The following is a 144179-nucleotide window of genomic DNA, read 5'->3' on the forward strand; positions in this document are numbered from 1 at the left end:
CTCCTAAAGATGTCAACTGACCATTTCGGTCATGTTGACCTATTTGTAAATCTTACTTTGTTGAACCGTATTGTTGCTTACAGTTTATCTCTATCTATAATAATATCCAAGATAATAACCCAAAACAGCAAAATTTCCTTAAAATTACCAATTCAGGGGCAGCAACCTAACAACGGGTTGTCCAATTCTCCTGAAAATTTCAGGGCAGATATGGCTTGACCTGATAAACAATTTTACCCCATGTCAGATTTGCTCTAAATGCTTTGGTTTCAGAGATAAAAGCCAAAACAACATTTTACCCCTTTGTTCTATTTTTAGTCATGGCGGCCATCTTGGTTGCTTGGCCGGGTCTTGCCACACATGTTTTAAACTAGATACCCCAATGATGACTGTGGCCAAGTTTGGTTAAATTTGGCCAAGTAGTTTCAGAGGAGAAGATTTTTGTAAAAGTTAACAGACGACGATGACGACGACGACGACGACGACGACGACTACGACGACGACGGACGACGGACGCAAAGTAATGAGAAAAGATCACTTGGCCCTTTGGGCCAGGTGAGCTAAAAAAATATTTGAAATGCTCAAGATTCTGTCAAAGCAAACCCTAGATTTATATATATATATCGAATTGTTAAAAGTCTTGAGTGCAGACAAATATATTTAAATAAAAAAAGTCCAATATTGTCGGATAATGCATATTTATGAAGAGGAGCTCATTTGTATACATACAAGTTGCATTTAAGCATGTTTGCATATAATCATGCAATACGATCAGAGGCCTTGGCGGACAAACACATAATGTATTGCCATCTTAGAGAATTTTCTCCTATTTTACAGTTTCCATAGATTTTTTAACACTATAATGTGTATGCATTAGCTTTCAAACTAGTTTCAAACTAGAAAAATCCGGACACTTTGGTACAACATGGCATAAGAATTTGAACACCTCCGTTTTTGAATATTTGAATATTATAATTTGAATCCAGAAAATGTAGAAAATAAATTTCCTCGCACTTGATCAATTCCACTTGTTCCTCTATGCTGAACGTATATATGGTCGCCCTTTGTCATATTAACAACAATGTTCATTACCAGACTTTCAGCCTCTGAAGATCCTGATGAGTACCCATTAACCAGAACATCATTGTTTTTATTCATTTGTAGATGAATGTCGTCTGCGTTGTTAATATTATATGTTACACATGTAAAATGATATAAACCCGGGGATGGTGCAATAAAAACTCCCGTGATAGGATCGTAACATCCACCTTGGTTTGTTTTGACAGAGGCAAACTTTAAGGTTTGGTCATTTCCAATACCCGAAGATCCCGTGACGACCGCAAAAAAGGCTGGTTTTGAATCTGCAAAAGAAGTTTGATAGATATACATATACCTTATGAATTGCATTGTTAAAAACTGTTTCATATCTTTTTCTTTGCTTTCAGAAACAGCATTCATTTTTACTATTTTATGTACATTGTACCTTTTGGTTTTCAGTTATTTAATTGCATTTGGGCAACCCAATATATTTGTGAGATGCTTACTATTCCAAACACATGTCAGAAACGGTTTTCTAGAGAAGAAAATAATATCTAAATCGGTGGAAAATCGTTTATGTATAAAAACAACGTAACGAATAAACATACGAAGAATGGTATGAGTGCGAATGAAACAACTCACCACACAAGTCGCAATTTGCAAAAGTAAATCATTATAGATATTCAACACGGAGCCTTGGCTCACACCGAAAACAGAAATCTATAAAGGGTCCAAAAAATCCTAGTAAAAACAATTTAACCAGGAAAACAATCGGTCTTATCTTAATTATAAATAGTCATTAAAGAACCACACAAACGACAACCACTGAGCATCAGGTTCAAAATTAAGGACAAGTGCAAACACATGCATCAGGTTTAATCTTTTAAAAATGCGCCAACCGTCGTCATACCCTTAAACAATACAAAAAAGAAAGACACCCTATAAGAACATGATTATTAAAAGTATCTGACCTTCAGTAGGAAATGTCTTTATCGTCTTGTTAAATCACTTACTTTCAGCTTGAAGTTGTGTTATTAGTTTCGTCTGCGTTGAGACTTGCTGACTTAAAAGATCCTTGTCAGCTTGTAGCCGTGCAACAGTTATATTCAAGTTGGCAATTGCATTTTCCATGCGTAACATTTGACCTTGCAACACGTCAGGGTCATTTAACAATAGTCGTTTGTCTGCCACACTGAAATAAAAAATGGAATAGAATATTAAAATACTTTTGTTGTGAAACATTTTGCGTGTATGTTCACATACAGTACGACATACAAGGTAAACGATTAGAATACGAACTATCAGTAGATAAGGCAGTCAGTTTGATAAAAACATGGTGTTCCCAAGTATGAAACTAAATTCTAGTTTTCGAACTTTCATCGGAATATAGTTCGTAAGTTGACGAGCTGCACAGACCTAATTACGAACAACAATTTTGTAACTAAAATTAAGGTTTACTCCCTACTTTCATATGATATCTTATTCCTACACAAAACCAGTTGCGACTAAATTAGTCAATTACAATCTAAATATACAATGTATTACCGAACATTCCATATAACACTTCTCTGGATTTGAGATATAAACAAGTGTGAAGCATGTTAAGTATTAAAAGGAAAATATCTTTGAATAAATGCTTAACAACTTATGGGTGTATATTAATTAAACACTGATGACGACATATTTCTAGTCTTACTAGTATTTAGTCATACTAACCGTTTCAGATTTTAAAGGATCATAGGCTGTTTTTGTCTTAAATGAAATTATAATCTCGTTATGTGTGGAATTTTCTTCTTTATGACGTTGTTGACCAATAACGAAGTGTTGGTGTAGTTCCCAACTCATGATTCTAAAATCTTTGTTTTAGCTGTCAGTTCGAACCTCCTTGAAAAACTTTTATGTTATGACAACTAAAATAAACTTCGTTTGGGTAAAACAAAAAATGTCTAATGTCAACTACCTGACGGCATGTTAATATCAGTGGTATTACAATTAACTAATTCACCACTTGGAACTCTTTGTTTAAAAATTTTCTTGTAAGCTGCAACTCTCTATGAATGCAATGATGATAGAAATGCAAAAATCTAGGAGAAGAAAATATTGCATATGCAATCGCTGCTGGAATGTTGCTACATAGAAATAGACAGGTTACAAATTGGAAGCTTAAATGTTCTCTTTTGATATTTTCCTATTAATACTTAACATGCTTCACACTTGTTTATATCACCCTTTGTAGTTATTGCTGAATATCCGACTACAAGAATATTGTTGTTCTTATTCATTTGGATTATAACATCGTCGCCTACTGCTGCATTGTATACTACGCTGGTAAAATGGTAAGTTCCAGGATTTGGTGCAACGAAAATGCCTGTAAATGAATCGTAACCCGCTCCTATATTTGTTTTTACGAGGTCGAATTTTAGGGTTTCATCATGTCCAACATGCAGGTATGCATTCAAAATGGCAAAGAAGAGTTTTGTGCCTGAAATAAATACTTTTTATCTTTTAACAATTTTACTAATAAACAAATATAATAAGTATTATATTACAATGTAATTCATTTGGAGCGAATATAAAGAATATCATTTACAGATCAACTGTTGAATGAATATATACATGTGATTGCATAGATCTTATTCGATTAAGTAAAATATTTGAGAGAGGGGAAAATAAAGGAAACACACGATTTTAAAAGTGAACATGTAGATAAGTCAGTCTAATAACCAATATCACTGGCAATCAGTAATGTATTTGCTGTTTTTCTTAAATGTCAATCTACGAATTAATTTAGGTTGAGGAAATGTCATTTGGTCCAATGACACAGTTATTGTCCTTGATTTTTTGGTTGTGTACGAATATAAAAGTCCCTTGTACGAACAGTGTATAATTTACAATTTTTTCATACACTTTCCCAATTTATTTCTTGATATTTAATGCATGAAACATTAAGTTAGGGGATGAAATTACATGTTAAAAAAATTTTGGGGTGCTGAATCTTTATGTTAAGTAGTGATATGGTCTAGTTAAATAAAGGTAAAAAATTAGTACGTCTGAAACTTTTAAACTGCAATTCAGACCCCTGTAACACAGAATTGTCAATATAAGTTTGAGCTGGTATAAATTTCTATACCTTTGAAATTATTTGTCTCAATAGTAGAACACTACACTGTGAACATTTGTTTGAGATAGAACCGGTTTTTTTTAATTTGAATTTATTGTCAAAAAAAATGCACTACGAAATAACTGTGTTTTCGGAACCTTTTATATTCTTTAAAAGAAGTGGATATTTCCATTCTCCATGATTTGAACAAATCTTATACAGACTAAAAGAACTGATTAGTTCTAGGTTTTTTAAGTTCGTGTAAACAGTGAGCTCGAGGTAAAAACTGTACTAGTAAGTGTCAATTGTTTTTAGGATGATCCAAATATTAAAATATGATACATAGAATGTTTAAGCAATGGATTACTTGATGGCTACGACGTTTATAACATATAATTCTAAAATCAAGGTGTTTCGATATCTACGAAACATTTTCGCTCGGTAATAGGTAATAGCTATTTGTTTCACAATTAGTGCAAATACATGTTGCTTAAACAGAAACAATTACTTTCGTAAAATTCATAAAATAATGCAAATTTAGTTGTCAGAAAAGAAAGGTGAGAGATTTAAAACAGACATTTAAACTCATAAGTCGAAAATAAACTAACAACACCATGCTTGGCTATAAAAGAAAAAGAACGAAAGAATCCAACAGTAAACAAAACACAAATAGAGAAAACTAATGGCTGAGCAACATGAACCCCCATAAATACTCGGGATGATTTCATGTGCTCTTGAAGAGTAAGCACATCCTGATCCAAGTGTGGCAAACGTAGTGTCGTGTTTATGAAACAGATATCCATAAAGATTAACAAACTTTTAATGGCGTCCGTCCGTCCACAAGATACCGCATGTTTTAAGAGGCAACGATTCGTGAAAAATAAATTTCTCTTTTTGAGATAAAATTTTTGTTTAAATTTAGGAAAATATTAAACAAGGAATTACCTTTTTTAACAAGATTCTCATTTGTGCACGTATGTCAGATAATTTACAAAATCAATTTTATGATTTCAAATGAATGATTTTATACAGACATTTATGCTAAGATTTTAATAATAGACAACTGTCTGTCATTCAAACTTTTGAAAAAACAGATTAATAAGCATATACTTCTCCTAATAACAAAATGAAGTAAGATGTAAATTAGACAGTCACTGATCATGTTCTTACATGAGATTGTTATAGATAATGTTGAAGCTTACCATGCGGGATAAGTTCTGCTTTTTTTTTTTTAAAGTTTTGTACATTGGCAAATAGTTATATCCTCTTCGTCGTTCGTTATCTAGGTCATTCTCGATAACTATCATACCAGACAGTCTTATTTCTAAATTCAATTTAATTTTGTCAGCCTACTGCTGAATACAAAAAACACAAACAACTAAAACTTACCATGAGCACAAGTCAGTGGCGTTACCATGTTGTTCAAATTGGTTACAGTTTGATTCAGGAAAGCTATGGTATTTTGCATTTGTACTAGCTGTTCCTGAATCATTGTAGAATCAGTCAGTAAAAGACGACGCTCAAATTCAGCCACACTGCATGTTAACATAAAACCCAAAAATAAGAAACACTTAAAAACTTCGTTCATTTCTAAAATATTGTAATGAACGTTTATGGTATAGATAACTGTATTAAGATAAGAAAACCAGGCGTATATATAGCTTAATAAGTTAGGTCGTTTGTTTTCTCGTTTGAATTATGTAATTGTTATTTCGGGGCATTTTATAGCTGACTATGCGGTATGAGCTTTGCTCATTGTTGAAGGTCGTACGGTGACTTATAGTTGTTAATTTCTGTGTCATTTTGGTCTCTTGTGGAGAGTTGTCTCATTGGCAATTACACTGCATCTTCTTTTTTTATTATAAGAAACCCAAGTTCTATTTTCCTTAATTAATTTAACATTGACCTTAGAAGAATTTGGCTATTCAATTTTATGTTTCTTTTTTTTTATATAGCTGCTGTTTTTTCGTATTTATGCTCTCGTGGCTTAGGTCTTACATGATCTTGCTTTATATTACAGTTATTTTATCTTTATTTTCTATATGTATGTAAAAGATGAGATAAAATCAGCAAAAGTGCAATAAAACTTTGAATAATTTAAAAAAAAAAAAGAAGATAATATCAGCTTTTTCGTTCATATGATTTTAAGTTAAAAGCAAACATATGCACAATAATGTTTAGTTTATACACAGTATGAATTGAGAAGAAAAACCGACATGGTCAAACACAATTTCATTTTAATGGTCTTGTCATGGTTAGAATTAACATAAAATACCACCTTTACAAACTCAATCTCATTTTTTTTATTCTTATGCGTGTCTATGAATAAAACAAATCTATTCTCTATTTAGAAATTTTTCATTGATAATCTAGTTTTTATTTCGTTTGTGTCGTTCATTCATTAGAGATGTTCGTTGTTATTCTGCAGTTTACATGTGTAAAGTTCTATTGTATTATTTGTTTATGCATGTCTCTGTTATGAGGGTTCTTGCGTTCATTTGTATTGTATTTCTGTCAAGTAATTTTGTCATTTTAGCGGTATGCGTATCATTGCCATACAAACGGAAGGTAAGGCTAGCCTTTAAACCAGGTTCAATCCACCGTTTTTCTTAAAATGTACTGTACCAAGTCAGGAATATAACAGTTGTTATTTTTCCTTGTCTCTGTATGTTGCCGTTTGTTTTTGTTGCCAATCAGTGTTTCTGTTGCTCTTGAAGTTCATGTGTTTCCCTCTGTTTTGTTTGTAAACCGGATTTTGTTTTACGCCTATTATATGGAAAAAAAACTATTAAACAGAGGTAAACACATTAAATAACTGTGTATATGAATATCAAATGATTTAGGATTAAGATGAAGAAATAGTCATATTAATTCCAAAAGTCATTTAGACCATAAAAACAATAAAGTATCAGTTGCATAACATAAACAAAATAGTGTATAGAAAACTATTTAATATTTGAGAACTTATTGCGGAAAGATAGTGAGAGCGAACAAAAGGTAGAACAATCAGTACGCATCACTAACTTCTTATCGGTATATATGTTACATACAAATCGGAATTTAGTAGGATCCTGAAACTCCTAATATAAATTGAGATACAATATGATAATGAAATGGTCATTTCTCACTATAGAAGTTTATAATCATCTACCTTTTTTAAACAACTGCGCTTAATTTTTATAGATATAGATGTCCTACAAATACTGTATTTGTTGACAGATCGACGAACAGGTCAATATATAAACTCATCATCGACACCAGGATTAAAATTTTATATTTTCGCCAGACGCACGTTTCGTCTTCAAAAGACTCATCAGCGACGCTCGAGTAAAAAAATGTTAAAAGGCCAAATAAGTACGAAGTTGAACAGAGGAGGGACGACACTTTGCACACGGCACGCAGAAACGGATTATATTATCGATCACCGGAAGTTTACGGTTCATTAACAAAATGGAAGTCGAAGTGGTCACATCAAAAAGCGTCTGTTTAAATTCTTCAAATATATGGCTTTTCTGCATAGAAAAAGATAAATACAGTGTGTCAATGAGAGACTGTCCATCTGTGCAAGTAAATGCACGGGTTGCTCATATCAGTCCAGCAGATAAACCATTGATAAGACGACGAGTGTTGATGGCGGATAGCAGTTGTCTGACGTCGTTGTACAACCAACCCCCACCACAGTTACTGCTCATCACTAACTCATGTGATTTTAAGGTATTATTTTGTTACTATCTATGTTTATTTATAAATCGTTTTGACCCTGATATACAATACGTCTTTCAATGCCTCGACGGCATGAATTAATTTAATGAAAGGACCGAGTTGGGAAGTCAACATTGAACTTAATTTTTATTAAATTATATAGAGCCATCAATTTATTGTACATATCGTTTTTGCAAGTAATATTGTACTCCTATTGATAGAGTTTCAGGGTAATAGCAAGTTTGTTGTTCCTGAGATACCAACCAGTAGTCATTAATTGTTTTAATACATAGACATGACGGACCAAATCATTTTCAAAAGACCACATACATTAGAAAAAAACACACTAATAGTAACAATAAACACGCACATGATGAACTATTTTTGTTTTTGCCCGTGTCATTGTTGTACACAGCCATGTCAAAAACGGGGGGTCCAATTATAAGTCCTCGTTTAAATGCATTGATCATCCAAGAAAAAGGGGGTTAAAACTCCCTCTGGAAGTTGAAGAGCATTGAGGACCAAAAATTCCCAAAAGTTTTGCCAAATACAGCTATGTTAATCTATTCCTGAGGTAGACAAGTCTTAGTATTTCAAAAATTCAAATTTTGTTAACAGTTAATTCATAAATATGAATAAACTACAATTTTACTATATCGAACCCGTAGGTAACTTATAACGAATAATCTCATATCTTCATATCTTTGTTTTCCTTTTTCGTTGTTTTTAAATAAATGTGAACTGATGTTGTGTGCACGTGTGTCTCTGGGAAATAGAAAAATACTGAATTCAAATGTATTTTGAAAAATGAAATGTCCATAAATCGGCAGAAAAAAAACTCTTTAAAGTTAGAACTTTAAAAAAGAATGTTTTTCTTGATTGCTTAACTGATTGTGGAGGAAGCTGGAGTGCCCGGAGAGAACAACCTACCTTTGTAGAAAGTTTTAAACTTACAGGTTGCACTTTGTGAATACAGCTGTTTTTCAAACCACGCCTTTTTTGGGAGATATATAATATTCATAGATAATTAATTATGTTTACGTACTGGTTCACCTCATAGAGACATAACTTGGGAATGTTACCAGTAAATAAAATTGAGAAAGGAAATGGTGAATATGTCAAAGCGACAACCACCCGACCATAGAGCAAACAACAGCCGAAGGCAACCAATGGGTCTTCAATGTAGCGAGAATTCCCGCACCCGTAGGTGTCCTTCAGCTGGCCCCTAAAATATGCATAATAGTACAGTGATAATGGACGTCATACTAAACTCCGAATTATACACAAGAAACTAAAATTTAAAATCATACAAGACTAACAAAGGCCAGAGGCTCCTGACTTGGGACAGGCGCAAAATTGCGGCGGGGTTAAACATGTTTATGAGATCTCAACCCTCCCCCTATACCTCTAGCCAATGTAGAAAAGTAAAAGAATAACAATACGCACATTAAAATTCAGTTCAAGAGAAGTCCGAGTCTGATGTCAAAAGATGTAACAAAATGTATATGTGCATATTGATCATTTTGTAATGTGTAGCTATACTAAATTCAAGGTAGGGTTATTTAAATAATTTAATGTTAGTTTAAACTGTTAGAAGTTCGGGACATATAAACGTTGAAAATATGCCGCACAACCCTATAGTTTGGCCTTTAAAAAAATAGTACCGCATATTAACTTTCCATTCTCGATTATATTTTTTTTAAACTTCATAGAAAAAGTGTTACAGTTCTAGCCGTAATAGGAGTTCCTATTGGAAATTGAATTGTCGATATTTACAGAAATGCAACCTATAACGAAGTATGTCTATTTCTAATGTTTATGTTTTAAAAAATTGAACATCAGTAACAAAAAACAGCAACTTTATTGCGTCATCATTTAATGACAAATTATAAAAACACAAGACTATATGAATTAAAGAACCGGTTATCCATAGTTGTATTTATATATAATCAAGTACATGTGATACTCGATGCAATATTGTTTTATGATAAATGAAATGGCTAAGTCTTCTTCTTGATTAATTTGTTCATATGCAAACAAATGTTATAGAATACAATATACTTACTCGCAAATGTACAATTAATTTGCTATACAAAACTTGTTAAACTATTAAATAAAAGTGAAAAATAAATAAATTTGTTTATATTAAGAGTTCCATATTCTTGATTTTTTTACTTTTTACAAGCCATTATTATATCTATTTCGTTGAACTAGTCATTATTGCACCATACCCTACTTACAATACTTGGCACCACCGTATAACAATGATCTACAATTTTATCGTATAACTTTTTAGGTACACATTTATTTTCAAAATGAAAATGGAGACATTCAAACTTATTAATTATATTTCAAACATGTTTTCAATAATAGTATCAAAAGTAAGTCTTTTTATTTGGAAACGATTGGTTTTATATAAAATTAAAATAAAATGATACAAAAAACAATACGGGATTTGAAGATGATTAAAATCTTGTTATCCATCAATTGTAATCGTTTTGATTCATCCAAAAGAAATTCACTTGCTCATAACCCTTGTATTTAAAACATTCATTCGGCTATTGCATATCTCTAAAAGTATATTTGGAAAATAAGGTCAAATTCATACAAAACAAATATAAAGCAAGGTAACTTCAAAAATTCGAAACATTTTAACCTATAATATTTCCTTAAAGTTATTTTCAATGGAGGTCACTTTGATATGAGGTTGATTACGAAACTTTATAACGTGCATGTTTGATCCTTTCACATTGTATTACTTCAACAAATATTTCGACTAGACAGTTACCTTTTATAACATCATGAATAAAGACGACACAATTTATGTGTGCAGATCATTAAAAAAGAATGTACAAGTTTGTCTGCATATAGTTAAACAATCATAAGAGGAACAGATTCTTCCACATATCTTGTGAAGTACGATATTTCTCCTCTCTCGACATTTTTATTTTAAATTTCTAAATTTCTAGAGTAGAGAAATATCGTTTCATACACTTGATACAGTGGATTTATTTATATACAATTTCCTACAAATAACAGTAAGTTATATATCACAAAGCCAATAACAAAATCACATCTACATCTAGAACTTAAATTGTTCCAAGTGTAAAATGTCTAAATACAATAACAAAACCTAAAATTCGAATAATCAACTAACTATTTATAAATATACTCTTTTAAAGTCTTATAGTCATTTTGTTTGACAAGATGAATGACTGATGTCAATGTAACTTGTAATATTATCATTTGAACTTAACTATAAAATAGTGGTATCGAACGTTTATGAATTTTGCATTATACGAAATTTACTTATCTATATACATATAATTTGCATTTCTACAAAGCATTTGGTGTCAATCGTATAAAATGAATATTGACAACAACTTTGGTCTTCTCAAATAAACAATTTAAGACGTATATCAATTAACGTTGTTTTTTGTCATATCTTCTTCGTCTAACCAATCACTATTTTATATACAATACTCTGGAACATGTCTTTATACTGTTGGTAAATATTAATAGATAATGGTATAACGTACAACCTAACAATATAGTCTTGTATCTTAGACCCACGCCATCAATCTGTTATACACAATAATTGCACATTCAATATTGAACGAATTTAGTGTTTTCGAACGCGTTTTATACTGATACAGATTAATTACAATATGAATAGGAATATGAAAAAAGTAGTACATTGCAAATATATTTTATAACTGTGAAATGACGCACTATTAGATCGAGAAGAGATTGGCGGTTTGGCTGTTATTTTGATAGTTTTAGACGATGGCACAGGTTGTTCTATTACTCTGTATGTTATGTTTTCATCATTTTGAGGTCTTGATAGGGTAGGATTAATTGCTGGCTCACAAACTGTTGCCTTAGACTTTTTATCTAAAATAGAAATATATAAACTATAAAGTACCTTGAAAGTAATATGCGTATATATAAAAAAACAAGAATGTGTCCAAAGTACATGGATGCCCCACTCGCACTATCCTTTTCCATGTTCCTTGGACTGTGAGATTGGTTTATAATCTAATTTGGCATTACAATTAGAAAGATTATACTATAGGCAACATATGTACTAAGTTTCAAGTTGATTGGACTTCAGCTTCATCAAAAACTACCTTGACCAAAAACTTTAACCTGAACGGACGCACGACCGGAGCCACAGACCAGAAAACATAATGCCCCTCTACTATCGTAGTTGGGGCATAAAAATAATGATCTATCACTGACGCTGCCAAACACAATTATGCAGTAGACGTAATTTTGAACCTCTGTTTAATTCTTCGTTGATGACTAAATCCGACCGACTTTTATTTTTTTGCCTTGAGCGTTACTGGTTAAAGTTGATCCGGAAAAGCGCTCGTGGCGCATAAAATAGATAGTGTTATTTTAGTTGTGAGTTATACTTAAAGGACAGTGTTTTCGAGGTTTTAAATCTAAAGTCATATAAATATGAGGAGATAGGATAGTACTGCCATAGAGTCGAATATCTATAGCTAGAAAAAGCATGACAAATGTGAATTAGACCAAAAAAATCAACAGCCTGATTAATGCTATTTTAACAAAGATGACACACAACCTACGAAAATCAGCGAATAACAGACTTTGGCTTTAAAAATTCACGATAAGAATGTGTCTGGGTTAAACAGTAAGCACTCGAATATTGGCGTACATGAGACAGTTTTGACATTGCGATAAGACGTGTCACGGTACTTGTCTATCCCAAATTCATGTATTTGGTTTTGATGTTATATTTGTTATTCTCGTGGGATTTTTTCTAATGCTTGGTCCGTTTCTGTGTGTGTTAGTTACATTGTAGTGTTGTGTCGTTGTTCTCCTCTTATATTTATGCGTTTCCCTCAGTTTTAGTTTGTTACCCCGATTTTGTTTTTTGTCCATGGATTTATGAGTTTGAACAGCGGTATACTACTGTTGCCTTTATTTGCAACAGCAAAACATAAAAGTAAACTGAAAAACTCAGTTTAAAAGGGCTTGACCCAATAGTTCGGCATAAAAACACAAATTCCTCTACTTGACTTTTCGTGAGCGTCATTGAAACTTTATAATTTCCTTTCTGAAACGTCTGTGACGTGTTATTTCCAAACCACAGTATGCTGATGCCTTTGTCACCAAGTGTGAACACAAAACGTTTTGCGAGCACTTAAAACTGATTTCATAAGCAACAAATGAGCATGTTATCAAGTCAAATAACAAGTTATTAAACTTTTTTTTGTCATGACATTGTCAGATTTTTTCTTGTATTGCATAAGAATACCTTTTTGGTATTTTTCGGTTCTCAAAATTTATGAAAATATCCACAGTATCCATCAATTTTTCAAACCGAAATTCAGTGACTATGAATCTGATTGTTCACTTTAAACTAAAGTATACACAGAGTATACACAGAGGGAGAGATAACCTTGAATAAACTATTCCTATCGCGATTACTATTTTTATCCTTTTAAAAAATGTATAACATGTGGTACATACTTGAAGGGTGATTTAACATCCCTTGAATTAATATGGCCTTTATTGCTAACGAGTTTATGTATTTAAAAAATTATCATTAGGTATAATTGTAATGAGTGGTAAACAATTCACATATTTTGTAATACATTAAAAATGTATGATTTTTTGTCGTATAGCTTCCTTACCATATAACAAATGAAAGTAGTTGTTTTTATTCTTGATGAGGTGTTGGTTGACATATTCAAAGGAAGAACATTGTAAATTTGGCATTTTATAAATCCTTGTCTCCGGATATTCGAAATCATCACCAGGAAAAGTTGTTAGCACCTGTAATGATATAGAACACATTGTTTTTAAATTAGATTTTTAAGTTGCGGGTTTCCATGAAATACTGTTGGTTAATTTTCACATTGATCTTAATAATGCTGGAGCTGAAATTACTTATTCTTTTGAACACTTGCATGAGCTCACCTCCGGGTCTTTAGAAGTTCGTTATTTCTTTTATGGAGCCATTGCTATTTTCCCCCTTTTTGCATGTAATAAATATCAATTTACATAAATTTTGGTGATATCAAGGGGAATATATTATTTTTAGAATGGACAAACTGCAGTTGTTATAAATCAAAAATGAGATTTAGAGTCGATTCCGTGAGCATTTATGATGCCTCGTTAAATATCATTAATATCATCAATACAAATATAGCTGAAGCACAGTATACATGGTAAAGTGAGTATAGAATATTTGTTTATTTGTTAAACTGTGACTGTGTATTAAATTTTACTATACAACTTACCCAGCAGATGAACTCATTTGATCCATCCATTGCTTGTGTAAGTATCACTTGAGTAGACATTTTCTCTGACAAATCAAATTCATCATTAAGGAAAGCTAAACATTTATATTCTGAAATAATAATATTAATTACAGATATAATAGTAATAATGTACAAAGGTATTTGTAATACACAACTCAACAATACAATTGAGAATGGAAATAGGGAATGTGTCAACGAGACAACAATCCGACTAAAGAACAGAAAGAAAGAAAACACATTAGAAATAAACCCTATTTCTACTATTTCTTTATATCTTTTGATCATTAAACAGGGATAACTCATTCAATTAAGTTTCAATAAAATACTGACGTAGTAATCTAGAGCACATGAAACTGCCAAGAATCCATACGTGTAATGAAGGCATGTAATAGTTTAAAGGGGTTGAGTATTCAAGTATATTTCAAGCCCTTCGCATAGATATAGAGCATACATAAGTTATAAGTATAAAATACTATAGTTTATTTATTTACCAGTTAGCAATGTTAAGTGATATATGATTGTGTTTTCACAACATAGTGACAGAAATCAGATCAAATGAAGACATACTTTAAATATGATCTTGTGAATATTGCATGTATATGTTAGTCTTGTACTGCATAAGCTAATAGTTCATATATAAATTCCGAGTTAAATTGTGCGTATTCTATATATTAGGATTTTCGTTCAAGAATATACATGATCAGATTTTTATTTGAAGAAAGACAACTCATAACTATTAATTAAATAATATCAAAATTTCCATCTTAGGTATACTGGTTTTTTTAATGTTGATTCTGAGAAATAAGGTGCATTGTGTAATGTGGGTTGTATTGTGTAATATATCCACCTAAAAATGCTTATTTAAATTTACTTTTAATCACACCATCGGGTAGTTATATTATGATTAATAAACTCATCATATATACCAGAATTAAATTTAATAAAACACTCACTACTTTCTGTTTTCACTCCAATGCAGTTGTGTGAGGTTATCTGTACGTGTGTATTATATGTACATGTGATGGCATTCCAATCTGAAACGTTGCCTGTACATTTGTGACCTCCTAGAACAGCTTCAAATGGAATAGTCCCAGAAAGACCACATGGTGACTCCCAAAGCTCTCCCTCTCCTGATAATAAAACAAAAGTGATTATTTCCAATTATTTCCTAATGCAAGAACAACAAAAACAAAAGGAGTAGGTCCAGTAAGACCTCTTTTTGGCCCCAAAATATAACAGTTTTACAAAATTATCAAAATGTAAAACTTTTAGTTATTTATTGGACAGTAGAATGCTTCTGCTACATAAATATGGGCTGTTTTTGACAATACAATGCACATATATCGGGTACTAGCACCATTTAGTCATGCTAAATTACTGAAATCTTCACAATTCCAGCTTTTTAGTTAAATTTTATACGGTTTTCGTGTTAAACGAAAGTGGCCGCGTTCGTGTTCATCCTTAGTATTGAAATGTAAGTTGTATTTTATGATAATACATAACATATATAAAGGTTGAGGATGAACACGGATGCGGCCACTTTTATTTTTGACAAAAACCATCGAAAAAATGACATTTTTCGGCACATTTGGTAGATTATTCATATTTAAGCTTGAATCAGATCGTTTTTAATGACTAAATCAGTTAAAATCTTTCACATAAATTAATTGATTCAAATGAAATAGACACTTAAGTGTTTGAAAAGTGGTCAAAATCTTTCGTCAGATGAACCTGACATTTGAGGCCAAAATCGGTCCTTACCGGACCTACTCCTTTCACAGCTGTGCATAACAACTTTATAAACTTCATTTATTGTATAAATGCCAGATTCTTTATATGACTAAATACTACGGTATTAATCTATTTTATATCACATCCTAACCATTTTTTTTTTAAATTACACTTTCGTATCAGACAATAAAAAAGGTGGGACCTAAGTGAATTTAGAAAAAATTATAACGGAAAATTCTGAATTATGAATACATAAAAGTTGAAAGGCTGATTAAACAAATTGCTGCTGCGTGAACAGAAAAACAAGATCAACATCGCCTTTATGTAACCTTATTCTCGGTTTCTTAGGCATACAGATATGTGTTTTCTTTATATTAATAGGACATTTTAGATATTACAAGTAGATCTTTAATTTTCAATCTACTCATTGATAACAATAGTTTTAACGTTTAGTCAATGATGACGGCTATACAATCAAACAAAGGAAGCGCATAGATTAATATTGAACGTCAATAGAGTAGATTTTAAGGTAAAATTAAAAAAACAGATAATATTGAGCGTCTATTTACAAAATTAGCACTATTTGTTGTTGCATTATGACTTTCAAATCTTTGACATGGATATTTTTAATCCAATAAGTCTACAAAATGATGATAGTGTGATATCTGAAACATAACAAGGTATGCATTCGTACCACCAGTTGATCTAGTACAACAACAAAATCTTCATGAAACATTCAAACAACATTTGTACATGCTGAGTAACAATCACTTTATTATATAGTCACCATTTGAATATCTGTTTAGCTTAACATTTTAACAGATAGTAACATAGAGAGAATCATACCTTATGTCTAGTTTCAAGGTTTAATCCATCATTTTATACACCAGAAAATGTCTGTACAAAGTCATGAATATGACAGTTGTCACCCATTTGTTTGATGTGATTAAGTTTTCGGTTTTGCCATTTAATTACTGATATTCCGTTTTGAATTTTCCTTGGAGTTTTTTTTGTTTTTTTAGAAATGTTAAAACGATTAACATATACAAACTCTTAAAACAATCCGTACTGGTGATGCTTGATATATGCTATTTGAAGATAAGCATGTCTTTTTAAATGATCAAACAATTCGTAGTAAAATTCGTAAATGTTTTTTACTGATGACTTCTCTCATCCTCGTTTAAAAAGGAAAATAAGAATCTTGAAACACTTTGTTTTCCACCACTGAACTTACGTCCTTATTCAATTCTTAACCATTATAAAATGTATACAAACCCCACTGAAGCATTATATCAAGAGTGGATTTACACATTACACATGCAAAATTTGCTCAGGTGATTTTCAGGTGAATTTCACGTGAGTTTCACGTATAAGTGTTGAGGTAAAATTCAAGTGAAATTGATGTAAATGAAATTTGCATACCTAGTAAATTATAGAAGATAGTATGAAAACATGACCAATATCAGACTAGAACCTATTACCAACATGAGGATTTAATTTTTTTTTCAATTGGTCAATGTTTAATTTTCAAATAGACAAATACCATCTATTCTATTGCATGGCGTGTACATATCTGTTTAAAAGTTACGCTCTTGCATGCTTATACCATATGTAATTCATTGAAAGGGTTATGATTCTCCTTACACAAAAAAATGTTCCAACAAGTCAGGAAAAATTACAACTAAAATCGACACTGCATCAGTGTTATTGTCACCATCCCGAACCAATAGACCGGTACGATTTTTCGATGATAAATATTAATTTCGATGCAGGCAAATTAAAACATACAACAAAACTATATCTCAAGACACAAAACAGAATATGTACATATTTAAAGGAGTGTACAAGCTTTTCGTTATCTCATGTCTTGATATCCAAATTAATAGCGGGTCTTTTATTGTTTATGTGCGTACTATGTTTTTATAGATAGATATAATGTAAAGAAGGAATCAGTTTCTATTTTTTTAGTACCTCTCGGAGCGTTTTGTGTAGGTTCATATATTAAACTTACGTAACAGATTTCTCCTTTGTGGACTTCTATATCTGCTTTCGATTCTATCTGAATATGTGTCCTTTTTGAAATTGCACATCTCAATATGATTTTTATCCTCTCGAAAACTACGACCTTTATAAAAACATGTATGGAAATGGTCATTAGTGTGAAAATAAATGTTCATTTTTCATATGTTTGTTATGGTGCAGACATAGGAGTATACAGGCTTGCTGTTCATTGTGACGATATATATAGGAAGATGTGGTATGAGTGCCAATGAGACACCTCACAATCCAAATAACAATTTATAAAAGTAAACCATTATAGATTTTATTGAAGACCTTATTTCAACTTATAATGGTTTACTTTTTAGACATTGTTACTCAGGTGGAGAGTTGTCTCATTGGCACTCATACTACATCTTCTTATTTCTATCAACCGTTATCTGCATGGTTGGTTATATGTTCACTAGATAATTTTTGCAAAAATGTAAAATGATATGAATGGTTCATATAATATTCAATATTTCAATTTACATCTGGAATATTTAACCCATGACAGATAGATAGTGATAATACAAACAGACTTCCAAAACATAACTACGAATAGATGTAGATGAAAGACAATTTAGTTGTATCAAATCATATGCCTAGTATATATGTAATTATATTTTTCATTAGGCATTGTTTAAAGAATAACAAACTATAACATGATGACAAATATTCATAGATTTTAGTGATGAACTATACCAACCTAATCGGAACTGGAGAATGTTGTTATGAGGACGTTTCAATTCAATGCAAGTGTATCTCGTTGAGCTGAAATAAAAATATCTTTGAAATCACTTTGCTCTTTTCCGTGAAAAAATAAATATAAGGATTCTAATTTGTCTGATAATGTCTAATAATCAAATGAGCCTTTTAGTTGCATGTATTTAAGATACAAAAACATGCATTTATCGAGTTAAATGAATTCGGAACGCAGGGCAACATTTTGTTTGAAACTTGTGTTATTGTCTTGTCCTTTTCAAACTAAACTTAAGTAAAGTTATATATAAAACAGCAATAAACGCACCATGTAATAACTCTAACGAGATATACAAGAAGAGATATTCAGTGATTTAACGAAGGCTATTCCATCCCCCTTCTTGTCCAAAACCAAAGTATTTTCTTAAATTATCATTCAATTAATAGTTGTAAATGCCAAAATATTATAGATATTTTTATTCATCACGAGAATAGTGCAACGCAATTAGATATTTTTATATTTTTATATCAATTTGATGCAAAAGTTACAGAAATTAAAATCAATAATCTCATTTGTTTTCTTCAAGAATAGCAAAAATACATACACGCATATAATTTCTGAATTTTTAGTTATCTATTTTGAGATCACATAAGCTACATAAAAAACTTACCAGCCATTATTAAAGTTGGAAACTAGTTTATATAGGTACTGTGCAGGAAGAGATACTCGTTCTAAACATACAAAATGGCCAAGGTTTGAGAAATAAATATGAGTCCGATTTATCACCACTTTTTCTTCCTTATTCTTTTCAAACAACAACCACTTTCCTCGAACGAGCTCACTGAATGAGACCTTTGTCCAGAAATGTTCTTTGTTATCTGCAAAAAGATAAAATAACGATGATAATACTTAAAAAAATGTTTGCTATTATACGAAAAACCTTCTAACATATCAATGCTCATAGAAAACAAGTATATATTTTTTTAGCAGAAAGGGAGATGTGGTATTATTGCCTATGTGATTAAGATCCACCAGAGACCACAGACGGCATTCAACAATGTCTTAAGTAAGTATTTTAAAATATCGTGTGCTATATGAACGTATATAAAAAGAGAATATTACGTAAATTTAGCAGCTGCGTGCTCAATCATATAGCATATATAACTGTTATAAAATAAAAGTACCATCAAGGTTATTTGGTATAAACTGCAACCCTGACATGTCTTTTTTTTTTTTTTTAAATTTCACTTGTTATAATCTCTTTTTCTCTTGTTTTCAATAGTGATGTAATATTTAACGTTATTTTAATATATTTCAGTACAAAAACATAATGACATTTAAGTGCGATCGTATTAACCCTAGTAATTTAACCCACTACAGCAACTTAAACTTAACAAACGAGATATTTCCAGACAAACTACACAAATTTAACTACAACTTATAAATATCAATCTACAATCAAACGTTACTCGTACATTTTTGTAGATCTTTTTAGACGTTACGTACGTCTGGCGTACAAAACTATAGGATAAAGCGTGGGGTCTTTGTTGCGATTTTGATAAAAGCAATGCTTGTATGACACAGTTTCCTGTGTATCACGAGCCCTGTAGTCAGCATTTCTGTGTTGACATGAATTATCATTGATAAGGTTCAGATAAATCAACTGCTTTCAAGACTTCAAATTATAAGTATGTTATGGATGTTGTACCCCAGTAGGAGTATACTATATCCATTTTATGCCAATCTGTTATGAATTTCTAAATCGTGTTCTTCTTTGTAAATTTTTTCGAATAAAGCGTCACTGATGAGTCTATAAGAAAACTAAACGCACATATGGCGTTAAAAATATAAGCCTGGTAACTGATGACTATGTTTGCTTCATTACATCTGTAAAAGTTATACTAATTAAAGAAGAGGGACGAAAGATACCAGAGGGACAGTCAAACTAATTAAAGTTACTTACTACAGAGACCACATGTTTTTCTGCAGTGCGGAAGGTATCGGTTATTTGATTTTTCACACATTCCTTTCTGGGCATGGTTTTGGCAAAACTTTTCATTCTCGTCCTCACACTCGTCTCGATCTACATATAGAATAAATAGAATATTTCTATGATGTGAACTTTTATTCTTTTATCCAACTGGAATGGCTTTTTTTTTTTAAATATTAGTGAAGCGAAATTGACATCTTGAAGGTGTCATACATACAGATATTGGAAGGTTGAACTGCTGCAATATGTGGTTATCCGGCATTGATTTTTACATATATCTATATGGGTCAATAATTTTTCCCAAAGTAAGTTAAGAGGGGGGTGAAGGGGGGGGGGGGAAGGGTCAGTGAAAAAACTATGTGAATTAAGTTTTTTATCCTTCATTGAACTTTTGATGTCATCCCTTTAAAACAAATCGTTATTTTTTTTTTACAGTTTTCAGTTGACCGAAGCGCAAATTTTGACGTTTATGTGACTTGCATGGCATTTTGGCCTTGGGTTCTATAATCTAATATCATTTGCTACTTTCAAGTATCGGTAAACTACTAATGTCTTTTGTTCGGTCTATTTTCTTCTCTATTGTAGTTCAAGTTATTTCTTCAGGTTTGTTTTTCTTTTATAGATATGTCTTTTACATTGATTTATGATATTTTAACAGAGATAAAGTACAGTGGACTATATTTACTTCACATTGCCTCTTCCATATATATTTGATGAATATCAAATGTCTTGATATGTAAGTATATTGTTAATGACTTCTCAGAAAATAAGAATTCCACTTAATATACATTTTTGGTGTATCCAAAATTGTCGTGCTACTTGCATTACGCTGTTAATTTATTCATAATAAGTTATTTGCAAAGATCTTTACCCGTTCTGTTTAAATGTAGCTCATAATAATCTATTCCTGTTGAGGGCTGACCATCTTCATGTATTGGGCATATTGGACTAAAGTATAGCAATGCAACAAATTCTTTATATGGTTTTGCAGGAAACCTCTGAAAAAACACATTATGTAGAGATACTGATATTAAGGATATTTATACTATACAAGTCGAAATGAATTTTACGCATTACAAAAAAGAGTCAAAATCAAAGTCTAATTTTAGTTGTTTACATCTTATTTCAACTTAATTATAAGGTTTATTTATTTGTTCCAAAACAGTTTAACATAAACAGTAAAAACACTAACGTTGGACAATAACTACAAGGTAAAAATGATGCAAAATGGACAGTAGACTATTGAAATAAAAAAAAACGCCACACGCATCAACCCACATTTTAATCTACTGCTAGGCACAAATCGTGCTGAAACTAATTGTGTAATTTGAGTAAACAGAACATGATTTAATACAATACTGCAACTAGAGATGTGTTTATCATGTTAAATCCCACGTATGAAAAAAAGCAGGTATCCCCCTTTGTTAAGACTAAACCTACTTTACTCCTGTTCATGCTATATCATTAGCTTTTGTGTGTTTTACTGTGTGGTTTATATTTCTAATATATTATGAGATTTGAACATTCACGATTTATGGCAGTGCAAAATTAATGAGCTTTATAATTCAATTTTTGCTCAGGCTTATTACGCCTAAATATTCATTCATGACCTCTTTGGTTTCTCATCTATCTTTTTTTCTTTAAATATGCTTTCCTTCCAGTATTTGCATGACTTTCTATGTTTATCTCTGTCTTGGATATCTTTCTATGCATATTTCATGAATATCTGTTATATGATATTAAGATTAAAGGACACTTACTATACAAAAGTGATGATTGTTATCATCTCCAGCTGCTATCATGAAAGAATGATTCCCATAAGTCCATCCTCCTAGACAATATAGACGCTTCCCTATGAATAAAAATAAAATGAATGAAAACAGCTGATTTTATATTCCTTTTGCATGTTTTGTATTTCTTTTAGATTTATGTATCAAAATAAGCACTACTTTTTTTTCGGGGATACCTGTTATTGAGTTCATTCTATTTATAAATATCGTTTTCGTTGCTTGTTTTTTCTCTGGCTTAAAGTTAAACGTAGCATTGTTATTGCGCGTGAAGTAGGTACTACCCTCTTAGTAAATTTTTAATTTTATCATCTATTTTCTATATTTTACCATGTCTTCTAGATATTGCAATGAACCCTTATACTTTTACTTCTGAAACGTCGTGGTTGTTGATTAAATTCGTTATTTAATCTTAATCCTTAACAAATAAGTAAAACTTACATTCTCCCTGGGATAAAAACGGATTGCAGTTACTTCCCTTAGGAGCAAAGAAATCCATGCCATCACCTTTTAGACATTCAATTTCTAATTTTGATCTTCGCCAATCATCTTTACAAACATCCTGTAAACAGAGGCCAATATCAACAAATGTCTTTACATATATCGACCATTTTAATTATTTGCTTATTCATTTTTTGTGCATCTATTGCATGGACAACATGTGTTGAGATTTCATTTTTCATGTGGCAAACAGTTATACGACGCGTTTATTTTTTTGGTACAAAGTAACCTTTATATTGAACTGTAAAAGTGACAACTATTATCATTAAAGGAAAAAAAAAAGAAAATGTAGGAAGGTATTTAGTAAAGGAGGTTTCAACTTGTTTTCTAGCATTATTGCTCAGATGTTTTATAAAATATTTTCAGCCTGCTTTGATAACTAATTTCTCTTTTTTATATATTTTTTACAACCAAACAAATTTAAATTAAAAACAAATGACTACGAGTACCTGATTAGTCAGTCTGCTTTTCGTTCTGAATGTAAAGCCACCAGCTACAGGACAAACGGTTGGTTCTGGATTCCAACTAGCTAAAATAAGTTAACGGTATTAGAAAATAAAGTGTTAAATGAAAATAGATTCTACTGTTAAAAAGTTTATTAAAGATTGAACAGTACTATGTATTTTAGTATAATTTTTTAGGATTTGTTTACATTTTTTGACTGATTGTATAGTGTAACGCACTACTTTTACTATTATTGTGCTTTTTCGTGGAGATTAGTGTTTGATGGTCGAGGAAGTCGAACAGGCTAGATACAACTGTTAACCTTTGATAGGAAAAATAGTAACCCTAGTCAATTAAAATTGGAATCGACTAGTTAGACCATTCGGCCACCGAACCTAGATTTTGAATATAACACCGTAAGCGCCTCAAGAACATATTAAAAACTGATATTGACCTTGCCTTAAATCAATTCATGGTTATCGAATTAGTTACAAAATCAGGCCATCTTCAAAATACATAATTACCACTTGTGGCGTTTACTATGTTCCAGATTGATAGGTACATTTATAAGTAGTTAAATTAAATAAATAATTAAAAGGGTCAATTAAGTACTGCTTAAAGTTTATAGAAGATGCGATTGCTCAATTACAAAATTTGCACCAGGTATAATTTCTTTAAAATAATGCTGCACCTACCAATCCACGGCCAGTCATCAACATACATATTCTCACATAAATCTGGTGCATTGGTGCTTCTCCAAGCTCCTATAAAAATACAGAAAATACAATAAATGTCATATATTAAATGTTTTATTTGTCTTTAGAGTATCATACATCTTTTTGTTTAGAGATAATTGACACGTGTTGAATGGTAACGTCTAAGAAGTAATTCGCATCCATTTATATTTCTTTGAGAATATTTGCTGAAGCAATAATACATCTGCTCCATCAATAAATCTGTATTTGGAGATGATCTCTAGAGAGTTCTGTCGTATACTAGTTGTTGAATGCTAGGTAATCATACATCATACTTTTTTTCACTATCTTCCGGTGATCTTGGCTATCACTCTGGTATCTTTTGTCCCTCTTTTAGCAATTACATTGTGATTTCTTTTGTGTCATTTTATTCTGGTTAAGGACACTAATTAAACTCGTCATTTACATGTTCTTAAAATAACCATTAATTAAAGAGAATGATATACCAATTTTAAAACAAATACTGGTGTATGTTCGTAGTAATTACATTAAACAGTTGGTGTCCGTTTAGAGAGAAAAAAAACATTTTAATTCTTCTCTTAGAATGAAATTCAAAACAATGTGGCTGTGGCCATTGATTTACACATTAAATTCATCCATTGACTGGGACAATTTACGTGAACGTTTGTATGTAACGACCACTGTTCACGACGTACCTACGATAGACATTTAAACTGTGGGGTCACCAAAGGTTTCTTTAAATATAAAATAATTCGAAAAATTAATCAGGAATAACCTTCATGTTTTGATTTATATAATTGATATAAATCAAAACATCGTATTATTTCTGATTAATTTTTCGAATTACTTTATTAAGGTGTTCAGAACCTTTGGTGACCCCATAGTTTAAGTGTCTTTAAAAAGTACAAAGTGAGCAGTGGCCGTTACATACAAACGTTCACCTAAATTGTCCCAGTCAATGGATGAATTTAATGTGTCAATCAATGGCCACAGCCACACTGTTTTGAATTTCATTCTATTATCCTATACCATGATATGTTTTATTGAGCAACCTTGTAAATGTAACTTCCTTTGGGTAATTGACTGCAAGGAAAAATAGTGCTGTGTTTATTACTAGTATTTTTCGTTAATAACATGGGTAATTTTATTTCAAATAGTATTTATGGTGGACATGACTTATAATTGTTCTTTGGCAATTATTGTTGAATTAATTTAATTTGCACAATTTGACTTCATCGAATCACCCAATATGTGAAAATGTTAATTGCTAAAATAATAATTAAACATCAATCGTGCTGATAATACGCAAGTCTTATCGGTGTTTAGAGGATCAGTTTGTTTTTGAAACATTTGTTTTCAAATGGCGTATGTGATTTTAATCATTTAATATTGAATAGAAAGAAATATTAAAATTGTCACAAACAAGATTTATATTGTTTACGGTATTTAAGCATGTACCTATAAAATACTAGGTTCTGGTTTAGTACTAAAGATGGAATCATAACCATGTAAATTGTCTATTTATGAGACATAATAGCTATAAAATTACTCGAATTACATTTCATAAACAATAACCGATATGAAATTGAACAAAATAATAAGTTACAGTTATTTTAAAATGGTGACGATGAAATTAACAGATGACAATGTTTGCAAACAACAATTATAACATAGTTATTTTCTTTTATTTTCGAATAATCAACTATTTCTGTACATGACGTTAATTATAAAAATATTGATAAAGATTTTTTGTCAAATTATATCGCCATTGTTTATTCATTGATGAGATATTTGCATCCGGGTCCATTAAAGAAATAGGTTATTCGGAACATTTCAAAGGTTAATTTATAATCTTCCGAAGATCTAAAAGCAAAATAAATTGTATAATAGTGAATGATTCCAAACACCATAACTTTGATAAAGAGCATGGGTGATATTGTTTTTAAGAGTTATAGAAACATTTTTAATACCGTTCTGAAACACGAATGTTTTATTTTGATTGTCTTATGGATGAGAGGAAATGGGAAATACACATGAAAAGAAAGAAACAACGCATAACAAAAAACAATCAACAGATAAAAATACAGTCCGCAATATTAGACAACAGTCTATATATTTTAAGAATATCAAAATCGTTTAAAGCCTTGAAAATCAACTCTATATTGACCTCTCGTAACTTTTGATAACTTTGTTTTTTAATTCTGTATTACTGGATAGGTCTGTCATTGTCGCATACCCCATGCCTATGTATATTTCTTTACTTTTAATAACTGATTCTGTTTTGCTATATTTTGTTTCAAAAAAATGGTATTGATTGATCTTTCATATATTGATTAAACCGTATGTAAGGTTTTAAATCAAATAATCATACTTCATTTTATTGTATACAAAAGAGTACAGAACCGATTTAATTACACAAAAGAAAATACTATCAAAGATCAATCCGATTATACAAATATCAAACGGATAATTTATACATATACAAAAGATTGAAAATAAAGAAAACAGTCTCTGACGGTTTTCTGCTTTAACAAAAATAAGGTTATATTCTGGTTCTCGTTGTGGTCCATTTCTATACAAAGGTTTTGTTTGAGAGTAGTAATGAAGATTTTTGAGACGATAAGTAGACTTTTTCACATGGTGTGGTCATTTCAGGTCAATGCGCAAATCATTTGAATGAACGTAAGGTAGTTGACCTTGGTTGAGGGACACACATTTTTCAAAACCATTTCAATTGTTTTTCTTCGCAAGAATGCTGAAAAGGCATCGATGAAATTGACAATTACACACAGAGAACTGATTCAATTAGTTATCTCCCTTTATAAACATCTCCTCTAACATGCTATGTATCTATATGCAAAAAGGGGGAAAAGTATTTAGATATCTGCAGAAATAAAGAGTAAATATTTATAGTCTTAAAATACTTATATTAAACACGGGTTCTTTTAAAGTTATTAGTTTATGATTAAAAGAAATAATCACTTATACAAGTCAGAGGTTTCGCGGTCTGTATGATGTATGATCATTATGGGGTTTTCAACAGGTAATCAAAAAACCAGTTTATAATCACTTACTTTCTTTTGGGTATTAAATTGCAGTTAGCACCACCTTTAAAACGACATAACTTTCATGTCTCTTTTTTATATGCGTTTGAAGATTATGATTGCAAGCAATCATTTCTCTTTAAATATAATACCACGTAATGTACCACATAAAAAGTCTTTACAAACAAATTTGACTTGCTCATTTAGGAGTTCATCGCACTAAGATATGATACTAAACATTTAGAGATATGCTATGAATGCCAATGAGGCAACTATCCACCATGATATGTTTTTTTTTATTGTGTGGAAAATCCACATGGTATCAAAAAATGCCAATGAGGCAACTATCCACCACCACGTAGATGTGAGCAACTGTTGAAGACTGTACTCCCTTAAACATGTTGGATGTTGAAAATTTTGAAATAGTTTTGCACAGTATGCATTGTGTTTCGATAAAACTTTAAATTGTTATTTCGTTAGATAAGTTGATAAGTCATTATGTATCTTAAATACAGCAAAATAAACAGTAAAATGATTAACATGTTAAAGTGAAATAAATATACGTCAATCTATTTAAGAAACATCAATAATGAGTTATACTGCAAATCCTATTAAATATATCAGATGCCAAAATAAATAAAATGAGTTCATATTTGAAACTTATCCAGAGTAACCCTGTTCAGTAATACAGTATTGACACTGTATGTTTATGTTTATTTGGCTTGAAAATTAGACATGCCCTTTTGTTGTAGCTGAATTCAATACACGATGAAAGTCTACTTTAAGGTCAACAATGCTACTAAAGATGTTTTAATATCTCTGTTGAACATTATTAGTCCATGTAACTATCCTACTACATTCTATATTGCTACTCATACGTTTTAATTCGATTCTCAAGAGAGTATCTAATGTTTTCACATCAATAATAAGTCAACAAGTGGGAACAATAATACAGAAATCTTTATTGATGCTTAAAACATAGACTTATCTGTCTGTAACTTTCGTTGAAAGTCAGATGCTAAAAGAGTAATCATATTGGATTATTTTTTAATTGAAAAAAGATTTAACTATTTACATTTTATAACGATATCAAAATGAAACTATCATTCGTACGCATAAATGTTTTTTTTTTTTATTTATTAACTAAACACACTAAGAAAATTGTTATGATATTTACCGTTTCATTAAATAAAACCTAATTACAACGTTTACACCTCACTGGGAGCCCTATAAGAGCCAATAGCATCTAATTGGATTGTAGCATGATCCACATTTACTTAATGAAATGTATGATATCACTTGTAATCAACTTAAACATTGACAACACTCATAATTATTGCTAAAAGACAATTATTGAATTTTATTGTTTTTGAAGAAGAATATAACGCAACTACAGAGTCGTGGTTGGTGTTATTGAATTGGATTGAAAATTAAAAATGGAAAAATACAGAAATGAATAAAACTGTTAAAAACTTCGAATACGTTAGTATATTTTACTTTCCTCAGAAATGCGTGTTTAGAAATGGTACCCATACATTAAGAAGGGGAAAAAATCCGACTTTGACATAGGTAAAAGTGTAATTAGCATCTAAGGCAACTTCTAGTTTTGATGTTTTTGATTTTAGATTTGGAATATTTCATAATAATTTGAAGACTTGATGAAGACACTGCAAAGAATACCCTGCCAATACATATCATCTATATCAACTGCCATCAGGCACGGAAATGGTTCCAGAATTTGCAAGCAAAATAGAGATTCACTTTTTAAGCGTGATGTCAGAATGAAACTTACTATGTTATTACCTCAATTTATTGTATTGACCGCTCCTTAATAATATTTAAAACATTTGAACAAATGAATGAATGAAATGATTTCCAATGAAATGATACAGAAAAGTACACTAAGCGTGATCAGGCATTCTTTACTTCCTGAACACTAATTATAGCATGCAAATGAAAATATAACCTTGTTTCTAGGGTTTAAAGAGAAAAATTTATAAGCATTACACTCTTGTACGAATGCCTTCAATTGGTTTTAACAATTCAATTAACCTACTTAACAACTTTACCACTACTTAATGTATATTTAAATACTTTGTCAGATAATTAGGTCCAAATCACGACTTGCAGCAAAGAAATCTTTATTTCTGATATAAATTAGTAATAAGTTTCGTGTACAAGGATTCATAATTGAGATTAACTTGCGATGTATGAGCCTTTTTCTCAGCGTAGATAGACGATATATTTGGTATCAAGAACGTATGCTATTTCTCTGAATAATCTCTTCAGTTTTTTAAACTTCCTATTGTGGTTGATCCACATTTTCGACTATAAATTGTCTTTGGGTTCCTACATTTTGTCTCATTATAAATAGATTTCTTTTTTAGTTAAAGCATATAATTATATACATATAAATGAATATTTTGGATTTCAACAAAAGTTTTAAAGATCCCTTTGTTAAAATTTATAAATATTTTAGGAACGATTTTTAGTGTGCTCTCGTGTTATTGAGTTCTTTTGATTTAGTTTCTTTTCTCATTTGTCATTAATGCAGTCTGTTTTAAAAAAAAAAAATCTATTTTAAAAATTAATGACTAGATAAATTAGTCTCCAGCAGTGGAGACGAAATCTAATTCCCTTCTTTTTGCCTAGATAATTAATTCAATATACGTTCATATATCGCTTTTCATTTTAACAACTATAAAATTTAAGACTACAAATTTTACTTAAAAGTTATAAAATGATGACGGTCATTTTGATTAGTTTATATATGTTATTCTACTTGCATAAGTATTCATATAGGTAATGTTTAAGCTATCATAAACATATGGTAAACCTTCAAATGTGTCAGGTATCAAACAGAGCTTTTAATAGCGATGACAAGAAAATGTTTCATTTTAATATACTTACTAGATCTCATATGGATAATATTTAGTTAATTATGCCAGTTTCAAATCGAACGTACAATGGAATCGAAGTCAAAACCAAATAGATTATACCTACAACTTCCTTCAATCCATCTCCTTTGTCATTACAAGTGGTATGGAGAATCCAATTCTAATTGATATAAATTAATCACTATATCACACTTCTAAGAATAGTTTCTACCGATATACAAATACTTGAGAAAAATAAGGCAGCAGGTTATTAGATCAAATATTGGTTGACATTATAAGGAGAAAAGAGAAATAGACCAAGAATAGATGACACCGTCCAAAAATAATAAAACAGATAATATTTTCTTCTATATATAAAACTTAAGAGGAAACTGTCAATAATGTGTAAGCTGTATCTTCCTGCCAATTAATAATGGAAGACGTTTTCTTAACACTAGGAACTCCGAGATTTTAATGTTTTTATGGTATAGTTTTATCCCATTTTATGAAAACCTTCCAACTTTCATTAAACAACCTACTAAACACCGCTTTCATATTATTGTCACGATATCTGTTCAATCCTTTGTAACACTTCATTATCCCTATCAAACTCGGCTTTCTAATTTCCCCACCGTCCTTCATCGACACAAGGTGCAAAATCTACTTATGATTATATATGATTTTCGTTTTTTTCCCCTGGTCCTGATATGCATAAAATATTTGCCCCAGAGTGTTAATCATGAATCAATTACTAAATGATACACTTTTGAAATTGATGCTTGCATAAAGGCTTCTTATTTTATCATTTGTTTAAGGATGTACTTAGGTGAGGTTTTGAAATTTGTGTCAAATGTTCGGACTCCTTGGTGTTTTTCCATGCAATACAATGTAAAATATTTTGCCCCATAACACCCATTTATTTTTTCATATAAGACTTAATAGCTCATGAAAGGTCATTTACCAAAATTTAAGAAGATTCTTAATTTTCTTTCTTTTGTTTTGAGACCTAATTATACCAATGCAAATATAAGGTAAAAGTCCGAGTCAGCCTTTTCCCGCCATATTTTAAATCTCAAATATCTCAAAAAAGAGGTCCATGACCTATCAATATTTTAGCTTATTTTTATCCTCAATTGATGCTCTATGAGCTTATATAATCAATTTTAATTCTTAATTTATTAATTTTCACCTAACCTCACCTACGTACATCCTTAAATTATTTCAAACAATTTTATGTCATTATTTACAAAATATCATTTGCACAAATTAATCGAAATATATGCTAGAACTTAACATTTTCGTGGAAAATGAGCAGTTTTTCCTATTAAAAAGAAATTCACCCTTCTGACGCTCCAAGTACAACTATTAAAATTGAGAATGGAAATGGGGAATGTGTCAAAGAGACAACAACCCGACCAAATAAAAAACAACAGCAGAAGGTCGCCAACAGGTCTTCAATGAAGCGAGAAATTCCCTCACCCGGAGGCGTCCTTCAGCTGGCCCCTAAACAAATATATACTAGTCCAGTGATAATGAACGCCATACTAATTTCCAAATTGTACACAAGAAACTAAAATTAAAATAATACAAGACTAACAAAGGCCAGAGGCCAAATTGCACCTTTTAGAGTTCATGCGATTCCCTCAGTTTTTTTGTTTCCTTGATTCATATCTTCTTAAATGACGAGATGAAAAAAGACATTGCTAATGTACTGTTGTCTTAATTTGGAGTTATAACGATAACTTTTCTTATTAAAATGCTCAAGGAGGCTAAGTTTCGCTTCAAATAGAAGGTGTAAAAACAACAGCAAAGAAACACTGAGTCATGTAAAAACTCAGCATAAGATACATGTACCAGGCGTTAAGCTGTGAACGCCAGTCGATCGTTTCGTCTACGAACGATTCATCAATGACTCTCTTGAATCAAAAAAATTTAAAAGGTCAAATAAAGTACGAAGTCGAAGTGTAATGAGGACGCAAATTTCGAAACATAAAAGAAGGCTAAATGGGACTAATACGTTGAGTGAAAACGATTTATACTTTGAAAAGAAACAAATTCACAGAAAAAAAGATACATCAATAAATAACTTTCGATTTGTAATTTAAGCGAATCGTAAATATACATTTAGGAAGCAAGTGGCGGAAATATTGCAAAACACAATATAAACCAACCAGTACTTACATAACATGACTAAAGACACATGGTAATATTGGACTTGAGCTGGTGATAATATGAAGATTGAGCCAAAGACAAATAAAATATAACACAAGCATAAATAGAGAGCAGAGATTTGAAATTTTAAGTATTTAGAAGCTGACACCTTGATAAAAATAGTATGACTGTTTTGAGAAATTATGAACGCCAACTCGCTTGTATTTAGCTGAGGCACTTCATGAAATTGTGTCTGTCTGTATGTTTTGCTTGTAAAATTTTTGCCTGCTTAATGTATAATGACTACAAAACATACATGCTCATAAAATGTATAGCATGAGAACAGGTTAACCAATTATGTATTAGGTAGATTCTACAAAATTCTATATTCTTGATTGCTGTTTCCTCCGGTCGTAACGAACCTTTCAATGAGTTCTCAGTAAATTACTTCGATAATAAATGTTGAATAGGGTAATACTAAACCATGTAGTAGCTAATTTCAAATGTCATCATATGAAGAAAAAAAATATATATTATAACATGCAAATTTTTTTAAACAGTATTTTTTTTTTATTTTGGATATCATTTCAATCGGATATAATATGCTATTTCAAAAATAAATTTAACAGTTTTATGAATAACGATGTTAAAATACACGTTCTCCTACTCAAATGCCTGCTTAGTTTATACTACGATGCTCTTTGTATGATCTTATATCATCGTTGTAATATAAAATGCCAAGCATAAACATAGATTGAATTACGTTTGAAAGGTTTTATTCAGATAATTCTTTAAAATAGGATTTGAAATTCATTTAAAATTCGCATTACAGTATTGTCATGCATGTTTTGTTTTTTGTTTGTTTGAGATTTTATTTTGCTTTAAAGAGATTCAATCAAATTCGAAGATTTGAAAAAAAAGCCATGAACATGCATTATAAACAGATGGAAAATAAACTTGCAACTAGTTCTTCGTTGGCTTTAAATGTTTAAGTCCATCCTAAGGAAAGCATTGTAATAGTAAAAATCTATCTCTCTGGTCTTTTACTGATTTAGCAAATATATTATTGTTTTATTTAGATTACCTTGTGTCACTTGTATAACGTTGTTACTCCGTAAAGTGAAACTCATGCAGACGTAGACAATTCTGTAAAATAGTTAAATTGAATATTTATAATAAATGGCAACTTCAATAATTTGAATACATTTGTGTGTGGCATTACTTGAAACTTTATATGTCGTTTTATTACAAAAGTTCTTAATTATTTCTAATCAGCACCATGTTAGGTCTCTAAATGTATTGTACTTTTCCATCATTGAAGGCAAAAGTGATACAAGAGTACGGAGAAGCTCGTGTATAGAAATTACAATTACTATACTAAACTTTAATTGTATAATCATGAACAATTGTCACAGTTGTAGTGATGCATTTTGCAGATTTTCTCTAAGCTGATGAAATGATGAAACTGACATCCAATCTTTGTAAGGCTCGTATAAATATGGCGTACTAAATTATAATCCTGGTACCTTTGATAATTATGTACACCACTGGGTCGATGCCACTGCTCGTGGACGTTTCGTCCCCGAGGGTATCACCAGCCCAGTAGTCAGCACTTCGGTGTTGACATGAATATCAATTATGTGGTCATTTTGTATAATTTTCCAGTTTATAAAACTTTGAATTTATCAAAAAACTAAGGACTTTCTTATACCAGAAATAATTTACCTTATCCGTATTTAGCACAACTGTTTGGAATTTTGGATCCTCAATACTCTTCAACTTCGCTTGATAAATATTTTGATATGAGCGTCACTGTTGAATCTTATGTAGACGAAACGCGCGTCTGGCGTACTAAATTATAATCCTTGTACCTTTGATAACTTTTAAGTATTGTTTCAAGATAATTGGATGGAATACATACTATATTTTAATACATTAATCAAGATTTTAGATCTTTATTTAGCTTCGCTATGAAATGTATCGTTCACATGATAATAAATGACTTATCACGTGCATAATATATTGCCACATGTGGAGCAGGATCTGCTTACCCTTCCGGAGCACCTGAGATCACCCCTAGTTTTTGGTGGGGTTCGTGTTGATTATTCTTTAGTTTTCTTTGTTGTGTCATGTGTACTATTGTTTTTCTGTTTGTCTTTTTTCATTTTTAGCCATGGCGTTGTCAGTTTGTTTTAGATTTATGAGTTTGGCTGTCCCTTTGGTATCTTTCGTCCCTCTTTTATTGCAGATAGCAGAAACCAAAGTTACAGTCTTTCAAGTAATTGCAAGTGTGCTTTTCTCTAGCCTAGTTATATTACGATAGCACGGTTAGTTTTCAAAGTTAAAGTTTATTTATTCAGGAAGCCCTTGAAAATCGACATGTCATAAAGTTATCCTTTATGTGTGTGTTAAACTCTTGAATTCTTTATGATTTTTAAACATCATTGTTCTAAAACTTTATGTTGAAATGTACTTTAGAAACAGTTTTGGTGATTGATCAGTATACTGCAGAGTATTTTTTTGTGGAAATAGTGATTTCCCAAAAGATTCAGTTGAAGAAAATTTTTCAGTTAATTGGAATTCAAAATCTGTTTGGAAAAGTGTCATTAGATAGTTAGTTAGGTCTTAAAAAATATTCGCTTCATTTAGAGAGCATTTAGCTTATGTGAGCAGGTACTCGATATCTTACCAAAGTTAATTTAACAATGTAGGCTTATTTCATTTCCTGAAATGGTTAAGAAAACTCTTGATCCATCATTGTCATTCCTATATAATTAAATATACTGTTACAGGAATAATTAAGAGTATGTGATGGATGAATGGGTGATCCCGGTTCAATTAGTTCGTGCTAAATTACATCAATAAAATTAATTTCCTGGGGTATTCATTTCAGAATTATTCTTTAATATGTTGTCCAAGTATCTTGAAATTATGATTCGCTTTTATCCACAGGATATCACAAATATTACCAGTACAAATCACAAAAATGCATTTACATGAGTAGTAAAATGTTGCCGTGAAAAACTGATTGAGTTCGGAATGTGTCAAGAGATTTGTTCTCTTATTCCCATGAAAGGCTGGTGCGTTCAGAAAGAATTTCTATTACGACGTACACAAAAGAAGAAAATTCAACTTTAGAATGCCTTGAATCTAAATGGTATTAAAGTAATAGGTATTTCAGTAATATAAAGTAAAGTTGATAAATGGATCACTGACACATAATAGTATTATATTTACTTTTCTGAAAAGAAGATTGATTTTAAAGTAAAATCAGTTTTATATCAAATTCAATTGTAATTTACTTATTATAATTAAATAAAAAATACCATATCTATCAGTATTACAACCTCAATAACATGATTAAAAGTTTTCATGATGTTTATAACAGAATTACAATTATACGTAACGTTAAGGTTTTGAAAGGATAATAACTGGATATAATATTGAATACAATTCTCAGTTGATATAAATTTCCTTAGCTTGTCTTCTCTATATCCGAGTTTCATTTATGAGGAGATGCAAAAAAACTGTTACGTCAAGGATTTGTGGAAGAATTATTTCCGAGTTTATTACCAGAGATTAGAGATTAGATTTTAGTGGGATTTGTGTTGCTCAGTCTCAATCTAGTTGTGTAGTGTCAGTGTACTGTTGTTTGTCTGTTTGTCTTTTTCGTCTTTTTTAGCCATGGCGTTGTCGTTATAGATTGTCTGTGTCCCATATTAACACAGACATACTGCATTTAATATGTTCTTTGATAAAACCTGACTGAAACCTTATTTTCCTCTCCTTTAAGTGTCCCCCCTATTTTCTAATTAATTTTGTCATTTTATATAGTCGCACAGACCACCAACATCCTTGTAAACATGTTAGTTTGCTTAGTTTCTTCGTTTAACCGGGGTCTTGATGCTCAATTCGCCGTTTCAGAATCTAATGCATTCTGGGTAATATTTTCAAAACCGTACACCAAAGCATCGTGATTGGTTAAACACGTCCTAAACAATGGAAATTCAACCAATGACGTGACGTTTTTTTTTTTATTTTGGGGTACAAACAATTGAATTACCCACAGTCCTTTAGTTTCTGAAACGGCCAATTGGTCACAAAAGACAATTATAGTGATCTAGTAATCAGCCCTATCTTTTCTGATGTTGTGAGTTTGAAATATGCTCGAAGCGTATTTTTTATTATTCAGAGTTGGAAAATATTTAAGAATTAACAGTCTTTTTTTTTATATATGGGAAAAACTTGTTGTCAATCAGTTGATTACAAAATTTCTTTGATGAGTTTATTGAACGTGAATTTTTTGTTTTTAATAGATTGAATGTTTACAAGTTATATAGTTGTTTGTAAAGTTAAAACTGTTTTTGTATTGTGTTTTGTTTTGCCTTTTTTGTTTTTTATGGGTTTGTTTAGCTGTCGATTTTTGTTGAAATTCTACTGAAGACACACTTAGTTCCATTTCAGTAATTATCTACATTCATAATTATAAATGTGAACTTAAACTAAATACTATAATTGCATATAAAAAAGTTGTAAAGAATAGAAAACATTACCCTCCGTCGTCAAACTGTGCTATTCTGAATTTATTATTTTCTGGCGATATACACTTCCTTTCATGGTGTTTTTTAGTCATGGAACACTCTTCTTTTTGTTCTGATTTAGAGAATGGTGTGAATCTTCGACTTTTACGTACACAATTAATTTCGTCTTTTTTATAAACAACTCGCATATCAGATCCATTGACATATATCTCATGTTGTTCCTTCATCCTAGGATTATCTCTTATGTTAATCCACCAGGATCTAGTTATCCACGGTCGTAGCTCACCTTCGGTTCTTTCACTTTGTAAAAACTTGGGAAAATGGCAAACGTCCAATTTGACACATCCTGAAAATGTATATATAAACATATATCATGAATGACAAAATATAGTGCAAACTCATTCTAAATTAATGTTTTGAAATAGTGCAAATTCCATATATTTAAAAATTTGAATTCAAGTTATTTCAAAGGGGAAGCTTAACAAGAACGGACTTGGTGTCATCGTTCTAGTTAGAACCAAATGAAACGTATAATGTGCAACAAAACTTAGAAGTAATATTTAACTTAGATGTGTACAATACTCTTTTTAAAGAATCTGTTAAATCCGTCGATAAATATTTATTTTTCGAAAACAGATTCATGATTAAGCAGAATCATATACGGAAATTTTAGAATTTGATACCTTTTAGAAACTATTCTATAGGTAAAGGTATATCTTAATAATTTACCCTAGATTTTGATGGTCGGTTTCAATTTGTCACAAAAGACATATAACTAATGTTAAAAATCTAGCCTGCATGTTGACAATACTTTATATTAAAATTGACTATCATGGAACAAATTTCTTTTTTCTTTCAGATCAACTTGTATGACTATGATTGAGTTTGGAGATCCTATTGGAATTGATGTTCAATTTTCTTGTTATGTTCTGTTAGGTCAGTTTAAACATATTTGATTGTTCAAGACCTGTACAAACGGATGAGACACACATTTAACGGCTTATAATTCTCCAGCTAACATCAACATGACCTTGTAATAGTCTTTCTTACAGCTTGCTATAATGTTTACGTTATGTACATCGTACAATGCTTACTATTTTTCAATATTTGTATTTGTTTTAACATTGACGCTTCGGAACTCCTGTTACATTATTTAGTGCTCAGTCGTATGGACGGCTTAAAAAAGTAATTACCAAATACGATTTTTCTTTTCCAGACATAATAAGAGAAAGACAAAATTGATTTTGAAACCCGATTCATGTTCACCTATTGAAAACTGTGAGTTTTGAGAATAGAGAACCGTAGAATAACATCAACTTTGATAAATGTCCTGCGTGATTATATTTCTATTTTCCTAACTGTGAATCTGCACTAAAAATACCAATATAAAACTCCTTCGGTGGTTTCTACAAAATTTGGTTACAACAAGTCTAATAAGTTAGAAGGAGTTTTCATCTAACTATTGCGTGACTAATTCTGATTATCTATCGAACAGTATGCGTGTAGAGTTATAATCGTAAGATTTTTGTTAGACTAAAAGATATTGAAATATAAATATTTCTCTTCTTTTTGGTTTAACTTATGTTTTTCTTATATAATCGTTCTCTAAAGGCTACAAAGCTAGACAAAAAGACGTCCAGAACAATTTGTATTTTAACATATTCTATAATTTGTAAAGTATCGTAGATGAAATGAGTTGGTTTAGTCTTATTTGATTAGTTCTAATATGATCAGGCTAATTTAATTGTGCTCCACCGTCGTTGACGTTTCTAATACAATTTGTAGACAGTTTCTGTCTTAGAACGAGCAATTGGACTGAAACGCGCTTAATGGGCGAGCAGCATTGTTTATAATTGATGTTGACGCTTATACAAAGTGAATTAGACCAAATGTGATTTATTGCTAACTTATGGTATCTTTTTCGTAGAAGATATAACACTATCAATATAATTTATAGGCTCAAAGAATGAAGTTTTATTCTAAAGGCTTTGTAAACAAAATATGACATTAAATTTCAGTCAATCAAAGTAAAGGGAACTAATTAGATTTTCTTCATGTTAAGCATTGCGGTAAATCTTATCTTGTATAACATTTCCTTGATTTTGAAGACAGTCTATAGGAATAAAGATCTGGATGTAGTTGGTTACCCTAGAGCAAATGAAGTGAAAGTGCCCTCTTGACAATCGTAAAAGTATTTTGTCTATATGTTTTTGGATTATGATAGTCTTTATATGTTGTTTGATGTTTCTGTAAAGTAATGGTTATTTCTTTAAAAAGAGGTTTGTTATGGCATTGTCAGTTCGTTTTCAATCTATGAGTTTGGTTATTACTTGGGTGTCTTTCGCCACTCTTTTTCTATCAATATATAAGTCGATAAAAATCACAATTGCCCTATATATGGACAAGTATGGAAAGTTACAGAACTGGTCAGAAGTACATAACGTCTAGATTTTCCGTCGAGGAGGGCATTATAGTGTTTTGAATGCTATAAGCTATTCCGTGGCAATACTACGAATATAAAATAAGGCGTGGGTTGAGTTGATTTCCAATCAGACAACTATCCAACAGAGACCAAATGTGCAGATGTCAGCAACTACAGAATACCGTTTAGTCTTACCCCACCCCACTTACCAAGCGATGTAATGACCCGACGTAGAAAGGTGAAAGAATTCAGATGAAAAAATTAACACCGTTTTATTTATGACAACAATATATAAAAATCAAATATGACAAATACTAACCAACAACAACCACTGTACTACAGGCTTCATACATGCTTTCCAATACAAAATATATATAAATGATAAAAAGAAGGCAATAACAAACAATAAAAAGACAAACAAAAAAAGACTACTTCCATTTATGGATGTTTCAAAGAATAATATACCATATTATTTAGGTATTTTTACGTGTTTCGTTTTTGTTGTTTGTTAATTTCAAGTTCATAAGTTATGCTTTCTAACTGTTTTGGACCTAATAGGTTGACAACACAAACATCATTGGTTAACGAAACGTTTAATCTCAAACTTACTTGACTAAGTTTATCCAAAAACAATTAACGTTCACATACAGATTATTTCCATATGATTCGTTTTGCCTTATTTAGAAGTTTGTTCACTTTATTTTGCCATTTAATGTGTTGTTGCGAGTAGATAGATTCTAGTGAGATTTGATGGCACCAATTTGCCAACGTTCTTGATAAGAATTACTTTGAAATATTTAACTAAGGTTAGCTGGTTAAAAGTGTACAAATATTACAAGATGATAAATGGTCCAAGATGGCAAAAGAATATTTTTCTTTATAAAGCAGAAATCATAGTTCATATCTGATTTCTCTCTAGGGATAGGAAGTCTGGTCTAAAATGAAATTGCATCGGATAATAACAAAACGAATTATTGTTTAAATACAAATTAACCATGAATCGCGTGTCAATAGATAAATGCAATTGACTTCAATTTGCCGCCCAATAATACAAATAAAAATCAGTTTAAATAAATTCCGCTGAGGTTAAAAATAGCACATTTTCTGCTTAATTTGTAAATAGTTTTATACATCCGAGCACTATCCGTCTAATTATGTTACTTTAACATCTTAATATTTCGTAGCAGAAGCCATTAGGGGTTAAAGGTTAGCACAATTTAAATTGTCTTCTGGGAACTGTTAGAAACAGCTTAGAGCAATAAAGATTGTAATTATATTATCTAAAATGTAATCATGGTAATTGTTTTATGATTAATGGAAGATGTTCATGAACACGTGGAGTTTATATGACTTGTTTATCAGTATAAAATACCAAGGGATAACACTCAAACAATTTTACTTGTAGAGAATTGAAGAGTTTCAACTTAACGATAATAAGTACAACTTTAGAAATAAAAAAAAATCCAAAACATAATATATACTTGATTGTCTTTTTGTTAGTTTCGTTAAGTCGGATGGGAAATGTTTCACTAAACAATGAAATTTGGGGACAAAATGTTAATATATTTTATGAAACCGATTTCAAAGTGATCTAAGAAACAAAAAGATATTACAAAAGAGATAGGCGAAAGATAAAAAAGAGGGTCAAGACTTTTAAGTCGAAGAGAGCCCTACGATATCATTGCAAAAAAAAAAAACAACGAAAAAAGACATAAAAAAACCAACAGTTTACAAATCAGAATTAAGAAACTGAATGGGTCTATCAATGCCCATGCTACGTCAATATTTCAAGACCCAAATGTTGCAAAACACTTATCCTACCTCCATAACAAATATGTTGTTGTCCCCGCAGATAAAGCCCCAAACAACATCGTTTTTGTGTGTAAAACGCAATACATTAACTGCTTGATAAACGAATTAGGTATTGACAATTCACTTGGAAACTCTACATATACCCTCACGACACTTACCAAAGAGGAAATCCTGGATAATCATAGGTCTGTTCTATGTTCCTTTGGAATTTCAACCAAAGATGAAGAACTGGATCTTCCATCACTGTATTGGATACCTAAACTACATAAGTGTCCTTACAAAGAACGGTATATTGCTGGGTCTTCCAAGTGCTCCACGAAACCTCTTTCTAAATTATTAACATCTATTTTATCAGCAATCAAAGACGGGCTTCAAAGTTATTGTGAAACGGCCTATTCTACAGGTGGCGTGAATCAGATGTGGATACTTAAAAATTCCAAAGATCTTTTAGAGTACATACAATCTCAGTCTCTTTCATCTTGTAACAGTCTTAAAACATTTGACTTTTCTACTCTTTACACAAGTATTCAATATTCCAAACTAAAAGACAATTTGAAAGAGTTGGTATTGCTTTGCTTCATATAAAACGTAGATACAAGTATCTTGTCTTAGGGAGGGATAAATCCTACTTTGTAAAGGATCACTCTGATTCAAACAAAAAAATCTCTGAAACTGATATTATCAAGATGCTTGATTTCTTGATTGACAACATATTTGTTACGTTCGGGGGACGTGTTTTTCAACAGACTGTCGGCATTCCAATGGGAACAAATTGTGCCCCTCTACTTGCAAACTTGTTTCTTTATTATTATGAGGCTGACTTCATGCAGGAACTTCTAGGAAGAAAGATACTTTCCGCTATATAGACGATGTTCTTTCACTAAATAATTCAAAATTTGGTGACTAGGTTGAACGCATCTATACCATCGAACTAGAGATAAAGGATACTACAGATACAGTTAAGTCGGCCTCATATCTTGACCTACATCTAGAAATTGACAATGAGGGCTGGTTGAAAACATAACTTTACGACAAAAGAGGTGATTTCAGCTTTCCAATTGTGAACTTTCCATTTCTAAGTAGCAACATTCCAGCAGCTCCTGCATACGGGGTATATATCTTCCAATTGATACGATATTCCCGTGCTTGCATTTCCTATCATGATTTTCTTGATAGAGGTTTGCTGCTCACAAGGAAGCTATTAAACCAAGAGTTCCAAATGGTGAAGTTGAAATCATCCTTTCGTAAATTTTACGGACACCATCACGAGTTGGTTGACCGTTATGGAATAACCGTTTCACAAATGATATCGGATATGTTCCTTACTACAATCCCCTTCCCTTTCATGAATGTGACCTACCGAATTAGATTATTTACCGGTTTTGTTATCACATAAGCAACACGACGGGTGCAACATGTGAAGCAGGATCTGCTTACCTTTCCGGAGCACCAGAGATCACCCCTAGTTTTTGGTTGGGTTCGTGTTGTTTATTCTTTAGTTTTCTATGTTGTGTCATGTGTACTATTGTTTTTTTGTCTTTTTCATTTTTAGCCAATGCGTTGTCAGTTTATTTTCGATTTATGAGTTTGACTGTCCTTTTGGTATCTTTCGTTCCTCTTTTACAAAACACTACATTTAAACTAAACATGGAGCAACATATATCCATCAAAAGCCGTTGTGGATATTATGTGCTCATGCAATCAAATGATATGGTCATCACCAATGTAAATATATAATAGAAATGTTAAAGTTGGCATAATCCTTTAAATCAGCGTTTTCAAAAATTAAACTCAAATAGATTTGATAACTTAAAATCTAACTACTGTAAATAAACTCATCATAGATACCTGGATTAAATTTTGTATTTACCTCAGACGCGCGTTTTGTCAGCAAAGGACTTACCAGTGACACTCGTAAAAAAACCCAAAAAAGTTAAATAGGCTAAGTAAAATACGAGGTTGAAGAGCATTGAGGAGCAAAATTCCTAAAAGTTTTGCCAAATACAGCTAAGGCAATCTATCCTTGAAGTTGGAAAGCCTTAGTATTTCAAAAATTCAAAAGTTTTGTAAACAGTTAATTTATAAACATGACTACATCAATGATAATTCATGTAAGCACAGAAATATAGAAGTGCTGACTACTTGGCTGGTGATACCCTCGGGGAATTAAAACTCCACCAGCAGTGGCATCGACCAAGTGGTTGTAAATAAACTCATCATAGATTCCATCATTTGAATTTAATCCAGATTCGCGTTTTGTCTACAAAAGCCTCATCAGTGATGCTCGAATCTAAACCAACTTAATTTATAGGATACTTCAAGTTGCATTTACTCAATTTTAAATGACATATGTATCGCAGCGATTTATTTGTGAGTGTTCTTGTTATTTTTGACTTAATCATACAATAGAAGATCCAATTTTTGCAACTTCACGTTATTTTTTACTTGCAAAATGGAATCGCACGCGAAAATAAGTGTGTTAACAGTATTTGTATACACGATATTGTTGATGGGGAAGGGGAAAGTGGAGAATGCTGCTATATTCTATTCAACCTGAATGTGAAGACAATATATCAAATTATCGTATATGGAAAATAAGTAAGTGTTAAAAGGAGCACAGTCGGTTCACATGCAAATTTCAATTATCTTAAATCGACGTAACTTAATATGCATATATGGTTTTAAAACAGATGAGTCTTCTCAATTGTTAAGGTACTAAAAATTAATTACAATATATGGCCACCTTGAACAATAAGTAACTGCATTTTGTTGATTTCATTTATTAATGTAATATTCAAATAGAGAGCAGATGAACTTAAACGTTAAAGTCTTTTGGTGTATTTCCTTTAGATGCAGAACAAAAGTATAAAAACTTTCATAGAAAATATCGTAAAAAAAACAGTATTAATTCTACTTTTGTAACCTAGATCCTGATATATAGTTGGCTGAATGAAAATGAGTGCAAATGCCAAGTACTATCTTTATGACAGAAACTTGATGCAGTTGTCTAATATGGTTAACCAGCAGTATAGAATAGCTAAACAATTTGTTTAATTTATGTGCAAAAAAAGGAGTCATTTTTGTAAGTTCCTGTAATATTAATGCGATTACCAATTTGTCGTGTGAATCGAAGGTAAGGAGATGAGACACTGAGACTATATAGTTTGGCATATGTAAACTTCTTTATCCCTAAATTAAAAAAAACATAAATGACGACTTAAACAACAAGGCCATTAGTTTTCTCCTTTGAATTGTTTAAAATTTGTGATTTAGGGGCCTTATAAAACTGACTATGTGGTATGAGCTTTCCTCACTGTTGAAGACCTTACGGTAACCTAATTGTGTTTGATGTGTTTTCCACGGGTGTTGTTGTAACCTGGATTTGTTTTCTTGCAATAGATTTGCAAGAATTAGACTTTTGAACACCGGTATACTACTGTTGCCTTTATCTTATGTTGTAAATTTCTGTGAAATTCGGTTTCTTGTGGAGAGTTGTCTCATTGGAAATCATACCACATCTTATTTAATAAGTAACGTATGAGGTCTCCCTTAGAACCCTCTCAGTCTTTGTCCGTAAACAGAATACGATTTTAGCAATACAAAACATTTTGATTTCATTTGTTACAAAGTAACCTAACATCTAGAAAACGAGTTAGCAGTTCCAAGTTAATCCCGACACAAAATTTTCACGTGAAAAATGAATTAAACATAGTATTCCTAGTTCCATTGTCAATAAAATGGAATTTTATGCGACTGTCATACAAGTGAGAGGTTTAGCTAGATATAAAACCATGTTTAATCTACCATTTTCTACATGAGAAAATGCCTGTATCAAGTCAGAAATATGACAGTTGTTATTCAATCGTTTGATGTGTTTTTTAGCTTTTGATTTTGATTTTGATAAGCGTCTTTACTTTTTGCATTTTCCTTAGGGCTCAGTATTTTTGTGATTTTACTTCCAACGCAAACGTTAACGTATCTCTTGACAATTTCTAATGTATTGATAGTTGCGAGCAAGTTTGGAGTACCTGTGAGCTGTTTGATTACTGTTTTATATAAATTATATAAATATCACTATATGTGTGTGTGGGTTTTTTTCACACTTGAAAAACGACAACTTATCTATAATCACCACTGTTGGTTTTAGCTATTCCTTCTTTTAATGCCTATTATGAAACTAAGGTAGTTGAGGTAAAGTGTTTTTAAAATGACGCCAGTTCCTTGTCAAAATGTCATCGTCCGAATCTTGAGTCTTGTAACATTTACAATTGTTAAATTTAACGAAATGTTTCCTAGAAATTCCAGAAGATGCCTGGTGTTTTATTATAAGACAACATATTCAGAAACATCTAAACAAAATCATAAATCAAGTGAATTCTCTTGTTAGAGATTATTGTAAATTTATGTGTATTTTTTTAAATGATTGTCAGGGCATTTAGGGATAGCGCGTATTTAAATTATTGAACAATGATTTCCAGTACAAACGTACTAAATTTTAATAATTAACGATAGTCCTCTGTTTTATCTGTAATTCTTGTATGAAAATTGAATGAATAATGAAGTCATAAATAAAACAGGTGAAGTGAAAAAATGCTCAATACCATATTTGATTATAAACAAAACGGATGCTTACTGAATTAAATAATTTCTACAATAAAACAAAAATATTCCAAGGGAAACAAAAATATGAACAACCATCAAATCAAATATATAATAAACGAAAGAGAACATTCTAAAAAACAAATCAACACAAAACGGAAAATCGATAAGAAAAGATTTTTTTGGACAAAATTCAACTTTAAAGGAAACAGTCGTCGAAGCTGAAAATCAAAACTGAAATATGTTTCATGTCAAGAGTACTTGTTCAAAGCTTGCTGATTTCTTTGGATGAAGCTTACAATGTTTGAATTTTCGTTGGTGAAAGTCACAAAAAAAAATAATTTCAAATTACTGTTCAATCCATGTAGCCTTACAAAGATATTTTGGAACAATTTTTTCTAAATTTATCAATATTTTATTAACAAGGTTGTTTATTAAACTGCTATGATACATCTCTGTTGATGAACGAGATGTAGGGTATGTAAAACACTCCTTTACTGTCATTTAGGCTGGCATTGTACATGCATTTTCCCCCCTGTTTTATTTGCAATTTTCCTGCTGGTTTTGATCTCATATTTTAGTCATCCAATCATTTTATAAATTTCTGAAAGTGACAAACCAAAACAATACATCTAAAACGAACACATTTATTGAGTAAAAGTTAATGAGTGGCTTCTTTCGTTTTAATTTTTTCTTTTCGATAGATTAAAAAACATAAAATGAATGAAACTCCGAATAAATCAGGGTAACGTGGCGCTCAACTCTTCACTGTATTCACTTTAAGTACTTAAGTGCCAATCTGCCTAAGAATCAGGCAGTGGTGAAAACATGACCAAAAAACCCACCCAATTTGACATTGATTTCAGTTCATAAATGTAGTTATGCACAATAATAACATTCATTTCCATTTTCTGTTCTGGTAATAGAAGATACAATTTGGTTGAAATGCACTAGAAATTAACAAATAAGGGGAGATAACTCTGTAATTTGCTATCATTCTAACCGATTTTTTAACAAAGTTATTTGATGTTACCAGACACACACAAACGAAAGACTAATACTTTTTAACTCAGGATGATGGTTAGTATTAAATAGCATGATTAGCTCGGTTGGTTTTTTCTAATCATGTTTTAATTTTTACCTAAATTGCCTGATTCTTACAAAGACTGGCACTTAAATATTGAAAAGATGCAATTGGAAGCTATGTTAAAAAGGGGCAAAATATACCAGAGAGACAGTCAAACTCATAGATCGAAAATAAACTGACGCCCTGTCCAAAAATAATAAGACAAACAGACAAATAATAGTGCACAAGACACACCATAGAAAACTAAAGACTAAGCAACACGAACCCCAACAAAAACTTGGGGTGTTCTCAGGTTCTTAGTGAGGGTACTGGTAAGCAGATCCTGCTCCACGTGTGGCACCCGTCATTTTGCTTATGTTATTACAAACCCAATAAATAGTCTAATTCGGTAAGTCACATAAAAGACATTCAAATCATAGGCTTTAGAACTTTTAAATTATATTAACACCCATGATATTTTACATAGTAATAGGAGAGGCAGACAAATATAACAAACACATTTGAACAATATTGAACAAGATAGAAAGGGAAAATATTACCCAATCAGTGAATTTGTTATGTAAAAGTACATTTGACCTATCGGCAAAAAATATAGACATTTCAAGTTTTTTAAGTGAAAATTTCCAAATTATTCAAGACTTTTACATTACATAAAGACAGCTGACCTTTCATCTTACATCTCTAGGGTTTACACTATTGTAATTCGGTATAAACTTGTGTCGTAATCTTGTTACTTCGTCATTATGACACATAAATAAATAATGAATTTGATTACCATTGCAATTATCAATACGTAAAGTACAAAATATTTTTTCTTTTGGAATTTATATCATAGATAAAAGAAAGGTTAATAAAAAAAAATGCATGCATAATTGTTAAAAAGACTCGATTTTAAATCTAGAAATCTGATTCAAAGAGCTTACTTTTAAATACGTATGGAATTTCAAAATATAAAATATACACGCACACGTTAACATCAGCCTTCTCATTCTCCTAACTGGACATGCAGATGTCTCGAAACAATGCCAGTAATGTAAACATATTTCATCTACAAAATAGTAAGATAAATGTAAAAAGAAGAAAAACATAAAATAACTCACCTATGATGCCACAGAAAACCAGAACTTTCCACAATGTAACAGTTGTCATCTTCTTAATGTTGTAGTTTTCACAAGGCTGTTCACAATATACAAAGTCCACATTTCTAAATTTTTACTATTGCATTCTGACTACTGTTAAAAGATCTTCATCGAATAAGACAAAATGTTACCGAAAAGGATTCCTTCAGAGATTTATTAATACTATGTTCATTGCGCAGATAATCAACATAGTGAACGGACTACTCATGTAAAAAAATCCGAGTTATTACAACGTCATAACGCACCTGACGTCCCCATTGATGCCTGGGTTAAATAGTCTAATTAGAGCATCGTGTGGTGATTTAGTAAATCTCTGCTCTTAAGTATCGATTGGTTTCTAAGAACCTTCTGTTCAAATATACCTGTAACAAAAAGACAATGATTATTATTTTTGATGATATTTCCAGTCATTCTCCTATACTCTATTTCATAGATGATAATGTTTGAGTCTCTTTAGCAAACATACTTTTGTCTAAAAGTAAACATATTGAACGTTAAGAACCAACGCATGACGGCCTCAATTACGGAATGTGTATTGGTAAATTCTGCCTTAATAGATAAACACAATAGCAGTTGGAATTAAAAACACAATCCATTTTAAAAGTTTAATGTAAAAGTTTTTAATTCATCTGAAAAATACTTGAAAAGTCATCGACATTGATTTAATCTGTTTAATATAGAAAATGATTTGTAAAATGATGTTCTTATCGAGGCATATAAATGTTATTGATGCAGGCTTGAAATAGAATGATGGTGCAAAAATCATTGTAAGCCTACTTAACTATTGAATATAGATACATTAAGTATTTAACTAGATAATAGCATGACAAACTCATAAGACGGCCCATGCCGAGATTTTAGTCAGTTATGATTTGGTTGAAAGTTTTAATATTTACTATAATATTTTTTTTAAAGTGACAATTAGTAGATTTTCATTCCCGGGATATTTATAACTTTTATCGCATCTTTACAAAAATATTTATTTTGTTTTCAGCCATAAAGAAATTAACAAAGCAGTTTGGTAATTTGTCTGCACTATGATAGTATGGTTATAAAACGCTGGGTGTAAACTATCACTTTAGATCATACATCCTACAACTCAAAAAATCAATTTTAAAAGTCAAATCAGGGTAGCGTGTTGTCCTCTAAATTGAAAAGCTGAGGGGTCAATCCACATTTTTACCATTTAAATACAGTTAATCTGCTAATTAGAGTAACATGAAGCATTTAGAAGAAGTTTAAAAATTGATTGACTTGTACATACAATAATTGTCTTAGTAATAACTTTAACGAGATACGCATGTCAACAATACAAGCATATCTCTTCAGTATTGTTCGAGGTCAAAATATTTAAAAAACCAAACTAAACGTTGAAATAGGAAAAAAAGACATAAGGTATAGAAAGTCGATTTGTCTTGCAGCAGATTGTAGACTGTACAATTTATCATTGCGAGGTAAAAACTCAAAACTCAAAATACGTATCAGTTCAGTGAAAAGCATAGTTTGCTTGAAACTATCAATAAAGACAACAGTAGTATACCACTGTTCGAAAGTCATAAATAGATTGAGAGAAATAACAATTTATCGGTGCAATTCAAAAAGTGGTGCACTCTAAAAATGCATTTCTCGTCATTAAGTACTTGACAACTTATATTGGAAAACCAAAAAAAAAAAAAGAAATGTAAAATCCGAACGATATATATGTAAAATCTTAAATGATGGCGCAATTTATATTAAAACAAACTAGCAAAACCAGAATAGGCAGACGTAAGAATTGTCAACAGATTTTGCGTCAGTTTTGTTTTTCAAATAAAAAAAGTGTCAAAGATAAAGCCGAATCATGTCTTAGTATATAAACACTTGATACTTCGCTGAAACATCGTCGTTCTATTATGAATCAATAAGGTGATGTATTCTTTTTCAAAATGGAAGAAAACATGTTTCTCTTAAAAATCATTACTCCAACGAAATTTGAAAACAAGAACAACTAACCGTAATTCGCCACAATCGTACTAACATATTAATGTATTCAAACGGAATAAATATTGAATATACTTACAATCTTACTATTCGAAACCTTGCTTCAGTTCACATCAGTTCACATCAACTGCTTTTAACATTGTAGCTATTACAATCATTAGCAATTACAAGTTTACATGACAATAACTATAACGTGAGGACGTTTTTTTCTCTCGTCCTACATCTTATAAATTACGTAACACTTAAGAATCTTTAATACTTGCTTGTTGATTTTTTTAAATAGTTATACCACGATATAATGTTTTTTTTCTTCAATTCCAATAATTGCGTCAGTAATGTACTTATATCGAAAAAGTTCATTAAAATCTGACATTTTAAGTATAAAACAAAATGTGTACCGAACACCACGGTATTCCTTCAGTGCACTTCTAAAGTCCGAATGTATGCCGTAGAACCTTTTATCTGATGTTTTGTTTCACTAAATGCATTTTTCTTATTAGCTTTGACATTTATAATTAAATAGACAAAAGATGTGATTTTGTTCAATTAAGAATCAATGCATATAATATCTAACGCAGAGTAAAATCCGATGAATTCCGATAAGACTTGCTTTTCAATTTCATGTCCAATTAATGAATTCTAATGATTTCTGATCATTTCTATTAAGTTTCACCCGAGATGAGTTCAACAGTTGTTTTATTTCGAAAATAAAATATATTTATTTCCCAATAAACGAAATAAATATTTATCTGTTTTTTCAATCCGCAATATAGTACGCCTGTTTAATATATAACAGTTTCCTGTAGCTGAAAATTAAGACTGCATAAAATAAATGGCGCCTTGTCTGTTTTCAGATTGAAAAGAAGTAAAAATAGTGTTAAATATGGTCAATCTAAACGGGTTGTTGTATGCGTTAGTGATTTAATGTAATGAATCTGAACAGCAGGTATTAAAATTGGAAAATTTGTAATTCTTGCAGTGTTTTTACACTTAATTGTGAATCTTAGTTTTAATTGATTGATAGTTCCTGATTGAACAAATTAAAAGGATAGTAAAATGTATCTATTTATTTGCGTCACAGAATGATTTTTATGCTTCGAAACATTATCCCAGTGTGAAAATCGGTTATGAATGAATATTTACATCTGTAAGAAGAGAAAACACAAAATACGACGATTATATTAATAAAAATGGGTGGCTGATGGTGGTCATATTTATTGGACGATAATCCCAAAAAATCGCAAAACGCTTCAAACGCTTAACAAAAATGCCAATATTGAGACTCAGGTATAATAAAGGAAATATACACTCAAAGAACATTTAGCAGCTGCGGCACATACCTTTATTCTATAGCCATATCGTCACATCTTTGTTTCTTAGGACTTTTTTTTAAGTAGTATTGAAGTATTTTATGCATCTACACACTCCATAATTCCGAAAACAATGATCCTATCATAATTTAAAAGGAATTTGGATAGAAGTAAACTTGTTACGATTTCCATCCTATCTGTTGATACAATTGTGATGTAAACTGTGCAATGTGAAGTGCACGACCTTAAAAATACCACACAATACCAGTCGAGAGAAATTTAAATTTCATGAGCTTCGGGGAGAAGGAACTTCCTTCAGAAGCTATTTTTCGCTTTCTAACCTAGCATGCTATATCTGTATAGGATATCAATAATAATGGTTCAATATTAAAACTATTAGATTCGGACCAAAAACCAGTGTTCTTTGGTTACCAATACGTTAGAAAACAGTCGCATTTAATTAAATGCACCAAAGATAAAAAAAAAAAAAAAAAAAGAAGAGGGACGAAAAATACCAGAGAGACAGTCAAACTTATAAATCGAAAATAAACTGATAATGGCATGGCTAAAAAGAAAAAAGACAAAAAATAGAACACAAGACACAACATAGAAAAATAAAGACTAAGCAACACGATATTAGGTGCTCCGGAAGGGTAAGCAGATCCTGCTCCACGTGTGGCAACCGTAGTGTTGTTCCGTGACGAATAAATATGGATTGAACAGGCATATGCATGTATCCGTATGCATATATGCATCGGCAGAGGAGAAATAGGTATGATGATCATTAAATAAAAGCTATAAGTAAACTTGAAAAATACACTGCTTATCAACAAATCAAATCCAGTTTACTCACTACGGTATACGCAGTATACAATGCACTGCATAAACTCATGTACACCAGTGCACCCATGCTATTTATTTTCATATTACTACAACTGCATTGTTGAAGCGAACCAAAGAATATAAGGGAATTATTTGTTCAAATAAAGGCAACAGTAGTATACCGCTGTTCAAAACTCATAAATCCATAGACAAAAATCAAAATCGGGTTAACAAACTAAAACCGATGGAAACGCATTAAATATAAAAGGAGAACAACGACACAACACTAAAATGTAACACACACAGAAACGGACCAAGCATCAGACAAAATCCCACGAGAATAACAAATATAACATCAAAACCAAATGCATAAATTTGGGATAGACAAGTACCGTGACACGTCTTATCGCAATGTGAATTTACACTCAAAAACAAGAGAAAACAAACGACGCAACGTTAAAATGTAACACACAGAGAAACGAACAATAATATAACAATGGCCATATTCCTGACTTGGTACAGGACATTTTTAAAAGGAAAAAAATGGTGGGTTGAACCTGGTTTTATGGCATGCCAAACCTCGCACTTTAATGACAATATTTATGTTAAATACAACATTGAAATGACAGCATAATATTACAGGACTACAATACAAATAAATAGGAGAACGTATTAGACATAAAACACATGATTAATAGATAACAAAAAGTATCAGGTTTAAAATTTAATACGCCAAAAACGCGCCTCGTCCGAACAAGACTCACCAGTGACGCCCAGATATAAAAGATCGAAAGTAAAAAAAAGTACAAAGTTGTACAGCACTGAAGATCAAAAGTTGAAAAAGGTTGTGTCAAATACGGCTATGTGTTTTTATGCTTGGGATAAGAACATCCTTATTATTTAGAACAATTAATGCTATTGCAAACAGTAAATTTTATCAAATGAATATAAAAGATATATAGCAACTCCATTTAAAAGGTTTCTGAAGTTACGTTCAAGATCAACGATTACTAGAATGGTATAGTTAAACCCATCTTGTATTTCAATAGCATATATACACCTGGAAAAAAGTATTGCAACACCAAATTGAAATTGAATTAAAAAAAACACTCATTATTTTTTTGTGATATAATTTGGTAAAATAGAACTAGTTAAACATTATAAGTATCACCTGAGTTTAATCAATAAATATCGACTCGATAAGTTTTTATCTGCAAATGCAGCTACTGTACCCGTCAACAGCAAAAAAGATGTTTTGATCCTCATTGTTTTCAGCACTTTAAATAACCAAGTTTTTAAAATTATGTGATTGACACCTTATAATGGGTCCTTGACAACTCTTAACTGCAGCAAGATGGCAGATTATTAGCATAAGAGAAGCAGGGCTGTCGCTGTAACAACTGCACGCATTGTTGGTCATCACCATGCCACTGAAGTCGTTTTGAGAATAAAAATCAGGCAATAAACGCTGTAAAAGACCTTCTGAGATAATGAAGACCCCCTATTCCATTTGCTAGAGAAAATCAAGCATAATGAAGGTTGGTCAGAAGGAAACCCATTGCATACAAGACAATCCTAAAATGAGAGTGGTGGCCATACAAGAGCCTTTTAACAAGAACTGTTCGAGATCAACTCATCGCTACTGGTTACAGTGCGATAGTACCATTTCGGAGACCTTTGCTAACGAGCAGACTTACAGTTTTCCGTATCCAATGTAGTGCAGAGCTCGCCAAAGTTGGAAATTAGCATCGTGGAGGAAGATCCAATGTTCAAATGGAATTTGGTTCATCTTCCTTGGCCCCATCGTAGCCCGGCTTTGAACCATATTGAGCTTATATGGGACACTATTGGGCGGAAAGTGAGCGAAAGGACACCCCAGTTCAAACACAACATGAAATAAACAATTCCCTTCATCAGAAATGGTTGCTGCTACCTTAGCAACAAATTAGTCGATTTATGGCAGGAATCAGAAGACGTTAAGATACGGTTATCCGTTTGAATGGAGGCTGCGCACAAAGTACTAATTCTTTGGCGTAAAACGATCAACCATGATGTGAACAGTCATCTGAAGATTAATTTTGAAATGTCTGACATTGTAAAGTTCGACTACAGTGAAACTTGTCAAATGCGTTTTTTTGTACAAAAAACACTTCATTTTGTTATTGAAATTGTGGTTATATAAATCATTTTTTTTTTAAACATTTTTTGTTCGTTTCAATGCCAATGTTATCGTGAACTATGTTTCAATAATATTATACACATATTTTATTATATTCATAAAATTTGAAAATTTTTTCAAATTTTAAAAAATCAAGGTGTTGCAATACTTTTTTCCATGTGTATACATTGAAAATTTAGATTGCAGATTTAACTACTTAGGAAAACGCGGCTTAATCCAGACTGTGTAGCAAAAGTGATTGGAAAAATATCATTTTTTTCCTCGCAAGCAATATAGTTCAACTAGTATATAACGAGCTTTTGCATAATTTATATATTGCCGTCTAGGCAATTATACTCGGAAACTAAAGGTAATCCAGTCAAAATGGTGATAACTTTGACAGTATGTCATGTCAATTACATATAGGACTATAATATAAAATAATACCTGTCATAACAAAATTAAAATAGTTCTTATGCGAATGTATGTCATACAGTTATTGATATCACAATGATAAAATAAATGTTAGTATTGTTATACTAAATTTCACTCTTTATCGTTTTCAAGAAAATACAAGAGATTTCCATTTTTACAAAATTACTGATATTTTTTTTACTATAAAAATACCACGGAACAAAAATATCGTAGTACTGTTCAGCTATCGCCTTACTACACTATTTTTGCCTTTGGTTAAAAATCCTACCATAGTATTATATACACTCCTTATGTCACGAGGTAATGCGTCGTTGGGGAATTTAGGATCTTTTAAACATGTTTATGCCAATACTCAAGTACCTGTTGTTATTTTATTTCATATCTTAACGTTTTGGGTATTTTGTATGCATTTGGTGTGGATGCCAATCCTTTGATAGCTCCAAATAACCTTATCCAAAACAGGGTTGTTGTATGCGTAAGTGGTTTACTGTAATGAATCTAAACAGCAGGTATTAAAATTGGAAAATTTGTAATGCTTGTGATGTTTTTACGCTTAACTGTGAATTTGGTTTTTATTAATTGATTGTTCCGGATTGAACAAATTAACTGGCAGTTAACTGTATCTATTTATTTGCGTCACTGAATGAATTTTGATGCTTTTAAAAATTAACCCTGTGTCAAAATAGGCTTTTTCAGAGCATAATGTTAAAAAATATTATAAATTAAGGAATGTATCTCCCTCATGCAAAGCTCTGATTTCTTTCACGGATTTGGCTATACTTTTTTGGAACTTTTGGATTATAGCTCTACATCTTTTATATAAGCTTTGGATTTTACATATTTTGGCCACGAGCATCACTGAAGAGACATTATTTGTCGAAATGCGCATCTGGTGCAGAAAAATTGGTACCGTTAATGTTATTACTACCACTGGGTCGATGCCTCTGCTGGTGGACTGTTAGTCCCCGAGGGTATCACCATCCCAGTAGCCAGTACTCCGGTACTGGCATGAATATACGGATTTTTTTGTGTTATTAAATTTGCTGTTACAAAATGTTAAAAAATATTATAAATTAAGGAATGTATCTCCCTCATGCAAAGCTCTGATTTCTTTCACGGATTTGGCTATACTTTTTTGGAACTTTTGGATTATAGCTCTACATCTTTTATATAAGCTTTGGATTTTACATATTTTGGCCACGAGCATCACTGAAGAGACATTATTTGTCGAAATGCGCATCTGGTGCAGAAAAATTGGTACCGTTAATGTTATTACTACCACTGGGTCGATGCCTCTGCTGGTGGACTGTTAGTCTCCGAGGGTATCACCATCCCAGTAGCCAGTACTCCGGTACTGGCATGAATATACGGATTTTTTTGTGTTATTAAATTTGCTGTTACAAAATGTTAAAAAATATTATAAATTAAGGAATGTATCTCCCTCATGCAAAGCTCTGATTTCTTTCACGGATTTGGCTATACTTTTTTGGAACTTTTGGATTATAGCTCTACATCTTTTATATAAGCTTTGGATTTTACATATTTTGGCCACGAGCATCACTGAAGAGACATTATTTGTCGAAATGCGCATCTGGTGCAGAAAAATTGGTACCGTTAATGTTATTACTACCACTGGGTCGATGCCTCTGCTGATGGACTGTTAGTCCCCGAGGGTATCACCATCCCAGTAGCCAGTACTCCGGTACTGGCATGAATATACGGATTTTTTTGTGTTATTAAATTTGCTGTTACAAAATGTTAAAAAATATTATAAATTAAGGAATGTATCTCCCTCATGCAAAGCTCTGATTTCTTTCACGGATTTGGCTATACTTTTTTGGAACTTTTGGATTATAGCTCTACATCTTTTATATAAGCTTTGGATTTTACATATTTTGGCCACGAGCATCACTGAAGAGACATTATTTGTCGAAATGCGCATCTGGTGCAGAAAAATTGGTACCGTTAATGTTATTACTACCACTGGGTCGATGCCTCTGCTGGTGGACTGTTAGTCCCCGAGGGTATCACCATCCCAGTAGCCAGTACTCCGGTACTGGCATGAATATACGGATTTTTTTGTGTTATTAAATTTGCTGTTACAAAATGTTAAAAAATATTATAAATTAAGGAATGTATCTCCCTCATGCAAAGCTCTGATTTCTTTCACGGATTTGGCTATACTTTTTTGGAACTTTTGGATTATAGCTCTACATCTTTTATATAAGCTTTGGATTTTACATATTTTGGCCACGAGCATCACTGAAGAGACATTATTTGTCGAAATGCGCATCTGGTGCAGAAAAATTGGTACCGTTAATGTTATTACTACCACTGGGTCGATGCCTCTGCTGGTGGACTGTTAGTCCCCGAGGGTATCACCATCCCAGTAGCCAGTACTCCGGTACTGGCATGAATATACGGATTTTTTTGTGTTATTAAATTTGCTGTTACAAAATGTTAAAAAATATTATAAATTAAGGAATGTATCTCCCTCATGCAAAGCTCTGATTTCTTTCACGGATTTGGCTATACTTTTTTGGAACTTTTGGATTATAGCTCTACATCTTTTATATAAGCTTTGGATTTTACATATTTTGGCCACGAGCATCACTGAAGAGACATTATTTGTCGAAATGCGCATCTGGTGCAGAAAAATTGGTACCGTTAATGTTATTACTTCTGTAGATGAAAACAAACAAGATACGCCGAATTTGTTGATTATAAACAAAGTTAACTAATGGTGGCCATATCGAATATCCAATAGTCCCCAAAATTGCGAAACACTATATCTGCCTAACAAAATATGACCATATTTTTGTAAATTATCAAATAAAGGCAACAGTAGTATACCGCTGTTCAAAACTCGTAAATCTATGGACAAAAAAACAAAATCGGGGTAACAAACCAAAACTGAGGAAAACGCATTAAACATTGAGTCTCAGGTCCAAAAATATAAAATAAACACTCAATGAAGACTTAGCAGCTGTATTTAATAATTATTTAGGAAAAAGCTAGTGCTGCTGCAAATACGTGTTAAAACCTTCTATAAATGACAAAACGTGCTACCTTTATTCTATAGCCATATCGTCAAATCTTTGTTTCCTGGGACATGTTTTAGTAGTAATCAAGTATTATATGCATCTAAACAGTCCATAATTCCAAAAAACAATGATCACATCATTATTTATAAGAAATTTAAGTTAAAAACAACAAGAAGATTTATTTTGCGATTTAGTGCATTAATGTCGATGAAAAATGGCTTTTTCCCCTACCTGTTCTACAGTTGTTATGTAAAATGTGCAATGTGAATTGCACTTCCTTAAAGATACCACACAATACCAGTCGAGAGGAATGTAAATTTTATGAGCTTCGGGGCGAAGGAAATTTCTTCTGAAGCTATTTTTCGCAAATTCCTCACCTTAGCATGCTTTATCTGTATCGAATATCAATAATAAAAGTTAAATTAAACGTTCAATTTAAAACTATTTGATTCGGACCAAAAACCAGTGTACAAGCAGTATACAATGCACTGCATAAACTCGTGCACACTAATGCACCCATGCTAATTGTTTTATATGACTACAGCTGGATTGTTGCAGCGGACCAAAGAATGTATGGGAATTATTTGTTTAAAGCAACTCCATTTAAAAGGTTTCTGAAGCTACTTTCAATATCAACGATTCCTAGAATGGTATATCTAAACCCATCTCGTATTTCAATAGCACGTATATTGAAAATTTAGATTGCAGATTTAACTCCTTACTAGGAAAACGCGGCTTGATCCAGACGGTGTAGGAAAAATGATTGGAAAGATATCATTTTGTTCCTCACAAGCAATAAAGATCAACCAGTGTGTAACGAGTTTTTTGCATAATTTATATATGCCCGTCTAGGAAATTATAGTCGAATGAAGCCTATGATAATTTTTTTCTGTAATCAAATGCACCAGCTTCCATAAAGTAATCCAGTCAAAATGGTGATAATTTTGACAGTATGTCATGTCAATTACATATATGACTATTGGAAATGATGCTTTCATAACAAAATAAAAAAGAGTTCAAATGCGAATTTATGTCATACAGTAACTGTTATTAGCATCACAATGATAAAATAAATGTTAGTATTGTTATAGTAAATTTCACTCTTTATCGTTTCAAGAAATATGATAATGGTTTGAATTTTTGACGACTTTGACTGGCTATACAGCCACCGTACGGTCGGCTGTTATCAAGAAATATCCGCTTAAACAAACTCAATAATTCTTTGCCTTAGGTATCACGAAACAAAAATAGTGAAGAACTGTTTTGCTATCCCCTCACTACGTTACGCCATTTGTGTCTTTCAGTTTAAAATTTTACTCTAATATGATACTCCCTATGTCCCAGGGTAATGCGATTTTGGGGAAATAAAATTGAGAATGGAAATGGGGAATGTGTCAAAGAGACAACAACCCGACCATAGAGCAGACAACAACAGAAGGTCACCAACAGGTCTTCAATGCAGCGAGAAATTCCCGCACCCAGAGGCGTCCTTCAAAGTCGGGATCTAATCAAAGCAGTACGTTAACCACGCTACATACTCAGGTGCCTGTCCAAAGTCAAAAACTTCCCCAAACATTATCTTATTCCATAGCTAAATAACGTTTTGTTTTTTAAGCATTTGGTGTTGATGCCGAATATTTGATAGTTCCCAATAAACTCATCCAAACATTTTTTCAGAAGCATATTACAATGATCATATATTTACTAGAAGGGTTAGTATGTGATGATTCGCCTCCCCCCAAACAATAGCTATTGGGTACATCAAACACAAGCAAATTATTTGAGATATTTGATTAGTAGAAATGTCAATAATTTACATAAAATGTAAATGTATATTTAGTAAATGATCTTCTGATAAAAAAAATTGGAAAAGTTTATTTTTGATCTAGTTATTCATAGTTATTTATACATGTAAATTGTTCAAATTAAAAGCTCTGTATTTTCAATTGAAAATTGCAATACTTTGGACTGAAATGCTATATAAGATTCAACGGAATAATGATTATCCATTAAACAATAAAGTTAAAGTTAAGTATTATGGCATAAAATCAATATGAAAAATTGAATTAATATTTTGTTACATAGTGGACATCATACATTTTTTCAATACTGACCAAATAATGAAGATTCCATTTATATTTGTAACAAAACATTGATATTATAGTCTGTCAGTGACTTACTTTGGCTAGAATGCGGCAGGTTATTCACAGCATTTCCGCACATTACATAATGGCAATTTCACTTAAACAAAACACGTGAGAAGGCCAAACGAAATTTGAAAAAAAGAATGCTATACACATGAAAATAAATAGAAAGTTTTTTTAAGTAGTATTAGAATTAGTTTTTAAACAATTTGCTTAATTTGTATTTAAAAATTGTCACTCTGTGTCGACCATATTGGTTATCCTATCGGGATCAACGTGGTGCTGCTAAATTTGCTGCTATGGAGTTACACATAATCAGTCCGTTCAGAGTTGACTCAACAGAATGACTACGAAAGAATGAAAGGACCAACACAACCAACTAGAGACACCAGGCGTGCCAGTAGATAAAACTAGAAAAGCACATCTTGAATCATTTTGTCAATATTTTTTCTCAACAAATTGTGTCATGTTTATGGGGGAATGTATTAGCTTTGTTTTTAAACGAAGTAATTAGTTTTTACAATTTTCTTTATCATTATTTGAAATTTTTCACTATTTTGTCAACATAATTAAATAACATATGCCATTATATGTGTATCTAGGGATGAAATAATTAAATTTAAGGAATTCAATTTTCTCGAATTTCTCCAATTTGTAAAAATAGAAATTACAACTAATCTTTTAAAATATAACAGGTAGTATTTCTCAATTACATCAATATAGATAAGTTTTTAAGCTGTCGTGTGTACTTTTGTTAACCAAGTAATTCAATAAGGAACGTAATGCGTTAACGAAAGAAAGTTATCATACTAACGTGTCTTCTTTATTGCTTTTTGCGAATGTTTTCAAAGAATACTAAATTAAATTCTTAAAAAGGGTCTGCTTGCTGGAAATATTTGGAAAGGAGCTAAAATTAACAGATATAATTTGGAATTAGTTATCAAAGGTACCAGGATTAACTTGTCAAATTGTGAGGGATTTGCATGAAGAATTTATAATAATCTCAAAATCTAACTCCATAAATAAAATGTCTCACTTTTATTGACTGATATTCTGAATAGCAGAAGCCCAGCGAGTTTCAAATTGGCAAAGTGAAAAGATGCTGTAAATGACCCTTTCATGATAATCACCTTTTAATACTGATATTGGCCCTTGTATTTCATGTTTTAGACTCCTACACACATTTTTAGACAAATGGCTTCTGACGAAGCGTTGTATTCCAAAATGTGAAACAAGGACCTGCAAAACCTGTAGCTAGTCTCATTGTAGATGTTCAATTCACCAGTATTTAGACTCAAAGATATTCACAAGGCGTCATGGCTATTCATATGGCAAAGCAGCTTAATTAGTTTATTGATAAGGTTTCCCCTTTGCAAGTTCCCGAATTCATTTATTATCCGTCTGGTCACCGGTATTATACAACTAACTGTCAAGGATTATGCAGGACAATGATTTCTAACGTTTCTTTTCGAAACACATCTATTTTATGTAGAAAAGGAACGAGTAAAACGTAGACAGAAGATACCAAGGGAACAATCAAAAATCGTAAGTCGAAGAAAATTGACAAAACATGACAGAAATAAATGAAGAATGTGTCCTCGCCCAAGCATTGCATTTTTTTTTTTTTTGTGTTATAAAGGGTAAACAACTAGTCTAAGAATGGTTAATGAAAAACTGCTATACTCTTAACCACTGTCTGCGTATTATATACACCCGGAAAAAAGTATTGCAACATTCCATTGAAAACAATGATGTAAAATGACATGATTGTAGTATGTGTATAATTTGGGTTTTACCAATAACTTTTAATTCTTTTATGGTTTAAAATTGAATTTGTGTTATCAACTTACTTTTCATGCAAAATTAGGACTAGAGAGACGCATCACTAGAGCTGTACTGAAAAAGTTATTTAAACTTTGTCTTGTCTTCTATACCGACATTTTATGATTTTTTGTGAAAAGCGCGAAAAACTATTTCCGCGCAGCTGTTATGTCCTATCAATGTATCAATGTAGCATTAATATTGGATAAAAAGAAAGTCAGTGATAGATCAAAACAGCTTCACGAAAATAGTTTCTCAAAAAATTCAAATGAGGCAAAACAAGATATAAAAGGACATAACTCTAGAATAATATGTCACTAACTGTAAAATGAAACTCTGTCTGTGAGTTTTGGGAAAACTTAAGTAAAATATGGGAAATGAAGATGGGACGGACGGAAAGACAGCATAACAGATGTTAGGTAGGATGACAGAAGGACGGATGGACAAGGGTTACACATAATGTAAGGTTTGTCTATGGCGGGGGCCATACATAAACAAAAGACGAACAACAGTTTAGAAACAGTACGCTGAAAACAAAGGACGAACACCACTTAAAACAGGGGAGCTCTCAGCAGTTTAGGAAGGGTAAACAATCCATTAGGGGTTGTTGTTGTGTTGCTCATGGCATGAACAAAGACGTTGATAAGACTTATTTAGTAATGTTATAATCATAGAAAAGAGGATGGGATTGTATCAGCGATGATTGGAACGTAACCGTTGTCATCTGTAACACAGATATTCCAAAACTCTCAATCAAATTTTGATGGTGTTTGTAAACCATTTGAACAGATTACATCATATAACCCAATATGAATCCTTGGTTTGCTACTAGTACTTTCTGGTTAGAAGCATCCCTACATACCAGAGAAATATGATATGAAGCGCAAGATTTGGCATACTGTAAACATTGGAAAATGGAAAATATATACTTTTATCGCACCGCTGGTAAATTATCACGTTGTGATTGGTTTACCGCCATCACGTGGTGACCCCCTATGAGACCGTAGGGGGGGTATTAAGTTTCATAGGGTGTTCATGACGCGTTAATCCTGACGCCATCTACTAATGTTGCTGTGTTTCATTGTTTATTTTTCAACAAAAAGCAGCAGAAAAAGTCCATCGTGCGATAAATTCGTTATACGGTTAACTACTGATCCCTACGGAGCCATAGAGGGTGAATAAAATCAATAGGGGATTCGGCCTCCAGCATTACCCCCTATGAATGTTACTAACCCTCTATGGATCCGTAGGGGGTCAGTAGCAAACGATATAACTTATAATATTCTGCGCTGGCGGAATTTTGCTACAAAAAATAAGAAGTTTTCAACTGGATAAATGACATCATTGCACCCACCCAAATAGTAAAAATGGAGAATTGCTCTTTCAAATGGAATTGTAGCTGTAAGGTCGTTCATGCAATCAGAATAAAAAGCAACCATAAGTGTTTGTAAACAGACGTGCTGAACATACAATCAAGCCAACATGTTTCTATCTATGACAAACATGTTCATGTGTGTGCAGACAGAATCCATAACAACATAGTTTTCTTTTGTGTGTTATTGTTATTCAGTATTTGAACTGCTTGATAATGGAATAAAATACTAATACAGTAATTCAATAGAAAAATTAAACATATACTTGAATGGCGCGAACTAGAGAGGAACTCTCGCAATACTGGACTGTAGATTCCTATTGAACATGAACAAACTAGGTATTTCCGTTACTCAACAAGATACCAATATTACAGATTGAATCCGGCAAATGCTCAACAAACGCTTTTGAATAACTAACATCTGCTTTATCATCAATCCAGGCTTCTGAATTACGTGGAACAACTGACTCTAGCAGTTTGTTAAAACCAGACTGCTCACTCAAGGGTTGTATCGATCAAATGTGACTATTAAATGTTTCAGATACCTATTTGGTTGCATACAATACCTCAGATCTGTATCTATTCACTGTAATGTTTGCAATTAAACACATCACAGATGGAGATATATATCTGTCATATCAGCTGGAAAATTATGTACAGTAAGGGTTGGTTTAATTTCCATTCTTATGTAGCATTATTTTTGAAGCATCATTGAGTATATACATATATAAATATCTTAACATAAACAATATCTCAGGTCTTTGATTTCTTCTTTGGTAGAAGTTTGATGCTCTAACTTGATAATTCTTAATTTGGCTATCCGTTATCGTTTATTCTTTGATGGTTTAAAACGCTTTTTCGTTTTGTCAAGTCTCAGGCTTTTCTACCTCAGGCATAGATTACCTTAGCTGTATTTGGCAGAACTTTAAGTAATTTTGGTCCTCAATGCTCTTCAACTTTGTACTTTATTTGGCCTTTTTAACTTTTTTGAATTCGAGCGTCACTGATGAGTCTTTTGTAGACGAAACGCGCGTCTGGCGCATATACAAAATTTAGTCCTGGTATCTATGATGAGTTTATTTATAACTATGATCTGTATTCAGATTTTACTGTGATAATTGCCTTCAAATTATTCACCATACTTATAATAGTGAGAAGAAATCTTTTTAAAACGCATAAGAGAACGTTAATGGATAGTAATAGCGTATTTAAATTTGGTCATGAAGCCACTGTATGGAGTATATCTAATACATGCAATAATTAACTAAACAAAGTCGGCGAGAAGATTCCAGTTCATTCAAAAGAATTCCAACGTCTTGCTAAAAACATGTTCGCTGGTTGCTGGCTTATTAATGTAGAGAACACACCTTTAATTCTTATCCAAATGAAAGAATAACCGAACATATTTGTTGTCTATTATTAACTTAACAAATATAACAAGTGGGGAACGCTAAGCATGGGTGTTTATAAGAAGCAACTGTTTTTCGTTGTTTAAAGGTGATAGTTTCCAACTAGTGGACAGAGCACATTTAAAAGTGATACCGTACTAGTAATCAACCTGCAAAAAGTGGGCGCTGTGAACGAAGGTTTGCGTTATTTTTTTAGGCATTATTTTGATTCCCAGTATACAGTAAATGGTTAACACAAAATATCTATCATTTCATTAATTTGATTTGCATAACATCATTTTGTTTAAAACTTGAAAGGATTTTGTTTCAATTTTTTTTGCAGAGACATATCTAAACTTTAAATAGCTTCATATTTCTCATATCAATCTTAGACCGTAACATTGTAAATTGCTGGTTGGCACTTATTTATCACATTAATTGTCTATTTAATTACAGAGTTCAAAGTTCGGTGATTCTTTAGTAAGATTTATGTCTTGCTTATTGTAAACTTTTGAAATGAACTATGCGATTTTACCTTTTGATGTTGAATAAATTAGAATAAAGCTTACCTTTCAGTCGATTCACGTCGTAATTAAAAACAAAAAATCACAGTGGGTATAATTGCCTTTAAACTTTTCTCATTGATATATGATAATCAATATTGACAGATATGGAAACATTTGAGCAAAGTGAATTACCTTCACAAAACCTGTTCTATTCGTCACAAATATAATATTGGTATCAAATTAGTTTTCCTTTATCAGATGTAGCAAAATTGGCGCGTCTTTCATTGATACCATTGGTTGCAGACGTTTTCATGATTTCCGGCCATTCAGCTCAAATCAAAACCTAGCTTATGTGTATGTAACCAAATTAGATCTTTTCTTTAAGAAACCAAAACTGAATAGATCGATATGAATTAGATATTTTATGTTCTCCCCAGATACCGCAAATTCTCTCTCAGAACCATTCTATAAAGTAAGCAATATTTTTTGGAATGAATGCCACTGACGTGCATTGTTTTCCTCTAAATTAAGCATCAATTATTCAAGTCAATTGTACGGAAAGAAGATGTTTTAGTAATAAATGAGCATAAAATTCAGATATCATCAATTGTTCAAGAAGTAATTAAAGCGGTCGAGATAGATTAAACACGTTTATTCGATATCACTCTCAATTATATGAGTGTTGTAACTCTTGTAGTATTTTAATATGTTTTTTGCAATGAAAAATAAGTTTTCTGAAAAAGAAAAAGCAAAGCTTAATTAAATATGTTCAAACATGGAAGTATTATTTAAATATTACTTACATGTTTCAAGCAACTTCGTTAATGAACCATTTCCTTGGAAATATTGAATGTATTCTGTACTTATAAAAATTCTACAAAATAAAATAATGTCAACATTACTTTTTTCTTTAAATAAACGATTAAAAACTTTGCTAAAACGGTCAATTCAAGGGTCACAATGTCAATTGGGATATTAATTCATTTGTCTACGCTACCGGTCCGACTCCTTTAATAATGTTGACGCTTTTTCATATCTTTATATAACATTTTACCCAAAAATGTTTACCAAAAAAATGTTTAACTAATGCTGGGTTTAGCAGAAATGTACTGAAGTGATCAGAGTTTATTCAACAAATAAATAAATCACCTAAATACAATACATTGATTCAAGGATTAACACACACGTGACCTCTATTCATATCTAAAAAAAAATACTGTTTGCAAAAGTATGAATTATTCAAAATAATAAGGATGTTCTTATATCCCAGGCAGAAACCCCTAGCCATATTAGGCACGGCTATTTGGAACTTTGGTCCTCAATGCTCTTCAACTTTATGCTTTTTTTGGCTTTCGAACTTTTTTCATCAGAGCGTCACTGGTTGGTCTTGTGTGGACGAAACGCGCGTCTGGCGTAATAAATTTTAAACCTGGCACCTTTTGTTAGCTATTATTCGTGTGTTTCTCTGTCCTACATGTTCCCCCATTTATTTGTATTGTAGTCCTATGATGTAATGTTGTAGTTTTATGTTATATTTAACATTGTCATAAAAGCAGGAGGTTTGGCATGCCACAAAACCAGGTTCAACCCACCATTTTTTTTTTATTATTTTTTTTTTTTTTTCATTTATTAAAATGCCCTGTACCAAGTCAGGAAAATGGCCACTGTTATATTATAGTTCTTTTCTGTGTGTGTTACATTTTAATGTTGTGTTTCTGTTGTGTCGTTCTCCTCTTATATTTGATGTGTTTCCGTCAGTTTTAGTTTGTAACCCGGATTTGTTTTAATCTCAATTGATTTATGAATTTTGAACAGCTGTATACTACTGTTTATTTACATCTATGATGCATAGTAATAGTTTTGCTTATATAACAGAGGTATTAACTATTAACTGAGTGGGTTTTATAGAATTTACTCTCTTAAGTTGACAGCACAGTGTTTCTAATTACAATAAGTTCTAGGAATTAGGCCAATCTTCATGTTAAAAGAATGTTAACAATATGACACTTTCGTTTCCTTTATATTTAATACCCCCGACGTTGCTGCTTTCCTCTTTTTATATGTTACATGCGAGAACTTAAACATAATTTGGTTAATTGTTTATTCGTTGTCGCAGGTGGCAGGTGGTATTAGAAATCTTCCGGGATTTCATTTACTCTTTGACATGTTTTTGACTTATTAATTTTACTTGCAGTTTATCCTTGTAATTGTGAGCATTTTCCTGAAATCAAATAATCTGTCGATCATTTCGGAAATAAGTTATAGAAAGGTTTATATACAGATGTTCGGCAACTTCTTTGGGAAATAGTCGCGTTTGTAGCGGTTTGAGTATCGCTACAATTGAGTATATGCGAAAGCGGAAAGGTATTCTTGATATCTAGGTATTTGATAAAATTTGCCAACTGCTTACACGAAGTTGGGCAATTTGCCATGAGCACAAGAAGGAAATGTTTGTATATAAAATAATTGTTTATGTTTTCAACTACCATTAGAAATATACCACTTATTCCGGAAATGCATATATATATATATCAATAATGGTCACAGTGTTTAAATAGACCAATTAAATTTAATAGTGTCAGAAAGCATAATAAGTTTTACTCATAATAGTTTAATAAAAAAAAATGCCTCTAATGTGCTTATTTCAAGGTTGTATACTGTTTTACTAAGTAAAGACCTTTGCATTGTAAGTATTACTTTAAGAAAATTTGAAGATCCTTAGCTAAGCTTGATTCAAAGATTTTACTCTCTTTTTCAAATAATAATGAATATATAACAGTAACGTTATTACATCAGATACTTTTTATTTTTTTTATACTTTAGATTTAATAATGGTATAAGTTTTGTGAATTTATTGTAAAAAGAACGATTTATAGGAGCTCGTAAATTGGTTACATCTAAACGGTAAAAGTAAAACCTGAACAGGGACTATGTTTCTATTTGTCACCACCTACTCAAAGTTGTCGACCGTGATCTACTTTCGTATCACATTTACAACAGCTACTCGAATGAACGCTATAATCAAATTTCACCAGTAAAATAATGGCACGTGTTCTAAATTTCAAAACTCATTTATTTGAGTAAGACGTCTGAAACAACAAATCCTAATAATTTTGTAATATATATACTTTCCACATGAACTGAAACGAACCATTAACATGACTCATCGTAAGTAAAACATTCCCTTAGCAGACGACATCGCTTTTTAGATGCAGATTAAACCAGGGAGTTTACTACCATAGGCTCTTTAGTGATTGCAGAAAACCCCTCAAATGTGATTAAGACGTCATAATGCCCAGATTGATTTCATTGTAGATAAAAATCATAAAATAATAGCCACTATTTGTCTACGTTCAAGATGTACATCTAAAGTAATATGTCCGATTTAATAAGCAAAGTCATCATCTTTCCCAGAATCTTTATTTCGCATTGTAGAATGTTATTGATAACATGATAAATGGACAGCAATGATTCCAATTTTATTTGTATGAATTTAATAAGGCAATGCTATGATAGAAAACAATGCGTCAATTTTTGTTCTGTTTGTATTTCCGATTGAAAACAGCGCCATAATCTGATTTCTGTCCTTAGAACACAAAGGAGTCTTTTGATTTCCACTTAATAAAATCGTTTCTTTTGTATCGTTTGAGCAAATTCAATATGTTTTCATAGAAATGTTTTGATTATTTGTAGAGTCAAATTTAGGATTAATATGGGAAATTGAACTTCATTAATCTACAAGGTTACTGCACCATTAAAGATTATGCAGTCTTGCAGATATATTGTTCTTGTGTTATCTACATTGAATTTTAATAGATTTTGCTGATGCTATTTTTGCATACATCATTTGCATATTGCGTAACTTTAAAACAAATATAATAAATTTTGCACTTTTACTTATCTCTTGTTGTATTTGTTCTATATTTTGAGAATCAGTCTATTTTTTGAATAGCTTTTCAATTTTACTGTTTATCCATTTTTGTACATATCTTTTCAACCAATGGAAAATATGCTTTAATGATGAAATTCGTACATTATCAAAAATGTCTGTCCTGAAATCCTGAAAATGTTTGAACACCAGTATACTACTTTTGCTTTGTGTTAAAAGGAATTCATCAACATGGTTTTAAAATTTCATTTACGAATGATTCTGACAGGGGTAAGAATTGTAATGATAGGGTTGCAGATTTAATATTGCTGTGTTAACATTTATATGAAAGTTCGTATACATTGTGATTGTATTCATTGTAAGGAAATTTTATTCGTGAGGTGAATCCGGCAAAACCCAATTTAATTTGGTGGAGAACGTCTGTATGTTTCATGTTTTTTTTATAATGTTTTTTTTTTTGGGCTGTCAAATTTACAGTCAATGCATTCGATATTTAGCTCTTGTCACACAATGTACATTCATTTATGGAAAATTATTAGCTCAATTCAGCAATATCTTCATATTGCCGAATTAATATTTCGTTGTGCCCTATTTGTGTATATTTGAGGTGTAATACCACCAAATCCTAGAACGTTACATCTGATTGCATACGAAATAGGCTCGAAAAAAAAAATTCGCTTAAATTTGACAGCTGTAGGAAATTAATCCTACATTACATTTCAGTAAAAACTTCCAGAGTCATAAACATATAAGCATATATGTTATGTGTGTTCACAGCACCATTTTTGAATTTGGTGTTTATATAGAATATTTTGGAAACTCGAGGTTACATGGTTACTAAAGCTTGTACACAGGGGACATAAGGGATGAAATTTGATAGGTTAACTTACAGTGATGGTTATTTTCGTATATGCAGCGAAACATTATGTGAAATTTTTCTATAGTACTAAACAAGATAAAATTTAACTCATGCCAAGGATTTCTTTATTTGAAACGAAGATAAAAAAAAATTATCAAAGGTACCAGGATTATAATTTAATACGCTAGACGCGCGTTTCGTCTACATAAGACTCACCAGTGACGCTCATATCAAAACAGTAAAAAAAACAAACACGTACAAAGTTGAAGAGCATTGAGGACCCAAAATTCCAAAAAAATTGTTTTCCAAATACGGCTTAGGTATTCTACTCCTGGGATAAGAAAATCCTTAGTTTTTCGAAAAATTCAAAGTTTTGTAAACAGTAAATTTATATAAAAAAAAAAAAATGACCATATAATTGATATTCATGTCAACACCGAAATTCATTACAATTTTTGAAAAGTGATAATTTAGACAAGACTAATAGGGGAAACCAATGGTGATATTACACCTTGATAGTTATCAAAGGTACCAGGATTATAATTTAGTACGCCAGACGCGCGTTTCGTCTACATAAGACTCATCAGTGACGCTCATATCGAAATATTTATAAAGCCAAACAAGAACAAAGTTGAAGAGCATTTATAATCCAAAATTCCAAAAAGTTGTGCCCAGTACGTCTAAGGTAATCTATGCCTGGGATAAGAAAATCCTTAGTTTTTCGAAAAATTCAAAGTTTTATAAACCGAAAATTTATAAAAATGACCACATTATTGATATTCATGTCAACACCGAAGTGTTGACTACTGGGCTGGTGATACCCTCGGGGACGAAACGTCCACCAGCAGTGGCATCGACCCAGTGGTGAACGCGTTGTGTTTTTACTCTAAAAAAATAAAACTTTATTTTCATTTTCAGCTATTAATGAAAAACCACAAGGATTCGGTACTCTCCGATCTTGAGAAGAGTAATCTTTACTTAAGAACCTTTCAAAAATCAATGTCTTTAATTAAAGAAATGCATGTAACGTTCAACATTTACTTGAAGGGTGAGGTAACATGCTTCAAGCTCGTTACTATTTTATTAACAGTTAATTGCACATCTATAGGAAAGGCCTGCCTCGTTTTAATTGGATCCCCTGGGTATCGTAGCTAAGATGATGACGGATCAACCTAGATTTCTTTGTCTGATCAAAGTAAGACATCTGAATAAGTTTAATTACTTGGTTCATATGTAGTACTGTAATTTACAGTGAACAAGATTGCAAACTTACTGCATAAAAAAGAAAAATCACAAAAATACTGAACTACGAGGAAATTTCAAAACGGAAAGTCCCTCTTCAAATGGCAAAATTAAAAGCTCAACACATTAAACAAATGTTTAACAACTGTCATATTCCTGACTTGTTATAATAGCCTTTATCTTTCCCTTCCGGATTTATCACAAGGAGTAAGTAGAAATATAACACATATTGAAGATACAATAAACCATTATAAAATATCTTCATCAACTTATAGCACTAAAAAATACTCTATCTTGTTCAAGATGTATTTTTGGATACCTCAAATTTTGTGATGTTTCATATTTGTTAAGAATTCTCTGCTAATGTCAACACGGTTTTGTTAACAATTCAGAACACAACAAATAATCACCCTCCATAGTAAAAAAATGTCTTGGCTCCTATGATAAACGGTTAGCAAGTTTTGTTATAAACAGTTAAGTTTTAGTGCGAAGCTGTACTAAAACGCAATAGGTCCTTTGAACTTAAAGCATACAAAACATATTAATAAGAAATAACACGAAAAAGAAAAGGAAGAGTTGGAAAAAAATAATAAAAGGTAATTTTAAGAGGCGAAATAGGGAAAGAAGAGCCCATTATCTATTAGTGATATTATTAAAAAAATATAAATGCATTTAAGAAGGCAAGACCATATCGAAACCGTTTATTGGCATAATTATAATGGGAGAGTTGTCAATTATCACACTTTTGAGATATATCTAAAACAAAAATTTAACGAAAGGAAATAATGCTACAATTGTTATATCAATAAAAGATCATCTAGAACTGTAAATATACCGAAACAAGGCATGACATATTGAGCTATTACACGAAAAAGATATCATTAAAGTGAACTATATTTGTATACATTACAAAAGGAAGGGATGAAGATTTCAAATTTCAAAACTATTTTAAGCCCACCAAATATACATGCCTTCGCGAACTCAGGAGCCTCGTCAAATATATCGTTATTTTTCGTAATTTGTAGAAATGAGTGTGGTTGGTTGATCTTTAAAAAAGTTTTGCGTAGTTTACTCACAATTTAATAAACTTGAGAAATCTACAGTATGTCATATTTTTATGTATGCTTCTTTCTACTGTTGTTAACTGCAGTACTTCCTCGAGATATAGTTCGTTATTTATGTCGTTCGGTTGCCGTCTCATTACTGTATACCTATTCCTAATGATACAAATAAAGGCAACAGTTGTATACCCCTGTTCAAAAGTCAAAAATCGATTGAGAGAAAGCAAATCCGGGTAACAAACTAAAACCTGAAGAAACACATCAAATATAAGAGGGAAACAATGAAACAACAGAACACTGAAGTGCAACAAAATCAAACAACAATGCATTACACACAGAAACGAACTATAAGATAACTTACACACAGAAACGAACTATAAGATAACAACTGTCATTTTCCTTACTTACTTCAGGACTTTTTTTTTTAGAATAAATGGTGGGTTGAACCTGGTTTTGTGACTAGCCAAAACCGGCGCTTTTATGCCAATGTTAAATATAACACTTAAATGACAACATCACATGACAGGAATACAGTACAAGTAAATGCTAGAACATTCAGGACAAACGTGCATTTTTACGAGATTTGTGCAACAACCCAAGTACTGTTCTATTGCGTATTATACCAGTAGTAAAACATATCGAAAACTGATACATCATGGCAGACAATGTAACAAAGCTGATATGACAAACAATTTATAATTCTGATTTATCAATTTCACGACTTCAATAAAACTACGCGATAAAGTTGTCAAACGTGTCTATATCCACGTATAAAACGAATGATAATTCACAATAAATTCAACAGCTTTCTTTAAATATGCATACAAATTCCATCAATACAAACATCAAATTCTAGGATTTGGTATATTGCTACATGGATGAGTTGTTAATAATGATACTTTTGTCATTTTTGTGTTGCAGGCGCGGCACTTCTAATCACGGCAGATTACTTGAGATGATCGCGTATGAATTTTTAAGATGATAGGATCTTTATGATAGAAGATATAAAACGTCAAATTAATGACGACATATAAATTGCTCGTCTGCAAAATAAACATTGGTTATAATTGGAACTTTTTGTGATATTTGGAAGTGTAATATTGTTAATAATTTTCTGCAGCAATGGACGTAGGCAGATATTAAAGCAAGAAAACTATTACTTAAACTTATTTTTTGTCTCGAAGCAAAATTTCTCTGTTATTATTCTTTTTATGTAATTCTTTTACATAAATTTCTTGATATTGAAAAGTTACTCCTCTAAACTAAAAACTATATATGAACCCAAAATAGTTTTACTTGAACTTAAAAGATATCGACAATAACCTACAAATTATGAGATAAATTTAATTTGAATAATATATCAAATAACGATAAAACGTGGAGATGTATTATATATTTTATAAGATAGTATATGATTTAGCCGTATATAAGGTGGGTGCTTTAAAAAAATAAAATTTTATGGTTAATGTCACTCGTCTAATTATGTTAAAGTAATGCAATTTGGATACCGGTTCCCATTAGAAACGAAAAGAAAAGGGGAAATAAACAAACACATACACACTATATGTATACGCTGGATAACGTTTTCAGTCTTAGCAAAAACAATAATTGGAAATTTTAGAAATTTTGCAATCATATTATATAAACTGTAACAGTTTATTGTTGAATTCCATCAAGGTTTAACAACTTCATGGTTGTGACGCTTGCAATGAAACAAATGCAGAGGAAATTTGCCCTCCCTCACATTGTTACAATTCATCTCCCAATCTAACTTTAGGTGCAAGTTATAAAAGTCATTAATAGTGCTCATTTTGTTCTGGACACTTTTTGATAAAGTAATGTGGCACAAAATGGACAAGCAAAGATATTTTATACGAAGTTACTAAGACAGTTTGACAGAGTCATCCATCGAGATATACAGTTGCAATAATGTTCAAGTGTTTGTATGCATACAAAGATATTTAACCTTTTGAAGAAGAAAACCGGAAACATTTGAATACACAACTTCAATATTCCATTTTTTAGAAAGAACAATTTTGTTTGTTTCAAGGCATCTATATGGCAAAGAAAAATGTAACAAGTTTGCAAAAATGCAATTGAAATTGATAAATGTTACAAATGTCTATGGAAAAAAATTGGTAAAGGTTTTTTATTGAAATGTGGTATCCAAATCTACATAAATGACTTTAATTGAAATTAAAAACGCCACTAACTACACGAGCATTGCGAACAAGTTGTAAGATAAACAAACCGTAAGAAGGGGACAAGGGAACATCACCATTTAAAAGGAGAGAAAGAAACAATCGAGAAGGTCTTTTTAGTCGTAAATATTTTTAAAGGGTTTTCAGCCTAGTTATCAATATCCATTATGAATAAAGTCATTCCAAAAATATGTGGCTTAATAAGTCAATTAAACCATACATACATGTATCAACTCTTAATTTAGAAACTATTAATTGGCATGTTTTATAAATGCAAAAATTGCGACAGCATCAGGTTAGCAATAATAAGACATCGCATTCATAATTTCAGAAGTAGGTTTCACAAAAGTTTTGCAATCGCATTTATTCTCATAGATTTTGTATTTTCACCAGTTATCAGTTATTCCAAATAATAAATTTATGAATTAACAATTTCTGAATAATACTAACTAATTTAAAGTATTTATTGGTTCTTAATTATACTTTGCCTTTTATGGGAAATTTTGTTAGTTAACCGTGACATTGAAAATCTTGTCTTGCATTTTTAAATATTTTATGTGATTAGCATGTGGCCTTGTTAATACCATTCGAAAGCACAAAATCTGTGTACTATTTTTAGATTCTGTCTTCTGAATAGTTATATTTTGTATGGAAATATGAAAGTCTGTTAGAACAATAATATTTTTATGTTTGAACCATATTTAAAAATGAATTAAAAAAAAGACAGGCAAATAATCACAAGATTTAGAACTAGCTGTCATGATCTTGAAATCGAAAGAGGGAGGTATATTGGAATTAAAGCTGAAGACAGAAAGTGTAAGCTATGTAAGAACGCAGTTGAAGACGAACTACATTTTCTTTTAAAATGTCCTGTTCTAAAAGATACTCGATCTCAACATCTATCTAATTTAAATTCAAAATTCAAAAAAATTTCAAGATTATCTGATGAAATGAAATTTGTTTGGATTCTTTCATCTGAAGATTTGTTTGTTACTTCAAACTTATCTAATTTATTGCACTCCCTTTTTGAAGAACGAAAGAAAATTATAGAAAATATTGTTGTTTGAAAAAGAAAAAAAAATAGAAGAAAAAATATTTATAGATATATATATATATAGAGGAAATAAAATTGATCAGGAGTTGTCTCCCATAGACCTAGAACTATAAAGATTTATGTAATTTCTCCAGGTCACAGTGGCACCTATAACTATGTTTTGTCAATAACTTGATTTATATCAGGTTAATTAGTGTAAATGTGTATTCATGTGGTTTTTTGTTTAAATGTACTTTAATCATTCTAATCATTTTCTGTGCTTTATTTTCGGCAATGGACATTTGAGCGCATTGACAGGACATTTGAGCGGAAAAAAAAGGACGTTTGAGCGCCAAAGTATAGGACATTTGAGCGCCTAAATTTTAGGACATTTGAGCGAAAATAAGAATAAGCGTAGGACATTTGAGCGAAAACAAGTCTTGGATAGAGAATTGTCTTATTGGCAATCATACCACATTTTCTTACGAATATAGTTCATTAAATGAGGAGTTTACCAACAAAAAGATTAAAACATATTTTAATTGTAAAAAACAAAGCACTAAAAACAAAGCACAGTCATAAAACAGGAGTTTACCAACAAAAAGATTAAAACATCTTTTAATTGTAAACAAAGCACTAAAAACAAAGCACTGTCTGTGTCATAAAACATAAAACTCGGCAACGGCATTATTTACTTATTTATGTGCTTTTTTCTTTTTCGCTCAAATGTCCTATGCCCTTTATTTTGTAATTCATTTGATTGTATAGCTCAAATTTTGGGCACCATGATTGGTTAATAAAATTATCTTATCTTATCTTATCTTATCTTATCTCATGTTAGTAATTATTTCTCATAAGCACATTGAAATACTAATGCCGGAATTTTAACAAATAGCGCCGTTTTCCAGAATTTTCAGTGAAAATACCACCATCTGCAAAAGATAGCCTTTTTTAGCTGTTCTATGTTAAAACAAATTGTATGTAGTAAATAGTAGGTTGAAAAAAATACACAGGAATTTCGTGCTAAAGGGGAAAGTTTGGAAACAAAACTTTGCTATTTCAATATGTATATATTTTCTTGGTTGCTTATACTGCGTGGTGCATTGATTAGGGAAGTGAAAGCTTTTAAATAAGCTAACCAATGAAAATGTTCTTTATGCCTGGCCGAAGTATTTCAAATCCTATTAAATTACGTAATGTCATGTAAATAAATTGAGACAAAATACCGTTATATTTACTTACATTAATTTTTGATTTGGAAACTCTAGCAATTCGCAATAACAATACTTACACTTCCTGGAATTTGTACATTGTAATCATGATAAAGATGATTGTGTTGGTGTTAAACGCAATTTTCAGCACTATTTGCTTCTCAAATATTTTGCGGCGATCAGTTTTAGTAGTGGAGGCCCACGGAGTGCCCAAGGAACCACCGACCTTCGGCAGGAAAACTGGCAATGTCCGTCAACAATACATTGGTTATATTTATTAGTATCAATGACGAAATTACTGTGAAGATGTCACAATAAAAAATCTACCAATCAGCATCGATGGCCTTTTGTAAAAGTAGGCAATCTCTTACCAAACAAAGCAGTTTTGATATAATTAATGTTAACTTAAGCTACATAATACAAATAAATTTACTAAATGGAAACTGAAATATAAAGGCATTTGAACCACTTTTGTTTCAAATTTAACTGACCATGGTTTTGCATGAAAATTTCAATGTAGATGTGCCACATAATTTTTCTTTCAAGTCATTCAGAAAAACAGAGCGCTATTTTAGTAGATCATCTGTCAAGCATTGATTGAGCATTTGCATATTAAAGGTAGTACATGTACATTAAGAATATTTATATGGTTAAAATGAAGTTATTGTATTCTAAAATATTTATACAATTGTGAGAAATGAAAATTGTGGTTGAATTTATCTAGTTTTTTAATTGATTTTATGTCATCTGAACTCAAATATATATTTTGCACTAAGCTCTCTATTGTTGATCTGACGGCGACTTTTGACAATTTTCTCACTTTATTTTCATATTTTTTCGTTGGGTTTCTTATGGTGCAAAGATCTCACAACAATAATAAGTGATATTAGTTGACATTAAAAAAAAACACGTTCAACATGGTATGCACAAGTGTAAAAAACGAAACTAAAACAATCTGACTAAATATCAGATGTATCACCTCGCCTGCTCATATATATCGTATGAGGATAACGAAATCAGAGATGTACATTTTAAGGTAGATTCATGATATACCACCATCTTAGATTGTACTATCGCAGTACACGATCAGTCTAGTCATTTGCCCAAATCTTCAAATTGGTAGACAGATGTGCAATTCTATTGGTTAGACTGTTTATTTATATGAAGAAAAATTGCTGATTTATTGCATTAATCAAAATATTCAAACAAATACCACATATCTGTGTTTTAAATAAATTTTTTTTAACTTAAGCCATTTAAGGGGAAATAACTTTTTTTGTAAAAAAATATACTGAAATGATAGATATTTTTTTATTTTTACTTGTAGCAATATATGAGTTCGGTGACACCATTTTTCCTTTTTATATTCTTAAAACATATTATAAAACATATCTTCTCACAATTTATTTCAAAATTTTATCTCAAAGATTTCTTTTTATGCACAAAAATGTGTTTGTTCATGATAGTTCTAAGCAAATTTAGGCAATTTTCAACAACTCATAGGGCGGCTGTCATAGCTTGAAAAATAGCACGGTGACTCATCCTTTTTATTATATTTTTATTTAAGAGCATATGAGATAGCTTAAAAACAGGTATGTTATGGTAAGTTTGAAGTGCTTGCGATTTTAACTCTTTTCTAATATGTGTAGTATGAAAAAAAATCCCTCCATGTACCAGCTCCATATGTGCACTTATGAACTTTTAACTTCACTTAAATCTACCAAGCAATGTTGGAAGAATAATGCTCATTACAAATTTGTTTTAGACTAACTGACATGGGTATGTGAATTAAAAAAAAACAAAGAAAAAAGAAAAAAAGGGACAATATTTTCCCTATATTTCCGCTATATTAGGCAGCAACCATTTGATTTTCGGGGGGTTGCTATGGATTTTCCCCCCAGAAAAACAATCTATTTTTTGGAAAACAACTTTTTTCTTTCAATTTTAGCATTACATATAGTGGTAACTGAGGGTGAAACAAACAAATTTTTTTCCCCCAGAAAATCAAATGGTTGCTGCCTTATATAAAGAGAGAGATAGAGAAGAACAAGGTTTATGGCATTTGTTTTCCATGCGTTTGATATGAGCCTTTGGTTTTGTCGTTTGATAGGTAACTTTCCGTTTAGAATTTTTCTTGGAGTTTGGTTTTTGTGATGTTTCTTTGGTTAGAAGAAGGAAAAATATAACAAGGAGGCAGTCTCAAACCATAGTCAAAGAAAAAACAGATGACAGCATGACAAAGGCGAAAAAGTGGGACAAACAATACTCATTAAAACACATCACCTAAATGTGCAAACACTACCTAGACCCGATGGACAGTTGCCAAGGAAGGGTATTCAATCTTCCACAATATTACTTTTCAGTCATATTTGATAAAACTACTAATAAAGTATATAATAATGGACTAACATTAAAAGAAATTGGCTGGATTTGTAATTGAAAAGCGCATGGTACACAGAGTATTCCTTCGAATATTGAACGAAAATAAACTTCGTAACATGTCTTCGAAATTAAAAAAATTTAATTTTTACTAAATATACCTTGTTTGTTCCTTAAAGTACTTCCTTTACAATTTTTTCAAATATGGTGAATCATTTTCTGCCGATATTGACAATATTATCTAGCCAAAAAAAAGCAAAATGATACATATTTGCAGATGGTGTTTTCTTTATGGCAACTGCAAAAGTTTCATTAGTAGGCGGCATACTAACCTATAGTATATTAATTGCAGTCTAAATGATGAAAAAAATCCCTTGGTCTATAAACGATTATTTTATTCTATTGTTGACATATTTATATTCAAACCTCGGGAAACATTTAGCTATTATTGCAATTTATATCAATTTTGGAATTTTTGTTAAGAAATGCAATTTCCTGTAAATATTGCGCAATCAACATTTTAGTTTGCATATGATTTGGAATTATGTTATTTTGTTTTTTAAGATTCTGTCATTTTTAGAAAAAATAGCATACAAGTACAAGAAAAGGGCATTTTGTTTAATTCTAGCAAAATTTACAAATTTTTAATTTTGATCTTGATTTAACGAAAATTGCACCGTACGAATTATTGACGACCGGGCAAAACATAAAGTACGATTAATAAGCTTTCGAATGATATATAATATAGCCTTATGTAAGTGGGTGCATTAATGTCATTAAATAAGTGAAAACTGTCACTAGTCATGACTTCTCAAACTGACGCTTTTTTGACTAGTATTTTTTAGATGCAAGAGTTATCATTCTTTTTCTACAATATTTTAGGCATCAAACTTAAATCAAGAAAAACAAAAACAAAAGGAGAAATCAGAATTCCAAACGGCAGAAGAAGAAACTGATTCGGGAGTTTTTATAATTTTGTTTACACACAAATATTGTGACAAATAAGTTAAAAGCCTTTTTTTTTACAAAACTAGTTGAAAATATTGAGGCTCAACAATTTTTGTTTTTCTGAACATGAAGAGATATTTTAGTTGTTTACACATCTAGAAACACCACAAATGAAAAACTATCTTACTAATTCAAATTTTATTAAGTCAGTTTTGACAGCCACTAGGTTGATGGTAAAGCGCGTGCATATGGAGTAAAGACCTTGATATTGTAGTCCAGGGTTAGTGTTTTCTGAAATTAATCGTTTAGAAATCAATTATGATGTTTTTCTTAACAAAGATTTTGTATACTGTTTTTGAGTGGAGTTTAGAGCCAAATGAAAACTCTTACTAATTGATAGATCATGTCAAATAATAGCTTTGTAGATTTTTCAGAACCACAGATGGAAAAATAAATGCTTATCTTTCCTGAACACACCACAAGTTCATCCTGGTATTTATTTTGATTTGTTTTGGTAAGTCGTTTTTTTTTAGTTTTGGTTCCTAATATAAATGTTTTGATACTGTAAGCGGACTTCCGGTTGACTGAGATAGAAAAGTGCTAGTAAGATTGCGGAATAGATAAATTATATCACCAGATACCCGACTTTACCTTTAGTGTCGTTTCTTTGTTTTTTTCACTAGCATTTTATTGTCCGCCTTATTCTGCTTATCGTTTTTATTGTGTTCTTAATTTCCTTTTGGACCAGGGCCGTAACTAGGGTTCGAATTCAGGGGAGGCAGGGTTTGGAGGCCGCCGATTGAGACCCCCACGAGAGGGAGGTTTTGGGTCGCAGCCCCTCCCCCCCTCCCGCCGATTTTCTTCTCGGTAAAATGGCTAAAAATAACCCGTATTCCTTCGATTTCCTTACTTTTAGAAACATCAGTATTGCTTGAACCTAGAAGCAATTATTATGCAAAAACAAGCTGTCTGCGCCTGAGATTACTGTTCGATGTAAGACAAGGCTCCGTCTTGATGGCCGTACTTTGACCTATAATTATTAACATTAAATACATTGTGACCGTCGATTTTTTTCTCTCAGTAAAATGTCTAAAAATAACCCGTTTTCCTCGATTTCCTTACTTTAAGAAACACATCAGTATTGCTGGATCCTGGAAGCAATTTTTATGCAAACAATTATTATCTGTATTTAAAGATAATTTTGTTAGAAATCAAACTTGTAAGTTTTAAAAAACATATAAAGCAAGATCATAGAACGCAAGATTTTTTTTTATCGAACACCTTGAATTTCAATATCGTTGTAAGCTGAACAGACATATGTATATATAACTACAACCAGGGACTTTCTATTCTAAGTATATAGAAAGTCCCTGCTACAACAAATGGAAGTGTTTAATTTCTAAGGCATTGACCATAATGTTCTCGTACGATCGGGTGACGTTAAAAAACGATCCAACAGCTGATTCAGCCGGTAACGAATTTCCGATATCATAAAAGATTCACAAAACGAAGGGAACTTCCTCTTCATAATTAGGCCCCTAAATGAATGTGAATAGTTAAGTTTTATTCAAAATTGTCGAAAGCAAAGTTTCATATGTGTTCTCGTACGAATATATTCTGAATAACAGACAGACGGCAAATAAATAAAACTATACTGAAACGGTTAACTTTCGATAAAAAATCCGGAAAATGACAGATATATCACGTATCATGATAACACTGTTAAAACTGTAAACTTGTGTTGTTTATAATATAAATTCAAGTTCTTCGTGTACATATTTCATTTTATTACTTTAAAAAAAAATGTTGGTGTAGGAATTTCAGGGGAGCCTCCCCTGCCTCATAGGTAGTTACGGCCCTGTGGACATAATGTATTATAGTTCGAGGTTTCGTTTCAATTTTTCCAATAATACTCTCATGTTAAACCCTACTTTATTTAAAGAAATTTTACCCAGCGCTAAATGATAATTTTGAAAAACAGAAGTGAAATTTTATGGACTTTTCAATTTCACTATAGTTGACTAGGGTATAGACATCGCAGTGGCGTCAAATTTGAAATGTGTAAGGTGCATGTGTCACTATATGCGTTGTCAGTATTTTTCGTATTTTTTTGCACAGATTAAAATAAGATCGTCCCAAAAAGTTTTAAACAACGACTCAATCATCAAATGAGTTTTTATCATGTTTTTTCCTGAAAACAAACACAAATTTTGCAAAAATTAAATATATCCGTATTGTCATACCTTTTTCAGCAAATAATTACATTAGATGTATGTTTCATTATGATACTTTATTCTGATTGGTTAACTACAAATCACGTGTAATTCCGTAAGCAATTGCATTGCTCAATAAAACTTTTCATTCATGATAACATGTGATCCCACAAGAAAGTGCACAGGTGAATTAAATAAAACAATAATAAAATTTGTGTTTTCATGATCATTGCTAAAAAAAATTAATTATAAGTATTGAATGCTTCTTTTTGTAACTTCATAGGGTTGTAAAAGCGTTGACTGTGCGCACCTTTTAAGTATGAAGCGCTTCTGCGCTTCAGAAGCGCTTCATACAAAATGTACTTCGGTCAACGCTTTTACACCCCAATGAAGTTACAAAAAGAAGCATTCAATTCTTAATAAATTTTACATATAAGTTTGCAAAGCAAGATTTGTAATCTAATCCGCAGTTTAGGTATTACATACCATTTCTGTTGGGAATGTACATCTCGGCGGTACTTAGTAAAACTAAAAAATCAGCAAAACCCATATCCCATAGTCAGCTATAAAAGGCCCCGAAATGACAAATACCAACCAATTCAAACGAGAAAACTAACAGCCTGATTCATACATTTAAATTACAAAACAAATCTAATACATACAGCATTAAACGAAAACCACTGCATTACAGGCTCCTGACTTGGGACAGGCACGCCCTCATTCCTATCCAGGTTGATTTTGTTTCTTCCGAAAGTTGTTTGGAGGACCGTTTTTATTTTTATATATATATTTGGTAGTATAGCGTAAACTGTTTGACTCTCGAAATATCATCTTATTTTATACCTGGAGTTTATCATTTAAAAAATCTATTTCACGGCTCCCCCTTTTTCTAAAAGCTATAGCAAAACACAAAACAATGGAATAAAAACAAAAGCAAAACACACCAAAAAATGTTTTCCATACATAATACCAATCAAAACAAGCTACTTCTTTCAGAGCTTAGCATACTATGTAAAGGGTTTGAAATCCTTATATAGTACACAATTTGCAAAGTTTCTTCAGAGAAGGTATTGAAAAAATTAGAATCGTTTACAAAAAATGTATATACGTATTATATACGTTTCAGTAAGGTTTTTCGGCCTTTTCCTTATTTTTTGAATTTGTGAGCTGCAAAGATTACAATTAAATAGTATTAAAAAATGTTAAACAACGACTCCATCATAAAGTGAGTCTTTATCATGGTTTTTTTTCTAATAAGATAAAAAAAAAACTTCTTCTGTTGGGAATGTGTTTCTCGACGGTGCAGAGTAAAACTCGTACGCACATTGAGTCGACGGGAATTAATCTTATATGCCACTTTTCCTTTCTCTCTCATTGAAACTTTGTTAGGTAAAAGGGGGATGGTTTAGATAAACAGAAAACTTAAGTTCAACTTGGTAACACTTCATTTTTCTTAACTGTGTGTCCCACATCAGTGAGGAACAGTGTCCTTAGATATCGTTTGTCATATCGCAATATCCCCTCCCTCTTATTTAAATAATTGAGTGTTAATTTTACGAATTTTACAGTTTAAGAATATTAAAATATCACTACAGTACCAGTTATGTTTTTTTTCTCTATGAATGTTCCCCGTTTGATATTTTTATCGTTGAAAACGGCATCGAAAATCATCCCTTTATCCTCGGTTGCTATAAGACGCTTTTCCTGTACAGTTGTTGCTAGGGTGCTCTCTTCGAGGTCCGCTTTCTTAGTATAAATAGTAGGTAGCTTCTTTGTAATATAAATTCCCAGCTTCGGGTTAGGTTGATAGGTGTTGAAATGCATTTTATGTAGTATTTTTTTTTTACATTTGGTAGTATAGCGTAAACTGTTTGACTCTCGAAATTTTAGATTGCTCTTCAAATCCCAGGAAACTGGTACTAACCCGAGGACAAAATTATTAAAACGCCCCGCCCGCTTTCACTAAGAAGAATAAGAAGATGTGGCCTGATTGCCAGTGAGACAACTCTTCTCCAGAGACTAACTGACATAGATATTAATATAAACAACTATAGTTTGCAGTACAAGCATCAACAATCATCAAAACCCATACCTCATAGTCAGCTATAAAAGTACCAGATATGACAAATGCAAAACAATTCAAACGAGAAAACTATAACAGCCTGATGTATACATGTACAAAACAATGAACGAAACACAAATATGATACATACAGCATTAAACGACAACCACTGAATTACAGGCTCCTGACTTGGGACAAGCACGCTCTCTTTCTTGGCTCTCATTCCTATCCAGGTTGATTTTTTTTCTTCCAAAAGTTGTATGGAGGCGGGATCAATATACCGTTATTTAAACATCAAACAAAAGTACCGTACTGGTTACCGCAACTTTGGATACACTAAACCAGGTACTTCATATCTGAGAAACAGGCAAAATATGCACTCTTGATCAATTTTAGAATTCATTCATACATTTATGTGTCATTCAGAATTGTCAGTCAATATGTGTTCTACAAGGTCCCGCAGTCTTCCACCTTTCATTTGACACCTTATTGACTAAAATATATTCTACATCGTTCTATATTTACACTCATCCGTAGGAACTATTTTGTTTTAAATATGTACTACTTTCTTATACGTTCTTTTTGTCAGCAGTACCGAATTCTGAGTGGTTCCAAACCTTCTACTAGTCCAGTTAAGCGCATGCTAAAAGAATTTACACACAAACCTTGTTGGGAAAGTAGCACAGGCATCCATGCCCGCTCCATGTAAATCTTTCTATTTTTTTTGGAGACTTTCAAATAAAAGAAAACTAAATGAAGAGAAAAGTTAAAGGAGAAAAAAACACTCCTTCTTTATTGAATTTGTGGGGTTTTTTTTAATATCAACAATAGTCAGATTCTTTTTGAATGATTGCGTGGCTCTAAAAAGAGCTGTTGTCAATGTTCAATTTTCTTTATTCTGTAATAATCTGTCTAGGTGAAATCACTTTAACTGTTCTTCGGTAGTGTAAACTGCTGGGCCTGCCTCGTACACTGCATTGTAGATCGTGTTTCTTCTCAGTTCTAGGAGAAAAAAACACTCCTTCTTTCTTGAATTTGTGGTTTTTTTTTATATCAACAATAGTCAGATTCTTTTTGAATGATTGCGTGGCTCTAAAAAGAGCTGTTGTCAATGTTCAATTTTCTTTATTCTGTAATAATCTGTCTAGGTGAAATCACTTTAACTGTTCTTCGGTAGTGTAAACTGCTGGGCCTGCCTCGTACACTGCATTGTAGATCGTGTTTCTTCTCAGTTCTAGGAGAAAAAAACACTCCTTCTTTATTGAATTTGTGGGTTTTTTTTTTTATATCAACAATAGTCAGATTCTTTTTGAATGATTGCGTGGCTCTAAAAAGAGCTGTTGTCAATGTTCAATTTTCTTTATTCTGTAATAATCTGTCTAGGTGAAATCACTTTAACTGTTCTTCGGTAGTGTAAACTGCTGGGCCTGCCTCGAACACTGCATTGTAGATCGTGTTTCTTCTCAGTTCTATCAAAGCATTGTTACCTAGTATTTACAAAACATTGAAAATATCATCTTATTTTATACCTGGAGTTTATCATTTAAAAAATCTATTTCACGGCTCCCCCTTTTTCTAAAAGCTATAGCAAAACACAAAACAATGGAATAAAAACAAAAGCAAAACACACCAAAAAATGTTTTCCATACATAATACCAATCAAAACAAGCTACTTCTTTCAGAGCTTAGCATACTATGTAAAGGGTTTGAAATCCTTATATAGTACACAATTTGCAAAGTTTCTTCAGAGAAGGTATTGAAAAAATTAGAATCGTTTACAAAAAATGTATATACGTATTATATACGTTTCAGTAAGGTTTTTCGGCCTTTTCCTTATTTTTTGAATTTGTGAGCTGCAAAGATTACAATTAAATAGTATTAAAAAATGTTAAACAACGACTCCATCATAAAGTGAGTCTTTATCATGGTTTTTTTTCTAATAAGATAAAAAAAAAACTTCTTCTGTTGGGAATGTGTTTCTCGACGGTGCAGAGTAAAACTCGTACGCACATTGAGTCGACGGGAATTAATCTTATATGCCACTTTTCCTTTCTCTCTCATTGAAACTTTGTTAGGTAAAAGGGGGATGGTTTAGATAAACAGAAAACTTAAGTTCAACTTGGTAACACTTCATTTTTCTTAACTGTGTGTCCCACATCAGTGAGGAACAGTGTCCTTAGATATCGTTTGTCATATCGCAATATCCCCTCCCTCTTATTTAAATAATTGAGTGTTAATTTTACGAATTTTACAGTTTAAGAATATTAAAATATCACTACAGTACCAGTTATGTTTTTTTTTCTCTATGAATGTTCCCCGTTTGATATTTTTATCGTTGAAAACGGCATCGAAAATCATCCCTTTATCCTCGGTTGCTATAAGACGCTTTTCCTGTACAGTTGTTGCTAGGGTGCTCTCTTCGAGGTCCGCTTTCCTAGTATAAATAGTAGGTAGCTTCTTTGTAATATAAATTCCCAGCTTCGGGTTAGGTTGATAGGTGTTGAAATGCATTTTATGTAGTATTTTTTTTTACATATGGTAGTATAGCGTAAACTGTTTGACTCTCGAAATTTTAGATTGCTCTTCAAATCCCAGGAAACTGGTACTAACCCGAGGACAAAATTATTAAAACGCCCCGCCCGCTTTCACTAAGAAGAATAAGAAGATGTGGCCTGATTGCCAGTGAGACAACTCTTCTCCAGAGACTAACTGACATAGATATTAATATAAACAACTATAGTTTGCAGTACAAGCATCAACAATCATCAAAACCCATACCTCATAGTCAGCTATAAAAGTACCAGATATGACAAATGCAAAACAATTCAAACGAGAAAACTATAACAGCCTGATGTATACATGTACAAAACAATGAAAGAAACACAAATATGATACATACAGCATTAAACGACAACCACTGAATTACAGGCTCCTGACTTGGGACAAGCACGCTCTCTTTCTTGGCTCTCATTCCTATCCAGGTTGATTTTTTTTCTTCCAAAAGTTGTATGGAGGCGGGATCAATATACCGTTATTTAAACATCAGACAAAAGTACCGTACTGGTTACCGCAACTTTGGATACACCAAACCAGGTACTTCATATCTGAGAAACAGGCAAAATATGCACTCTTGATCAATTTTAGAATTCATTCATACATTTATGTGTCATTCAGAATTGTCAGTCAATATGTGTTCTACAAGGTCCCGCAGTCTTCCACCTTTCATTTGACACCTTATTGACTAAAATATATTCTACATCGTTCTATATTTACACTCATCCGTAGGAACTATTTTGTTTTAAATATGTACTACTTTCTTATACGTTCTTTTTGTCAGCAGTACCGAATTCTGAGTGGTTCCAAACCTTCTACTAGTCCAGTTAAGCGCATACTAAAAGAATTTACACACAAACCTTGTTGGGAAAGTAGCACAGGCATCCATGCCCGCTCCATGTAAATCTTTCTATTTTTTTTGGAGACATTCAAATAAAAGAAAACTAAATGAAGAGAAAAGTTAAAGGAGAAAAAAAACACTCCTTTTTTATTGAATTTGTGGGTTTTTTTTTAATATCAACAATAGTCAGATTCTTTTTGAATGATTGCGTGGCTCTAAAAAGAGCTGTTGTCAATGTTGAATTTACACACAAACCTTGTTGGGAAAGTAGCACAGGCATCCATGCCCGCTCCATGTAAATCTTTCTATTTTTTTTGGAGACTTTCAAATAAAAGAAAACTAAATGAAGAGAAAAGTTAAAGGAGAAAAAAACACTCCTTCTTTATTGAATTTGTGGGTTTTTTTTAATATCAACAATAGTCAGATTCTTTTTGAATGATTGCGTGGCTCTAAAAAGAGCTGTTGTCAATGTTCAATTTTCTTTATTCTGTAATAATCTGTCTAGGTGAAATCACTTTAACTGTTCTTCGGTAGTGTAAACTGCTGGGCCTGCCTCGAACACTGCATTGTAGATCGTGTTTCTTCTCAGTTCTAGGAGAAAAAAACACTCCTTCTTTATTGAATTTGTGGGTTTTTTTTTTATATCAACAATAGTCAGATTCTTTTTGAATGATTGCGTGGCTCTAAAAAGAGCTGTTGTCAATGTTCAATTTTCTTTATTCTGTAATAATCTGTCTAGGTGAAATCACTTTAACTGTTCTTCGGTAGTGTAAACTGCTGGGCCTGCCTCGAACACTGCATTGTAGATCGTGTTTCTTCTCAGTTCTATCAAAGCATTGTTACCTAGTATTTACAAAACATTGAAAATATCATCTTATTTTATACCTGGAGTTTATCATTTAAAAAATCTATTTCACGGCTCCCCCTTTTTCTAAAAGCTATAGCAAAACACAAAACAATGGAATAAAAACAAAAGCAAAACACACCAAAAAATGTTTTCCATACATAATACCAATCAAAACAAGCTACTTCTTTCAGAGCTTAGCATACTATGTGAAGGGTTTGAAATCCTTATATAGTACACAATTTGCAAAGTTTCTTCAGAGAAGGTATTGAAAAAATTAGAATCGTTTACAAAAAATGTATATACGTATTATATACGTTTCAGTAAGGTTTTCGGCCTTTTCCTTATTTTTTGAATTTGTGAGCTGCAAAGATTACAATTAAATAGTATTAAAAAATGTTAAACAACGACTCCATCATAAAGTGAGTCTTTATCATGGTTTTTTTCTGATATCAAACAAGAATTTTGCAAACCTTTAAATATTTCCGTATTATCATACCTTTTTCAGCAAATAAATAATTACATATAAGTTTCCAAAGCAATATTTTTTTACCTAACCCGCAGTTTAGATAAAACCAACTTCTTCTGTTGGGAATGTGTTTCTCGACGGTGCAGAGTAAAACTCGTACGCACATTGAGTCGACGGGAATTAATCTTATATGCCACTTTTCCTTTCTCTCTCATTGAAACTTTGTTAGGTAAAAGGGGGATGGTTTAGATAAACAGAAAACTTAAGTTCAACTTGGTAACACTTCATTTTTCTTAACTGTGTGTCCCACATCAGTGAGGAACAGTGTCCTTAGATATCGTTTGTCATATCGCAATATCCCCTCCCTCTTATTTAAATAATTGAGTGTTAATTTTACGAATTTTACAGTTTAAGAATATTAAAATATCACTACAGTACCAGTTATGTTTTTTTTTCTCTATGAATGTTCCCCGTTTGATATTTTTATCGTTGAAAACGGCATCGAAAATCATCCCTTTATCCTCGGTTGCTATAAGACGCTTTTCCTGTACAGTTGTTGCTAGGGTGCTCTCTTCGAGGTCCGCTTTCCTAGTATAAATAGTAGGTAGCTTCTTTGTAATATAAATTCCCAGCTTCGGGTTAGGTTGATAGGTGTTGAAATGCATTTTATGTAGTATTTTTTTTTTACATATGGTAGTATAGCGTAAACTGTTTGACTCTCGAAATTTTAGATTGCTCTTCAAATCCCAGGAAACTGGTACTAACCCGAGGACAAAATTATTAAAACGCCCCGCCCGCTTTCACTAAGAAGAATAAGAAGATGTGGCCTGATTGCCAGTGAGACAACTCTTCTCCAGAGACTAACTGACATAGATATTAATATAAACAACTATAGTTTGCAGTACAAGCATCAACAATCATCAAAACCCATACCTCATAGTCAGCTATAAAAGTACCAGATATGACAAATGCAAAACAATTCAAACGAGAAAACTATAACAGCCTGATGTATACATGTACAAAACAATGAACGAAACACAAATATGATACATACAGCATTAAACGACAACCACTGAATTACAGGCTCCTGACTTGGGACACAAGCACGCTCTCTTTCTTGGCTCTCATTCCTATCCAGGTTGATTTTTTTTCTTCCAAAAGTTGTATGGAGGCGGGATCAATATACCGTTATTTAAACATCAGACAAAAGTACCGTACTGGTTACCGCAACTTTGGATACACCAAACCAGGTACTTCATATCTGAGAAACAGGCAAAATATGCACTCTTGATCAATTTTAGAATTCATTCATACATTTATGTGTCAGTCAGAATTGTCAGTCAATATGTGTTCTACAAGGTCCCGCAGTCTTCCACCTTTCATTTGACACCTTATTGACTAAAATATATTCTACATCGTTCTATATTTACACTCATCCGTAGGAACTATTTTGTTTTAAATATGTACTACTTTCTTATACGTTCTTTTTGTCAGCAGTACCGAATTCTGAGTGGTTCCAAACCTTCTACTAGTCCAGTTAAGCGCATACTAAAAGAATTTACACACAAACCTTGTTGGGAAAGTAGCACAGGCATCCATGCCCGCTCCATGTAAATCTTTCTATTTTTTTTTTGGAGACTTTCAAATAAAAGAAAACTAAATGAAGAGAAAAGTTAAAGGAGAAAAAAACACTCCTTCTTTATTGAATTTGTGGTTTTTTTTTTAATATCAACAATAGTCAGATTCTTTTTGAATGATTGCGTGGCTCTAAAAAGAGCTGTTGTCAATGTTCAATTTTCTTTATTCTGTAATAATCTGTCTAGGTGAAATCACTTTAACTGTTCTTCGGTAGTGAAAACTGCTGGGCCTGCCTCGTACACTGCATTGTAGATCGTGTTTCTTCTCAGTTCTAGGAGAAAAAAACACTCCTTCTTTCTTGAATTTGTGGGTTTTTTTTATATCAACAATAGTCAGATTCTTTTTGAATGATTGCGTGGCTCTAAAAAGAGCTGTTGTCAATGTTCAATTTTCTTTATTCTGTAATAATCTGTCTAGGTGAAATCACTTTAACTGTTCTTCGGTAGTGTAAACTGCTGGGCCTGCCTCGTACACTGCATTGTAGATCGTGTTTCTTCTCAGTTCTAGGAGAAAAAAACACTCCTTCTTTATTGAATTTGTGGGGTTTTTTTTTATTATCAACAATAGTCAGATTCTTTTTGAATGATTGCGTGGCTCTAAAAAGAGCTGTTGTCAATGTTCAATTTTCTTTATTCTGTAATAATCTGTCTAGGTGAAATCACTTTAACTGTTCTTCGGTAGTGTAAACTGCTGGGCCTGCCTCGAACACTGCATTGTAGATCGTGTTTCATCTCAGTTCTATCAAAGCATTGTTACCTAGTATTTACAAAACATTGAAAATATCATCTTATTTTATACCTGGAGTTTATCATTTAAAAAATCTATTTCACGGCTCCCCCTTTTTCTAAAAGCTATAGCAAAACACAAAACAATGGAATAAAAACAAAAGCAAAACACACCAAAAAATGTTTTCCATACATAATACCAATCAAAACAAGCTACTTCTTTCAGAGCTTAGCATACTATGTAAAGGGTTTGAAATCCTTATATAGTACACAATTTGCAAAGTTTCTTCAGAGAAGGTATTGAAAAAATTAGAATCGTTTACAAAAAATGTATATACGTATTATATACGTTTCAGTAAGGTTTTTCGGCCTTTTCCTTATTTTTTGAATTTGTGAGCTGCAAAGATTACAATTAAATAGTATTAAAAAATGTTAAACAACGATTCCATCATAAAGTGAGTCTTTATCATGGTTTTTTTCTGATATCAAACAAAAATTTTGCAAACCTTTAAATATTTCCGTATTATCATACCTTTTTCAGCAAATAGATAATTACATATAAGTTTCCAAAGCAATATTTTTTTACCTAACCCGCAGTTTAGATAAAACCAACTTCTTCTGTTGGGAATGTGTTTCTCGACGGTGCAGAGTAAAACTCGTACGCACATTGAGTCGACGGGAATAATCTTATATGCCACTTTTCCTTTCTCTCTCATTGAAACTTTGTTAGGTAAAAGGGGGATGGTTTAGATAAACAGAAAACTTAAGTTCAACTTGGTAACACTTCATTTTTCTTAACTGTGTGTCCCACATCAGTGAGGAACAGTGTCCTTAGATATCGTTTGTCATATCGCAATATCCCCTCCCTCTTATTTAAATAATTGAGTGTTAATTTTACGAATTTTACAGTTTAAGAATATTAAAATATCACTACAGTACCAGTTATGTTTTTTTTTCTCTATGAATGTTCCCCGTTTGATATTTTTATCGTTGAAAACGGCATCGAAAATCATCCCTTTATCCTCGGTTGCTATAAGACGCTTTTCCTGTACAGTTGTTGCTAGGGTGCTCTCTTCGAGGTCCGCTTTCCTAGTATAAATAGTAGGTAGCTTCTTTGTAATATAAATTCCCAGCTTCGGGTTAGGTTGATAGGTGTTGAAATGCATTTTATGTAGTATTTTTTTTTACATATGGTAGTATAGCGTAAACTGTTTGACTCTCGAAATTTTAGATTGCTCTTCAAATCCCAGGAAACTGGTACTAACCCGAGGACAAAATTATTAAAACGCCCCGCCCGCTTTCACTAAGAAGAATAAGAAGATGTGGCCTGATTGCCAGTGAGACAACTCTTCTCCAGAGACTAACTGACATAGATATTAATATAAACAACTATAGTTTGCAGTACAAGCATCAACAATCATCAAAACCCATACCTCATAGTCAGCTATAAAAGTACCAGATATGACAAATGCAAAACAATTCAAACGAGAAAACTATAACAGCCTGATGTATACATGTACAAAACAATGAAAGAAACACAAATATGATACATACAGCATTAAACGACAACCACTGAATTACAGGCTCCTGACTTGGGACAAGCACGCTCTCTTTCTTGGCTCTCATTCCTATCCAGGTTGATTTTTTTTCTTCCAAAAGTTGTATGGAGGCGGGATCAATATACCGTTATTTAAACATCAGACAAAAGTACCGTACTGGTTACCGCAACTTTGGATACACCAAACCAGGTACTTCATATCTGAGAAACAGGCAAAATATGCACTCTTGATCAATTTTAGAATTCATTCATACATTTATGTGTCATTCAGAATTGTCAGTCAATATGTGTTCTACAAGGTCCCGCAGTCTTCCACCTTTCATTTGACACCTTATTGACTAAAATATATTCTACATCGTTCTATATTTACACTCATCCGTAGGAACTATTTTGTTTTAAATATGTACTACTTTCTTATACGTTCTTTTTGTCAGCAGTACCGAATTCTGAGTGGTTCCAAACCTTCTACTAGTCCAGTTAAGCGCATACTAAAAGAATTTACACACAAACCTTGTTGGGAAAGTAGCACAGGCATCCATGCCCGCTCCATGTAAATCTTTCTATTTTTTTTGGAGACATTCAAATAAAAGAAAACTAAATGAAGAGAAAAGTTAAAGGAGAAAAAAAACACTCCTTTTTTATTGAATTTGTGGGTTTTTTTTTAATATCAACAATAGTCAGATTCTTTTTGAATGATTGCGTGGCTCTAAAAAGAGCTGTTGTCAATGTTGAATTTACACACAAACCTTGTTGGGAAAGTAGCACAGGCATCCATGCCCGCTCCATGTAAATCTTTCTATTTTTTTTGGAGACTTTCAAATAAAAGAAAACTAAATGAAGAGAAAAGTTAAAGGAGAAAAAAACACTCCTTCTTTATTGAATTTGTGGGTTTTTTTTAATATCAACAATAGTCAGATTCTTTTTGAATGATTGCGTGGCTCTAAAAAGAGCTGTTGTCAATGTTCAATTTTCTTTATTCTGTAATAATCTGTCTAGGTGAAATCACTTTAACTGTTCTTCGGTAGTGTAAACTGCTGGGCCTGCCTCGAACACTGCATTGTAGATCGTGTTTCTTCTCAGTTCTAGGAGAAAAAAACACTCCTTCTTTATTGAATTTGTGGGTTTTTTTTTTTATATCAACAATAGTCAGATTCTTTTTGAATGATTGCGTGGCTCTAAAAAGAGCTGTTGTCAATGTTCAATTTTCTTTATTCTGTAATAATCTGTCTAGGTGAAATCACTTTAACTGTTCTTCGGTAGTGTAAACTGCTGGGCCTGCCTCGAACACTGCATTGTAGATCGTGTTTCTTCTCAGTTCTATCAAAGCATTGTTACCTAGTATTTACAAAACATTGAAAATATCATCTTATTTTATACCTGGAGTTTATCATTTAAAAAATCTATTTCACGGCTCCCCCTTTTTCTAAAAGCTATAGCAAAACACAAAACAATGGAATAAAAACAAAAGCAAAACACACCAAAAAATGTTTTCCATACATAATACCAATCAAAACAAGCTACTTCTTTCAGAGCTTAGCATACTATGTGAAGGGTTTGAAATCCTTATATAGTACACAATTTGCAAAGTTTCTTCAGAGAAGGTATTGAAAAAATTAGAATCGTTTACAAAAAATGTATATACGTATTATATACGTTTCAGTAAGGTTTTCGGCCTTTTCCTTATTTTTTGAATTTGTGAGCTGCAAAGATTACAATTAAATAGTATTAAAAAATGTTAAACAACGACTCCATCATAAAGTGAGTCTTTATCATGGTTTTTTTCTGATATCAAACAAGAATTTTGCAAACCTTTAAATATTTCCGTATTATCATACCTTTTTCAGCAAATAAATAATTACATATAAGTTTCCAAAGCAATATTTTTTTACCTAACCCGCAGTTTAGATAAAACCAACTTCTTCTGTTGGGAATGTGTTTCTCGACGGTGCAGAGTAAAACTCGTACGCACATTGAGTCGACGGGAATTAATCTTATATGCCACTTTTCCTTTCTCTCTCATTGAAACTTTGTTAGGTAAAAGGGGGATGGTTTAGATAAACAGAAAACTTAAGTTCAACTTGGTAACACTTCATTTTTCTTAACTGTGTGTCCCACATCAGTGAGGAACAGTGTCCTTAGATATCGTTTGTCATATCGCAATATCCCCTCCCTCTTATTTAAATAATTGAGTGTTAATTTTACGAATTTTACAGTTTAAGAATATTAAAATATCACTACAGTACCAGTTATGTTTTTTTTTCTCTATGAATGTTCCCCGTTTGATATTTTTATCGTTGAAAACGGCATCGAAAATCATCCCTTTATCCTCGGTTGCTATAAGACGCTTTTCCTGTACAGTTGTTGCTAGGGTGCTCTCTTCGAGGTCCGCTTTCCTAGTATAAATAGTAGGTAGCTTCTTTGTAATATAAATTCCCAGCTTCGGGTTAGGTTGATAGGTGTTGAAATGCATTTTATGTAGTATTTTTTTTTTACATATGGTAGTATAGCGTAAACTGTTTGACTCTCGAAATTTTAGATTGCTCTTCAAATCCCAGGAAACTGGTACTAACCCGAGGACAAAATTATTAAAACGCCCCGCCCGCTTTCACTAAGAAGAATAAGAAGATGTGGCCTGATTGCCAGTGAGACAACTCTTCTCCAGAGACTAACTGACATAGATATTAATATAAACAACTATAGTTTGCAGTACAAGCATCAACAATCATCAAAACCCATACCTCATAGTCAGCTATAAAAGTACCAGATATGACAAATGCAAAACAATTCAAACGAGAAAACTATAACAGCCTGATGTATACATGTACAAAACAATGAACGAAACACAAATATGATACATACAGCATTAAACGACAACCACTGAATTACAGGCTCCTGACTTGGGACACAAGCACGCTCTCTTTCTTGGCTCTCATTCCTATCCAGGTTGATTTTTTTTCTTCCAAAAGTTGTATGGAGGCGGGATCAATATACCGTTATTTAAACATCAGACAAAAGTACCGTACTGGTTACCGCAACTTTGGATACACCAAACCAGGTACTTCATATCTGAGAAACAGGCAAAATATGCACTCTTGATCAATTTTAGAATTCATTCATACATTTATGTGTCAGTCAGAATTGTCAGTCAATATGTGTTCTACAAGGTCCCGCAGTCTTCCACCTTTCATTTGACACCTTATTGACTAAAATATATTCTACATCGTTCTATATTTACACTCATCCGTAGGAACTATTTTGTTTTAAATATGTACTACTTTCTTATACGTTCTTTTTGTCAGCAGTACCGAATTCTGAGTGGTTCCAAACCTTCTACTAGTCCAGTTAAGCGCATACTAAAAGAATTTACACACAAACCTTGTTGGGAAAGTAGCACAGGCATCCATGCCCGCTCCATGTAAATCTTTCTATTTTTTTTTTGGAGACTTTCAAATAAAAGAAAACTAAATGAAGAGAAAAGTTAAAGGAGAAAAAAACACTCCTTCTTTATTGAATTTGTGGTTTTTTTTTTAATATCAACAATAGTCAGATTCTTTTTGAATGATTGCGTGGCTCTAAAAAGAGCTGTTGTCAATGTTCAATTTTCTTTATTCTGTAATAATCTGTCTAGGTGAAATCACTTTAACTGTTCTTCGGTAGTGAAAACTGCTGGGCCTGCCTCGTACACTGCATTGTAGATCGTGTTTCTTCTCAGTTCTAGGAGAAAAAAACACTCCTTCTTTCTTGAATTTGTGGGTTTTTTTTATATCAACAATAGTCAGATTCTTTTTGAATGATTGCGTGGCTCTAAAAAGAGCTGTTGTCAATGTTCAATTTTCTTTATTCTGTAATAATCTGTCTAGGTGAAATCACTTTAACTGTTCTTCGGTAGTGTAAACTGCTGGGCCTGCCTCGTACACTGCATTGTAGATCGTGTTTCTTCTCAGTTCTAGGAGAAAAAAACACTCCTTCTTTATTGAATTTGTGGGGTTTTTTTTTATTATCAACAATAGTCAGATTCTTTTTGAATGATTGCGTGGCTCTAAAAAGAGCTGTTGTCAATGTTCAATTTTCTTTATTCTGTAATAATCTGTCTAGGTGAAATCACTTTAACTGTTCTTCGGTAGTGTAAACTGCTGGGCCTGCCTCGAACACTGCATTGTAGATCGTGTTTCATCTCAGTTCTATCAAAGCATTGTTACCTAGTATTTACAAAACATTGAAAATATCATCTTATTTTATACCTGGAGTTTATCATTTAAAAAATCTATTTCACGGCTCCCCCTTTTTCTAAAAGCTATAGCAAAACACAAAACAATGGAATAAAAACAAAAGCAAAACACACCAAAAAATGTTTTCCATACATAATACCAATCAAAACAAGCTACTTCTTTCAGAGCTTAGCATACTATGTAAAGGGTTTGAAATCCTTATATAGTACACAATTTGCAAAGTTTCTTCAGAGAAGGTATTGAAAAAATTAGAATCGTTTACAAAAAATGTATATACGTATTATATACGTTTCAGTAAGGTTTTTCGGCCTTTTCCTTATTTTTTGAATTTGTGAGCTGCAAAGATTACAATTAAATAGTATTAAAAAATGTTAAACAACGATTCCATCATAAAGTGAGTCTTTATCATGGTTTTTTTCTGATATCAAACAAAAATTTTGCAAACCTTTAAATATTTCCGTATTATCATACCTTTTTCAGCAAATAGATAATTACATATAAGTTTCCAAAGCAATATTTTTTTACCTAACCCGCAGTTTAGATAAAACCAACTTCTTCTGTTGGGAATGTGTTTCTCGACGGTGCAGAGTAAAACTCGTACGCACATTGAGTCGACGGGAATAATCTTATATGCCACTTTTCCTTTCTCTCTCATTGAAACTTTGTTAGGTAAAAGGGGGATGGTTTAGATAAACAGAAAACTTAAGTTCAACTTGGTAACACTTCATTTTTCTTAACTGTGTGTCCCACATCAGTGAGGAACAGTGTCCTTAGATATCGTTTGTCATATCGCAATATCCCCTCCCTCTTATTTAAATAATTGAGTGTTAATTTTACGAATTTTACAGTTTAAGAATATTAAAATATCACTACAGTACCAGTTATGTTTTTTTTTCTCTATGAATGTTCCCCGTTTGATATTTTTATCGTTGAAAACGGCATCGAAAATCATCCCTTTATCCTCGGTTGCTATAAGACGCTTTTCCTGTACAGTTGTTGCTAGGGTGCTCTCTTCGAGGTCCGCTTTCCTAGTATAAATAGTAGGTAGCTTCTTTGTAATATAAATTCCCAGCTTCGGGTTAGGTTGATAGGTGTTGAAATGCATTTTATGTAGTATTTTTTTTTACATATGGTAGTATAGCGTAAACTGTTTGACTCTCGAAATTTTAGATTGCTCTTCAAATCCCAGGAAACTGGTACTAACCCGAGGACAAAATTATTAAAACGCCCCGCCCGCTTTCACTAAGAAGAATAAGAAGATGTGGCCTGATTGCCAGTGAGACAACTCTTCTCCAGAGACTAACTGACATAGATATTAATATAAACAACTATAGTTTGCAGTACAAGCATCAACAATCATCAAAACCCATACCTCATAGTCAGCTATAAAAGTACCAGATATGACAAATGCAAAACAATTCAAACGAGAAAACTATAACAGCCTGATGTATACATGTACAAAACAATGAACGAAACACAAATATGATACATACAGCATTAAACGACAACCACTGAATTACAGGCTCCTGACTTGGGACAAGCACGCTCTCTTTCTTGGCTCTCATTCCTATCCAGGTTGATTTTTTTTCTTCCAAAAGTTGTATGGAGGCGGGATCAATATACCGTTATTTAAACATCAGACAAAAGTACCGTACTGGTTACCGCAACTTTGGATACACCAAACCAGGTACTTCATATCTGAGAAACAGGCAAAATATGCACTCTTGATCAATTTTAGAATTCATTCATACATTTATGTGTCAGTCAGAATTGTCAGTCAATATGTGTTCTACAAGGTCCCGCAGTCTTCCACCTTTCATTTGACACCTTATTGACTAAAATATATTCTACATCGTTCTATATTTACACTCATCCGTAGGAACTATTTTGTTTTAAATATGTACTACTTTCTTATACGTTCTTTTTGTCAGCAGTACCGAATTCTGAGTGGTTCCAAACCTTCTACTAGTCCAGTTAAGCGCATACTAAAAGAATTTACACACAAACCTTGTTGGGAAAGTAGCACAGGCATCCATGCCCGCTCCATGTAAATCTTTCTATTTTTTTTTTGGAGACTTTCAAATAAAAGAAAACTAAATGAAGAGAAAAGTTAAAGGAGAAAAAAACACTCCTTCTTTATTGAATTTGTGGTTTTTTTTTTTAATATCAACAATAGTCAGATTCTTTTTGAATGATTGCGTGGCTCTAAAAAGAGCTGTTGTCAATGTTCAATTTTCTTTATTCTGTAATAATCTGTCTAGGTGAAATCACTTTAACTGTTCTTCGGTAGTGAAAACTGCTGGGCCTGCCTCGTACACTGCATTGTAGATCGTGTTTCTTCTCAGTTCTAGGAGAAAAAAACACTCCTTCTTTCTTGAATTTGTGGGTTTTTTTTTATATCAACAATAGTCAGATTCTTTTTGAATGATTGCGTGGCTCTAAAAAGAGCTGTTGTCAATGTTCAATTTTCTTTATTCTGTAATAATCTGTCTAGGTGAAATCACTTTAACTGTTCTTCGGTAGTGTAAACTGCTGGGCCTGCCTCGTACACTGCATTGTAGATCGTGTTTCTTCTCAGTTCTAGGAGAAAAAAACACTCCTTCTTTATTGAATTTGTGGGTTTTTTTTTTATATCAACAATAGTCAGATTCTTTTTGAATGATTGCGTGGCTCTAAAAAGAGCTGTTGTCAATGTTCAATTTTCTTTATTCTGTAATAATCTGTCTAGGTGAAATCACTTTAACTGTTCTTCGGTAGTGTAAACTGCTGGGCCTGCCTCGAACACTGCATTGTAGATCGTGTTTCATCTCAGTTCTATCAAAGCATTGTTACCTAGTATTTACAAAACATTGAAAATATCATCTTATTTTATACCTGGAGTTTATCATTTAAAAAATCTATTTCACGGCTCCCCCTTTTTCTAAAAGCTATAGCAAAACACAAAACAATGGAATAAAAACAAAAGCAAAACACACCAAAAAATGTTTTCCATACATAATACCAATCAAAACAAGCTACTTCTTTCAGAGCTTAGCATACTATGTAAAGGGTTTGAAATCCTTATATAGTACACAATTTGCAAAGTTTCTTCAGAGAAGGTATTGAAAAAATTAGAATCGTTTACAAAAAAATGTATATACGTATTATATACGTTTCAGTAAGGTTTTTCGGCCTTTTCCTTATTTTTTGAATTTGTGAGCTGCAAAGATTACAATTAAATAGTATTAAAAAATGTTAAACAACGATTCCATCATAAAGTGAGTCTTTATCATGGTTTTTTTCTGATATCAAACAAAAATTTTGGCTTCCGGTTTTGGATTTGGATGACGAAGACGCGCCTTCTAAACCAGAGGAAAATCTGATAAGTTTGTGTTGTATAACTAGCCATCCGTTGATGGTTAGTCATTATTATTCCTTATATTGTTTAAGTAGAACTATTTGTGGCCATATTTTGTGCTTTTTTGACACTTATTAAGACTTTCTCACCTCCCTTCACCATGTCTGGTGGAAGGGGGGATGGTCGTTCCATTAAAGAGAAAACTGTATTAGTGGATGTAGGTGATAACCGGAATATAAAAGCTGCCGATGTCATCGCTAATGTGGAAAAAGAAGTTGGTGAGGGAACTGTCCTTGCATGTGTTCCAAAAAGCGGTAATAGTTATGAGCTGACGTTGACTGATAAAGATGCTTTGGATTTGATTGTAGACACAGGTTTCAAGGTGAATGACTCAAATTTTATACCCAGAGCTATTTTTTCGCGTGATAAAGTTGTCAGTTTTTTCAACGTGTCACATTATGTGCCTGATACAGAAATACGTGAGAAATTACTGGAGTTTGGTGTTATACTTAAGTCGCCCATTAAGCGGAAAATGCACCCTGGTACGGACGTCGCAAATGGTACGAGGTATGTAGTAGTTCGATTTCCCCCTGAACGACAAAGTCTACCATATACTTTGAAACTTTCAACTGGCGTGAGTTCTTTCGAATATATAAGAGTAGTTCACGACGAACAGAAGAGAGTCTGTACCCAGTGTTTTGAGACAAGTCATGTTTATGCAAACTGTCCTGATAACATTTGCTACAAGTGTAAACGCTTCGGACATCTAGCAAGAGCTTGTGAAACTCCGCCGTGTGAAACATGTCATAAAGTGTTATCATACTGTCGGTGTGAGCCGGTATGGAACAGGGGTGAAAATGAAAATGAAACAACTAATAATGACACAGAAAACGATATCAATGCTAACAACTCGAGAAACGAAACAAATTCCGACATTCCTGAACGTGAAACAAACACTGAACAACAAGAAAATGATGGTATGAAAGAGAATGAAGCTGGAGACGAACACACGGATGGAGCTAATGGTGATGGTGATAACATGGAGCAGAGTGATGATGACGATGATAACACGGCGAAAAGAGACGGTGAAGACGATGATGATACCATGGAGGAAAGTAATGCTGACGACGATGCCAAAGATGAACAATTTGTTGAAAACGCTAAAAAAGACAATGATGTAACAGTTTCCGATGAAAAACAAATGTCTGGTGTTGATAATGATGAACTAGATTTGATGACTGATGATGAACATTCAAACAAACAAGAGACAGTAAATGTTGATAATAAAATGCATAAAAAAGGGGGGTCTAGCCCATCAAAATTAGAACCACAGCCAGTTCCTCGTGGGCCTAATTTGACCGATACTGCTGGTAAAAAAACAAAAGTAAATGTATCTAAGGAAGCTGATATTGAAATGACCGACGAGGAATTGGCTGCGAATATGAGTAAAGTTAGGAGGAAACGTTTAGTTTCATCTCCGAAAGTTACTTCAGATGAGCTTAAAAAATTAAGGAGGGAACCCAAGAGTAAAAAATCAAATTCAAGTTCATAGGTATAAAATTACTTTCTTTCTTACTTTTTGTACTGATGGTTAATATTGTATCTATTAATGCTAATGGTTTGAGGGATCAGTCAAAATTCCAAAAGTTTTGTTCTTTTTGTTCGGAAAATTATTATGATGTTGTAGCTATCCAAGAAACTTTTTGGTCAGATGATTTAGTTACTAGTTTTGCTAAGTTTTGGAACGGTAAAATATTTTACTCGTGTGCTGAAACACATAGACAAGGTGTTGCTTTCTTGATAAGTAAAAAGGTTGAACAAGAAGTAAATTATATACAAAGTTTTGACGGTAGATGTGTACATATTCAATTACAACAAGATGACAAATTAATAAATATTGTTAATTGTTACGCACCTAATTCTGTTCTTGAAAGAACTACTTTTTTCGAAAATTTGAGCGGAAAATTGATAAATACAGAAAATATTATTTTGTTGGGTGATATGAACACATCTATGTCAAAACTTGACAGGTGCGGAAAAACACAACACACAGAAGACAAATCATACAAAATCAGTTGTGCGAAAATTTTAATATTTATGATATATGGCGAGCAAGAAATCCAACATCACGAATATTCTCTTGGCGTCGAGTTGTACAAAATAATTTAATCCAGAGTAGATTGGATTTTATATTTATTCCAAAGTCCTTTTCTGTATTTGTGAAGAACGTTTATTATAAACATAATGCGTTCAGCGATCATTCTTTTGTAAATCTGAATATAGATTTTAGTGAAATTGAAAGAGGCCCGGGCTTATGGATATTCAACAACAAATTGTTAGATGACGAAGAGTTTGTAAACAAAATAAATAAATTAATTGAAACCGAAAAACAATGTCCTCTTTATGACGACGAACCTTTGGTTTGGTATGATAATTTAAAATATAGAATAAAGCAACTAGCAAAAGTTATTGCGCAAGATAAATCCCGTGCCGAAAAATCGGAATATTTTAAAATTCAAAGAGAATTTGAAAAAATTTCATTAGCTGTAGCTAATAATGAAATTGTTGACCTAAATAAATTTGAGGAAGTTAAATTGAAATTAAAATGTCACGAAGAAAACATTTGTAAAGGCGCAATTTTGCGTTCTAAAGCCCATTGGGCAATAGATGGTGACAAAAATTCTAAATATTTTTTACAACTTGAAAAATATAAACAAAACTGTAATGTTATAAAAGAATTAAAAAATAGTGATAATAATATAGTCACATCTACGGAGGCAATTCTTGATGAAGTTCATAAATTTTATAAAGATTTATATTCTTGTACATCAATAAACAAAGATAAAGCAAATGAAATTTTAAATTTTATTTCGGAAAAAGTTTCTGAAGATGATATGGAAAATTTAGAAGCGGAATTTAGTTTAGATGACATAAAAACCGCTTTATTTAGTATGTCTAAAAATAAATCCCCGGGTCCCGATGGACTAACTGTGGAATTCTTTTGTCATTTCTTCCATTCGTTCGGAGAAATATTTTTGAAAATTTTTAAAGCCATTGAAGAAGAAAAACTTATGACAAGATCTATGAGACATGGCATAATTACTTTGGTCTATAAAAATAAAGGAGACAAAAATATGTTAAAAAACTTTAGACCCATTTCATTGTTATGTGTGGATTATAAAATAATGGCTAGAATAATGTCTAACAGACTAAAATTTGTTTTGCCGAAATTGATTTCTATTTATCAAACGTGTTGTATCCCTGGACGAGATATTGCAGATACAACTGCAAGTATTAGAGATTTAATTGAAATCATTGAAAACGATGATTTAGAAGCTTTTCTTATAAAAGTTGACCAGGAAAAGGCTTTTGACAAAGTTGATCATGATTATTTATATTTAGTTTTAGAAAAATTTGGCTTTGGTCCTAAATTTATTCAGTGGATAAAAATATTTTATAAAAATGTAAACAGTAGCGTAAAATGTAATGGCTTTTTAACAAAATATGTCAAACTAAATAATTCAATAAAACAAGGATGTCCCGTGTCTGCTCTTCTTTACGTTCTAGTTGCGGAACCATTAGGGCAGGCAATAATAAAGAATAAAAATATTAAAGGTGTTGTTATTCCTAATTCAAATAAAGAGGCAAAAATTTTTCAACATGCAGATGATACTAATATTTTTACTGCCGACAAAAATTCTATAAAAGAAACATTTAAAATTTTGAATTTATATAGTGAGGCATCAGGTGCTAAAATTAATAAACAAAAATCTGAAATTTTATGCTTAGGTTCTGGTAGCATAAATGATCAAGAACTAAATACATTGCAAATTCAGCGTTGTGAAACTGTAACTAAAGTTCTAGGAATTTATGTTGGTAAAGATAAACAGTTATGTGAATTATTGAATTGGAAAGATAAAATTAAAAAAATAAAAACAATTTTATTTTTTTGGAATAAAAGAGATCTAACACTACCTGGTAGAGCAGTTGTTCTTACTTCGCTTATAATGTCTAGATTTTATTATACTTTAACAGTATGTCCGTTACCAGAGAACATAAAAAACGAAATTCGATTAATAGTTTTAAAATTTCTTTGGCAACATAAGTCCCATTTGGTAAAGTATCAAACAATAATTGGCGAAAAATTAGTAGGAGGTTTAAAGATTCCAGATATTTTTCTAAAAATGCAAGCTTTTAGATTAAAATTCCTTAGAAAATATCTTGACCCGAATTGTCAATCAATTTGGAAAAGTGCGCTTGATTATTTCCTTACTAAAGTTGAAAATATGGATTTAAAACAAAGCATTGTGTTCACGTATTTGAATTCCAAGCATTTGAAACACTTACCGCTTTATTATCAAGAAATGTTTAATGCCTATTATAGAATAAAATCCAAGATAGAATTTGAAATTGAAATTCAACATGTGTACAATAATCCTATTTTTTGTAATCCAAATATAAAGCTAAACGGCAAAATGCTTCTTTTCGAAAAATTCATTCACTCAGGTTTGATCCAGATAAAAGACTTGTGTTATGAAGTAATTCCCGGATTTTTTACTTCCGGTTCGATAGTAGAAATAATTCAACAAAATTTTCCTGACGAAAAACCACATGAAATAAAAGCTGCATACGACAAGATTTTAAGATGTATTCCTGAAATGTGGAAAATTTTACTGAAATCCATAAACCCGTTAAATACCGAGAGTATTCCGAAGTTACTTATTTGTTTAGAAAACGGCAGAGAAGTTCCGTTTTTAGGGGCAGTTACAAAATTATTTTACAAACTCTTACTGTCAGAAATGTTTGAAACGCCCACAGCTGAAAAGCATTGGGAGGAGAATTATCCGTCGATCAATTTTACTAAATTATATTCAGTAGCCAATCAGAATGGTCTACCTCCTGACTGTCATTGTCTGAACTTTAGGTTGGTTCACAGGGCTATTTTTACCTTAGAAAAGTTGTTTAAATTTGGTCAAGTGGTCAGCAAGACATGCAAAGCGTGCGGCCTATATACAGAAAACTTGTTCCACCTGTTCGCCTTATGTCCGAAGTTGACCCCGATACATAACTTTCTGAAAGATATGTTACATAACATTTTTATTGATTACCCCCCTGATATTGTGAATTTGATAAATTATGAGGAACTGATGATATTTGGATACCTTGGTAGTTCAAAGATTGTGAACACATATTTTTTGAACTTTTTTCTGAGTATAGCAAGATTATGCATCTTTAAAACACGCAATCTTAAAGTGTTTCATGACAAAGAAATAGACACAGTGAGACTATTCAAATTTACAATTAGAAAATACATAGAATATGCATACACTTATTACAAAATAAAACATCAACAACAGATCTTCGATAAATATTTTCTACGCAATAATTCCTTACTACGTATTGAAGACGAGAAAATAATTTTATTTTTTTAAACACATGAAATCTATATCAAACTGATTACAATTGTTAACTAGCAGTTTTTGAACATTTCATTTAGAACCGTTAAGAGAACATTATAATTTTGGAAAAACAAGGAAAAAAGGAAAATTGTCCGAAAAATCACTGTCAAATAGGTGTGTTTGACTTTTGACAAAATATTAGAGTTATCTCTCTTTGGGTATACGTTGAATTAATTGCCATTGTTTTACAAACACTTGTCTTTTAAAAAATATATCTAGATGGAAATCATTACTAACAAAAAGGTTAATACTAACAACTCTGTACATACCAAAGATGGCACCAAAGAGGTTTGTCTCTTGGTGTTTTTATGTAAATAGTAAATAAATAATTTTAATGATAAAAAAAACTTCTTCTGTTGGGAATGTGTTTCTCGACGGTGCAGAGTAAAACTCGTACGCACATTGAGTCGACGGGAATAATCTTATATGCCACTTTTCCTTTCTCTCTCATTGAAACTTTGTTAGGTAAAAGGGGGATGGTTTAGATAAACAGAAAACTTAAGTTCAACTTGGTAACACTTCATTTTTCTTAACTGTGTGTCCCACATCAGTGAGGAACAGTGTCCTTAGATATCGTTTGTCATATCGCAATATCCCCTCCCTCTTATTTAAATAATTGAGTGTTAATTTTACGAATTTTACAGTTTAAGAATATTAAAATATCACTACAGTACCAGTTATGTTTTTTTTTCTCTATGAATGTTCCCCGTTTGATATTTTTATCGTTGAAAACGGCATCGAAAATCATCCCTTTATCCTCGGTTGCTATAAGACGCTTTTCCTGTACAGTTGTTGCTAGGGTGCTCTCTTCGAGGTCCGCTTTCCTAGTATAAATAGTAGGTAGCTTCTTTGTAATATAAATTCCCAGCTTCGGGTTAGGTTGATAGGTGTTGAAATGCATTTTATGTAGTATTTTTTTTTACATATGGTAGTATAGCGTAAACTGTTTGACTCTCGAAATTTTAGATTGCTCTTCAAATCCCAGGAAACTGGTACTAACCCGAGGACAAAATTATTAAAACGCCCCGCCCGCTTTCACTAAGAAGAATAAGAAGATGTGGCCTGATTGCCAGTGAGACAACTCTTCTCCAGAGACTAACTGACATAGATATTAATATAAACAACTATAGTTTGCAGTACAAGCATCAACAATCATCAAAACCCATACCCCATAGTCAGCTATAAAAGTATCAGATATGACAAATGCAAAACAATTCAAACGAGAAAACTATAACAGCCTGATGTATACATGTACAAAACAATGAACGAAACACAAATATGATACATACAGCATTAAACGACAACCACTGAATTACAGGCTCCTGACTTGGGACAAGCACGCTCTCTTTCTTGGCTCTCATTCCTATCCAGGTTGATTTTTTTTCTTCCAAAAGTTGTATGGAGGCGGGATCAATATACCGTTATTTAAACATCAGACAAAAGTACCGTACTGGTTACCGCAACTTTGGATACACCAAACCAGGTACTTCATATCTGAGAAACAGGCAACATATGCACTCTTGATCAATTTTAGAATTCATTCATACATTTATGTGTCAGTCAGAATTGTCAGTCAATATGTGTTCTACAAGGTCCCGCAGTCTTCCACCTTTCATTTGACACCTTATTGACTAAAATATATTCTACATCGTTCTATATTTACACTCATCCGTAGGAACTATTTTGTTTTAAATATGTACTACTTTCTTATACGTTCTTTTTGTCAGCAGTACCGAATTCTGAGTGGTTCCAAACCTTCTACTAGTCCAGTTAAGCGCATACTAAAAGAATTTACACACAAACCTTGTTGGGAAAGTAGCACAGGCATCCATGCCCGCTCCATGTAAATCTTTCTATTTTTTTTGGAGACATTCAAATAAAAGAAAACTAAATGAAGAGAAAAGTTAAAGGAGAAAAAAAACACTCCTTTTTTATTGAATTTGTGGGGTTTTTTTTAATATCAACAATAGTCAGATTCTTTTTGAATGATTGCGTGGCTCTAAAAAGAGCTGTTGTCAATGTTGAATTTACACACAAACCTTGTTGGGAAAGTAGCACAGGCATCCATGCCCGCTCCATGTAAATCTTTCTATTTTTTTTGGAGACTTTCAAATAAAAGAAAACTAAATGAAGAGAAAAGTTAAAGGAGAAAAAAACACTCCTTCTTTATTGAATTTGTGGTTTTTTTTTAATATCAACAATAGTCAGATTCTTTTTGAATGATTGCGTGGCTCTAAAAAGAGCTGTTGTCAATGTTCAATTTTCTTTATTCTGTAATAATCTGTCTAGGTGAAATCACTTTAACTGTTCTTCGGTAGTGTAAACTGCTGGGCCTGCCTCGAACACTGCATTGTAGATCGTGTTTCTTCTCAGTTCTAGGAGAAAAAAACACTCCTTCTTTATTGAATTTGTGGGTTTTTTTTTTTATATCAACAATAGTCAGATTCTTTTTGAATGATTGCGTGGCTCTAAAAAGAGCTGTTGTCAATGTTCAATTTTCTTTATTCTGTAATAATCTGTCTAGGTGAAATCACTTTAACTGTTCTTCGGTAGTGTAAACTGCTGGGCCTGCCTCGAACACTGCATTGTAGATCGTGTTTCTTCTCAGTTCTATCAAAGCATTGTTACCTAGTATTTACAAAACATTGAAAATATCATCTTATTTTATACCTGGAGTTTATCATTTAAAAAATCTATTTCACGGCTCCCCCTTTTTCTAAAAGCTATAGCAAAACACAAAACAATGGAATAAAAACAAAAGCAAAACACACCAAAAAATGTTTTCCATACATAATACCAATCAAAACAAGCTACTTCTTTCAGAGCTTAGCATACTATGTGAAGGGTTTGAAATACGGAAGCCGATAAGGGCCATTCAAAAAAAAAATTATGTCGTAATTACGACATAGCATGTCGTAATTTCGACATAACATGTCGTTATTACGACATCGCTATGTCGTTATTTCGACATAACATGTCGTTATTACGACATCACTATGTCGTTTTAACGACATAGCTATGTCGTAATAACGACATCACTATATATATTAAAGAATAAGTATTATCATTGCCAAGAGACTAAATGACACAGAAATTAACAACTATATGTTATCATAATGCCCCCAATAATTAGAAAAGCCCCCGCATAGTCAGCTATAAAAGAGGGACGAAAGATACCAGAGGGAGAGGCCCCGAAATGCTGTGTGGCAGACAGTGTTAACATTAATTAATTATTAGCTCCCTTGGTAAAACTCCAAATTTCATATTTAAAGTATTTCATTGTTGATTAATTTACATGATGCTTAATAAGTATATATTTGTTATTTGCATATCTTTTGCTATTTGAATTCATTGATTAAAGATATTTATTCATATTGTAAAGTTTAATATTTGTATCGTTGCAAAATCTTTGATCACCTTCTTTGGTTACCTTCTGTGAGAAACTTATATAATTTATAGATCCTAATTAAGGAGATACAGACTTAGTGTGATAAACTCTCTACTTGTTTGAACTAATATGTGACGAATTATATGAGGACTGACATACATCCGACCTATAAACCAGCGCCCAACTACATGCCTTTGTGTAATAAGGGCGAATTGAAATATATTGATTGCTCTCTTTCTACTTACAAACGTTGAACACGATGTTTCTACAACCTCTAGTACTAGTATTTAAAACAGAATCTTCGAAATTTCATCCGCAAAACAAAATAAAAATGTTAGAAAACACGAACCAATATTAAAGCAAATTCAATATATGTTTCAAATTATGTTTTTACAGCTCTTGATCATATACTAAGTAATATCTAGTATATTTGATGATTATATTAGCAAAGCTATGTGAAAAAAACCGGATGTCCAACGTTACATTTATGAAAAACTGTTTTAAATCTTATGTATAGTGATCCTATTTCTTATTCTCTGATCTTCTTGATACTTGGCAGGAACAACGACAGATGTCGGTTCTTTGTGGCGTTAAAGACGTTTTTTTTTGCCAAATTTTATTTGACTCGGTGGCTTTATATTAAGCGGGAATAAGAAAAATGTCCAACGACGTTTTTCGTTATCTCAACGACTGAAAGTGAATTTTGTAAGTAGCAGAAAATGAATAAAAATAGTAAGACAATAATAATATCTAACAAAAGTACAAATATTTGCCTCATTGTTCGTGAGTTCAAATATTGCTGATTCAATAAAATCTTCTCTACACAGTCGTTTTTCAAACGGTAGCCATTTTGTCCAAGTTGATATTTCATTTTTCAAAGCAGTTAACGCGTATTTTTTATAATTAATCAAAACAAAAGTTAGATACACGAAGAGTAAAAAATGACAAGATTCTTTTCTTATTAACTACATGTTTGGGTCTTAAAGGAATAAAATGCTTCCACACATTACAAAACAGTAGCCAATTTGTCCAAACGTCGAAAGTTCGAAAGACGCTAATTTCCGTCGTTACATGTGCTTAAGTTTCAATTAAATGTTCATGATAATTAAAACAAATCGTGTTGTGAAATTTGGAAAAACAGGTTGATGATTGCTGCCGAAAAAAAAGAATAGCGCATGTTGCTATAGACTCCACCCGGGGACATAGGTTCGACACAGGTTAAATTTTGCAATTTTTATTAATCGTTTATAGCTTTTAACGATTTATTTAAAAGAATGGTGAAATGGGGAAAAACATCTCATTACATGAACTTCGTCCAACTTTTGCAAAGACAATTTTTAGACACCAAGACAATCCTCTAAATGTAAAATTCGAATTGAAATTTATATTGTGGAAGTACTCCATAGATCATTTAAAGTCGTCATTTCAGTAAGGTGCAATCACCAATATTAAAAGACTTATACCAGTTCACGGAGTGTTTTACTTCGCGATTTGTCCTGCTATTCATGTTATAACTGTCGTGATGAAATTAATTCCTGTACTAGCGAAGCCGGAACTTTTCGTCAATATAAACTTGTGCATGAAATGGAGGTACTAGTAATTGAAAGACAAATCCCAAACAGCGACGAAAACCGTTTCATCGAATTTTAAAAACCCGGGATTATTTAAGCCGTTTTCGCGGACGATCTAGGAGTAGATTACTATATTTTAAAATGTATATCAGAAATTAAACACTATAGATGACTTGCGGAAATAATTCTCAAGCCACGGTTCAAGTTATTGAAGGGGCGTATTTCGACAACTTATGTACACGGGAAAATACAATTCTATTCAAATTTAACCAAGGGTAAAAATGTTCGATTTACTTGCAGAGTGTCAGATATATTTGTATTGGGGTTGAGTTAAGATTTAGAAATTTTACAATGACAGATGATATGCACCTTGAAAGTTAAACATCATATGATAAAAGTTTCGTACATCTAAAAAAAATATCTTTTTTACGGAAAACTGTACCACATCTGCCTATATCTACTTCTGTCCCATCTTTCTTTCCCACATTACTTGCGACAGTAATGCATTTTTAGTTGAAATAACTTAAAGGGTAAACATTATTAAATAGATTTCCACAACTTGAGGTAATTTATGATAAAATGACATCACAAAACGAACAGAACCAGAATCAGAAATTTAAAAAATTTTGTAATATAATTAATAAATCAACCAACATATAAAAAAACGAATAAAACTCGCAAAAATTAGTCAAAAACCCTCTTCGACGCCGCTTTTTATGTGTAACGTCGTGTTTCAGGAACATCGTGCCCTTCGTTTGACAGTAAATACACAGCAATCGATACGTTCATTCACCCTCATTACCACAAACCACGGAGTTGTGCGCTTCTTTAAAGAAAGGTGTTAGGCTTTGCTTGCCTTGATAGGACTTTATGTCAGTCGGCTTAGTCCCCGGTCGGTTTCTTATTACTTTCGATTAGGATCTATAAAATATATAAGTTTCTCACAGAAGGTAACTAAAGAAGGTAACCAAAGATTTTGCGACGATACAAATATTAAACTTTACAATATAAATAAATATCTTTAATCAATGAATTCAAATAGCAAAAGATATGCAATTAACAGATATATACTTATTCAGCTTCATGTAAATTATTTAACAATGAAATACATTAAATATGAAATTTGGAGTTTTACCAAGGGAGCTAATAATTAATTAATAACACTGTCTGCCACACAGCATTTCGGGGGCTCTCCCTCTGGTATCTTTCGTCCCTCTTTTATAGCTGATTATGCGGGGGCTTTTCTAGTTATTGGGGGCATTATGATATGACCTATAGTTGTTAATTTCTGTGTCATTTAGTGTCTTGGCAATCATAATACATATTCTTTAATATATATAGTGATGTCGTTATTACGACAAGTTATGTCAAAATTACGACAAAGCGATGTCGTTATAACGACATATTATGTCGAAATTACGACATAGCGATGTCGTTATAACGACATGTTATGTCGAAATTACGACATAGCGATGTCGTTATAACGACATATTATGTCGAAATTACGACATAGCGATGTCGTTATAACGACATGTTATGTCGAAATTACGACATGCTATGTCGTAATTACGACATGCTATGTCGTAATAACGACTTATTTTTTTTTTTGAATGGCCCTTATCGGCTTCCGTATTGAAATCCTTATATAGTACACAATTTGCAAAGTTTCTTCAGAGAAGGTATTGAAAAAATTAGAATCGTTTACAAAAAATGTATATACGTATTATATACGTTTCAGTAAGGTTTTCGGCCTTTTCCTTATTTTTTGAATTTGTGAGCTGCAAAGATTACAATTAAATAGTATTAAAAAATGTTAAACAACGACTCCATCATAAAGTGAGTCTTTATCATGGTTTTTTTCTGATATCAAACAAAAATTTTGCAAACCTTTAAATATTTCCGTTAATAAATAATTACATATAAGTTTCCAAAGCAATATTTTTTTACCTAACCCGCAGTTTAGATAAAACCAACTTCTTCTGTTGGGAATGTGTTTCTCGACGGTGCAGAGTAAAACTCGTACGCACATTGAGTCGACGGGAATTAATCTTATATGCCACTTTTCCTTTCTCTCTCATTGAAACTTTGTTAGGTAAAAGGGGGATGGTTTAGATAAACAGAAAACTTAAGTTCAACTTGGTAACACTTAATTTTTCTTAACTGTGTGTCCCACATCAGTGAGGAACAGTGTCCTTAGATATCGTTTGTCATATCGCAATATCCCCTCCCTCTTATTTAAATAATTGAGTGTTAATTTTACGAATTTTACAGTTTAAGAATATTAAAATATCACTACAGTACCAGTTATGTTTTTTTTTTTCTCTATGAATGTTCCCCGTTTGATATTTTTATCGTTGAAAACGGCATCGAAAATCATCCCTTTATCCTCGGTTGCTATAAGACGCTTTTCCTGTACAGTTGTTGCTAGGGTGCTCTCTTCGAGGTCCGCTTTCCTAGTATAAATAGTAGGTAGCTTCTTTGTAATATAAATTCCCAGCTTCGGGTTAGGTTGATAGGTGTTGAAATGCATTTTATGTAGTATTTTTTTTTTACATTTGGTAGTATAGCGTAAACTGTTTGACTCTCGAAATTTTAGATTGCTCTTCAAATCCCAGGAAACTGGTACTAACCCGAGGACAAAATTATTAAAACGCCCCGCCCGCTTTCACTAAGAAGAATAAGAAGATGTGGCCTGATTGCCAGTGAGACAACTCTTCTCCAGAGACTAACTGACATAGATATTAATATAAACAACTATAGTTTGCAGTACAAGCATCAACAATCATCAAAACCCATACCTCATAGTCAGCTATAAAAGTACCAGATATGACAAATGCAAAACAATTCAAACGAGAAAACTATAACAGCCTGATGTATACATGTACAAAACAATGAACGAAACACAAATATGATACATACAGCATTAAACGACAACCACTGAATTACAGGCTCCTGACTTGGGACAAGCACGCTCTCTTTCTTGGCTCTCATTCCTATCCAGGTTGATTTTTTTTCTTCCAAAAGTTGTATGGAGGCGGGATCAATATACCGTTATTTAAACATCAGACAAAAGTACCGTACTGGTTACCGCAACTTTGGATACACCAAACCAGGTACTTCATATCTGAGAAACAGGCAAAATATGCACTCTTGATCAATTTTAGAATTCATTCATACATTTATGTGTCAGTCAGAATTGTCAGTCAATATGTGTTCTACAAGGTCCCGCAGTCTTCCACCTTTCATTTGACACCTTATTGACTAAAATATATTCTACATCGTTCTATATTTACACTCATCCGTAGGAACTATTTTGTTTTAAATATGTACTACTTTCTTATACGTTCTTTTTGTCAGCAGTACCGAATTCTGAGTGGTTCCAAACCTTCTACTAGTCCAGTTAAGCGCATACTAAAAGAATTTACACACAAACCTTGTTGGGAAAGTAGCACAGGCATCCATGCCCGCTCCATGTAAATCTTTCTATTTTTTTTGGAGACATTCAAATAAAAGAAAACTAAATGAAGAGAAAAGTTAAAGGAGAAAAAAAACACTCCTTTTTTATTGAATTTGTGGGTTTTTTTTTAATATCAACAATAGTCAGATTCTTTTTGAATGATTGCGTGGCTCTAAAAAGAGCTGTTGTCAATGTTGAATTTACACACAAACCTTGTTGGGAAAGTAGCACAGGCATCCATGCCCGCTCCATGTAAATCTTTCTATTTTTTTTTGGAGACTTTCAAATAAAAGAAAACTAAATGAAGAGAAAAGTTAAAGGAGAAAAAAACACTCCTTCTTTATTGAATTTGTGTTTTTTTTTTAATATCAACAATAGTCAGATTCTTTTTGAATGATTGCGTGGCTCTAAAAAGAGCTGTTGTCAATGTTCAATTTTCTTTATTCTGTAATAATCTGTCTAGGTGAAATCACTTTAACTGTTCTTCGGTAGTGTAAACTGCTGGGCCTGCCTCGAACACTGCATTGTAGATCGTGTTTCTTCTCAGTTCTAGGAGAAAAAAACACTCCTTCTTTATTGAATTTGTGGATTTTTTTTTTTTATATCAACAATAGTCAGATTCTTTTTGAATGATTGCGTGGCTCTAAAAAGAGCTGTTGTCAATGTTCAATTTTCTTTATTCTGTAATAATCTGTCTAGGTGAAATCACTTTAACTGTTCTTCGGTAGTGTAAACTGCTGGGCCTGCCTCGAACACTGCATTGTAGATCGTGTTTCTTCTCAGTTCTATCAAAGCATTGTTACCTAGTATTTACAAAACATTGAAAATATCATCTTATTTTATACCTGGAGTTTATCATTTAAAAAATCTATTTCACGGCTCCCCCTTTTTCTAAAAGCTATAGCAAAACACAAAACAATGGAATAAAAACAAAAGCAAAACACACCAAAAAATGTTTTCCATACATAATACCAATCAAAACAAGCTACTTCTTTCAGAGCTTAGCATACTATGTGAAGGGTTTGAAATCCTTATATAGTACACAATTTGCAAAGTTTCTTCAGAGAAGGTATTGAAAAAATTAGAATCGTTTACAAAAAATGTATATACGTATTATATACGTTTCAGTAAGGTTTTCGGCCTTTTCCTTATTTTTTGAATTTGTGAGCTGCAAAGATTACAATTAAATAGTATTAAAAAATGTTAAACAACGACTCCATCATAAAGTGAGTCTTTATCATGGTTTTTTTCTGATATCAAACAAAAATTTTGCAAACCTTTAAATATTTCCGTATTATCATACCTTTTTCAGCAAATAAATAATTACATATAAGTTTCCAAAGCAATATTTTTTTACCTAACCCGCAGTTTAGATAAAACCAACTTCTTCTGTTGGGAATGTGTTTCTCGACGGTGCAGAGTAAAACTCGTACGCACATTGAGTCGACGGGAATTAATCTTATATGCCACTTTTCCTTTCTCTCTCATTGAAACTTTGTTAGGTAAAAGGGGGATGGTTTAGATAAACAGAAAACTTAAGTTCAACTTGGTAACACTTAATTTTTCTTAACTGTGTGTCCCACATCAGTGAGGAACAGTGTCCTTAGATATCGTTTGTCATATCGCAATATCCCCTCCCTCTTATTTAAATAATTGAGTGTTAATTTTACGAATTTTACAGTTTAAGAATATTAAAATATCACTACAGTACCAGTTATGTTTTTTTTTTTCTCTATGAATGTTCCCCGTTTGATATTTTTATCGTTGAAAACGGCATCGAAAATCATCCCTTTATCCTCGGTTGCTATAAGACGCTTTTCCTGTACAGTTGTTGCTAGGGTGCTCTCTTCGAGGTCCGCTTTCCTAGTATAAATAGTAGGTAGCTTCTTTGTAATATAAATTCCCAGCTTCGGGTTAGGTTGATAGGTGTTGAAATGCATTTTATGTAGTATTTTTTTTTTACATTTGGTAGTATAGCGTAAACTGTTTGACTCTCGAAATTTTAGATTGCTCTTCAAATCCCAGGAAACTGGTACTAACCCGAGGACAAAATTATTAAAACGCCCCGCCCGCTTTCACTAAGAAGAATAAGAAGATGTGGCCTGATTGCCAGTGAGACAACTCTTCTCCAGAGACTAACTGACATAGATATTAATATAAACAACTATAGTTTGCAGTACAAGCATCAACAATCATCAAAACCCATACCTCATAGTCAGCTATAAAAGTACCAGATATGACAAATGCAAAACAATTCAAACGAGAAAACTATAACAGCCTGATGTATACATGTACAAAACAATGAACGAAACACAAATATGATACATACAGCATTAAACGACAACCACTGAATTACAGGCTCCTGACTTGGGACAAGCACGCTCTCTTTCTTGGCTCTCATTCCTATCCAGGTTGATTTTTTTTCTTCCAAAAGTTGTATGGAGGCGGGATCAATATACCGTTATTTAAACATCAGACAAAAGTACCGTACTGGTTACCGCAACTTTGGATACACCAAACCAGGTACTTCATATCTGAGAAACAGGCAAAATATGCACTCTTGATCAATTTTAGAATTCATTCATACATTTATGTGTCAGTCAGAATTGTCAGTCAATATGTGTTCTACAAGGTCCCGCAGTCTTCCACCTTTCATTTGACACCTTATTGACTAAAATATATTCTACATCGTTCTATATTTACACTCATCCGTAGGAACTATTTTGTTTTAAATATGTACTACTTTCTTATACGTTCTTTTTGTCAGCAGTACCGAATTCTGAGTGGTTCCAAACCTTCTACTAGTCCAGTTAAGCGCATACTAAAAGAATTTACACACAAACCTTGTTGGGAAAGTAGCACAGGCATCCATGCCCGCTCCATGTAAATCTTTCTATTTTTTTTGGAGACATTCAAATAAAAGAAAACTAAATGAAGAGAAAAGTTAAAGGAGAAAAAAAACACTCCTTTTTTATTGAATTTGTGGGGTTTTTTTTAATATCAACAATAGTCAGATTCTTTTTGAATGATTGCGTGGCTCTAAAAAGAGCTGTTGTCAATGTTGAATTTACACACAAACCTTGTTGGGAAAGTAGCACAGGCATCCATGCCCGCTCCATGTAAATCTTTCTATTTTTTTTTGGAGACTTTCAAATAAAAGAAAACTAAATGAAGAGAAAAGTTAAAGGAGAAAAAAACACTCCTTCTTTATTGAATTTGTGTTTTTTTTTTAATATCAACAATAGTCAGATTCTTTTTGAATGATTGCGTGGCTCTAAAAAGAGCTGTTGTCAATGTTCAATTTTCTTTATTCTGTAATAATCTGTCTAGGTGAAATCACTTTAACTGTTCTTCGGTAGTGTAAACTGCTGGGCCTGCCTCGAACACTGCATTGTAGATCGTGTTTCTTCTCAGTTCTAGGAGAAAAAAACACTCCTTCTTTATTGAATTTGTGGATTTTTTTTTTTTATATCAACAATAGTCAGATTCTTTTTGAATGATTGCGTGGCTCTAAAAAGAGCTGTTGTCAATGTTCAATTTTCTTTATTCTGTAATAATCTGTCTAGGTGAAATCACTTTAACTGTTCTTCGGTAGTGTAAACTGCTGGGCCTGCCTCGAACACTGCATTGTAGATCGTGTTTCTTCTCAGTTCTATCAAAGCATTGTTACCTAGTATTTACAAAACATTGAAAATATCATCTTATTTTATACCTGGAGTTTATCATTTAAAAAATCTATTTCACGGCTCCCCCTTTTTCTAAAAGCTATAGCAAAACACAAAACAATGGAATAAAAACAAAAGCAAAACACACCAAAAAATGTTTTCCATACATAATACCAATCAAAACAAGCTACTTCTTTCAGAGCTTAGCATACTATGTGAAGGGTTTGAAATCCTTATATAGTACACAATTTGCAAAGTTTCTTCAGAGAAGGTATTGAAAAAATTAGAATCGTTTACAAAAAATGTATATACGTATTATATACGTTTCAGTAAGGTTTTCGGCCTTTTCCTTATTTTTTGAATTTGTGAGCTGCAAAGATTACAATTAAATAGTATTAAAAAATGTTAAACAACGACTCCATCATAAAGTGAGTCTTTATCATGGTTTTTTTCTGATATCAAACAAAAATTTTGCAAACCTTTAAATATTTCCGTATTATCATACCTTTTTCAGCAAATAAATAATTACATATAAGTTTCCAAAGCAATATTTTTTTACCTAACCCGCAGTTTAGATAAAACCAACTTCTTCTGTTGGGAATGTGTTTCTCGACGGTGCAGAGTAAAACTCGTACGCACATTGAGTCGACGGGAATTAATCTTATATGCCAATTTTCCTTTCTCTCTCATTGAAACTTTGTTAGGTAAAAGGGGGATGGTTTAGATAAACAGAAAACTTAAGTTCAACTTGGTAACACTTAATTTTTCTTAACTGTGTGTCCCACATCAGTGAGGAACAGTGTCCTTAGATATCGTTTGTCATATCGCAATATCCCCTCCCTCTTATTTAAATAATTGAGTGTTAATTTTACGAATTTTACAGTTTAAGAATATTAAAATATCACTACAGTACCAGTTATGTTTTTTTTTTCTCTATGAATGTTCCCCGTTTGATATTTTTATCGTTGAAAACGGCATCGAAAATCATCCCTTTATCCTCGGTTGCTATAAGACGCTTTTCCTGTACAGTTGTTGCTAGGGTGCTCTCTTCGAGGTCCGCTTTCCTAGTATAAATAGTAGGTAGCTTCTTTGTAATATAAATTCCCAGCTTCGGGTTAGGTTGATAGGTGTTGAAATGCATTTTATGTAGTATTTTTTTTTTACATTTGGTAGTATAGCGTAAACTGTTTGACTCTCGAAATTTTAGATTGCTCTTCAAATCCCAGGAAACTGGTACTAACCCGAGGACAAAATTATTAAAACGCCCCGCCCGCTTTCACTAAGAAGAATAAGAAGATGTGGCCTGATTGCCAGTGAGACAACTCTTCTCCAGAGACTAACTGACATAGATATTAATATAAACAACTATAGTTTGCAGTACAAGCATCAACAATCATCAAAACCCATACCTCATAGTCAGCTATAAAAGTACCAGATATGACAAATGCAAAACAATTCAAACGAGAAAACTATAACAGCCTGATGTATACATGTACAAAACAATGAACGAAACACAAATATGATACATACAGCATTAAACGACAACCACTGAATTACAGGCTCCTGACTTGGGACAAGCACGCTCTCTTTCTTGGCTCTCATTCCTATCCAGGTTGATTTTTTTTCTTCCAAAAGTTGTATGGAGGCGGGATCAATATACCGTTATTTAAACATCAGACAAAAGTACCGTACTGGTTACCGCAACTTTGGATACACCAAACCAGGTACTTCATATCTGAGAAACAGGCAAAATATGCACTCTTGATCAATTTTAGAATTCATTCATACATTTATGTGTCATTCAGAATTGTCAGTCAATATGTGTTCTACAAGGTCCCGCAGTCTTCCACCTTTCATTTGACACCTTATTGACTAAAATATATTCTACATCGTTCTATATTTACACTCATCCGTAGGAACTATTTTGTTTTAAATATGTACTACTTTCTTATACGTTCTTTTTGTCAGCAGTACCGAATTCTGAGTGGTTCCAAACCTTCTACTAGTCCAGTTAAGCGCATACTAAAAGAATTTACACACAAACCTTGTTGGGAAAGTAGCACAGGCATCCATGCCCGCTCCATGTAAATCTTTCTATTTTTTTTGGAGACATTCAAATAAAAGAAAACTAAATGAAGAGAAAAGTTAAAGGAGAAAAAAAACACTCCTTTTTTATTGAATTTGTGGGTTTTTTTTTAATATCAACAATAGTCAGATTCTTTTTGAATGATTGCGTGGCTCTAAAAAGAGCTGTTGTCAATGTTGAATTTACACACAAACCTTGTTGGGAAAGTAGCACAGGCATCCATGCCCGCTCCATGTAAATCTTTCTATTTTTTTTTGGAGACTTTCAAATAAAAGAAAACTAAATGAAGAGAAAAGTTAAAGGAGAAAAAAACACTCCTTCTTTATTGAATTTGTGGGTTTTTTTTAATATCAACAATAGTCAGATTCTTTTTGAATGATTGCGTGGCTCTAAAAAGAGCTGTTGTCAATGTTCAATTTTCTTTATTCTGTAATAATCTGTCTAGGTGAAATCACTTTAACTGTTCTTCGGTAGTGTAAACTGCTGGGCCTGCCTCGAACACTGCATTGTAGATCGTGTTTCTTCTCAGTTCTAGGAGAAAAAAACACTCCTTCTTTATTGAATTTGTGGGGTTTTTTTTTTATATCAACAATAGTCAGATTCTTTTTGAATGATTGCGTGGCTCTAAAAAGAGCTGTTGTCAATGTTCAATTTTCTTTATTCTGTAATAATCTGTCTAGGTGAAATCACTTTAACTGTTCTTCGGTAGTGTAAACTGCTGGGCCTGCCTCGAACACTGCATTGTAGATCGTGTTTCTTCTCAGTTCTATCAAAGCATTGTTACCTAGTATTTACAAAACATTGAAAATATCATCTTATTTTATACCTGGAGTTTATCATTTAAAAAATCTATTTCACGGCTCCCCCTTTTTCTAAAAGCTATAGCAAAACACAAAACAATGGAATAAAAACAAAAGCAAAACACACCAAAAAATGTTTTCCATACATAATACCAATCAAAACAAGCTACTTCTTTCAGAGCTTAGCATACTATGTGAAGGGTTTGAAATCCTTATATAGTACACAATTTGCAAAGTTTCTTCAGAGAAGGTATTGAAAAAATTAGAATCGTTTACAAAAAATGTATATACGTATTATATACGTTTCAGTAAGGTTTTCGGCCTTTTCCTTATTTTTTGAATTTGTGAGCTGCAAAGATTACAATTAAATAGTATTAAAAAATGTTAAACAACGACTCCATCATAAAGTGAGTCTTTATCATGGTTTTTTTCTGATATCAAACAAAAATTTTGCAAACCTTTAAATATTTCCGTATTATCATACCTTTTTCAGCAAATAAATAATTACATATAAGTTTCCAAAGCAATATTTTTTTACCTAACCCGCAGTTTAGATAAAACCAACTTCTTCTGTTGGGAATGTGTTTCTCGACGGTGCAGAGTAAAACTCGTACGCACATTGAGTCGACGGGAATTAATCTTATATGCCACTTTTCCTTTCTCTCTCATTGAAACTTTGTTAGGTAAAAGGGGGATGGTTTAGATAAACAGAAAACTTAAGTTCAACTTGGTAACACTTCATTTTTCTTAACTGTGTGTCCCACATCAGTGAGGAACAGTGTCCTTAGATATCGTTTGTCATATCGCAATATCCCCTCCCTCTTATTTAAATAATTGAGTGTTAATTTTACGAATTTTACAGTTTAAGAATATTAAAATATCACTACAGTACCAGTTATGTTTTTTTTTTCTCTATGAATGTTCCCCGTTTGATATTTTTATCGTTGAAAACGGCATCGAAAATCATCCCTTTATCCTCGGTTGCTATAAGACGCTTTTCCTGTACAGTTGTTGCTAGGGTGCTCTCTTCGAGGTCCGCTTTCCTAGTATAAATAGTAGGTAGCTTCTTTGTAATATAAATTCCCAGCTTCGGGTTAGGTTGATAGGTGTTGAAATGCATTTTATGTAGTATTTTTTTTTTACATTTGGTAGTATAGCGTAAACTGTTTGACTCTCGAAATTTTAGATTGCTCTTCAAATCCCAGGAAACTGGTACTAACCCGAGGACAAAATTATTAAAACGCCCCGCCCGCTTTCACTAAGAAGAATAAGAAGATGTGGCCTGATTGCCAGTGAGACAACTCTTCTCCAGAGACTAACTGACATAGATATTAATATAAACAACTATAGTTTGCAGTACAAGCATCAACAATCATCAAAACCCATACCTCATAGTCAGCTATAAAAGTACCAGATATGACAAATGCAAAACAATTCAAACGAGAAAACTATAACAGCCTGATGTATACATGTACAAAACAATGAACGAAACACAAATATGATACATACAGCATGTAACGACAACCACTGAATTACAGGCTCCTGACTTGGGACAAGCACGCTCTCTTTCTTGGCTCTCATTCCTATCCAGGTTGATTTTTTTTCTTCCAAAAGTTGTATGGAGGCGGGATCAATATACCGTTATTTAAACATCAGACAAAAGTACCGTACTGGTTACCGCAACTTTGGATACACCAAACCAGGTACTTCATATCTGAGAAACAGGCAAAATATGCACTCTTGATCAATTTTAGAATTCATTCATACATTTATGTGTCATTCAGAATTGTCAGTCAATATGTGTTCTACAAGGTCCCGCAGTCTTCCACCTTTCATTTGACACCTTATTGACTAAAATATATTCTACATCGTTCTATATTTACACTCATCCGTAGGAACTATTTTGTTTTAAATATGTACTACTTTCTTATACGTTCTTTTTGTCAGCAGTACCGAATTCTGAGTGGTTCCAAACCTTCTACTAGTCCAGTTAAGCGCATACTAAAAGAATTTACACACAAACCTTGTTGGGAAAGTAGCACAGGCATCCATGCCCGCTCCATGTAAATCTTTCTATTTTTTTTGGAGACATTCAAATAAAAGAAAACTAAATGAAGAGAAAAGTTAAAGGAGAAAAAAAACACTCCTTTTTTATTGAATTTGTGGGTTTTTTTTTAATATCAACAATAGTCAGATTCTTTTTGAATGATTGCGTGGCTCTAAAAAGAGCTGTTGTCAATGTTGAATTTACACACAAACCTTGTTGGGAAAGTAGCACAGGCATCCATGCCCGCTCCATGTAAATCTTTCTATTTTTTTTTGGAGACTTTCAAATAAAAGAAAACTAAATGAAGAGAAAAGTTAAAGGAGAAAAAAACACTCCTTCTTTATTGAATTTGTGGGTTTTTTTTAATATCAACAATAGTCAGATTCTTTTTGAATGATTGCGTGGCTCTAAAAAGAGCTGTTGTCAATGTTCAATTTTCTTTATTCTGTAATAATCTGTCTAGGTGAAATCACTTTAACTGTTCTTCGGTAGTGTAAACTGCTGGGCCTGCCTCGAACACTGCATTGTAGATCGTGTTTCTTCTCAGTTCTAGGAGAAAAAAACACTCCTTCTTTATTGAATTTGTGGGGTTTTTTTTTTATATCAACAATAGTCAGATTCTTTTTGAATGATTGCGTGGCTCTAAAAAGAGCTGTTGTCAATGTTCAATTTTCTTTATTCTGTAATAATCTGTCTAGGTGAAATCACTTTAACTGTTCTTCGGTAGTGTAAACTGCTGGGCCTGCCTCGAACACTGCATTGTAGATCGTGTTTCTTCTCAGTTCTATCAAAGCATTGTTACCTAGTATTTACAAAACATTGAAAATATCATCTTATTTTATACCTGGAGTTTATCATTTAAAAAATCTATTTCACGGCTCCCCCTTTTTCTAAAAGCTATAGCAAAACACAAAACAATGGAATAAAAACAAAAGCAAAACACACCAAAAAATGTTTTCCATACATAATACCAATCAAAACAAGCTACTTCTTTCAGAGCTTAGCATACTATGTGAAGGGTTTGAAATCCTTATATAGTACACAATTTGCAAAGTTTCTTCAGAGAAGGTATTGAAAAAATTAGAATCGTTTACAAAAAATGTATATACGTATTATATACGTTTCAGTAAGGTTTTCGGCCTTTTCCTTATTTTTTGAATTTGTGAGCTGCAAAGATTACAATTAAATAGTATTAAAAAATGTTAAACAACGACTCCATCATAAAGTGAGTCTTTATCATGGTTTTTTTCTGATATCAAACAAAAATTTTGCAAACCTTTAAATATTTCCGTATTATCATACCTTTTTCAGCAAATAAATAATTACATATAAGTTTCCAAAGCAATATTTTTTTACCTAACCCGCAGTTTAGATAAAACCAACTTCTTCTGTTGGGAATGTGTTTCTCGACGGTGCAGAGTAAAACTCGTACGCACATTGAGTCGACGGGAATTAATCTTATATGCCACTTTTCCTTTCTCTCTCATTGAAACTTTGTTAGGTAAAAGGGGGATGGTTTAGATAAACAGAAAACTTAAGTTCAACTTGGTAACACTTCATTTTTCTTAACTGTGTGTCCCACATCAGTGAGGAACAGTGTCCTTAGATATCGTTTGTCATATCGCAATATCCCCTCCCTCTTATTTAAATAATTGAGTGTTAATTTTACGAATTTTACAGTTTAAGAATATTAAAATATCACTACAGTACCAGTTATGTTTTTTTTTTCTCTATGAATGTTCCCCGTTTGATATTTTTATCGTTGAAAACGGCATCGAAAATCATCCCTTTATCCTCGGTTGCTATAAGACGCTTTTCCTGTACAGTTGTTGCTAGGGTGCTCTCTTCGAGGTCCGCTTTCCTAGTATAAATAGTAGGTAGCTTCTTTGTAATATAAATTCCCAGCTTCGGGTTAGGTTGATAGGTGTTGAAATGCATTTTATGTAGTATTTTTTTTTTACATTTGGTAGTATAGCGTAAACTGTTTGACTCTCGAAATTTTAGATTGCTCTTCAAATCCCAGGAAACTGGTACTAACCCGAGGACAAAATTATTAAAACGCCCCGCCCGCTTTCACTAAGAAGAATAAGAAGATGTGGCCTGATTGCCAGTGAGACAACTCTTCTCCAGAGACTAACTGACATAGATATTAATATAAACAACTATAGTTTGCAGTACAAGCATCAACAATCATCAAAACCCATACCTCATAGTCAGCTATAAAAGTACCAGATATGACAAATGCAAAACAATTCAAACGAGAAAACTATAACAGCCTGATGTATACATGTACAAAACAATGAACGAAACACAAATATGATACATACAGCATGTAACGACAACCACTGAATTACAGGCTCCTGACTTGGGACAAGCACGCTCTCTTTCTTGGCTCTCATTCCTATCCAGGTTGATTTTTTTTCTTCCAAAAGTTGTATGGAGGCGGGATCAATATACCGTTATTTAAACATCAGACAAAAGTACCGTACTGGTTACCGCAACTTTGGATACACCAAACCAGGTACTTCATATCTGAGAAACAGGCAAAATATGCACTCTTGATCAATTTTAGAATTCATTCATACATTTATGTGTCATTCAGAATTGTCAGTCAATATGTGTTCTACAAGGTCCCACAGTCTTCCACCTTTCATTTGACACCTTATTGACTAAAATATATTCTACATCGTTCTATATTTACACTCATCCGTAGGAACTATTTTGTTTTAAATATGTACTACTTTCTTATACGTTCTTTTTGTCAGCAGTACCGAATTCTGAGTGGTTCCAAACCTTCTACTAGTCCAGTTAAGCGCATACTAAAAGAATTTACACACAAACCTTGTTGGGAAAGTAGCACAGGCATCCATGCCCGCTCCATGTAAATCTTTCTATTTTTTTTGGAGACATTCAAATAAAAGAAAACTAAATGAAGAGAAAAGTTAAAGGAGAAAAAAAACACTCCTTTTTTATTGAATTTGTGGGGTTTTTTTTAATATCAACAATAGTCAGATTCTTTTTGAATGATTGCGTGGCTCTAAAAAGAGCTGTTGTCAATGTTGAATTTACACACAAACCTTGTTGGGAAAGTAGCACAGGCATCCATGCCCGCTCCATGTAAATCTTTCTATTTTTTTTTGGAGACTTTCAAATAAAAGAAAACTAAATGAAGAGAAAAGTTAAAGGAGAAAAAAACACTCCTTCTTTATTGAATTTGTGGTTTTTTTTTAATATCAACAATAGTCAGATTCTTTTTGAATGATTGCGTGGCTCTAAAAAGAGCTGTTGTCAATGTTCAATTTTCTTTATTCTGTAATAATCTGTCTAGGTGAAATCACTTTAACTGTTCTTCGGTAGTGTAAACTGCTGGGCCTGCCTCGAACACTGCATTGTAGATCGTGTTTCTTCTCAGTTCTAGGAGAAAAAAACACTCCTTCTTTATTGAATTTGTGGGGTTTTTTTTTTATATCAACAATAGTCAGATTCTTTTTGAATGATTGCGTGGCTCTAAAAAGAGCTGTTGTCAATGTTCAATTTTCTTTATTCTGTAATAATCTGTCTAGGTGAAATCACTTTAACTGTTCTTCGGTAGTGTAAACTGCTGGGCCTGCCTCGAACACTGCATTGTAGATCGTGTTTCTTCTCAGTTCTATCAAAGCATTGTTACCTAGTATTTACAAAACATTGAAAATATCATCTTATTTTATACCTGGAGTTTATCATTTAAAAAATCTATTTCACGGCTCCCCCTTTTTCTAAAAGCTATAGCAAAACACAAAACAATGGAATAAAAACAAAAGCAAAACACACCAAAAAATGTTTTCCATACATAATACCAATCAAAACAAGCTACTTCTTTCAGAGCTTAGCATACTATGTGAAGGGTTTGAAATCCTTATATAGTACACAATTTGCAAAGTTTCTTCAGAGAAGGTATTGAAAAAATTAGAATCGTTTACAAAAAATGTATATACGTATTATATACGTTTCAGTAAGGTTTTCGGCCTTTTCCTTATTTTTTGAATTTGTGAGCTGCAAAGATTACAATTAAATAGTATTAAAAAATGTTAAACAACGACTCCATCATAAAGTGAGTCTTTATCATGGTTTTTTTCTGATATCAAACAAAAATTTTGCAAACCTTTAAATATTTCCGTATTATCATACCTTTTTCAGCAAATAAATAATTACATATAAGTTTCCAAAGCAATATTTTTTTACCTAACCCGCAGTTTAGATAAAACCAACTTCTTCTGTTGGGAATGTGTTTCTCGACGGTGCAGAGTAAAACTCGTACGCACATTGAGTCGACGGGAATTAATCTTATATGCCACTTTTCCTTTCTCTCTCATTGAAACTTTGTTAGGTAAAAGGGGGATGGTTTAGATAAACAGAAAACTTAAGTTCAACTTGGTAACACTTCATTTTTCTTAACTGTGTGTCCCACATCAGTGAGGAACAGTGTCCTTAGATATCGTTTGTCATATCGCAATATCCCCTCCCTCTTATTTAAATAATTGAGTGTTAATTTTACGAATTTTACAGTTTAAGAATATTAAAATATCACTACAGTACCAGTTATGTTTTTTTTTTCTCTATGAATGTTCCCCGTTTGATATTTTTATCGTTGAAAACGGCATCGAAAATCATCCCTTTATCCTCGGTTGCTATAAGACGCTTTTCCTGTACAGTTGTTGCTAGGGTGCTCTCTTCGAGGTCCGCTTTCCTAGTATAAATAGTAGGTAGCTTCTTTGTAATATAAATTCCCAGCTTCGGGTTAGGTTGATAGGTGTTGAAATGCATTTTATGTAGTATTTTTTTTTTACATTTGGTAGTATAGCGTAAACTGTTTGACTCTCGAAATTTTAGATTGCTCTTCAAATCCCAGGAAACTGGTACTAACCCGAGGACAAAATTATTAAAACGCCCCGCCCGCTTTCACTAAGAAGAATAAGAAGATGTGGCCTGATTGCCAGTGAGACAACTCTTCTCCAGAGACTAACTGACATAGATATTAATATAAACAACTATAGTTTGCAGTACAAGCATCAACAATCATCAAAACCCATACCTCATAGTCAGCTATAAAAGTACCAGATATGACAAATGCAAAACAATTCAAACGAGAAAACTATAACAGCCTGATGTATACATGTACAAAACAATGAACGAAACACAAATATGATACATACAGCATTAAACGACAACCACTGAATTACAGGCTCCTGACTTGGGACAAGCACGCTCTCTTTCTTGGCTCTCATTCCTATCCAGGTTGATTTTTTTTCTTCCAAAAGTTGTATGGAGGCGGGATCAATATACCGTTATTTAAACATCAGACAAAAGTACCGTACTGGTTACCGCAACTTTGGATACACCAAACCAGGTACTTCATATCTGAGAAACAGGCAAAATATGCACTCTTGATCAATTTTAGAATTCATTCATACATTTATGTGTCATTCAGAATTGTCAGTCAATATGTGTTCTACAAGGTCCCGCAGTCTTCCACCTTTCATTTGACACCTTATTGACTAAAATATATTCTACATCGTTCTATATTTACACTCATCCGTAGGAACTATTTTGTTTTAAATATGTACTACTTTCTTATACGTTCTTTTTGTCAGCAGTACCGAATTCTGAGTGGTTCCAAACCTTCTACTAGTCCAGTTAAGCGCATACTAAAAGAATTTACACACAAACCTTGTTGGGAAAGTAGCACAGGCATCCATGCCCGCTCCATGTAAATCTTTCTATTTTTTTTGGAGACATTCAAATAAAAGAAAACTAAATGAAGAGAAAAGTTAAAGGAGAAAAAAAACACTCCTTTTTTATTGAATTTGTGGGGTTTTTTTTAATATCAACAATAGTCAGATTCTTTTTGAATGATTGCGTGGCTCTAAAAAGAGCTGTTGTCAATGTTGAATTTACACACAAACCTTGTTGGGAAAGTAGCACAGGCATCCATGCCCGCTCCATGTAAATCTTTCTATTTTTTTTTGGAGACTTTCAAATAAAAGAAAACTAAATGAAGAGAAAAGTTAAAGGAGAAAAAAACACTCCTTCTTTATTGAATTTGTGGTTTTTTTTTAATATCAACAATAGTCAGATTCTTTTTGAATGATTGCGTGGCTCTAAAAAGAGCTGTTGTCAATGTTCAATTTTCTTTATTCTGTAATAATCTGTCTAGGTGAAATCACTTTAACTGTTCTTCGGTAGTGTAAACTGCTGGGCCTGCCTCGAACACTGCATTGTAGATCGTGTTTCTTCTCAGTTCTAGGAGAAAAAAACACTCCTTCTTTATTGAATTTGTGGGGTTTTTTTTTTATATCAACAATAGTCAGATTCTTTTTGAATGATTGCGTGGCTCTAAAAAGAGCTGTTGTCAATGTTCAATTTTCTTTATTCTGTAATAATCTGTCTAGGTGAAATCACTTTAACTGTTCTTCGGTAGTGTAAACTGCTGGGCCTGCCTCGAACACTGCATTGTAGATCGTGTTTCTTCTCAGTTCTATCAAAGCATTGTTACCTAGTATTTACAAAACATTGAAAATATCATCTTATTTTATACCTGGAGTTTATCATTTAAAAAATCTATTTCACGGCTCCCCCTTTTTCTAAAAGCTATAGCAAAACACAAAACAATGGAATAAAAACAAAAGCAAAACACACCAAAAAATGTTTTCCATACATAATACCAATCAAAACAAGCTACTTCTTTCAGAGCTTAGCATACTATGTGAAGGGTTTGAAATCCTTATATAGTACACAATTTGCAAAGTTTCTTCAGAGAAGGTATTGAAAAAATTAGAATCGTTTACAAAAAATGTATATACGTATTATATACGTTTCAGTAAGGTTTTCGGCCTTTTCCTTATTTTTTGAATTTGTGAGCTGCAAAGATTACAATTAAATAGTATTAAAAAATGTTAAACAACGACTCCATCATAAAGTGAGTCTTTATCATGGTTTTTTTCTGATATCAAACAAAAATTTTGCAAACCTTTAAATATTTCCGTTAATAAATAATTACATATAAGTTTCCAAAGCAATATTTTTTTACCTAACCCGCAGTTTAGATAAATCCAACTTCTTCTGTTGGGAATGTGTTTCTCGACGGTGCAGAGTAAAACTCGTACGCACATTGAGTCGACGGGAATTAATCTTATATGCCACTTTTCCTTTCTCTCTCATTGAAACTTTGTTAGGTAAAAGGGGGATGGTTTAGATAAACAGAAAACTTAAGTTCAACTTGGTAACACTTCATTTTTCTTAACTGTGTGTCCCACATCAGTGAGGAACAGTGTCCTTAGATATCGTTTGTCATATCGCAATATCCCCTCCCTCTTATTTAAATAATTGAGTGTTAATTTTACGAATTTTACAGTTTAAGAATATTAAAATATCACTACAGTACCAGTTATGTTTTTTTTTTTCTCTATGAATGTTCCCCGTTTGATATTTTTATCGTTGAAAACGGCATCGAAAATCATCCCTTTATCCTCGGTTGCTATAAGACGCTTTTCCTGTACAGTTGTTGCTAGGGTGCTCTCTTCGAGGTCCGCTTTCCTAGTATAAATAGTAGGTAGCTTCTTTGTAATATAAATTCCCAGCTTCGGGTTAGGTTGATAGGTGTTGAAATGCATTTTATGTAGTATTTTTTTTTTACATTTGGTAGTATAGCGTAAACTGTTTGACTCTCGAAATTTTAGATTGCTCTTCAAATCCCAGGAAACTGGTACTAACCCGAGGACAAAATTATTAAAACGCCCCGCCCGCTTTCACTAAGAAGAATAAGAAGATGTGGCCTGATTGCCAGTGAGACAACTCTTCTCCAGAGACTAACTGACATAGATATTAATATAAACAACTATAGTTTGCAGTACAAGCATCAACAATCATCAAAACCCATACCTCATAGTCAGCTATAAAAGTACCAGATATGACAAATGCAAAACAATTCAAACGAGAAAACTATAACAGCCTGATGTATACATGTACAAAACAATGAACGAAACACAAATATGATACATACAGCATTAAACGACAACCACTGAATTACAGGCTCCTGACTTGGGACAAGCACGCTCTCTTTCTTGGCTCTCATTCCTATCCAGGTTGATTTTTTTTCTTCCAAAAGTTGTATGGAGGCGGGATCAATATACCGTTATTTAAACATCAGACAAAAGTACCGTACTGGTTACCGCAACTTTGGATACACCAAACCAGGTACTTCATATCTGAGAAACAGGCAAAATATGCACTCTTGATCAATTTTAGAATTCATTCATACATTTATGTGTCATTCAGAATTGTCAGTCAATATGTGTTCTACAAGGTCCCGCAGTCTTCCACCTTTCATTTGACACCTTATTGACTAAAATATATTCTACATCGTTCTATATTTACACTCATCCGTAGGAACTATTTTGTTTTAAATATGTACTACTTTCTTATACGTTCTTTTTGTCAGCAGTACCGAATTCTGAGTGGTTCCAAACCTTCTACTAGTCCAGTTAAGCGCATACTAAAAGAATTTACACACAAACCTTGTTGGGAAAGTAGCACAGGCATCCATGCCCGCTCCATGTAAATCTTTCTATTTTTTTTGGAGACATTCAAATAAAAGAAAACTAAATGAAGAGAAAAGTTAAAGGAGAAAAAAAACACTCCTTTTTTATTGAATTTGTGGGGTTTTTTTTAATATCAACAATAGTCAGATTCTTTTTGAATGATTGCGTGGCTCTAAAAAGAGCTGTTGTCAATGTTGAATTTACACACAAACCTTGTTGGGAAAGTAGCACAGGCATCCATGCCCGCTCCATGTAAATCTTTCTATTTTTTTTTGGAGACTTTCAAATAAAAGAAAACTAAATGAAGAGAAAAGTTAAAGGAGAAAAAAACACTCCTTCTTTATTGAATTTGTGGTTTTTTTTAATATCAACAATAGTCAGATTCTTTTTGAATGATTGCGTGGCTCTAAAAAGAGCTGTTGTCAATGTTCAATTTTCTTTATTCTGTAATAATCTGTCTAGGTGAAATCACTTTAACTGTTCTTCGGTAGTGTAAACTGCTGGGCCTGCCTCGAACACTGCATTGTAGATCGTGTTTCTTCTCAGTTCTAGGAGAAAAAAACACTCCTTCTTTATTGAATTTGTGGGTTTTTTTTTTTATATCAACAATAGTCAGATTCTTTTTGAATGATTGCGTGGCTCTAAAAAGAGCTGTTGTCAATGTTCAATTTTCTTTATTCTGTAATAATCTGTCTAGGTGAAATCACTTTAACTGTTCTTCGGTAGTGTAAACTGCTGGGCCTGCCTCGAACACTGCATTGTAGATCGTGTTTCTTCTCAGTTCTATCAAAGCATTGTTACCTAGTATTTACAAAACATTGAAAATATCATCTTATTTTATACCTGGAGTTTATCATTTAAAAAATCTATTTCACGGCTCCCCCTTTTTCTAAAAGCTATAGCAAAACCCAAAACAATGGAATAAAAACAAAAGCAAAACACACCAAAAAATGTTTTCCATACATAATACCAATCAAAACAAGCTACTTCTTTCAGAGCTTAGCATACTATGTGAAGGGTTTGAAATCCTTATATAGTACACAATTTGCAAAGTTTCTTCAGAGAAGGTATTGAAAAAATTAGAATCGTTTACAAAAAATGTATATACGTATTATATACGTTTCAGTAAGGTTTTCGGCCTTTTCCTTATTTTTTGAATTTGTGAGCTGCAAAGATTACAATTAAATAGTATTAAAAAATGTTAAACAACGACTCCATCATAAAGTGAGTCTTTATCATGGTTTTTTTCTGATATCAAACAAAAATTTTGCAAACCTTTAAATATTTCCGTATTATCATACCTTTTTCAGCAAATAAATAATTACATATAAGTTTCCAAAGCAATATTTTTTTACCTAACCCGCAGTTTAGATAAAACCAACTTCTTCTGTTGGGAATGTGTTTCTCGACGGTGCAGAGTAAAACTCGTACGCACATTGAGTCGACGGGAATTAATCTTATATGCCACTTTTCCTTTCTCTCTCATTGAAACTTTGTTAGGTAAAAGGGGGATGGTTTAGATAAACAGAAAACTTAAGTTCAACTTGGTAACACTTCATTTTTCTTAACTGTGTGTCCCACATCAGTGAGGAACAGTGTCCTTAGATATCGTTTGTCATATCGCAATATCCCCTCCCTCTTATTTAAATAATTGAGTGTTAATTTTACGAATTTTACAGTTTAAGAATATTAAAATATCACTACAGTACCAGTTATGTTTTTTTTTCTCTATGAATGTTCCCCGTTTGATATTTTTATCGTTGAAAACAGCATCGAAAATCATCCCTTTATCCTCGGTTGCTATAAGACGCTTTTCCTGTACAGTTGTTGCTAGGGTGCTCTCTTCGAGGTCCGCTTTCCTAGTATAAATAGTAGGTAGCTTCTTTGTAATATAAATTCCCAGCTTCGGGTTAGGTTGATAGGTGTTGAAATGCATTTTATGTAGTATTTTTTTTTTACATTTGGTAGTATAGCGTAAACTGTTTGACTCTCGAAATTTTAGATTGCTCTTCAAATCCCAGGAAACTGGTACTAACCCGAGGACAAAATTATTAAAACGCCCCGCCCGCTTTCACTAAGAAGAATAAGAAGATGTGGCCTGATTGCCAGTGAGACAACTCTTCTCCAGAGACTAACTGACATAGATATTAATATAAACAACTATAGTTTGCAGTACAAGCATCAACAATCATCAAAACCCATACCTCATAGTCAGCTATAAAAGTACCAGATATGACAAATGCAAAACAATTCAAACGAGAAAACTATAACAGCCTGATGTATACATGTACAAAACAATGAACGAAACACAAATATGATACATACAGCATTAAACGACAACCACTGAATTACAGGCTCCTGACTTGGGACAAGCACGCTCTCTTTCTTGGCTCTCATTCCTATCCAGGTTGATTTTTTTTCTTCCAAAAGTTGTATGGAGGCGGGATCAATATACCGTTATTTAAACATCAGACAAAAGTACCGTACTGGTTACCGCAACTTTGGATACACCAAACCAGGTACTTCATATCTGAGAAACAGGCAAAATATGCACTCTTGATCAATTTTAGAATTCATTCATACATTTATGTGTCATTCAGAATTGTCAGTCAATATGTGTTCTACAAGGTCCCGCAGTCTTCCACCTTTCATTTGACACCTTATTGACTAAAATATATTCTACATCGTTCTATATTTACACTCATCCGTAGGAACTATTTTGTTTTAAATATGTACTACTTTCTTATACGTTCTTTTTGTCAGCAGTACCGAATTCTGAGTGGTTCCAAACCTTCTACTAGTCCAGTTAAGCGCATACTAAAAGAATTTACACACAAACCTTGTTGGGAAAGTAGCACAGGCATCCATGCCCGCTCCATGTAAATCTTTCTATTTTTTTTGGAGACATTCAAATAAAAGAAAACTAAATGAAGAGAAAAGTTAAAGGAGAAAAAAAACACTCCTTTTTTATTGAATTTGTGGGGTTTTTTTTAATATCAACAATAGTCAGATTCTTTTTGAATGATTGCGTGGCTCTAAAAAGAGCTGTTGTCAATGTTGAATTTACACACAAACCTTGTTGGGAAAGTAGCACAGGCATCCATGCCCGCTCCATGTAAATCTTTCTATTTTTTTTTGGAGACTTTCAAATAAAAGAAAACTAAATGAAGAGAAAAGTTAAAGGAGAAAAAAACACTCCTTCTTTATTGAATTTGTGGTTTTTTTTTAATATCAACAATAGTCAGATTCTTTTTGAATGATTGCGTGGCTCTAAAAAGAGCTGTTGTCAATGTTCAATTTTCTTTATTCTGTAATAATCTGTCTAGGTGAAATCACTTTAACTGTTCTTCGGTAGTGTAAACTGCTGGGCCTGCCTCGAACACTGCATTGTAGATCGTGTTTCTTCTCAGTTCTAGGAGAAAAAAACACTCCTTCTTTATTGAATTTGTGGGTTTTTTTTTTTATATCAACAATAGTCAGATTCTTTTTGAATGATTGCGTGGCTCTAAAAAGAGCTGTTGTCAATGTTCAATTTTCTTTATTCTGTAATAATCTGTCTAGGTGAAATCACTTTAACTGTTCTTCGGTAGTGTAAACTGCTGGGCCTGCCTCGAACACTGCATTGTAGATCGTGTTTCTTCTCAGTTCTATCAAAGCATTGTTACCTAGTATTTACAAAACATTGAAAATATCATCTTATTTTATACCTGGAGTTTATCATTTAAAAAATCTATTTCACGGCTCCCCCTTTTTCTAAAAGCTATAGCAAAACACAAAACAATGGAATAAAAACAAAAGCAAAACACACCAAAAAATGTTTTCCATACATAATACCAATCAAAACAAGCTACTTCTTTCAGAGCTTAGCATACTATGTGAAGGGTTTGAAATCCTTATATAGTACACAATTTGCAAAGTTTCTTCAGAGAAGGTATTGAAAAAATTAGAATCGTTTACAAAAAATGTATATACGTATTATATACGTTTCAGTAAGGTTTTCGGCCTTTTCCTTATTTTTTGAATTTGTGAGCTGCAAAGATTACAATTAAATAGTATTAAAAAATGTTAAACAACGACTCCATCATAAAGTGAGTCTTTATCATGGTTTTTTTCTGATATCAAACAAACATTTTGCAAACCTTTAAATATTTCCGTATTATCATACCTTTTTCAGCAAATAAATAATTACATATAAGTTTCCAAAGCAATATTTTTTTACCTAACCCGCAGTTTAGATAAAACCAACTTCTTCTGTTGGGAATGTGTTTCTCGACGGTGCAGAGTAAAACTCGTACGCACATTGAGTCGACGGGAATTAATCTTATATGCCACTTTTCCTTTCTCTCTCATTGAAACTTTGTTAGGTAAAAGGGGGATGGTTTAGATAAACAGAAAACTTAAGTTCAACTTGGTAACACTTCATTTTTCTTAACTGTGTGTCCCACATCAGTGAGGAACAGTGTCCTTAGATATCGTTTGTCATATCGCAATATCCCCTCCCTCTTATTTAAATAATTGAGTGTTAATTTTACGAATTTTACAGTTTAAGAATATTAAAATATCACTACAGTACCAGTTATGTTTTTTTTTTCTCTATGAATGTTCCCCGTTTGATATTTTTATCGTTGAAAACGGCATCGAAAATCATCCCTTTATCCTCGGTTGCTATAAGACGCTTTTCCTGTACAGTTGTTGCTAGGGTGCTCTCTTCGAGGTCCGCTTTCCTAGTATAAATAGTAGGTAGCTTCTTTGTAATATAAATTCCCAGCTTCGGGTTAGGTTGATAGGTGTTGAAATGCATTTTATGTAGTATTTTTTTTTTACATTTGGTAGTATAGCGTAAACTGTTTGACTCTCGAAATTTTAGATTGCTCTTCAAATCCCAGGAAACTGGTACTAACCCGAGGACAAAATTATTAAAACGCCCCGCCCGCTTTCACTAAGAAGAATAAGAAGATGTGGCCTGATTGCCAGTGAGACAACTCTTCTCCAGAGACTAACTGACATAGATATTAATATAAACAACTATAGTTTGCAGTACAAGCATCAACAATCATCAAAACCCATACCTCATAGTCAGCTATAAAAGTATCAGATATGACAAATGCAAAACAATTCAAACGAGAAAACTATAACAGCCTGATGTATACATGTACAAAACAATGAACGAAACACAAATATGATACATACAGCATTAAACGACAACCACTGAATTACAGGCTCCTGACTTGGGACAAGCACGCTCTCTTTCTTGGCTCTCATTCCTATCCAGGTTGATTTTTTTTCTTCCAAAAGTTGTATGGAGGCGGGATCAATATACCGTTATTTAAACATCAGACAAAAGTACCGTACTGGTTACCGCAACTTTGGATACACCAAACCAGGTACTTCATATCTGAGAAACAGGCAAAATATGCACTCTTGATCAATTTTAGAATTCATTCATACATTTATGTGTCATTCAGAATTGTCAGTCAATATGTGTTCTACAAGGTCCCGCAGTCTTCCACCTTTCATTTGACACCTTATTGACTAAAATATATTCTACATCGTTCTATATTTACACTCATCCGTAGGAACTATTTTGTTTTAAATATGTACTACTTTCTTATACGTTCTTTTTGTCAGCAGTACCGAATTCTGAGTGGTTCCAAACCTTCTACTAGTCCAGTTAAGCGCATACTAAAAGAATTTACACACAAACCTTGTTGGGAAAGTAGCACAGGCATCCATGCCCGCTCCATGTAAATCTTTCTATTTTTTTTGGAGACATTCAAATAAAAGAAAACTAAATGAAGAGAAAAGTTAAAGGAGAAAAAAAACACTCCTTTTTTATTGAATTTGTGGGGTTTTTTTTAATATCAACAATAGTCAGATTCTTTTTGAATGATTGCGTGGCTCTAAAAAGAGCTGTTGTCAATGTTGAATTTACACACAAACCTTGTTGGGAAAGTAGCACAGGCATCCATGCCCGCTCCATGTAAATCTTTCTATTTTTTTTGGAGACTTTCAAATAAAAGAAAACTAAATGAAGAGAAAAGTTAAAGGAGAAAAAAACACTCCTTCTTTATTGAATTTGTGGTTTTTTTTTAATATCAACAATAGTCAGATTCTTTTTGAATGATTGCGTGGCTCTAAAAAGAGCTGTTGTCAATGTTGAATTTACACACAAACCTTGTTGGGAAAGTAGCACAGGCATCCATGCCCGCTCCATGTAAATCTTTCTATTTTTTTTGGTGACATTCAAATAAAAGAAAACTAAATGAAGAGAAAAGTTAAAGGAGAAAAAAACACTCCTTCTTTATTGAATTTGTGGGTTTTTTTTAATATCAACAATAGTCAGATTCTTTTTGAATGATTGCGTGGCTCTAAAAAGAGCTGTTGTCAATGTTGAATTTACACACAAACCTTGTTGGGAAAGTAGCACAGGCATCCATGCCCGCTCCATGTAAATCTTTCTATTTTTTTTTTGGAGACTTTCAAATAAAAGAAAACTAAATGAAGAGAAAAGTTAAAGGAGAAAAAAACACTCCTTCTTTATTGAATTTGTGGGTTTTTTTTTAATATCAACAATAGTCAGATTCTTTTTGAATGATTGCGTGGCTCTAAAAAGAGCTGTTGTCAATGTTCAATTTTCTTTATTCTGTAATAATCTGTCTAGGTGAAATCACTTTAACTGTTCTTCGGTAGTGTAAACTGCTGGGCCTGCCTCGTACACTGCATTGTAGATCGTGTTTCTTCTCAGTTCTAGGAGAAAAAAACACTCCTTCTTTATTGAATTTGTGGGTTTTTTTTTTATATCAACAATAGTCAGATTCTTTTTGAATGATTGCGTGGCTCTAAAAAGAACTGTTGTCAATGTTCAATTTTCTTTATTCTGTAATAATCTGTATAGGTGAAATCACTTTAACTGTTCTTCGGTAGTGTAAACTGCTGGGCCTGCCTCGTACACTGCATTGTAGATCGTGTTTCTTCTCAGTTCTATCAAAGCATTGTTACCTAGTATTTACAAAACATTGAAAATATCATCTTATTTTATACCTGGAGTTTATCATTTAAAAAATCTATTTCACGGCTCCCTCTTTTTCTAAAAGCAATAGCAAAACACAAAACAATGGAATAAAAACAAAAGCAAAACACACCAAAAAATGTTTTCCATACATAATACGAATCAAAACAAGCTACTTCTTTCAGAGCTTAGCATACCATGTAAAGGGTTTGAAATCCTTATATAGTACACAATTTGCAAAGTTTCTTCAGAGAAGGTATTGAAAAAATTAGAATCGTTTACAAAAAATGTATATACGTATTGTATACATTTCGGTAACGTTTTTTAGCCTTTTCCGTATATGCGCATTGAAAATTGATACAATGAATGACAAACTGATCAGTTTATTGTTTGTTTAAATAAGTCGATGTAGTTTCTTATGATGACACCGGATACAAATTGTTGTCTTCCTTTAGGAAATTCCAAAACTTGTATTCCTTGTTCATTTTTGATAAATCGAATGACTCATGATTCAAATAATTCCCCTCCAATTACTTAAACAAACACATAACGCTATTTTTATCGAAATTGTGTAAAAGTTTATATTTTAAACATTTTGTCTGCGTTACTTTTAACTTTAAATCTTTATTTGTTCTGTATTATACTATATATTTTCTCTAATATGTTATACTTACTTTACCTCATTTACTTTTATTTATATTTCAATACAATGTCAATACGATAAAATACGACTTATAAAAACTCTCGTGCTCATATCAGGATAACGAAATCAGAGAGCTAGCTGTCTTATTGGCAATCATACCACTTATCACCAATTTTATGTTATTTATAAAGTTCGTTTATATTTTCAGTTTAATAGAGTTGTCAATTGTAGAAAATATGCTTCTTCATATATTTAAACCAAAAAGTATAGTAGTGTTATATCGTATATGGTATTAATGCTCTATTATTAAATTTAAGGTCATAGTTGGTCTTCAGCTTATTACTCATTCATACCATCCGTAACGTCTCAGTCATTGTAACAGCTTAACAGACGTGCTTGGCAAACTACAGTGTATGACTTCTGATAGATGGCTCAATGAAATAATACTTTTGATGGCAGAAACCAATGCAACGCTTTACAGTCTGCATTTCGTCTTTATGTAAACGTTCACGTCAGTATACACTCCGAAACCAAGTATGAATGGGGGAGTGTTATGCCGTCTGAAGTGCAAGGGCCTGTATCCGTGATGTTGGATAACGGACCTCCTTTTAACTGTTTTGCTACTTTGCTCATAATTACTTCGGTCCTGATAAAGCTTCCTGTCATCGTTATTACTACATCCTATACCCATTGACCAGTAATTTATCATCGTGGTTGGCGGTCTGTCAAGCTGGTCAACCTATCCCCGGAAACAGCTGTTGTAAAGATAGGAAAATTCAAATAAAAAAAACATCTGTAAACAAACTAAAATCTATCTCTGTATTAAGACCAACATAGACTCCATTATGTATCGTGACAGAAAAGCTATATTTCAATGCTAAAAGCCGATCATGAGAGGGCAAACCAGCTAGTCAAAGTCGTTGAAAACCACCATGTTAGTTGACTTCGTGCTCTACTTGGCCTTTTTAAAATCTAGCGTCACTTATTAGTTGTTGTTTTTTTTGGGTTTTTTTTTAAGTCCAAGTTTCATCGAAATTTTAAAAAAAATAACTTTACACTGCAAATATTGCACAAAAAGAATGTTAGTGAAATATCTTTTTTGTCCGAAAAACTATTCGCAAAATAATCAACACAGCCACCAGCTCTGACGTATTCTTTTTAAAAACCTCAATATAGAATGAAATTCAAAACAGTGTGGCTGTGGCCATTGATTGACACATTAAATTCATCCTTTGACTGGGACAATTTACGTGAACGTTTGTATGTAACGACCACTGTTCACGACGTACCTACGATAGACATTTAAACTGTGGGGTCACCAAAAGGTTCTTAACGCCTTTAATTATAAAATGATTCGAAAAATTAATCAGGAATAACCTTTATCATGTTTATGTTTTGATTTATATAATTGATATAAATCAAAACATCGTGTTATTTCTGATTAATTTTTCGAATTACTTTATTAAGGTGTTGAGAACCTTTGGTGACCCCATAGTTTAAGTGTTTTTAAAAAGTACACAGTGAGCAGTGGTCGTCACATACAAACGTTCACCTAAATTGTCCCAGTCAATGGATGAATTTAATGTGTCAATCAATGGCCACAGCCACACTGTTTTGAATTTCATTCTAATTAAATGCACTTATTACTTGAAAGGACATGAATACAATAAAATTATTTTTATATAGGTACATGTAACGGTAACCTATAGCTAAAATCAAGGACGTTATTCGATTGTACAATGTATATGAAGTTCCGAGAAGTCGCATGACTATAGATTGATCAATTATTAAATATGACCCATTTAAAAAGATAGAGAAATACTTATATTATTGATAAAAATATTGATAAAGTGCGATGGTCCTTAATTATGCTTATGATAAATAAGATTATGTAATATTATCTTTACTCATACAAATTGCACTTTGTTTTATCTTTAAATAGAATTAGCATCCTGGTTGAATATTTTATCTTTTCCCTTGACATACATTACTATATTTTTTGTATTGTATCATACTGTTTGAATTTAATTTTTCTCTGTCTGTATGCACTTATGAAAACTTACCATGTCTGAAATAAACAAAAATGCCACATTTCTTTTTATAAAAATCAATTTGCAAGTTTTCCGAAAAATCTGATTTTCATCTTATTTCTTGCATTTCAAATGATGACTATATAGTAGATTAATTTATATTGAAATCAGAATTAAATTTATCAATTTAAGATCTTAATGTAAAATATTTGAAAAATAACACTTTTATGAGACGATGAATTGAATAAAGTGATTATATTAAAGCAACCGTTCCACGTTTACGACATCACGGCTCATTAGACTTATCATTGGATTTTATTTTTAACGTCAGTGTCACTAGTGAAAAGAAAAGAAACCTTTCCTTCCGGAGCACCAGAGCACATAGTTTTATTTGTCACGTAAGTAACATGAGAATTTTTAGTGGATAAGGAACTACCTCTCCCTCCGGAGTACACCAATCCAGCCCCTTTCTGTTTAGTAAAGGGAGTCATGTTAAAATAAAAAGATGTGATATTGTTGCCAAGGAGACATCTCTCCACCAGAGATCGAATAGCATATATAGACGTTAACAACTATAATAGGTCATCGTGCTGCTTTCAATAAAGAAGAAAAACCCATACCGCATAGTCACCAATGAAAGGCCCCAAAAATGAACAAGTATTAACAACTGAAACGAGAAAACTAAAATTAACACATCTTCTTATTTATATGAAGCGCAGAAGTAAAACGTCGGGTTCCACTAGTAGACTAGGATTTAATGATCCACCTTCTTGGGAACTTACATAAATTCCTCTTTGTTTAGTGGGCTGTTTTTTTCTTCGATTGTGCGATAGCTCTTTTTTGTATTTTTCTTACCTTTCACAAATAAATAACTTAAAACTCGAAATCCAACAAATTTATGATGGCTTATTCACTTGCTCCTCCTACAAAAAACCCTTAATATTGATTATGACAGTACTACGGTAAAAAAAACAACCTCTAGTTTGATATCAAAACAAGAACCGGCTAAGCACATTAAAATTAATCAAAATGACAATAGTGCGATCTGACAGTTGAGAATACAAAAAACAGGTTTGATATGCGGCTTTTAAGCAAACAAGATATTTAAAAAATATCAAAGGATCTTCGGGAAGGCTCTGCACCACTAACTGATATATACCTTTATATAAATACATATGAATTGTGCACGTCCTTGTCCTTAAAATTTGATCTCTGATAGAATTTGTCTTATAAACAATGGTACCACATCTTCGTTTTTAGTTCACCTTGCCCATAAGGTAAAGTGAGCTTTTCTCAATACTTGGTGTCTGTCGTCGTCTGTTAACTTTTTCAAAAATCTCTGAAATCACGGGGACAAATTTTACCAAACTTGGTCACAATCATCTTTGAATTATCTAGTTTTAAAAATGTTTTTGGACCACTTGATAGATATAAACCTATGGTTTCAGGAAAGGTATCACTGTAATTGATTGAAATTTTCCTTTGGACCAAATTTTGGAGACATTTGTGACATGTTCACTCTCCTTTTTTGCTATATTTTGTATCAAAGAAATGCAGATTGTTGCCATGGTTACACCCAAAAGGGATTATATTTCACCATTATGACCATTAGAATGCATGCATAACACAAATATTAAGCCTTATTTGTTAGACATGCGCGCAGGAGGGGAAAGAGGTGTTTGAAAATTATGAGTGTCAATTTTAAGTTTTTTTCCTGACTGTGTATTACTATCTATACCGTTGTCCGTCCGTCAGTGCGTCCGTTCGTCCGTCCGTCGTCCACACTTCGTACATTTACTGAAAAAACGCTACCACCAACTTTATGAAACTTTGTTGAATTGTTTATATCTATTGACCTAAACTCCCTTTCGATTTTTATAAATTTCAGATTTTTCGTTTCCATGTTATGAAGTTTTATCCTTCAAACAAGGGGGATTTTCCAGTTTTCGGACAATAACTCAAAAATGCTTCCATCAACTTTAATAATACTTTGGTGAATTGTATATATCTATTGATTTATGCTCCCTTTCGATTTTTATAAATTTCAGATTTTACTTTTCCGTGTTATGAGTTTTTATGCTTAAAAAGGGGGGATTTTCCAGTTTTAGGATAATTTCTCATAACCACTTTCACAAAATTTTATGAAACTTTGGTGAATTGTTTATATCTGTTGACTTAAGCTACCTTTCAATTTTTATAAATTTCAGATTTTACGTTTTCCAGTTATGTATTTGTATACTTAAAAAGGGGGATTTTCCCAATTTTTGCAACGGGCGTATCATGCGCTTATAGCGCAGCTCTTTATTTCTATTAAATTGGAAACTGTCGTCGATAAAGAAAATCTGACAAAGCAGAAAACATTTGAATGTTGAGCTTAACCTATTGTCATTTTACACCCCCAAAAAAGAGGGAAAGGGGGGGGGGAGGTTAAAATAAGATAAACTCAAAGATAACTATCAAAAATACATAATAAGTCAAGGTTATTAATGACTATGGGACTGTTTAATTCGTTTAGCCAATTTGTGAAAAGGGTTGTGGAGACGTCAGATGCTTTCCATAAAAGGATCTTCGAATTCTCATGTAGTGTGTGATATAAAAAAAATTCAAAAATAAAATAAAAGTTAAAAATCGAAACGACAGTCACACCAACAAAGCAACTATACATTTAAATGTGGGTAAACTAATGACCTGTACGCGGAAGTGAACGGTCTTGGGTGGATTATATGGACGAACCCGATATATATAGTAGTTTTCAGACCTTATGTTGTTTACGTTTAAAGGTACGGAGTGACACCGTTATGTTATATATGATATATACATGAGAATGTGATGAAGCAATAAGAAAGCAAATCTACATTTCGGAAAACTGTATAATCTACATACACGGTGGGTATGGTTGTCCTGCGAGAGAACGTACTGTGCTGGTGATTTGGTCCTGACGGGTGCTGGTGGGTCCTGATTCTGTGCTGGTGGGTTTGTTTACATTGTATCAGAACGGCAATAAAACGACTGTTTTGTTGCTTAATTTTTCTCTGATGCGTCATAAGTACCATGCAAAGTATATTACAACAATATAAAATTGCAAAAGTCGTGCAAGTTCGTTAAACGGAATTGTCCTGACGATGTGCTGGTGATAAGAAAAACGGTCCTGGTTCTGTGCTTCTATGTCCTGGTTCTGTGCCTTTATATTTTAGTGAAAAGTGGCAAATATTCAGTCAAGATCATTGATGCTGTACTGTTATTGACTACTAGTAATTAACTGTTGTCTGCTTTCTTGAAATTGACATTGTTATGAATCTGTTTACTGTTATTATGAGAGAAAAAAAAAACCCTATTTTTTATTCTTTTTATAATCTGTTAATGGAACCCTTCTTGCCCACTTTTAAGATAAGAAAATATGTTTACGATTTTCGGGATTACGATCATTTTGCAAGATCGCCAAAATACGTTGTAATTTATA

At 32.3% G+C, this 144179-nt stretch overlaps 1 protein-coding gene and 1 long non-coding RNA gene across 2 annotated transcripts; both read right to left on the bottom strand.

Moving 5' to 3' along the window:
• Positions 1 to 951: 951 nt before the first annotated feature.
• Positions 952 to 2310, bottom strand: LOC139486993 (uncharacterized). Its single transcript, XR_011655707.1, has 2 exons — positions 2052 to 2310; positions 952 to 1361 (listed from the first exon to the last, which is right to left on the bottom strand). It is a non-coding gene; the product is annotated as an uncharacterized lncRNA (long non-coding RNA).
• Positions 2311 to 9682: 7372 nt separating this feature from the next.
• On the bottom strand, positions 9683 to 50360 carry LOC139486779 (uncharacterized). The gene is made up of 17 exons (XM_071271741.1): positions 49776 to 50360; positions 47678 to 48078; positions 36670 to 37003; positions 33201 to 33262; positions 24025 to 24093; positions 23335 to 23414; positions 22826 to 22946; positions 22358 to 22449; positions 21469 to 21595; positions 20571 to 20690; positions 19278 to 19485; positions 18614 to 18678; positions 17879 to 17992; positions 15090 to 15266; positions 14116 to 14225; positions 13507 to 13648; positions 9683 to 11734 (listed from the first exon to the last, which is right to left on the bottom strand). Exons 2-17 carry the CDS (start codon positions 47724 to 47726, stop codon positions 11502 to 11504), a joined length of 2103 nt encoding a protein of 700 aa, XP_071127842.1. The 5' UTR covers positions 47727 to 48078; positions 49776 to 50360; the 3' UTR covers positions 9683 to 11501.
• Between the last annotated feature and the right edge of the window lie 93819 nt (positions 50361 to 144179).

This window comes from Mytilus edulis, chromosome 8 (genome assembly GCF_963676685.1).
Source record: "Mytilus edulis chromosome 8, xbMytEdul2.2, whole genome shotgun sequence".
NCBI classification, from domain to species: Eukaryota; Metazoa; Mollusca; class Bivalvia; order Mytilida; family Mytilidae; genus Mytilus; species Mytilus edulis.

Bases quoted from the DNA above. Each gene is read 5' to 3' on its own strand.
- LOC139486779 (XM_071271741.1), bottom strand. From the start codon at position 47,726: ATGACAACTGTTACATTGTGGAAAGTTCTGGTTTTCTGTGGCATCATA. The intron at 22,450-22,825 runs GTAAGTTTTACT...TTTTATTCATAG, and splicing joins GTTTTTATCCCAGGGAGAAT to GGAAGCGTCTATATTGTCTA. The intron at 19,486-20,570 runs GTAAGTAACTTT...ATCTTTTTGCAG, and splicing joins AAAAACATGTGGTCTCTGTA to ATAACAAAGAACATTTCTGG.